We start from the raw sequence: 108,010 nt of genomic DNA, 5'->3' as shown, positions 1-108,010 counted from the left end.
GATGGGGGACAGAGAACCAGAGAAGGTAAAGGGTGAAAGGAAGAAGACAGAAAATTGACAAAATACTGCAGGTATAAATGCAATCTATTTAGTGAACCTTTCATTTATAACCCTCAATTAGAAATCAGTCCCAAAATATGTTATTTGCAGATCAGTTATGAATATTGTGGTGTAGAAAAGCAGAAAATAAAGAGCCACCTTCAATATGTTTCACAACAGTAAGAATGATTACCAATATAAAGTAAGCTACCCGTCCTACCGAATGTTCTTACTATGGGAACAACATTAACAAATCATTTCTTGGAAAGACAAACCAGAGAACATAACAACTGACTATGATCATCAAGGAATGCCTTGTCTTGGCTCAAAGAGAAGGAACTTCTAAAGGAGAATATTTACTGTCAAAGTTAAACTAATTCATTTTATCAAAATGAATATTTTAATGATAGATCACTAAATATGTTGCCAGAGGAGTGGGCAAGTTTGTAAAACCAAAAGATAACAAAACATAAACTAGCAAATAATATCAAATTAGACAGCAGGTGCTTATATATAAAGGGAGAGGTCAAAGTGAACATAATCTCTGAGAAGGAGCATGTGGAAATAATAACAAGGAGCCAGAAAATGGCAGAGGAGTCGAATAAATTCTTTGCATCAGTCTCCACAGTAAAAAAACACTAATGCATTCCAAAAATACTAAGTAATCAAAGGTCAAAAGAGAGGAGGAAATAAAAACAATAACTATTAATAGAGACAAAGTACCAGGGAAACTAATCAGGTGAAAGGCAGTTATTTTCTCTAGACCTAATGAGATGTGTTGTGGGGAATATCACCAGCCTCAGAGTCAGAGTTGGGGTTCAACAAGAGTTTATTGCACAAGGAATACCAGAGATCCAGGGAGAAAAGACAGCAACAGCAGTGGTCAGCTGCAATTCTTCTCGACACAGAGCATGTCAAATTACTTTTGTACATTTTGTAATATAATTGGTCAGTGATGATGTTATTTGTAACATGGTTTGATTATGGTAAACATTGCAGAATCGTTAATAGTTTCAGTACAGTCAGTTCCAGTGCAGCTTTTGTTAATTTCAGAGGGGTCATTGTCAGTTTCAATGTCTGCGTGGAAGTCCATTGCTGTAGTAATGGATGCTAATCGCTCTTTCGGAGAAGGATAATTCCTGCAGCCCTGGCTATTGTCGCTCTGTATCGAGTCTGTATCAAACTGTCAGCATTTTCCAGACACTTTGGCGGGCAGTATACGCTACTCATATGTATTCGCTCCCCCACCCACTTTAAACTAATCAACTAGGTTGAGAGTGCATTGTGCTGGCATTCTGGTGGCCCCAGGCAGTGTATGTGTTTGCTCTGCTGTCTCTCTCCATATTGTGGTCCGGCAGCCATCTTGTGTCAAGTGGCCAACTTATAGCTCTGTGGCCATCTTGTGTTTGCACGCCTAGCTTCACCCTGCCCCTAGCCATCTCCCACTTAAGTATCCTAAGATATTAAAAAGGAAGTAACTACAGTGATAGTGGACACAATGGTAGTATGCATGCCACAAAGCTTGATACAGCAATGTAACCAAAATGATGAAAAAAGGGATTCAAAAGTGAATTGCTGGCTCTGTATGGTTATTCTGATGTCCTTTCGTGTATCTTTGATGTTGTATAGTTCAACTTCTACATTCTGTACACCAGTTTTACATTGCAAGGCTCATACAAGTATTTAGAGTGAACCACTAGATTCCAATATAAAACTGAAATTGCTGGAAAAGCTCAGCAGGTCCGGTGACTCTTCACCGGACCCGAAACATTAACTCTGATTTCTCTTCGCAGATGCTTCCAGACCTGCTATGGTTTTCCAGCAATTTCTGATTTATAGTATCGGCAGTTCTTTTAGTTTTCACTATTTTCCAGTATTAGTACGAATGTAAAAAGTGATACATATAAATCACTGATACTGAATTGAGAAGCCTCAGCTCAATAAAAATAAACACCATTCCTCAAGTCATGAAGTGGGACATATATAAGCATTCAATCCAAATTATGAAATGCAAGATCTTATTAAAGATCTGTTTTTAACTTTATTATAACAAGCTGTTTGTGTATCAGTATTTGGAAGAACAAGATAAATTTATCCTATCAATTTATCCTTCAAATTTTCGCTAATTTGATCTGTTCAATCATTCTCCTATGATTAATGTGTTATTACTGTATCATTTCTGCATCTGGACCACAACTCAGCGTAGGAGCATCTTCAAGTCAATTCTTCTTGGGAGTGATTTTGCTCAAAAAACACCCTGTCCCCAAAAGACTTTTTGTTTTAAAATGCCACAAAATAGCTTTCTTTAACTACTCCCATTGTATTAATCTGATTTGGAGATGCCGGTGTTGGACTGGGGTGTACATAGTTAAAAAAAATCACAACACCAGGTTATAGTCCAACAGGTTTAATTGGAAGCACACTAGCTTTCGGAGCGACGCTCCTTCATCAGGTGATTGTGGAGGGCTCGATCGTAACACAGAATTTATAGCAAAAATTTGCAGCGTGATGTAACTGAAATTATACATTGAAAAATTGATTGTCTGTTAAGCCTTTCATCTGTTAGAATACAGTGATAGTTTCACTTCTTTCATCTAACAGATGAAAGGCTTAACAGACAATCAATTTTTCAATGTATAATTTCAGTTACATCACGCTGCAAATTTTTGCTATAAATTCTGTGTTACGATCGAGCCCTCCACAATCACCTGATGAAGGAGCGTCGCTCCGAAAGCTAGTGTGCTTCCAATTAAACCTGTTGGACTATAACCTGGTGTTGTGTGATTTTTAACTTTGTATTAATCTGGCTTAATATATCTCAACAATTTTTCTGTCAATTATTTGTTGTGCCCATCCTTTAACCACAACATTTTAAATTTAGTTTCGGTTCTGAAGGGTGGGCGTGAAAATACTGGTGTACTGCACTTAAGCAGAAGACTTGAGATTTGATTCTAGTTCTGTTGCAGAATTCACACAGTTGGCCATCCAGCCCAACTGATCTACATTAGTAGTAACCTGCCACATGCATCTCCTTCCATCCCCATCGCACTGATCTGTTTACTGGATTCCCCTTAATATAGCATTAGTTATAAAAGTTAAGATTTTCCATGTTAAAAACAAAATAAATAACAAAAGAAGTTGCAACCTGTTCATAATTCTATTTGTTCCAGTGCTCCCATTCCACTGGCTTTGATTTTAGTCTTTGAAAACAAGGAGCACCCTCCCCTCAGGTGTTGAACTGATCTCAGACAGACAGAGTGCTGGTTGGACTTGCAACAATTGGTTGGAAGGTTACCAGATTAGGAACTACAAAATTAAGAGTTCCTGAACGTTAGGTTATCAGGCCCTGCAGCTGCACACCTGCCTGTAATCGGAGAAAACAACATTTTCAAAAGAAAAATGGGGCTGATAAAAAAAAGAGTGGAAGTCACGGAAGCATGAGTGGAAAAGGTAGCTTTTTAAAAAAAGGTCTCGAGGACTTGCATCTTTTTTATTTACAGAGACAAAAGAAAGTCACTCTTATAACTGTTGCAACTTACAGAACTAAATTAACATTTAAACCTAAAACACCACATTTCTAAGGCAGATAGCATGCTCTTTTAAACACATTTAACTGACCTCCCTTGCTGAATTTACTGCATGCACCCAAATGTCAAGACAGGCAGTTCTCTCGTTTCTTAACGATGCTTTGAAATTGGTGGACAGAACTTAACCCAGATTAAAAAGCAGAGAAAACAGCAAGATCACTTGCTCAGTATGTGATCTTCCTTTTCTATAGTTAGTATTACAATATAGAACACAACCATTATTCTTACCACTAACACAGGATGTCAGTATATATTTGTCAGTGTTATGAATATCATTTCAAATGAAAAAGTACTCACAAATGATCTTATAGCACATGTTTATATTTATGTAAAATAAATACTATCACAAGAATGAATAGCACTATATCACCCAATTTAGAGTTAGTAGTTTTCAACTCAAGGTTTACTCTGCTTTTATTGACACACGAGGCAACATACATGCTTATTTCGGTTTCTATTGTTCTTTTCTATTTTCCCCAGCGTCAGAGGGGACCTGACAACCTGGACAATAAGACAAATAAGACGTTAACAATATTGCTGTTTAGGTTGAGCGTGTTTGGAAAGAATAAGGAAAAGTGGTCACTTTAAATAAGTGAGAGCAGACGTAATGTGAATATATTAATTCGAGTACTGATTTTACTGTACAATTCTTATTGGGTTTATATGAACAGCAGTACTCAATGGGATTTTGCCATCATAGCTAAGTGTCATGAAAACATGAATACGTGAAAAATAATTCTATTTACCTATTGTGAATTCATTTCCAATATTTTAATCTCACCTCAAGTAATTTTTTTGAATTAATGTAATTAAAATGTGTATCATGCAGATTTTAAATGAATCAATTTTGATTAGTACCAAGCACAAAAATGTTTACAATTTTCAACCTGTGTGTAGCTAACTTAAAAAAAAACTGCAGTATTTTCGTACCAAATGCAAACAAGAAATTCTATAGTGAAATTATTTGTTTGAGAAGATATGTTCCCCAGGTCTTGTACTATACATATTCCCTTACATTCTGTGGAATGTAATCTTAACTAAAGAAAATGCAATAGAATTTCTAATTCCTCACCATATTTTAGATTCCAAAAGAAATTCACACAATCCAATCCTTTAATTGTACATTATCTTCTATCCAAGATGGAGGACGGGAAAAAACTGGTGGCTGGAAGAGTTGCTTCTTTTTGAGGTATTTTAGGTGTTGGAGGTGATTTCCTCAAATTCCAGGAGCGGCAATTACTATTTTATATGCTGTTGCATTGTTTTGGAACTTTGGAGGAAGAAAAATCAAAACAACAGCAGTTTTAAAAGTGAGAAGGACAGAAAAAAAGGCAGTACATGGTCAGTGAAGGAGACAGAGAATGAAGCCTACGCTAGTAACTGACACAGCAGTGATTTGTGCAATTATTACCTTTGCTGTTTGAATTCATGTATCTCTGGACATTAGAGTGCATTTAGGAAAACTTAAGAGCGAAATTCACAACTGATCTTGGAGGAACCTGTGTGGGAGAACTCACAGCACAGGAACAGATATGTGCATAGCATTTAATGTGTAACTTTGCTGTAAGTGCACATTTTTTAGAACAAAAAGGCAGTGCTATTTTCTGGGTCTGTAGATCGTGAAGGAGCAAAGATGGCCTTTAGCAGAGTGACGTGCTCTTCTTGTAGGAAGTGGGAGTTTAGGAAGAGTTTAAATGATATTGAGGATTATGTCTGCAGAAATATCTTTGGTCGCATAGATTGAATGGATCGGTTGGAGTGACAGTTAGAGGTAATGAGGAATTTACAACAGCCAGAAGGTGTGATGGATGGCAGTTACAAGAATGGAGAAAAGATGCAGAGCCAGTCAGATAGATGAGTTAACTCCAGGAAAGGAAGGAGAGTTAGGCAGATAGTGCAAGAGGCTTCTGCGGCTATCCCCATTTCAAACAAGTACACTGTTTTGGAAAACGTAGGGGATGCTGGACTCTCAGGGGAATGTAACACGGACAGTCAAGTTTCTGGTATCGAGACTTGCTCTAAGGTAATGTACGGTGTGTCGGGTTCCAAGTGATCAATAGGGGATAGAGGACTCTATAGTGAGAGGCACAGACAGATGTTTCTGCAGCCAGTGAAAAATCAGAATGGTGTGCTGCCTCCCTAGTGCCAGGATCAAGGATGTCTCAGAGAGGGTGCAGAATGTTTGCAAAGGGGAGAGGGATGAACAGGAGGTCATTGATTTCAATCTATCCAACAACATAGGAACGGAAAAGGATGAAGGCAGAATATAGAAAGTTAGACAAGAATTTGAAAAAAAAGAGAAAAAGGTCCTTAAGGGTATTAATACCTAGCAAGTTTTGAGAAGAATTGTAGCTCACGTTGAGGTTCTGGATGTAGGTTTGCTCGCTGAGCTGGAAGGTTCGTTTTCACCTTCCAGCTCAATGAGCAAACCTACATCCGGTATTAATACCTGGATTACTCCCAGTACTATGAGCTGGTGAGAGTAGGAATAGGAGGACAGAGCAAATGAATGAATGAGTGGCCGAGGAGCTGGCGTAAGGGAGAAGGGGTCAGATTTTTGGGTCATTGGAATCTCTTCCGGGATAGAAGTGACCTGTACAAGAAGGATGGATTGCACCTGAATCGGAAGGAGACGAGTATACTGGGAGGGAGATTTGCTAGAGCCGTTCAGGAGGATTTAAACTAGTAAGGTGGAGAGTGAGGAAAGAGATCAATCTGAGACTGATACAATTGGGAAAAGGAGTGAGTGAGTCAGTCAGGGCAGGCAGGGACAAAGCAGAGAACAAGGTAGGGCTGAAATTAAACTACATTTACTTAAATGCAAGAAGCCTAACAGGAAAGGCAGATGAACTCAGGGCATGGCTCGGAACATGGGACTGGGATATGATAATAATTACAGAAACATGGCTCAGGGATGGAACAGGATTGGCAGCTTAATATTCCAGGATACAAATGCTATAGGAAGGATAGAAAGGGAAGCAAGAGAGGAAGGGGAGTGGGGAATGGCATTTTTGATCAGGGATAGGATTACAGCTGTACTGAGGGAGGATATTACTGGGAATACATCCAGGGAGGGAAGTTATTTGGGTGGAACGGAGAAATAAGAAAGGGATGATCACTTTATTGGGATTGTATTATAGACCCCCTAATAGTCAGAGGGAAATTGAGAAACAAATTTGTAAAGGAGACCTCAGCTATCTATAAGAATAATAATGTGGTTTTGATAGGGGATTTTAACGTTCCAAACATAGACTGGAATTGCCATAATGCAAAGGGTTTATATGGAGAGGAATGTGTTAAGTGCTTACAAGAAAACATTCTAATTCAATATGTGATGTATCTACTAGAGAAGGCCCAAAACTTGACCTACTATTGGGAAATCAGGCAGGGCAGGTGACTGAGGTGTCAGTGGGGAAGCACTTTGGGGCCAATGACCATAATTCTATTCGTTTTAAAATAGCGATAGAAAAGGATAGAAGTTGAAGTTCTAAATTAGAGGAAGGTTAATTTTGACAGTTTTAGGCAAGAACTTTCAAAAACTGATTGGGGCAGATATTCTCCGGTAAAAGGGACAGACGGAAAATGGGAAGCCTTCAGAAATGAGGTAACGAGAGTCTAGAGACATTATATTCCTGTTAGGGTGAAAGGAAAGGCTGATAGGTGTAGGAAATGCTGGATGACTAAAGAAATTGAGGGTTTGGTGAAGAAAAGAAAGCAAGCATATGTCAGGTATAGACAAGAGAGATCAGGAAAATCCTTATAAAAGAGTATAAAGACAGTAGGTATATATTTAAGAGGGAAATCATGAGGGCAAAAAGGGGACGTGATAGCTTTGGCAAATAGGGTTAAAGAGAATCCAAAAGGCTTTTATAAATACAGTAAGGACTGAAGGGTAATTGGGTGGTGGGTGGGGGGTGGTGTGGGGAGGAGGAATAGGGCCCCTCAAAGATCAGCAAGGCGGCCTTTGTGTGGAGTCGCAGGAGATGGGGGAGATATGGAAAATATAGAATGTGGGGAAATGGATGGTGACATCTTCAAAAATGTCCATATTTCTGAGGAGGAAGTGCTGGTTGTCTTGAAATGCATGAAGGTGGATAAATCTCCAGGACCTGATCAGGTGTACCCAAGAACTCTGCAAAAACCTAGGGAAGTGATTACTGGCCCCTTGCTGAGACATTTATATCATTGATAGTCACAGGTGAGGTGCCAGAACGCTGGAGGTTGGCTAACGTAGTGCCACTGTTTAAGAAGGGTGGTAAGGACAAGCCAGGGAACTATAGACCAGTGAGCCTGATGTCGGTGGTGGGCAAGTTGTTCGAGGGAATCCTGAGGGACAGGATGTACATGTATTTGCAAAGGCAAGGACTGATTAGGAATAATCAACATGGCTTTGTGTGTGGGAAATCATATGTCTCACAAACTTGATTGAATTTTTTGAAGAAGTAACAAAGAGGATTGATGAGGGCAGAGCGGTGGGCGTGCTCTATATGGACTTCAATAAAGCATTCGATAAGGTTTCCCACAGGAGACTGGTTAGCAAGGTTAGATCTCATGGAATACAGGGAGAATTAGCCATTTGGATACAGAACTGGCTCAAAAGGTAAAAGAGAGACGGTGTTGGTGGAGGGTTACTTTTCAGACTGGAGGCCTATGACCAGTGGAGTGCCACAAGGATCGGTGCTGGGTCCTCTACTTTTTGTCATTTACAGAAATGGATTTGGGTGTGAACATAGGAGGTAGTTAGTAAGTTTGCAGATGAAGTGGAAAGCGAAGAAGATTACCTCAGATTACAACGGGATCTTGATCAGATGGGCCAATGGGCTGAGGAGTGGCAGATGGAGTTTAATTTAGATAAACGTGAGGTGCTGCATTTTGGAAAAGCAAATCCGAGCAGGATATATATGCTTAATAGTAAGTTCCTAGGGAGTGTTGTTGAACAAAGTAACCTTAGAGTGCAGGCTCGTATTTCCTTGAAAGTAGAATTGCAGGTAGGTAGGATAGTGAAGAAGGCCTTTAGTATGCTTTCCTTTATTGGTCAGAGTATTGAGTATCGGAGTTGAGAAGTCATGTTGCGGCTGTACAGGTCATTGGTTAGGACACTATTAGATACTGCGTGCAATTCTGGTCTCCTTCCTACCGGAAAGATGTTGTGAAACTTGAAAGGGATCAGAAAAGATTTACAAGAATGTTGCCACAGTTGGATGAATTGAGCTATAGGGAAAGGTTGAATAGGCTAGGGCAGTTTTTCCTGGAGCATTTGGAGGCTGAGCAATGATCTTATAGAGGTTTATAAAATCATGAAGGGCATGGATAGGATAAATAGACAAGGTCTTTTCCCTAGGGTGGGAGAGTCTAGAAGTAGAGAGAATAGGTTTAGAGTGAGAGGAAAGGGACCTAAGGGGCAACTTTTTCACACGGAAGGTGGTGTGTCTATGGAATGAGCTGCCATGGGAAGTGGTAGAGGCTGGTATAACTGCAGTATTTAAAAGGCATCTGGATTAGTACGTGAAAAAGGAGGGTTGAGAGGGATATGGGCCAAGTGCTGGCAAATCGGACTAGGTTAGGTTAGGATAGGATATTGGGTCAGCATGGATGAGTTAGACCGAAGGGTTTGTTTCTGCACTGTACATCTCTGTGACTCTCGGACTCTAATATATTATTCATATTGGTGTAAGATCCTATTAATGGTTGCTGACATTTTTTATCTAGCAATTTTTGTACTGGAAAATAATGCTTTTTTTTTTAAAATAGTGTTTGAAAACATTAAAGATAAACAGACACTAAGATCATTACTGCATCAAATAAAAATGTAACACTCAAAGCTTTCAGTTGTACAAAATACCAGCAACTATTTAGTAATCTGACAGAAAATAAATTATATATATAGAACCACCTGATTTGTGATAGTTTAAAATTTCTGTCTTTGCACATAATTCAATTCATATCATAGTTTCGCATACATTACAGGTATTCAAACATTATGAACATGCATACAAGACAAAGCAATACCTTTCAAATCAGAAACATCCCATCAGATCTTAGGATTATTAAAACCAGTACACTACATACGTGCAATAGTCATAAGCAGACTTAAATGTTAATATTTTGCATAATTTACCAACAGTCTATGGTGGAAACTAGCTATTTAAAAAATCCAACAAGTTGCAGTCTGGTGGAATACCATGGATATGGTTATTTTGCATTTTTACAAACATTTCTTTCCATCTTCACAACTTATCACTGAAAGGCAAAATTTAAGAAAATAAAAATCACAAATTGAATGTCAAAACACTAAACAATTTCTATTTTCTAAATTATTCTGGTGCAATTGAGTCAAATATCATTCTCATCAATTTGAATTTAATTAAAATTCAAGAAACGTTTCAGATTTCTATTTTGGGGACTTATTGAGCAGCTGCAATTTTCCACATTAGATTGCAAGTGTCAGCAATCACTTCAAGATTAGATACGCAGTCAGGGTTCCTCTACTTATGCCAACTTCAGACCATTACCTCGAACTACATGCATCAGTGATTTTCTTTCATCTACAACATCATTGTCTAGCAGTTGAGTGAGAGATTGCTAATTTAATGCTACAACGCCATGTGTAAATTAAGGATTGTTTAAATAATTTAGAATTTGTATGGTATTTTCTCACATGTAGTTCTATAACTATTATATCTGTGCTCCTGCCAGTCTCAGTTTTTGTGCTGGACAGATGATTTTGTTCATTGTAGTGAGTGCATGTAAGTTCATCAGAAAGTAGAATGTGGAGCACAATGTGCAAGTAGTAAATTGCCTTAAAAAATAATGGAATTGCACCTACAGTTGAATGAATAAAAGGGAGAAAGTATAGGTCAGGATGGAATTACTTTGGCTGTAAGGAATTATGATAATAAAGATGGAAAGAGGAAGAAACAGTGAAGCAGATGATAAATTAATGGCAATGGCAGCGAATCAGCCGACAGCTGAAAATATGTAGGATTTCAACGAAGGACCAACAAGCCATTTCAAAAACGTTATTATTGCTCAACAGTGTAATAAACAGAACATTACCCAAATCAGAAAAAAAAAAGACTTGGTGCTTTTCACCTTCTCAGGACATCCCACAGGGCTTTACAGCTGAAGAAGAAAATTGTGAGTTGTGGGGTTTCAAGGTGACGTTTTTAAACTTTAAATATGATGAAAATACCAGACTACAGGAAATAATGTATTACTAAAGAGGAAGAGTTTACGTCCGAAGATTTCAATATTTCATAATGCTACTCATGGTGAACCAAAGTATATCCTGTTTTCTAACTAGTTTTATCAATTTGTAATGAGCAAAGTGCTGCGGAATTTGCAAGCTATACACAAAAAAATTCATGTACATTATTAATGGACCTCTGTGGAATTGCACATCAGGAGCTAAACCAAATGAAGTCTTGTGCTCAAGTAGAGTTAAAAATGAGGAAGTAAGGGCATGCACCCATTACAAAGTCATAATGTTATTTTTCTTTTCTGTACCTATGTACGCAGTTAAAATCGAAACTGCCTATGTAAACTGGTCATGTTGCAATGACATCCTCCTATTAATGGCAGAAAGGTAACACCTCCACTGAGAATGTAAATTACAGGCTAACAAATTTAGATAAGATAGTTTGCACCAACATGGGGAAACAAATTAAAAATGGAAAGAAAAAGCTGACTAAAAGTATGCAAAGACAACATTTTTAATTTATTAGTATATACACAGATAACATTTCTCAAGAATTGTATGATTGGGCTCAATGTGGCAGCAGTCTTCCTAATAGGGTAATTTAAAAAAAAGTTCCGAGATCAAGGTTAAAGTATTAAATTGCAAGTCAAAAATGGCAACTGAAAAGTCATTAAGGGTCAATAAATGTTAAGTTTTACTGCAATACAAATTCTCACAGTTTTAAAAAAAAATGTGGTAAAAGAACATGACCATGCATGCACATGTGTCTAAAAAGGACACTGGATTCACTACAGGTGATACCACCCGTCAGAAGACTGAAACAGTACAAAAGAAAAATACCATGTGATTGTTTAGTTTTGACCAACTTGAATAGTACATTGATTTCTATCGTACAGATTTAAATTTTATACAGATTGGTAGACCAATTGACTCACAGCTCAAAACTTATACCCCTATATCTGGCATAAAGAGAAACATCGTGACACTGATATAACAATGTATTCTTTTGCAGAGTTACTTTGCACAGGACGTTACACATGCTGTGCTCCACAGATCAACTATCTTGGTTGAAAAATACAATGTTGTTAACCTCCACAACTTAGATCACAGCTAGTATTCAGATTTATTTACATAATTTTAATTAAACAGAAGCGAAGTATTTACAGTAAGTTAGAAGTACAGGGCTGAATTTGCCTGATAACTTAAATGGTACTAGACATATCACCCACATGAGCAAACACAATCAAGCGCATTTTTATTCTTTTCGATGTACAAATGTAAATTTCTAGCTATATGGCAATAAAGGATGGAAACCTGAGACAGTAATTCCTCTCCTATCCTGACGTGAGGTCAAACACCATGTTCTACCAGAGACTTGTGACAATAAGTTAATCTAGCAAATTTTAAAGCTGAAACGTAGCTATTAGGTAACCTCTATTTGACTTAAGAATTACATTCAAAAACAAGATTAGGAGATGCCGGTGTTGGACTGGGGTGTACAAAGTTAAAAATCACACACCGGGTTATAGTCCAACAGGTTTAATTGGAAGCACACTAGCTTTCGGAGTGACGTTCCTTCATCAGGTGACTATCACCTAATAAAGGAGCGTCGCTCCGAAAGCTAGTGTGCTTCCAATTAAACCTGTTGGACTATAACCTGGTGTTGTGTGATTTTTAAAATTCAAAAACAAGTAATTTTCCTTGTTGTGTTCAAGTTATTTGTCAAACCTTACCTATCCAGCTGGCTGATGATCTCCTGCACCCTTCCAACTAGTTTTTCATATTCTATGGGGCTGCTCCCAATGATATTATGGAGTTTAGCCATGTACGTATCAAGTGTTCCTTCTGTTGGTGTTTCTCCAGTACCTAGTAACAAAGAGGAGGACCAGACTGGGTGAAAGTAGTAACAAACAGATTTGGACACATATCACAAAGATGCACCGATGTCATAGCAGAGAACATTGCCCGTTACATCTTTTTGAAAGTTTCATGTTTAGTAGTAGCAAACATCAGAAATGAAATTACATCAAATCTGCAACATTAGTCTAGAATTTCCAATAAAATAGCCATTGCAGCAGAGTCAGTCATGCAGCATGGAAACAGACCCTTTAGTCCAATTCATCTACATGGACCAGATATCCCGATCCGACCTGGCGCCATTTGGCCCAGTTCCTCTAAACCCTCGCTATTGATGCGTCAGTTGAGATACATTGTTGTCACTCTACCGACCTCCACCCACTTCTCTGGCAGCTTGTTCATACACACACTACCCTCTGCTTGAAAATGTTACCCCTTAGGTCTCTTTTAAATCTTTTTCCTCACTATAAAAATATGGTTTCTGCACCCTCAACATTCTTTTGGAAAAAAGCCTCAGCCTTTCTTAATAACTCAAATCTTCCATACCCAGTTAGATCCTGATAAATCCTGAACCCTGTCCCCAAGTGTGATAATATCCTTCCTATAACTGGACAACCAGAACTGGACACACTATTCCAGAAGAGGCCTCACCAATGTTCTGGACAGCTTCAACATATTCTATACTCAAAGGATTGAGCAATGAAGGCAAGCATGCCAAACACCTTTTTAAACACACTGTCTATATGCAACACAAAATTTTAAAGAATTATGTATCTGCAGCAATAGGTCCCCGTTTTTACAACACTACCCAAAGCCCTACCATTAGTTGTAAAAGCCCTACCCTTGGTTCTTATACCAAAATGCAATACCCTACATTTATCCAGATTGAACTCTATCTGCCATTTTTCAGTCCATTGACTCATTTGATCAAGATCCCTTTGTAATCTTAGAAAACCTTCTTCACTGTCTACTATGCCACCAATTTTGGTGTCATCCACAAACTTACAAAACATGCCTTCCATATTCTCATCCTAATCATTTATACAAATGACAAAAGACGACCCAGAATAGATCCATGCTGGTCACAGGCCTCAGTCTGAAAAGGAACCCTCCACTATTACTCTCGCTCTCCCGGTCTCCTGCAGTTAAGCCAATGATGTATCCAATTGGCAAGCTCACCTTGAATCCCACATGGGACCTAACTTTACTAACCCGTCTACCATGCAGAATCTTGTCAAAGGCTCCAAATAAACAGCGTCTACTGCTCTGTCATCAACCACCTTTTTGGTAACTTCCTCAAAAAAAAACATATTTGAGAAACATTATTTTCCTTGCACAGATTTCCATGCTGACTATCCCTAATCATAGTTTGTCTAACTGTCCATAAATTCTAATCTTATTATTATAATTACCTTCAACAATTTACCCACAACTGAAGTCAGACTTACAGATCTATAGTTTCCTGGTTTCTCTCCCTATAACCTTTGCCACTTTCCAGTCACCAGGCACCTCACCCTTTACTGCAGATGATGCAAACATTTCTTCATTGGGTCTCAATTTCCTCCCTATTTCCCACAACGTTCTGGGATACATTACATCAGGTCCCAGAGATTTATTTACCTTTATATTCTCTCAGACCTCCTGAACCTCCTCTTCTGTAATGTGAACTGATTTTAAAACATCGAAGCCTCTCTCTCTCTCTCTCTCTGCATTCTCTAGGCTCCATTTCTTTCTCCACAGTAAAGATATTCATTTAGTATCTCTCCCATCTCCTGGGGTTCAACACAAAGATGATCTCCTTGATCTTTAAGAGTCCTTATACTCTCTCTAGTTACTCTTGATCTGAAATGTATTTGTAGAATCTCATGGGATTATCCTTAACCTTTTCTAACACAGCTATCTCACATCCCCTCTATGCCTTCCAGATTTCTCTGTTCAGAATGCCCCTACAATCTTTATATCAATTAAGAGGCTCAATTGAATCAAGTTGTCTATATCTAAAATACGATTTTCTTTGATTTTTGACGAGAACCTCAATATTTTTATTCATCCATTATTCCTTCATCTTACCAGCCTCACGCTTTAATAACAGGAACAAAATGCCTCTGAACACTCTTCATCACACTCTTGATCGACTCCAACTTCTCAGGCATCGTTTTACCTGCAAACAGTCTACTCCAATCAACTTTTGAAGTCTTTATCTCATGCATTAAAATTTGGTCCAATTAAGAACTTGAACTTTTACGGAAGGCTTATCCTCTTCCATAACCCTTTTGAAACGAATAGAATTATAAAATCGCTAAACCCAAAGCGTTCCCCCACTTTTACTTCAGTCACCTGCCTTGCCTTGTTGACCAAAAGAAGGTCTACATTTGCTCCTTCTCTATTAGGAGCATCCACACATTGAAAAAGAAAGTTTTCTTGAACTCTTTGACAAATTCTTCACTATCCAAACCTTGAACACTATGGTAGCCCTAGTCAATGTTTGGAAAATTAAAATCCTCCATTATTACAACCTTATTACACTTACATATATCAGAGATATCTCTACATATTTGTTTCTCCATTTATCGCTTACTATTGGGGGGCCTGTAGTGCAATCCCATCAAAGTGATGTTTCCTTTCTTATTTGTAATTTCTACACATCTATTTTCATTGGACGTTTTTCACTGGAGCTTAGGACATTGAGAGACGACCTGATAGAAGTTCATAAAATAATGAGATATAGATAGGGAAAAGACAACTACTATCAATTCTAAGATGGGGAATTCTAAGACTAGGGGGCATATTTTTAGGCAGAGAAAGATTTTAAAAAAAGACATAAGAGGCAAATATTTTTGCATAGCAGGTGCTTTGTGTGTGGAAATGAGCTTCCCAAGGAAGCGGTGGATACAGGTACAATTTAAAAGACATTTGGATAGATACATGAATAGGAGGGGTTCGGAGGGCTATGGGCCAGGAGCAGGCAGGTAATTGTTACTGTGGTGGGTCATGAGTGAAGTCTGGCATCTGAACCCACATCCTACTGTAGTGTATTGCTTAAATGGTGCTCCTTTAGTCTGGTAGTGGTTTTTCAGTTAGTCATTTAAGAAGAAACCTTGAATTTTTAAAGGATACTTTAGACAGTGGGACTCCATTTTATTACTTTTTTTTGACCATTGAACAAAAATACCACCGTCATTAATATTCTAATACTCAGATTAAATTGGATATTGAACTCCGTTGTAATAAACTGCTCAAATTAAAGTGAAATGTCTGCTGTGTAAACAATATTAGAGCACAATCAAAGAAAGCCTTTTGCTTCTACATTGTAGATGGACAATGTAACATGTTGTGTCACACAATATTTAGTTCTGTTATTTAAATAGCTTAATCACTTCCTTAATGACTGGTCTTGTGTGTACAAAGTATACTTTAGTGGAAAGCAATATTTCATGGTAACTGCCTACTTTCCACATTTATAAAGCTGCTAAGGCATAACTTTTGAAAATAAAGCTGCTTTTTTTGGGACTTTGGTGTTACTTTCTATTGTGTGTATGATCAGTACTGGTACAACTGGGGAAATAGTTGACATTAGACAGCTTTACAATCACGTGAGAAGATCCGTTTCATCTGTAAACCCAGATGCATATGGTCATGCTTCAGAGCATGAAACAGCATGGAGAGTGGTGAACCTGCCAAGTCAAAACTGCAGTGGAACGGAGAATGGCCTTAGACAGAGAAACAGCATTGAGAGAGGTGGACCCAGTGTTATAAGAGAAGGGAAGAGAGCTGCTGGGGAGGAACTCACCTTAGCGTGAAATAAACAGTGACATCATAGGAAAACCTTAAGTTAATTGTTGCTTGCTCAAAGAAGTCTGACTCAGAATTGATGAACTAAAGTCTGAACTTTGGACACTGAGACATTAGTAACTACCTTTAATTCAGTCTGTGGTCAGAGACAGGAGGGTGTGACTATGAGTGAGGCAAGTGGATGGATCCAGCAGGTAGTGTTGCAGGAGCCTCAGCTCTTGTCCTTATCCAGCAGGTTCACAATCTTACTATTATGTGAATGAGAGCGGGGTCTATAGGCAGGATGGGCAAACTGACTGTAGCACAGTCGTACAGGGCACCGTCAAGTGGGACAAAAAAAAGAGAAATGCAGTGGTAAACTTGGATCGTAAGGTTCTGTTCTCTGTGGAAAGGCCTAAAAGGCTCTGTTGCCTACCCAGTGACATATTTCAGAATGTCTTATTTGGGCTGCAAAGGAACATGGAATGGGAGGGGAAGATCCAGTTGTTGTGGTCCACGTAGGTACCAACAGTATAGGTAGAACAAGGAAAGAGGTTTCATTGAGTGAATATGAGCAGGTAGGGGCTAAACTAAAAGCAGAACCAAAAAAGGTGGTAATTGCCAGATTGCCACCTCAGCCACAAGATAATTGGCACAGGGGCAATAAGAATAAAGATTTAAATGTGGGGCTGAAAGATTGGTGTGGGAGAAATGGGCTTGAATTCATGGGTATTGGGACCAGTACTGGGAACAAGATAGGCTGCCTAATCTTGTGGGGACTATAGTCCTGGTAAATCACAAAGGCTGCAGATGAGGCTTGAATTTAAATAACAGAAGTGGTGGTTCAGTTGCATGAAATATCAGAAAATCAAAGTTCAAGGAGAAGGTAGGAGCACAGGTGAGCGATGAGGCTGACCTATGAAAATAAAAGGAATGATATAGGCACTAGAGATCAAAAAGTAGAATCAATCCAGATAGAAGAAAGAAATAGCAAGGGAAATATGCAATCCATTGTTTCTTAGTGGGACATAGTATAAACTAGGAAATACTGGGAACTTGCAAGAAAGGCATGGCAATAATTGTAGACGCTTATCAATATACATATACAGAGGAACCTCGATTATTTGAATGAGATGGGCTGGCACTATTTCGTTCAGATAACTGAATATTCAGTTAATTGATTCAATGCCTCTGCCCTGGGCTCAGAGTTTTAAAGTTTCCTTTTTCCTCACTCACTCTGCCTGACTTGCGCGCACACGCTCTCTCTCTCTGTTTCTGGGTTTGTTTCTGAGCATACTCACACTTGTGTATAAGGGACCTGCAGCATTGCTGAAGCCTCCCACAACCTATAACCCCTCAAGAGTGAGAGCTGAGATGAGATCAACCATGACCATATTGAATTATACAGCAGACTCAAGGGGCTCAATTGCCTACACCTGTTCCTAGTTGTTAGGTTCTTATGAGCATCACGAATTCTCTAACTCCTCCAATAGCAGCCACTTAATTTTCTGGGAAAGGCAAAGAAAAGCATCTAAATTTAAAAAGTACATTCACAGTCCAGGGGCAATTTAAGGAAGCTAAAAATCTACAAAAAACCTTTTCCTCACAAATGACCAGCAGGCAATCAAAAGAATTCTGGGAGACTATTGAGCATGAAGCATATCTGCTCATATGCGAGCCACATTTTTGTACACTGTGCACCAAAGCCAGGGCCTGCTCACTTTTAAACGTTTGTAACAAATCTGCACTCATGGTGTATGATCCAGTTCTAGATTCTATGGCCAACTTAGAAAAACCTTGCATCTGACCCAGTTCCATTTCAATCAACCTCTTTGCAACGCTCTGTATTCTTCCCTACCCGATTTATTAGAAATTATCGGTCAGATTGTCAAAGTCTCCTTTTATTATTTCAAAGATATCAATAAAGGTCTACTTCTATCTGGTGCAAAAGAAAATGTATTGCAGTAATTTGCTTATCTAACCCATGACCTAACTTGCAATCGCACAGGATTTTTGTCTTATTTAATAGCCACTTGTCTCTGCGACTTGGTGCTTACTGGCATTTTGGTGTTTCTACTTTTCTGCTTAAATGTATTTTTTTTCATATTTCACTTTAGAAATCATTGCACCCATCATTCAGATTTATTGTCATCAACAATGGCCCAGATTTTCTGACAAGATATGAAAACCTTATTTCAATCCTGTTTGGACAAAAAGGCACATTCCTTAAGATGAGTTCTCCCTGAAAATTTTCCGGTCAGTAGTATTCTCACCTAAATCAGCATAGACAATTTCAAGTGGTCACAATAACAGAAGCATGGAATATGCCTCCATTAGTAACCACTCCTCCTTTTTCAGTTTAAGTGCTGTACTCAGGTCAGAGTTGTACAACACTGAAACAGACCATTTTGTCCAACTCATCTGTGCCGATCAAGCTGTCTTAAATTAATCTGAGGACCAAAACCTACTCTAACACCTCGGCAACTATTAAAACTGAACCCGGACTCACCACCCATAATTGACCCAACACCCCACCAGATGTGACTTCACCCTGGGCAGGCTCACCGCTGAAGCTCCCCCGATCTTCCTCAACCCAACCACTCATCCACAACTTGGCAACCTTACCCCTCTCTCACCAACCCGATAGCCAAACTCCAAATTCACCTTAAACGCTTAGTTTCTCTGAACAGCTTTCAAAATAGTAAATGGATCTTTAAGTCACCTGATTGTGTCATTTGTGTAAATGATTAGGATGTGCACATTGGAGGAATTGTTAGTAAATTTGCAGATGACATCAAAATTGGTGGTGTAGTGAAAAGTGAAGAAGATTATCTAAGAGTACAACAGGATCTTGAATTTTTTGTGGGGAGGAGTTGCAGATGGAGTTTAATTTAGATAAATGCGAGATGCTACATTTTGGAAAGGCAAATCAGGGCAGGTCTTTTACAGTTAAATGGTAGGACCTTTGGGAGAATTGCTGGACCACGACCTAGGGGTACAGGTGCAGAGTTCCTTGAAAGTGGAGTTGCAGGCAGATAGGATAGTGAAAAAGGGTGTTTGGTATGCTTGCCTATTGATCAGAATATTGAGTATAGGAATTGGGATGTCATGATGTGATCATGTAGGACATTAGTGAGGTCTTCTGTAGGAAGGTCATCCTTCTTGTAGAATCATAGATTCATACAGCATAGAAACAGACCCTTCGGTCCAACCAATCCATGCTGAACAATATATTACTTTCTCTATCTAACCGATGTTAGATTTCCAAGTGAAAGGAGACGGGTGATCCATTTTCGGACCTCAGTCAGTTGAGTTTTGACTGTTCCAAAGGTGTATAGACTCATATTTAGTCACCACTCTCCCTCAAGATTCTCTTTTTTCCTTAAGATAAGTACCTCAAGGAAGCACATTTGGAACAGTCAAAACCCAACTGACTGAGATCCGAAAATGAATCATCCATCTCCCTTCACCTGGGAGTATAACAGAGTTTCGACAGGGAAAGTAATATCTGCAAAAGAATGTAATGACCAGAACGCATCACAGGTGAGTACAATGCAATGGTTGAATGGCTATTGGAGTCATGTCAGAAAAAGAATTACAACAAGGAAATTACAATACATATGTACACTATGAGCTACGCCAGTTGTTCAAAATGGCCTGGAAATTATATCTGCACAATTTTGTGGATGATTCAATTACTACTTTCTTTAAACTATTTTCTATTCTCACCTGGAATAGGAATTGAAGCAAAGCTGGTGGTAAGGGCCAGGCGTACTGCCTGGAGCTGATGTTGCAAGGTCAGTGTCTGCCTCTCTTCCAATGCCAACTCCTGCTCGAGTTTCTCTTTGGCAGTATTCATAGTCTCTATGTGTTTTTGTAAGATAACATTCTGCTCTTCAAATTCCACATTTGACTTCCTTAATTTTCGTAATTCTGATTCACGAGCTTGAAAAAGAGAAAAAAAAAAGCTCAGTTAAACTTAAGTATTTGTTTTAAAAAAAAAAAGAGGTGACAAGTTCATAGTAGTCAGAATTTCCTCAATTTGAAAGGTGTATTAACTGTTTATTCTACTTTCTAAAGGAGAAAGTACTGTGGCAACACAAACACTCAAATTAATTAGTGTGATCAGTCCCTTGACAGAGGTGGACATTCTTTCTTTGAGATTGTGTTGAGATTTTACTGTTCAAAAAATCCTGAAGCATACAAAAGTCAAAAGCATAGAACATGCATTCAACTAAAAATGGATCAATCATAAAGATATCAATGTTTGGAAACTAACATGCACAGGGGATGTCTGATCGGTCCAAAAATCACACTAATGGCAACAAAATAGATAACCTATACTGCTCTGAAAGGGATCTATAAGCACAGAAACATAACTAGGAAATAAAATACATGCTACAGATAGGTAACTCATCTTCTCAATCACCAACATAAAGATATCAACTACATTCAGTACCTTGCATGAACATTTTACCACGTGGGAATTTATAGCTTACTTCCTGCAGCTGATCCAGTGACAAGCTGAGGGGATTGGTGAAATGAGATATTAATTACTGAAATAATTTAAATACCTTGATATCAAACTTTCTTTCCCAAGAAAGTAAGCCAACATTGTACAGCTCCTTCAGATGTAATTTTACTTGTTAATGCTTTGTATCAAAGTAATTAAAATTTAAACCTAAAATAGGAGTAATTAAAGCATGAATAATCAAAGTCAATGCCAAATAACAGCATTATGCAAGTTGCAAGGTATATTATCTGAGATTACATATTTTAATTGTTATATTTATTTTGTTTCTCAAAAACTGTTTGGTTTCCTTGATTTGTTTAGTTTTGTTTTAACTGAACTGTTTGAACATATTATGACATGTTCAGAGCAAGGGGAATTTGAACTCTGGCTTTCTGGCCCAGAGGAAGGGGCACTACTATTATGCAACAAGACTGCTCCTTCACCCCCGCAACTTGTTTTATGCCCAATTTAAGAAAGGAACTGACTTGTGTTTAAGTCATTAGGTAGCGCAATTAATTAGTCTTCATTGTATTAATTAGCATGGCAAGTGGATATAATCATGATTCCCAATTGACAGAGAACACAATCCTTTCCCAATCCATTACATACAAATTGAGACAACGTCCATTTATATTCTGATTTTACACTCTTGGGAATGATCAATGTTTCTATAACTATTTAATGTCTAATAATAACTTCAACTATTTTGTTTTGAATAATGCTTAAATCATAGTTAGATTGATTCTCAATTTCCTTATTTACTATATTAGCCCAAACACTTATCATTGTTGCCAAGTTCTGTCAGTTGCCCTTTCTGACAAGTAAGAATAGAAACTGATGATGGTTACCTCATTATCCAAAGAGACAGGGCATCTAGATCTGACACCAGACCAGAGATCACCATGGTCTGAAAGTCTTGACACTGTACTACACATCACATCTATCCACTGAACAAAACTGCCAATCAGTAGGAAAAATCAAATAGAATCAGAATACCTTTGGTCTGGTCAAGGAATTCCTCTGTAAAAATGGGGGTGTCAAACATGGAAATTCTGTCTGGTGAATCATCAGCTGCCTGAATTACAAAAGATAGACAAATGAAACACTAACCAGCCTCACTTAGACAAGGATAGTGCAGAAGCAAATAATTTATCTAGATTCCAATTAAAGGTCATTTATTCATTCATGGTCATAAATTCTTAATCAATTAATGAATAAAAGGTCAGAGCAAGCATAGTCAGAGAAAAAGAGGCAGAAAGCATGGCTGAATAAAAGATATAAAACAAAAGCAGGAGGAAAAGATAGCTTCAAAGTGGCGGAGTCTAAAAAACTGGGGCCTAACCAGGATTACTGATGAAGTTACTCATTCACAACTTCTTGAAGAAAGCATTTCAGATTTTGGAATCAACAACACAATCTCTAAAATTTGCAGACAATATCAATTGGAGAAAAGATGGTCAGTGCTGAAGGAAAGCATAACAAATCACAAGATGAAATTAATAAATGTATAAAATATGTATATAATCAACAAATGTATTACAATAGTGGAAACTCGAAGGCATCACATTTAATTAAGAAAAATAAGTTACACATTATTTAGAAAAGATAAATCTAAAACGAGATTAAAAAGGGAAGAAAATCTGGAAGTAAACATACACTAATCACTCAAAGATTAACAAGGCCAAAAACAGAAGCAAAACCACTGGTAGGGTTGATTGCTAGAGGGAAATAATTTAAAAGTAGGCAAGTTATGCTAAACTTATATTATTCTTGGTTAGACCACACTTGGAGGGTTCCATCCAGTTTTCTGGTCAGAACAGCACAAAATGGATGTAGAGGTGAAGAGAATACAGAAAATATTTATTATGATATCGGAATTGCGAGTTGAAGCTATAAAGAAAGGATGCAGAGACAGCATCTCCATTCTCTTAAAAAAAGAGAGGCCAAGGGGATGAATTAACAGCAGTCTGAAATTATGAAAGTTTTTGAAACAGCAGACAGAGATGAAAAGGTTTTCCACCCATAGATAGACCAAAGCTAAGAGCAGTGCATTCATTCAACATAAAGTGGAGTATTAACAGTGACCTGCCAAGCTAATACTTCACTAAATATGAAAATATGTAGTTCTAAATTGACAAATTATTCACATCATAGAACAAGATTTTCCTTAGAATGGATAGAGTAATGCATCGTCCAAATAGTTTGGCGATATACAATGCAGATGTTTAAAAAAAAATCACATGATCACACACCTTGGGGACGGGACCATTAACTCCTGGCCACAGCTCTTCTAAAATGAAATAGCAAAACTGTTAGTTATCTTTCAATTTAAAACTTCCATTTGCATTTCATAATAGCTTTAAAATAGAACATCTCTGGAGAGAAATCAAACAAAGTCAGATGATTATTAGGGAAGCTAACTAAAAGCTTAATCAAAAATACAGTGCATTAAAAGGAAAAATAGTAGATAGGGGTTACAACTGCAAAACAAAGCTGAGAATTTTACAATTGAGATACGCTAGATTGGGACCTAAAGCAGGTCAGCAAGTACAAGGGATAAGTAACATTTGTGGAACAGAAGAACCATCCCAAACAAGAATGAATCTAATCACGTCTTTGATATTCCATGACAATACCATTGCTGAAGCCCTCAGTATCAACATTGTTGGATTACCACTGACTAGAAACTATGTAAATACGGTGGCTACAACAGCACAAAAGGTAAAGAATTCTGCAGCTAGGAACTCATCTCCTGTCTCTCCAATGCCTGCTCATTATTTCCAAGGCTAGAGTCACAAATGTGGCACAATACTGTCCATTTACCTGGAGAGTATTACAACAACACAAGAAGCTTGACATCATCCAGTACAAAGCAGCTCACTTGACTGGCACCTCATCCACCATTTTCAACATGAAGGAATGCACAGTGGCAGCTTACAAGATGCACTGCAGTAACTCATTGAACAAAATTGATACCATCTAGAAGGGCAACATCAGAGGATAGGCCACTTTTGGAATATCACATAATTCTAGTTTCCTTCCTATCAGAAGGATGTTATGAAACTTGAAAGTGTTCAGAAAAGATTTACAAGGATGTTGCCAGGGTTGGAGGATTTGAGCTATCGGCAGAGGCTAACTAGCTGGGGTTGTTTTCCCTGGAGCGTCAGAGGCTGAGGGGTGACCTCAGAAGTTTATAAAATCATCAGGGGCATGGATATGATAAATAGACAAAGTCTTTTCCCTGGGGGAGCCCAGAACAAGAGGGCATAGGCTTAGGGTGAGAGGGGAAAGATGTAAAAGGGACCCAAGGTGCAACGTTTTCCACACAGAGGGTGGTGCGTATGTGGACTGAGCTGCCAGAGGAAGCGATGGAGGCTGGTACGATTGCAACATTTAAAAAGGCACCTGGATGGGTAAATGAATAGGCAGGGTTTAAGAGGAATATGGGCCAAGACAAGATTAGGTTTCAATATCTGGTCGGCATGGATGAGTTAAACCAAAGGGTCTGTTTCCGTGCTGTACATCTCTCTGACTCTCTGTACAGGAGCACCACTACCTGCAATTTCCATCAAAGCACCACACCACCATGATTTGGAAAAATATTGCTGTTCCTTCATTGATGCAGGGTCAAAACCCTGAGACTCATTTCCTAACAGTACTCTAGGTGGATAAAGTCTACAATGGACTGTAGAATTCAAGGAGGTAACCACCGTTTCAAGGGCCATTAGGAATGAATTCTGGCTCAACCAATGGTGATCATATTCTGTGATAAAAAAAGGTAATGAAAAGGTACACAGGATTTGCCTCAAGTTAGGAGAGGGACAGTCGAGATTTAGTTCAATACACCTTTTTGAAGGGTAAAAGCATCTCAATTATACCAATCAATATAAAGAAAATTTCACTGTAAGCATCATACCGCATGAACTTACTTTCCTTCATTGACGAATAGAAGTAAATCTAAAAGCTACTCTAATATTTTATTGTGCCTCACTCCCCATAATCAAAACCTTTTATTCCATGAAGATTCAACTGGTAAAAGATACTCTTCGGCATAACTGAGTGCCTTTTCAATTCTGTTTCCTCAAAACTCCAACTATCTTTTAACACTAAATACGAAGAGCTCAAGTCTTTTTTTAATCATAAGATAAAGACCGTCCATGTAGTTATTTTGGTCCCAGCCATAGTTTCCCTTCATTTTGTCCAAAGTCTCTTCCCATTACTTACACCTCCTACTTTTGTTTAACTCCTGACCATTAAACAACCTGTTTCCAACTACTTATTCCGGTCTCCAATCCCACAATGCTCCAATGTTTATTCACACTCTTAACCTGTAAATAGCTCCTTCAAGCACCATCCAATTCCCTCAAAGTCACCATTACCATCCTCCCTCAAAAGTAAACTCTCCCTCCGTTCGTTCATTTTTTTTGAAATGCGCCCCTCCTTTAACATGTTTTCACCTCCCAGCTCTATATTATGCCCACTAAAAACACCAAATTTCAGTACTAGAACCTAGCAGTGGCTGTTATGGTAGAGGAGGAGGAGGAGGAGGAATGTGGGCATCCATTCAATGGACTCACATAAATGATCATTTTAAGTATTAAAAGAAACTGACTTCTGAATATCAAAAATCACCAAAAAAGGAAAATTAGCAAGTACGAAAATTATTGTTTAAACAAAGATCTTCAGTATGTTTCAGCAGTGTTAGTTGACGGTGGTGTGTACTCCAAACCAGTTCTTACCCTTCTTTAGTTTCTTCTCCTGGATTTTTTCTGTGCTCAGTTTATAGGCCTCAGTTTGCTGAAATTCTTTAAGCTCTTTCAGGTACTGTTGTTTGTCCTTTTCTGCTTCGTCCAAATAATGCTAAATATTGGATTAAATAAAAGTTTTCAACTGCTGGGTGAATAAGTGTCAGTGGCATCATGTGCATTAAGTTTATGCCTGTAATCATTCATTGTGACCTTAATCAGCATAATATGTTGTACCAGGTTTCACAAGGTTTGCTCTCAAGCTTGAAATTTCCATTTGTGACGCACGTCGGGTATTCAGGACAATAAATATTGTTTCTAGAACAACATGTAAAAACTGAAACATTTCCTGCCACATCTATATGGACAAAAATCATATTCTTTTAAACTCTCTATCCAAGATCATAACTAATATAGCAAACATTATAAAATTATGGCCCTGGTCTTCAGTGTAGTCATTCTGGGAACAGTGTTACAAGTGAAAGTCTTACTTATGACAAATCAAATTTTTGAGGAAAGCATAAAAGAACAGCACAGTAGGATTAGGAGCTATCTTCTGCGAGGATCAGGAGTGAGAAACATATAAATAAAGTACAGATCTTTGCAAAAAGCAAAGAGTTTGTTCCTCTGAGACAGGCAAGAAGGGGTAAGATTAAGGAACCTTGGACGATGAGAACAGGGGAGCTTCTCGTCAAAAGTAAGAAGGCAATAAGATGGAGAAAGCAAGGATCTAGCACAGTTTTAGAGGATTAGAGGATTACATGCTTACTAGAAAAGGAACTCGAAATGGACTGAGGAGAGCCAGGAGGGGGCATGAGAAAGGCCTGGTGGGAAGGATTAGGGAGAACCCAAAGGCATTTTAGATATACGTGAGGAATAAGAGAATGAGCAGGAAGAAGGTAGGGCTGGTCAGGGATAGCATAGGGAACTTGTGCATGAAGTCCGAGCAGATAGGGGAAACCCTAAATGAGTTTTTTGCTTCAGTTTTCATGAAGGAAAGGGACCTTGTTGTGAATGAGAACTTTGAGAGGCTGGGAAATGGGCTTGAACAGATCAAGATTGATGGAGCTGATGTGCTGGAAAGTTTGGCAAACATTAAGATTGATAAGTCCCCAGGGCCGGAGAGATTTATCCTACGTTGCTCCCGGAAGCTAGAAAGGAGGTTGCTAAGCTGTTGGCGAAGATCTTTGCTTCCTTAATCTCCACAGGAGTCGTACCAAAGGATTGGAGTGAGGTGAATGCTGTTCCTCTTTTCAAGAAGGGTAATAGGAAAATCAATCAGTCAGTCTTACTGTGGTCAGCAAGGTTTTGGAAAGAATTCTGAGGGATAGGATTTATGACTATTTGGAAAAGCACAGCGTGATTAAAGGCAGTTAGCACGGTTTTGAGAGGGGCAGGTCATGCCTCAAATCTTATTGAGTTCTTTGAGGAGGTGACGAGACAGGTCGACAAAGGTCGAGGAGTGGATGTGGCGAATATGGACTTCAACAAGGCATTTGATAAGGTTGCCCATGGTAGGCTCATTCATAAAGTCAGGAGGTATGAGATACAGGGGATTTGGCTGTCTGGATTCAGGACTGGTGGGCTGACAGAAGGCAGAAAGAGGTTGAAGATGGAAAGTGTTCTGCCTGGAGGTCAGTGGTGAGTGATGTCCTGCAGGGTTCTGTTTCTGGGTCTCTGCTCTTTGTAGTTTTCATAAATGACAGATGAGGTGGTTATGGGGTGGGTTTGTAAATTTGCCAATGACAAAAGGTTGGAGGTACCGTTGATAGTATAGAGGGCTATTGCAGGCTGCAGTGTGACATAGACAGGATGAGAAATGACAGATGGATTTAAACCTGAATAAATGCGAAGTGATGTATTTTGGAAGGTTGAACTTGAATGCTGAATATAGGATTAAAGACAGGATTCTTGGCAATGTGGAGGAACAGAGGGATCTTTGTGTTCAATTATATAGATCCCTCAAAGTTGCCACCCAAATGGACAGTGCTGTTAAGAAAGCATATGATGTTAAGAAAGCATATGATGTTCTAGCTTTCATTAACAGGGGAATCAAGTTTAAGAGCCACAAGGTTTTGCTGCAGCTCCACAAAATCCTGGTGAGACCACACTTGGAATATTGTGTCTAGTTCTGGTCTCTAGGAAAGAGACAGAGACTTTGGAGAGGATACAGAGAAAGTTTACCAGGATATTGCCTGGAGTGGAAGGCTTGTCTAACGAAGAATTTTCTGACTAGGCTCTGAATTTTCTCTCTGGAGAGAAGGAGGAAGAGAGGTGACCTGATCGAGGTGCACAAGGTAACGAGAGGCATGGATAGAGACAAAGCCAGAGACTATTTTCCAGGCAGGATTGACTGACACGGGGATTATCATTTTAAGGTGTTAGGAGGTAGGTATAGAGGACATGTCAGAGGTAGATTCTTGACACAGTTGTGAATGCATGGAATGCGTTGCCAGTGGTGGTGGTGGAAGCAGAGTCATTAGGGACATTTAAGCGACTGTTTGACATGCACATGGACAACAGTGAATGGAGGGGTGCGTAGGTTAGGTTGTTTTATTTTCGATTAGGAATAAGCCTCAGCACAACACCAGGGGCCAAAGGGCCTGTTCGGTGCTGTACTTTTCTATGTTCTACAATTTGAAGAAAGATATCTGTGAATATATAAATTGTGGGTAAAGTAATGGGCTGGCTGGTCTGCTGAAAATGGATTAAACCAAAATTTTATTTTAAAAATGGCTTTAGATTCAAATCTTGTAATTCTGAAGTGCTTAAAATTAAATAGAAATTTTGAAGTTGTCACAACCCAATGGAAAAGTGCACTGATTCTAAAGCCCCTCTATTCCAGAAATTATCACAAAAGGTAAAGGTTTAATCAAAATACTCCAAGTCCCAGATTTACTTGATGGACTCAGATCAACTGAAAACATAGGCCAGGTTTCTGTATCTAACAAGAACTCCTATTTAGTCCATATAGAGTCATAGAGATGTACAGCATGGAAACACTCTTTGGTCCACGCCGACCAATCTAGTCCCACCTGCCAGCACTCGGCCCACATCCCTCCAAACCCTTCCTACTCATATACCCACCCAAACGCCTATTAAATGTTGCAATTGTACCAGCCTCCACCACATTCTCTGGCAGCTCATTCCATACACGTACCACCCTCTGCAAGAAAACGTTGCCCCTTAGGTCTCCCTTATATCTTTCCCCTCTCACCCTAAACCTATGCCCTCTAGTTCTGGACTCCCCGACCCCAGGGAAAAGATTTTGTCTATTTTTCCTATCCATGCACCTCAATTTTGTAAACCTCTATAAGGTCACCCCTCAGCCTCCAATGCTCCAGGCAAAACAGCCCCACCCTGTTCAGCCTCTCCCTATAGCTCAAATTCTCCAACCCTGGCAACATCCTTTTAAATCTTTTCTGAACCCTTTCTAGTTTCACAACAACTTTCTGATAGGAAGGAGACCAGCATTGCACGCAATATTCCAACAGTGGCCTAACCAATGTCTTGTACAGCCACAACATGACCTCCCAACTCCTGTACTCACTACTCTGACCAATAAAGGAAAGCATACGAAACACCTCCTTCATTATCCTATCTACCTGTGACTCTACTTTGAAGGAGCTATGAACCTGCACTCCAAGCTCTCTTTGTTCAGCAATACTCCCTAGGACCTTACCATTAAGTGTATAAGTCCTGCTAAGATTTGCTTTCCCAAAATACAGCATCTCGCATTTATCTGAATTAAACTCCATCTGCCACTTCTCATCCCATTGGCCCATCTGGTCCAGATCCTGTTGTAATCTGAGGTAACCCTCTTTGAATTCCACTACACCTCCAAGTTTGGTGTCATCTGCAAACTTACTAACTGTATCTCTTATGCTCACATCCAAATCTAGCTGCAGGGGAACAAAATTATGACCTAACAACATCCATACACACTCACACCCCAAAAAAAGCATTGTGTGTGAAGGACAAAACATTGGGAATCACAATTTAATAGCACCAGTCTATTGGCTTTGCTGAGGAGTTTGTTATTCTTCCCAAGACCTTCTGTCTCCAATCACCTTTCTCCCAGGTTCTTTCAGTTCTTTGCCAAAGACACATGGGACTTATACATTAATTGTTCAGTTTCACCGTTCCTGGTTAGAGGCAATTGTTTACAGCAAAGGGTAAGAAACAGGAGACTGCGTCCAAGTTTGAGTTATTTTGGTGTAGAGGCAGACTTCACTTCTCCTAGTCTGGAGAATGTCCTCTCCTATATCATTGACAATTGCTAGCCACTCCGTTGCCCAGGAACGAGGGTTGAGAGGTTGATACCTTTGGCATCTACAAGCAGCCACAACTAGACAATTAGCAATCTACAGCTGACCAAATCTCACAAAGCACACCACCACCCCCACCACCGTCTCATATCATTTTATTTCTCTCCCCTACTATATTCAAAGCAACTAGCAAACACAGCTCAATGAGTTCCAGTACTTGTTCTCTAAAGTGCAGTAACTCTTTCCACAGTCCTTTCTTTTAACATAATCCTTTTCTATTTTAGCCCACAATCAAAAATAAAACAATTTTTAAAAATGTGTTTTTCACAAAATTTTGCATAGTTTCTTGTGATTTTTAGTCATTTCCAATCACAATTATTTAAAATTTGTTCCTGGCATTGCTGTCAATAGTAGTACTTATTGGCTATCATGATTCCCTTGGGTACATGGAGGTGAGTCACCCGCTTCAACAACTATAGTCAGTGGAGTGCTATGAGAAAAGAAGTTCCTTCATTGTTGCTGGGTCATAGTCCATATTTCAAGTCAGGCAGGAGCCTGTACATAGTAGTGTTCCTATGTACCTGCTAACTAGCCTTTCTAGATGGTACAGTTCACAGGTTTCAGAGCTGGTATTAAAGAAACTTGGGAAAACTGCTGTCGCATGTCATACATCTGTAGAATGTAAACAAACAAACCACAGTACATAAGTGATATAAGAAGGGCCAATTAAATGTTTGCTTTGTCCTAGCTGGCATCAAGCATTCAACGTATTGTTGAAGTTGCACTCATCCCATCAAGTGAGGACTAATCCAACACACACTTGCTTGTAGATGATGAACAAGGTATGGGGAATATGGATGAGAGAATTTCCAGCCCCTAACCCACTTTTGTAGCCACAGTATTTGACTGGCTGGTCTAGTTTACGTTTTTGACCAAATGATGAGCCCCAAGGATGAGAAGTGTCATTTGGGCTGGGAGAAATTCTGTGATATGCTCTTGAGAAGCAGTAGTGGTTAGACTTTACAACAAGTGGTCAGACTTTACAACAAGTGGTCATTACCTAGCACTTAATTGGCACAAACCTTACTTGCCACTTAGCAGTGCCTGAATGTTGTCAGAAATATTTTTAAAATTAACTAATTCAGACATGCTATGACACATTTCTGGGAGCAGTTGAGACTTTCACTCAAGCCTTCTGGTTCAGAAGTAGGAACACTACTGCTGTGCCACAAGAATTTTATAAGAGTCTTGCTGCTTTTGGCACATACGAATTCAATATCAGAGGAGCTGCAAATGGAAATCATCAGGGAATGTCTATTTCTGAATTATCAAAAGATACTATCAAGGCCTTTTGCGCAATCCTTTACCAAGTCACCAGAGTCTTACAGCATGGAAACAGAGCTTTCAGTCAAACTAGTGCATGCCATGTTCTTAAACCAAACCAAACCAATCCCACTTGCCTGCGTTTGACCCACATCCCTCCAAACCTTTCATGTACTTATCAAAATGTCTTAAATCTACTACTTTTTCTGGCAGTTCATTCCATGTATGAACTGCACTGTATTTAAAAAGAGTTGTCCTCCCTCCCCACCCCATGTCCTTTTTACATCTTTCTCCTCACCTCAAAAATGTGCCCCCTAGTTTTGAACTCCCTCACCACTTCACCTTACCTATGCCCTCATGATTTTATAAACTTCTCAATCTCCTACAATCCAGCCTATCTTTATAACACAAACCTTTGATTCCCAGCAACATTCTGGTAAATCTTTTCAGAACCCTCTCAAATTTAATAATATCAGTCTTTTAGCAGAGTGACCAGGACTGGACACAGTACACCAGAAGAGGCCTCACGTCTGTGCAACCTCACCAGGAGTTGGAAGGTCATGTTGCAGCTGTACAGGACATGGTTAGGCCACTGTTGGAATACTGCATGCAATTCTGGTCTCCTTCCTATCGGAAAGATGCTGCGAAACTTGAAAGGGCTCAGAAAAGATTTACAAGAATGTTGCCAGGGTTAGAGGATTTGAGCTATAGGGATAGGTTGAATAGCCTAGGGCTGTTTTCCCTGGAGCATCGGAGGCTGAGGTTTATAAACCTTATAGAGGTTTATAAAACCATGAGGGGCATGGATAGGATAAATAGACAAAGTCTTTTCCCTTGGGTGGGGAGTCCAGAACTAGAGGGCATAGGTTTAGGGTGAGAGGGGAAAGATATAAAAGAGACCTACAGGGCAACTTTTTCACGCAGAGGGTGGTACGTGTATGGAATGAGCTGCCAGAGGAAGTGGTGGAGGCTAGTACAATTGCAACATTTAAAAGGCACCTAGATAGGTATAGGAATAAGAAGGGTTTGGAGGGATATGGGCCAGGAAATGGCAGGTGGGACTAGATTGGTTGGGATATCTGGTCGGCATGGACAAGTTGGACGGAAGGGTCTGTTTCCGTGCTGTACATCTCTATGACCATGACATTTCATTTACTATACTCCCAACATCTGAGCAATGAAGGCAATTGTTCTAAATGCCTTCTTAACCACCCTGTCTACACATGACACAAATTTCAAAGAATTCTGTGCCAGAACCCCTAAGTCTCTCTGTTCTACAACATTACCCAGAGCTCTACTTTTAATTGCATAAAAGGTGTCCTGGTTTGATGCAATACTTCACATTTATCCAAATTAAACTCCACCTTCCATACCTCAGCCCATTGACCAATTATCAAGATCCCTTTGTAATCTCAAATAACCTTCATTGTCCACCAATTTTGGTGTTATTCACAAATTTACTAATCACGTCTCCTACATTCTCATCCAAATCTTTTATATAAATGACAAACAAAAGTAGACCTAGTATGGATCCCTGTGGAACACCGCTGGTCACAGGCCTCAAGTCCAAAAAGTACCTCCACCATCACCCTCTGTGTCTTACTGTCAAGCCAATTTTGTATCCAACTGGCAAGCTCTCCCAAAATCCCGTGTGATTTAACATTACAAATCAGTCTACCACGCAGAACCTTGTCAAAGGTTCATGTCTACCACTCTGCCCTTATCAGTCTTTTTGATTACTTCTTCAAAAAACTCAATCAAGTTTGAGACTTAATTTCCCTTACATAAAGCCATGCTGACTATACATAATCAGTTCCTCCCTCTCCACATGTAAATCAAAATCATTCAGGGACTTTAGCCATTTCTTTCTTGTCTTGCTCTTTCAACAGTTGTAGAGCAGAGTAATAAGCGAGTAATTTTTAATCTCTAAAAAGGACCATGAAAAATATATAAATAAGAACATACCTGCTTTTCTAAAGCAGGAAGTTTGCTCCATTCATTTCCAAGCATGCGTGTGATTTCTGGGAATGGCAAGTCTGGATGCAGCATACGAATTTGCTCTCGACGCTCATTGAGAAATCGGACGTACCCAGTTACAGGTGCTTTCGGCCCATTGGGTAAAACTTTCTTCCTTTTCTTTCCTTTTGGCCAGCCCCGTTTTTTCACTACACGTTGCTGTATAACAAACAGAAGCCAGTATACAGTAAACAACAAACTGACGACAACAGTGAATAAAAGAACAAATCAGAAACACTACACTATACACTCAGTTTGCATGCAAGAGATTAGACTAGTACATACTCACCAGTTTGTATAACAATATTGGCATTAAGATACTTGCATTGACCTACCCTAGCTTTAAAAAATGTGAATCCAATTCCAAAATTTAACAATACAAATCTGTATTCATTAACACCAATGACAAGATTAGGTGCATGCACTGATTGATTAGGCACATTGATGGATTTAAGTTTAAATCAAGATTAGACAGAAATTTTGTTGATGATGTTGAACAACGAAGATCACTTAGACTAAATTCAGAAATTTGAGGGTAAGGAAGACCATTTGCACAGACAACACTAAGTCAACTTCAATTGCCCAAATTCTATTTTGATGACAGTCAACATCTACTTTGTTTTTCTGGCCTTTTGTAACTTTAAAGCAAATAGGAATTGTCACCAAAACAGAGATTTCCTCGACATAATAGACAACCTCCAAAAATGATGGAACAATGTATCATGATACCATTAATTGTTTCAACTATCCTCTAAGTCCAAGCAGATAAGAGTTCATCAAACAGAATTTTATCTTTTAAGGCTGTGTTAATCTTTTACTTTCCCTAGTAACAATACATAATAAAAGGGCAATTATCATTTAATCTAACTGTATAATGTATTTTATCTTACTGCCAAGACTATTATAACTCTTAATAGCAAGCAGATTTCCTATTGACTCCTTATAGATAAAAGCTTCTAAAAATGATGTACCCAATGAAAAAAAAGTGAATGTAGAAAATTGGAGGTGTAGTGGACAGCGAAGAGGGTTACCTCAGATTACAACAGGATCTGGACCAGATGGGGTAATGGGCTGAGAAGTGGCAGATGGAGTTTAATTCCAATAAATGCGAGGTGCTGCATTTTGGGAAAGCAAATCTTAGCAGGACTTATACACTTCATGGTAAGGTCCTAGGGAGTGTTGCTGAACAGAGAGACCTTGGAGTGCAGGTTCATAGCTCCTTCAAAGTGAAGTCGCAGGTAGATAGGATAGTGAAGGCGGCATTTGGTATGCTTTCCTTTATTGGTCAGAGTATTGAGTACAGGGGTTGGGAGGTCATGTTGCGGCCATACAGGACATTCATTAGGCCACTGTTGGAATATTACGTGCAATGCTGGTCTCCTTCCTAACGGAAAGATGTTGTGAAACTTGAAAGGGTTCAGAAAAGATTTACAAGGATGTTGCCAGGGTTGGAGGATTTGAGATATAGAGAGAGGCTGAACAGGATGGGGCTGTTTTCCCTGGTGCGTCGGAGGCTGAGGGGTGACCTTTGAGGTTTAAATAATTATGAGGGGCATGAATAGGATAAATAGACAAAGTATTTTCCCTGGGGTCAGGGAGTCCAGAACTAGAGGGCATAGGTTTAAGGTGAGAGGGGAAAGATATAAGGGAAACCTAAGGGGCAACTTTTTCACACAGAGGGTGGTACGTGTATGGAATGAGCTGCCAGAGGATGTGGTAGAGGCTGGTACAATTGCAACATTTAATAGGCATTTGGATGGGTATATGAATAGGAAGGATTTGGAGGGATATGGGCCAGGTGCTGGCAGGTGGGATTAGATTGGGTTGGGATATCTGGTCGGCATGGACAGGTTGGACCGAAGGATCTGTTTCCGTGCTGTACATCTCTATGACTCGATGACCCAGAGGAAGAGTCATTTGATAAATGGGACCATTGTCACCTCCCATTCAGCATGGCTTCTTTCCAGATTTTTCTTTCTTCTCAAGATCATTTGTTGCCATCACTGGGTACAAGAAGAAAAATGCAGACACAGGGAGAAAAGCATGACTATGAAATGAATTCTTAGGTAATTAGTTTTTGAACAGACATGTGGCACATGAGCTGCCAAACAAACACCAATCTTAAGTTGTTATACTGTGTATAAATTTGAATTTCCTCAGACACTAAGCTGAAGTTACACTTGATATAATTATGGACTTCAGCTATTAAATTTGCAGATTATTGGTATAATTATCTTTGAGTCTTGTGTGCACGAGGTTAAAGATCAAATGCAACAACACTATCATAATTTCAATAAATCATATGCATTGAAGACAGACAAGATTTTGAGAGACCCAGTTACTAGATTATAAAATTCAAAACACAATATAGATCATTTTCTTACCTCTTCTTCACCATTATTTGTACCCCCAGATACATTTTTGTCAGACTGCTTCTGAGATGATTGACTTTTGGAATTCTCAATAGCTTCTTGTTTAATAACAGTCTGCAACACTCCATTGTGATTGAAAGCTTTAGAAACAAGGCTCCTGCACAAAAATGTGTAAAATATATTTTTGCATTAATCTTTCCGCTTAGATCACTTGTATGTAATTTTCAAAAATTTATCCAATTTACATTCCTAATCCTAAACTAGTGAAGTGGTGTACATTTTATCTTAAACTACAGTTCAATCGATGTATGCATATAGGACTGAAGTTATCACATCAAGCAATCTGAATGCAACTTTTCAAACATCTAGCTATGCTTGCTCTGTATAAAATTTGATATTTATTAGTTTGTAGAAGTATAACTTTAAAAACTGGAATTTGATTAAGGACTATATAAATTAAGCATTCCGATCAGTACAAGTTTATTCTCTATGCAAATAAAAGCCACTCAAAGTCTTAAAGTTCTGCATGCAAATTTTCATCTTTCCTATTTGGTTAATGAAACAACTGCAGAGAGGCTGATATCTTGTCACAAAGTCACCATTTATTTATTTACATGGGCACAGTACACGGACTCTGACCAGCCAGTTCAGAGCTTGCCGCTAGAATCGGGAGACTGTGATCAAAATAGTGAAGGGGAGGGCAGGAATTAAATCAAAAGAGAGTTAGAGGGGGATTTTCTGTTTATAGCCATCAGCCAGGGCTCACTGATTCGCCCTGGTTAACAACCCAATCAAGGATCTCATTTAATGAGATCCACCTGGCCCTTGCTCCAAATCACTACAGTTACCAACTATCAGAAAGAACTCTGTTCTACCAAACACGGTACCCTAATCCATACTATACTGCCATTTTTAACTCAAAGCTTAGCTTTTAAGTATGAATCTTTGAAGGGTTTAACAGAAATCTGCATGCAAATAAATACAAGTTCATGAAAACTGCCAGTTGGGATCCCAGGAAATAAAAACAGCTAGCTTATAACTTCTTTTAGAGAAAAAGTAAACATATGGAAAACAATATATTATCATGACCAGAAACCTACGAATCTGCTAGAAACTTACAGGGCCTTAAGTAAAGACTATGAAGTGATCATTTGAACAAGCAAATAAAAGGCTGAAAATCAAATATGAAAGTGGTCAGTTTTTTCACTGGAGTCTACGAGGTTGAGAGGTGATCTTACAGAAGTTTATAAAATCATGAGGGGTATGAATAGGTTTAAGGGAGGTACAGCTTCCCTACGATGGGGGATTTCAAGACTAAGGAGCATAAGAGGAGAGAGGAGAGAGAGATCTAAAAAAGACAAAGGACAAATTATTTACAGAGAATGGTTACACGTGGAATGAACTTCCAGAGAAAGTGGTGGATGCAGGCACAAGTACAATGTTTAAAAGTCACTTGGATAAGTACATGAATAAGAAAGATTTAGATGGATATGGGCCAGATGCAGGCAAGTGGAACTAGTTTAGTTTGGGATTATGTTTGGCATGGACTAGTTGATCCAAAGGCTATTTTCATGTTGTCCAACTCTGACTAATCCAAAACACATTAGTGTATTCTATCTTTGCCAAGGTATACTGACTGTAAAAGAGCAGCAGGGAAAAAGGCAGGAAAGTGGATAAAGGAAGGTTGGATCAGTTATAATCCATTGGCTCGAGTGGTTGAACAGCCTACTTCTCTTCCTATTTCTTATGATCTTATTTGCGCTTACTAGAGGGATCGCCACTTTCCAATACAGCACTATCCACATAAAAAACAATTCCATGGCTGTCACTGGAAACCAGAACAGGCCATAATGTAACTAGCCTGAAATGTACAAATTGGAGTAAGAACCAGTTAAAGTCAGACTCTCAAAGTTCTTGTTTGCAGTCAAACACTTAGAGGAGTAGCAGAATTACTGTATGCTTAAACAATTTCTAAACTTTTAAATATGGATGTTAAATTCCAATCCAGCATTTAATTTTGATAACAAGTGGAACCTCCACGCTTGTGAGAAGAGACTCCAATCAGGGCTCCCCCTAGAAACATGGAGTCATTCTTCGTTTCTGACAGCTTTCTCATACACAAAACTGTCAGGTGAAGGGAGATCACACCTTCCTTTCAAAAGTGGTCAGCAGCCATATTCTGACATTCATAAAGTCAGGAAGTATGGGATACAGGGAGATTTGGCCATCTGGATTCAGAATTGGTTGGCTGACAGAAGGCAGAGAGTACTTGTGGATGGAAAGTATTCTGCCTGGAAGACAGTGTTGAGTGGGGTCCCGCAGGGCTCTGTTCTTGGGCCTCTGCTCTTTGTAGTTTTTATAAATGACTTGGATGAGGAGGTTGAGGGGTTGGTTAGTAAAATTGCAGATGACACAAAGGTTGGCGGTGTCATTGATAGTATACAGGGCTACTGCAGGCTGCAGCATGACATAGACAGGATATAGAGCTGGGCTGAGAAATGGCAGATGGAGTTCAACCTCGATAAATGCGAAGTGATGCATTTTGGAAGGTCGAACTCGAACGTTGAATGTAGGATTAAAGACAGGATTCTTGGCAGCATGGAGGAACAGAGGGGTCTGGGTGTGCAAGTACATAGATCCCTCAAAGTTGCCACCCAAGTGGATAGGGTTGTTAAGAAAGCAGATGGTGTTTTGGCTTTCATTAACGGGGATCGAGTTTTAAGAGCCACGAAGTTTGCTGCAGCTCTACAAGTCCCTGGTGAGACCACACTTGGAATATTGTGTCCAGTTCTGGTGTCCCTATTATAGGAAAGATACAGAGGCTTTGGAGAGGGTGCAAAGAAGGTTTACCAAGATGCTGCCTGGAATGGAGGGCTTGCCTTATGAAGAAAGGTTGAATAAGCTCGGACTTTTCTCTCTGGAGAGAAGGAGGAAGAGAGGAGACCTGATTGAGGTGTACAAAATAATGAGTGGAATAGATAGTTGATAGCCAGAGACTTTTCCCCAGCGCAGGATTGACTGGTACGAGGAGTCATAGTTTGAAGATATTAGGAGGAAGGTATAAAAAAGATTTCAGAGGGAGGTTCTTTACGCAGAGTTGTGAATGCATGCAAAGCGTTGCCAGCTGTGGTGGTGGAAGCAGAGTCATTGGGGACATTTAAGTGACTGCTAGACATGTACATGGATAACAGTGAGTTGAGGGGTGCGTAGGTTAAGTTACTATATTTTATATTAGGATTTATATTAGGCCTGTTCTGTGCTGTACTTTTCTATGTTCTATGTTCAAAGGTCTTGACAGCTGCTGTCAAACCATAAGTACACAATGTAAAGGTATAATATTAGGGTAATTAGAGATGTGCAAGGTAAACATGGGGTCTGTTGAGTAGTTACTCAGGAGTTAGATTATGTATTTAATAGAATATCGTTTTCTAAGTAACTATTTCTCATAATTTCATTGGAACCCTCACAGACTCAGCTTTAAATGAAGGTTTTCAGATGGTCCCAGCCACAAAGAAATGGCCCAACATTTATGGAGTCAGATGTACAGCACAGAAACAGACCCTTCAGTCCAACTCGCCCATGCCGACCAGTTATTCTAACCCAATCCAGTCCCATTTGCCAGCACTTGGCTTATATCCACCTAATCCTTTCCTATTCATTAACCCATCCAGATACTATAAATCGCACCAGCCTCCACCACTTCTTCTGGCAGTTCATTGCATACATGTACCACCTTCTGCGTGTAAAAGTTGCCCTTAGACTCCTTTTATATAGCCTAACACAAGGTGATATAGCTTTAAATTGAGGAGTGAGAGACTCAGGACATATACCAGGGGTAGTTTCTTTACTCAGTAGTAGGGGCTTAGAACGGCCTACCTGCAACAGTAGTAGACTTGCCCACATTAAAGGCATTTAAACAGGCATACATATGGATAATAACGGAACAGTATAGGTTAGATGGGCATCAGATTAATTTCACAGGCCGACACAACAGAGGGCCAAAGGCCCTGTACTGTGCTGTAACATTCAATGTTATATCTATCTTTCCCCTCTCACCCTAAATCTATGCCCTCTATTTCTGGACTCCCCAACACCCCCCCAGGCAAAAGTCATTGTCTATTTATCCTACCCATGCCCCTCATGTTTTTATAAACCTCTATAACATCAGATTTTGAACAGCATGAGCTCTTAGGGGCAGGGTACTGGCATCAACAGAGGATTGGCTGTAGCAGAACAGAGTGGGGATAAAAGAGTCTATTTTAAGAATAGCAGCCAGTTACTAGCATGGGGCTTCATGTTGGGACCACGCTATTCATGTTAACAATCTGGATGGAAGAACTTAAGGTATTGTTGCTCAGATTGCAGATGATATAAAAATAAGTAGGCAATGCTGAAGAAGCAACAAGACTGCAAAGGACATGGACATGTTACAAGAGTGACAAAGAAATGGCAGATAGAATACAATGTGTGAAGAGTGAGATTATGCATTTGGGTTGGAATAAAGCAGAGATGATTTTATGAAGGGGTAAAGGCTTTGGAACTCTGAAGCACAAAGTAACTGGAGAGTCCTGGTTCAGGATTTCTCCTCAGGTTAACATGCAGGTTCGGATGGCAGTCAGGAAGGGCAAATAGAATGTTGACATTCATTTCAAGAGGGCTACAACACAACAGCCGAGATATAACTGCTGAAGCTGTATAAGGCTCTGTTCAGACCACATGTAGAATATTTTGAGCAGTTTTGGGCTCCGTATCTAAGGAAGGATGTCCTGGCCTTGGAGGAGTCCAGAGGAGGTTTACAAGATGATGAAACTCACAGAACACTGAGAAACCTGGGCAGAGTGGTTGTGGAGATAATGTTTCTACTTGTAGCAGACAGAGTGGTTAATCTGTGGAATTCATTGTTGCAGAAGGCTGTGAGTGCCAAGTGCACTTGAGACAGTAATAGAAAAGTTCTTGATTTGTTAGGTGACCAATGGTTATGGCGAGAAAGCACGGGAATAGAGTTGTGAAATATATCAGCCATGATCAAATTGTGAGGCAGACTCCATGCACTGAAATGGCCCAATTCCGTTCCTATATCTTAAGATCCTCTGGAGTAACTCACCCTGTGGTTTTGGAAATTAGTTGGCAAGGCACAAACTAGCAGTGCAACAGTATACTCCACATTTGCCTGGACGTGTGCAGCTCCAAGAAGCTTGACACCATCCAGGACAAAGCAGCCCATTTGATGATCACTACATGCATAATTATACACTCCCTCCACCACTGACATTCAATAGCTGCAGTGTGTGCCATCTAGAAGATGAACCATGGCTCCTTTAACAACACTTTCCAAACCCATGATCATCTTTCTGTAAGCACAAGAGCAGTATACACTGGAGAAAACCACCACCTGCATCTTCCTCTCCAAACACTCACTACCCTGACATGTAAATATATTACTGTTCCTTTAATATCACTGCATTGAAATCCTGGAGCTTCCACCCCAAGACAATTAAGGGTTCACCTACAGCAAATGTACTGATTCCAAATGGCAGATCACAATCATCTTCACCACAGTAACTAGGAATGATGTGATCAGTGACTTCAACATCTCACAAATAAAATATAGAAGTCAGGGAACTCCACTTTACACTTATAAAACATCACCTTAAACCCGGTGAATAAAGATACTTAAACATAAAGTTTCACACCTCCTTGGACAATTTCCTTAGAGTATGTTACAACACGGATTCCGCAAGTTCCGTATGTGCATTTCTAATATAAACTGGCATTTCAAATGTATGGTCAACAAAAAAAAACTTTGCCAATATCTCCAGATTTGACTTTTCCAGTGGTCTCCAAGCAGCCATGCTCCTGACCCACTTCTGAAAATTTTAATTCAGCCAAAGCTCTGCTATACACAACCAAGTTTTGCTTCTCTTACACCCCTACTCCTGGCTCCTCAATCTCAAGACTTCAAAATCAAAATGCTCATCTTTGTGCTCAAATCCCTTTATGGTATTGTATTTCTTTAACCTTCAATCTGCTTCAGCCCTACAACTTGCCATTCCTCACACGAGCTTTTCATACAAACTTAATTCCATTTATGGCATTTAGTAGTGGTATCTTCAGCCAACTAAGTGGAACTGCTTCACTAAATCCCTCTCGTGCTCTACATCCTCCCATTACTCTCAATAAAACCTTCTTTTCGATAAAGCTTTCATTCACTTCTCCCATCATCTTCTTTGACTCAGCAACAATTTTATAAGTATGCACCTTTGAAGCTTTTGGGATTTATGTCCAGAAAGACAGAAGACATGCAACTCATTTAATTGAAAAGAACTGTATGTGTTTTTGAAAAGTTGTCTATTACAAATGTACTTGCAAACTATTTCATATAATTTTTCATTAAAAATTCAAGACAAAACTTTTATTTATCTACTACTTTAAACATAATCAAATTGCATATGCTATGACAAACAAAATGTAACACTACTGCACATAAGATGACATCAGGGCCAATAACCAAAAGACATAGGTTTTGAATAAGTGTCTTAAAAGTGGGGAATTCTAGAACATAGGGCTTGACTGCTGAAGATATTAAAATTCAAATGTTAGAGAAATCAGAGTAAGTCGAGTAGAGGGACATTTGCGAGTGATAGAGCTGGAGAACATCATATAGAGGCCATGGAAAGATTTGTAAGGATGAAAATTTTATAACTGATGTGTCATTTAAATTAAAGCTTACCTAGTTTAGGAGAATCAAACATTCGTCATGGAGAGGGGTGGACTTAGTGATATGGGTTTGTGATAAGCCATGGTAATCGGTGCCTATGTCTTCCTAATGTTTAGCTGAAGAACATTACTGCTTGTCCAGACATGGGACAAATGGTCTGATAATTTAAAGGCTAAGGTGGCCTCTAAGTAAGTGAGGGTGAGGCAGAGATGATCATGGAAACTTAAATTGTTTTCAGATTGGGTCACTAAGTGGTAGCGCATAGATAAAAAATAGAAGGCGACTAAAGATTTATCCGTGGAGGATACTGAACCCAAAGGGCAAAAGCAAGAAGAGGAGCCATTTTGGTTATTCTTTGATGTAACTAGACAGGCAAAATGCGATGAGGCATTTGAGTTTCCACCTGGCCTGAAAATAGTGGATATGTGTTTCATTCATCAACCAAATCAAAGACTTCAGTAGAGTCATGATAGCCGAGGAATGAAAACTTACCATTATCATACTCAACTAGATAACATATCTGACTTTGGTGAGAACATTTTTATGCTATGGCAGGATGGAAACTTTATAGGAAAGATTAAGAGTTTGGAAAAATTCAGCACAAATTCAGAAAGCAACAACACAATACAGAAGGCAAAAGCTGTAATTCGCAAGGACATAAGAATTGAGTTATTTTGTTGAAGAAGGGTGATGATGGCAGGTGTGAAAGGATACGACATCAGCTGGTAATAGAAGCTATGAAAGTTGGGTAGTTAATGTAAATAATCTACTCACCCAGCCATGACGACAGATTCTTTATTACTTTGTGAGGTCATTATAGGATAATCTATGACAATTTAAGAGATAAATATTTTAAAAACCTCCATATCAATCATCAAACAATTAGAAATAAGTAAACAAATAATTTTTCCATTCAATTTCATTTTATTACTGTAAGGATAGTCATCAATATAGCATCTTATTCCTTAACTGTATGAGTATAGTGATTGAACTAATTTCTAATTGCATATAAAAACTGGACTTACCACATATACTGCCTCTGAAGATTCAGTGACCAGGAGCATAGAGCAGATATTAACAGCTATATAAAAAACCTAAACCAATGCCATATCATAGGGCAACCTTGCTGCAAATATCAACGAGAAGAAAGGAATAGTACTAGCTGAGTAGATTTGAAAGGGCAACTCGCACCATTCTAAATGAAATCAGACTCCTGAAAGTCAGGAAAAATAACTCCATCAAATGAAAAGTGTGTAATCAAGCAGAAAGGAAAACACTCCCTTAACCAAAATTAAAAAGTTTTGATCAATATTTTGTGGCTAGAGTAGTTGATCAAAAATCACAAGCAGACTGAAGAATATATACAGCATCACCTGACATTTTACTCAGGTAAATTACACTCTGAAAAGTAACAGTCTATAATAATAGGTATTAAAACTGCAAACATAACAACTAAACAGACACTAAACAATAGTTTCCACCAACTTAGTCAGCTTTGCACACTAAGAACAGCACTTAATGTAGGAAATGGGGTCTTGTCGGTCAGCTGAGCCAGAAAAAGCCCCACTTTATTTATCCCCTTTAGGGAAGGTTTGCCATATTAAGTGTCACTCAGGCACATAAATGGACTTCAACAAGGCTGCCCTGAAATCAAGGAGGCATGGGGACAGGTTGTTTATTGGTATCGGCTTGTCAATCAGAAATAGTGGCTGCTGTCAGCACAATATCGACATAAGGTCGTGGATTATCACTGGATCCCAGGCTAGACATGGGAGAAGTACTGCAGGGTGGGGGTGGAGGTGGAGGTTATAGGTAAGGTGGTGCGGCATCAAGGAACCTTTGAACAAAGGACCCCAGATGCAGTGTTTTAGTGGTTTGATCATCAGGTGGCCCATCTCGAGTCATACAGCACAGAAACAGACCCTTTAGTACAACCAGTCCATTAGAATTAGAATCCCTACAGTGTAGAAACTGGCCCTTCGGTCTAACAAGTCCACATCAACCCTCCGAAGAGTAACCCACCCAGCCACATTCCCTTACTCTATGATCTATATTTTTCCTCGACTAATTTTTTTAAGATTTGCTTAAGATTCCCTACAGAATGGAAACAGGCCCTTCAGCCCAACAAGTCCATACTGACCCTCCAAAACAGTTAACCCACACAGACCCATTCCCTACCCGATATTTACCCTGACTAATGCACCTAACACTATGGGCAATTTAGCATGGCCAACTCACCAGACCTGCACTCTGTAGATTGTGGGAGGAAACCCATGTAGGCAAAGGGAGAATGTGAAAACTCCACACAGACAGACAGTCGCCCAAGGCAGGAATTGAACCCAGGTCCCTGGTGCCATGAACCACTTGAGCCACTGTGTTGTCTCCAACCTACATATCTCTTGAGCACTCTGGGCAATTTAACATGGTCAGTTCACCTAACCTTCACAACTTTGGATTATGGGAGAACATCAGAGCACCTGGAGGAAACCCATCCAGACACAGGAAGAATGTGCAAACTCCACACAGACAGACAGTCACCCGAGGCTAGAATCAAACCTGGGTCCCTGGTGATGAGAGGCAACAGTGCTAACCACTGAGCCACCGGGCTGGATTAAAACACAAACAGCAGAATGAGGCTCTTAAATGAGCATCAGCAGCAAGAGAAGACTTTCTCATGTTTAAGATAGAGTTGTGTTTCCACCTGCCTTCCGCCCACTTGATTAAATGCCAGCCTCACCACCAAATCCACCTGAAGCAAAGCCTTTAAATTTCAACAAAAAATCCTAAATCCATTTAATGCCTTAAAGAATCATTTGCTATAAATAAATCTAACATAAAACTGCTTTAAAATAATTCCCAATATCAATTTCAAATAAAATTAAAAAATCTGAACCAACAACACAGCACAGAAAAGATCTGCAATTTTTGAAAGACCTCTCCAGTTAATCTCGCCATTTTTCCCATTGCACTAAAATTTTCCTAATTTCAAATATTTATCAAATTCCCACTCGATAGTTACCAACAAACCTAAATAATTTTAATTATGAAAAAGATCTTAAGGCTGCAAGAAACATCACAAATTGATGGTTTTGTGCAATAAGTATCTTCCAAACTAGTTCCATTCTCCACAACTGCCTCTGGCAAACATGGGCAGTTAACTGATGACAAAGGATCTGCCTGATCACCTATGTCTTTATTAATGCTATAACTGACTATTCCAACATCTCTGACCATCTTCCAACCTCCATACACTTCAGATCATCTAAATCGCTATTGCCCATATAACATGTCCACATCTGATCAACCATCACTGTCACAGTCAACCCCTGAATGGCTTCCAGCCCAGCAGGGCCACAATTTTAAATTCTCAACAAAAAGAGCCAAAAAAAAAAAGCAGATGCTGGAAATCCAGAGAAAAACTACTAAAATTGCTGGAGAAACTCAATAGATTTGACAGCATCTGTGGTGTTCTGAAAAAGGGCCATTGGACCTGAAGCATTAATTCTGTTTTCTGTTCATAGAAGTTGCCAGATCTGCTGCATTTCTCCAGAAATTTTTATTTTTGCTTTCCACTCTAGTCTTCATTTTACAAATTCTTCTACAGCTTCAACCATTTGTTTTTATGACCTTCTCCGCCTTAGAATACTCTGAATTCATCAAATTGTAGACACTTCAGTACCCTGACTTTAATACCACTGAGGACTTAAGCTCTGGAATTTGCTCTAAGGATCTTCATTTCTATTTTGTTTTTTCCCTATAAAACACTGTCTGAGCATGCTTATAGACCCCTATCCTGAAATCTCCATCCAAAGCTCTGTGTCAAATGTTATTTGGTCATCATTTCTGTGAAGCCCCTGAGAGTTTTTTTTTAAATATTAAAAATACTACATAAATGCAAACAAAAACAGATACTGCTGGAGATGCTCAGCAGTTCTGGGAACATCTGTGGAGAGAAATCATTCTTAATGTTTCAGGACCACTGACCCTTCCTCAGGATGCAAATATAAATGCACAATGATAGGCTGTAACTTTTTTATTGAAGAATAGAGGGGTGACCTTATAGAGGTTTATAAAATCATGAGGGACATAGGCAAGTTGAAAAGCAAAGGTCTTTCTCCTCAGGTTGGGAAAATTCAAAGCTAGGTGGCATATTTTCTTATTAAGGTGAGAGAGAGGAGAAAGATTTGAAAGGGACCTGAGGGGTAATGTGGTCACACAGAAGTTGGTTGGTAAGTGGAATGAATTGCCAAAGGAAGTGACAGATGCAGGTGCAGTTACAACAATTAAAAGACATTTGGACAGGTACACAAAGAGGAAAGGTTTAGGAGGATATGGGCCATACACAGGCAAGTGGGGCTAGTTCAGTTTGGGAAACTTGGTCAGCAGGGATAAGTTGGATCGAAGAGCCTGTTTCCTTGCTGTATGACTCTATGCAGCCTATACTCAAAACATAAAATGCAAGTTGTTGTTGTAATGCTGTGCCATTGAACTCTGATTGTTCCTGATGGGCGCATGCGCAGAGACCCCGGCTCACACTGCCCTGGCCGTTAATTAGTTTTTTCGCCTTCTGCATCGCAACTTTAAAAAAAAATCAGAAATGCATATACACAAAATGAATCGGACATTTCCCAACCTGAAGGTTTCATCCCTCCACTTTAGATCTCACCAGGCGGATTATAATCACCGCACCTCGTCAGTAAAAAAGAAATTTAGGATTCCATGCAAATAGATCTTAGTTAAAATACCTTTTCTTTAAGTTTATTAATTTGCCATCGTCCGACGAGAATTATGAATTTTTCTTTTCTTTTTAAATAAACTAGTAAGAAAAATACCCCTTCAATTTCAACCTTCGGCCCCTCGGCGACTTCTCCCCCGCTGGAAGGAGGTACTTCTCAAACAACACTGCTACCGGAAGTAGACGCCCATCTCTGCGCTTATTGGATACGGTTCCACCGCCGATGCAAATATGTATGCTAATAGCAAATATTGCTCGCTGCGTGTGGTTACCTGGCGTGTCAATTATATACGTCACAAACACCCGCTGAAGGTTACGTTGTATTCTGGACCAGTAGAGAAGCTTCATGCAAATTAGCCTACCCTACCGTCCCGCCCATATCTGGCTGTAACTATAGGCGTGGGCCGCTAAATGCAACTTGCATCATATTAACTGTACCCTGTAGAGTCTGACAATTAAAACAAAAGGGGTTATTGCGGTGCAGTGATAACGTCCCTATCTCTGATCTAGGAGACCCTGGTTTAAGCCCTACTGCGCCAGAGTTGTCTTGTCACAAAACATTCAAAGAAACAGTTATGAAGAAGGGTCAGTGAACTCGAAATGTAAACCTTGTTTTCTCCCTGCTGCCAGATCTGCTGAGTTTCTGCAAAAAATTCTCAAGAGATACTATCATTTTTGCAAATCAATACAAAAAAAGCTTACAATGCAAACAGCTGGTTATTAACAATTGAGTATAGAGTTTTTCAAAGCACGATAAAGAATCTTTTGACACACTGTGTAGGTGCTTGTTCATCAAGCATGTATATGCTCCAGTCCTATTTCCAAAACTTGGCACATTGCTTTTGTATGCTATAGCCCATGCGATGGCACTTCAAGTTATCATTTAAATAATGCTCATTGATTGATCTATTGTCACATTTACTGAAGTACAGTGAAAAGTGTTGCTTAAGAGCAGTACAGGCAGATCATGGTAAGCCAGCTGTACAGATCAAGGGTTATAAAAACAACTCTGGCAGCAACATACAGGTTTCATCGCACAAAGCAGGCACGAGGAGAGATCAACATTAGCGAGATCAGCATGACTTGAGGCTGGAGAGTCCATTCATCAGTCTAGTAATGCCCAGTCTAGTAAAGCTGTTTCTGAACATGCTGGTGCGTGTTCAAATGTCTGCATCTTCTGCCTGAAATAAGAGGTTGTAGGAAATCATTACAGGGGTGCAATGGGTCTTTGATGATGTTGGCAGCAACAAGCTGTATAAATGGACTCCATGGATGGAAGGTTGGTTTCTGTGATGGTCTGGGCTATGCACACAACCTTCTGTAGTTTTATGGTCCTGGGCAGAGCAGTTGCTATACCAGGCAGTAATGCACCCGTATAGTATGCTTTCAAGTTGGTAGAGGTTGGTCAGAGTCTTAAGGGAGATGCCAAATTTCCTGAGCCACCTGAAGAAGAGGCGTTGTTGTGCCTTCTTGACCGTCGCATCTACATGGGAAGTCTAAGACAGGTTGTCACTCTTAGGAACTTGATGCTCTCAACCGTCTCAATCTACACTCCGTTGATGGTGCATTCTCCTCATTTCTTGGGTCAATTATCAGTTCTTTAGTTTTGCTGACATTGAGAGAGAGGCTGTTCTCATTGAGAACCACATCACCAAGACCTCTCTCTACCTTCTGTATTTTGACTCGTCATTGTTAGATATCCGTCCTACTATGGTGGTGGTGTCAACAAACGTGTAGGTGGCACTTGTTCTGAAATTTGACAACACAGTCATGGGTGTACAGGGAGTACAGTAGGGGCTAAGGACACATCCTTTGGGGATTCCAGTGTTGAGTATTGTTTATCTTCACTGATTGCAGTCTGTGCGTCAGAAAGCAGAGGATCCAGTTGCAGAGCGTGGAGCTGAGATGAACATTTCAGGAGTTTTAAGATCAGTCTGGAGGGGATAATGATATTGAAGATGGAACTATAGTGGATAAAGACGAGTCTGACATAGGTGTCTTTGTTGTCCAGATGTTCCAGGGATGTGTGCAGGGCTAGGTGAGAATGTGTATAGGATATAAGCAGGTAGGGAAAGAATTAAGTTGAGTTTTGTGAAACAAGAGGTTCAGCTGAGCATGACTTAGATCAGATAAGAATATGCAGCTAACAATGGGGTGCTGGAGGCAAGGGTAATGGGTTAACAAGGTGGAAAAGCATTCATTATGTAGAGCCATTTAACAATTTTGGAAGCATTCAATATGTAAGGTCAGTTTAACAAGGTGAAAAGCCTTCATTCTGTGAAGCCAGTTATTCATTGTGTTACAGCAGATGGCTTAATCTTTACTATTAACACTCACTATTAACACAATGGTCACCCAATCAATATGTATGTTACCTTATCTGGATGCTCCTCCCTGTAATATGGTTGTATAATTCATTAAGAAACTACTGTTTGAGAGACAAGACGGGGAACCCATATCCCTGTGCACACTGGGAACCCATATCCCTGATCATTCTCTCTCCCTCCAGGGCCCGGACTAAAGATGCAGGAGGTAAAGCCATACTGTCTCAGAGATTTTTGCTTTGACTGAGGGGAGGAGGGGAAGCGGGATGACAGAGGGAATTGACGTCCACTGCAGAACTGTTGTTATGTCAGTTGGCAAATTGTAAGGGATCGAGGCAGGCTGGGAAACTGGATTTGATGTGGGCCATGACCAGTCTCTCAAAGCATTTCATGAATATTGAGGACAGAGCCACTGGGCAGTAGTCATCAAGGCACATTGCATGTGTTTTCTCAGATACTGGGATAACGGTGGTCTTCTTGATGCACTAAATGTTGAGGGCTTAACCAGAGACACCATCCAGGCTCATTGCTTTCCTTGGGCTGACTCCCAGGAAGACCGATCTGATGTCTGCAGTGGTGACAGTGGGCACAGGTGTGTCTGGAGCAAGTGTCACCGCACCACTAGCACTCTGCTCAAACTGAGTAGAGAAAGCATTGAGCACATCAGGGAGGGGGTGTGTCTTTGTCCACTATCTTGCTCTACTTCATTTTGTATCCTGTTATGTTGTTTAGGCCTTGTCACAGGCAGCAGGTATCTGTTTGGTAGGTTTGGGCCTCTAACTTGGTCCAGTACTGCCTATTGACATCGCTGATGGCTTTGCGGAGTTCATATCTGGATTTCCTGTGTTGGACTGGGTCATCCGATTTGAATGCTGCACATCTGGTCTTTAGTAGGGAGTGGATCATCCAAGGTTTACACTTAGGGAACACTCAGATTGATTTCCTTGGTACACAATCCTCCACACATTTGCTAATGATGTCTGTGACGGTGGTTGCGTACTCATCTAGGTTTTCTGCTGGGTACTTGTACACTATCCAGTCCACCAATTCCAAGCTGTCCTGGAGACAGTCTTCCGCAGCCTCAGAGCGGTATTGTACTTCCTTTTGTGAAGAATCCTCCCATTTCAGCTTCTGCTTGTAAGCTGGGAGGAGGAACACAGTGCTGTGACCTACTTTTCCGAAGTGTGGACTGGGGGTGGAGCGGTAGGCTTGATGGATGTGTAGCAGTGGTCCAGAATGTTCGGTCCTCATGTTGGGTAAGAGGTGTGTCGGTCATACTTTGGCAGCACCCTTTTGAGGTTGGCTTAGTTGAAGTCACCGGCCATGATGAATAGGGCCTCAAGGAATTTCATCTTTAGAGTAGAGAATTTGTGGCAGTATAAATCACATCTAGGGCATTCTTCACACCTGCATGGAGTGGTATACAGACTGCTGTCAGGATGGCAGAAGTGAACTTGATGTCTTAATGGTTCTACCACCCTTTTAGTTTAGATACCATCTGGTGAGGTTTATTACCTTAAATCCTGTATTAACTTTCTGCCACATATACACACACACAAATCTGTGGGGTGACTTTGCATTTGCAGATACATTATATTTTCTTCAAAAAGCACAATCAGTCAATGTGGCATCTTATAAACTCCTACTTTGGAAATAAAAGACACAGACAGACTCCTCACGCCTGAAGTACATTATCTGACTGGAGGTGTCACCTCCTTCATATGGAGTTAAAAATCACAACACCAGGTTATAGTCCAACCATCCGATGAAGCAGCAACAATTCAAAAACCAATGCTTCCAAATAAACTTGTTGGAATATGACTTGGTGTTGTGTGATTTTTAAACTTTGTCCACTCCAGTCCAACACCAGCACTTCCAAATCATGACTTTTATATTGATAACACCTTAAGTTGTCTCAGGGCAGAGACTTGAAAAAATTTCTGGGATATGCATATTAAATCAATTGAAACCTCCTCCTCTCCTCTAACTGATTAAAGATTTAAGAGCCATCTTACGTGTGTTCAATTTGTTTGTATGAGTTGTATGACCTTTTGATATAAATTCCTTATAAATTCTGTGTGTAAGATCTTCCTTTAAGGTTGTCGTGAAGATCTCTAGCTCAGGTTGTGGGTGAGGTGGTTGGTTAGCAGCAAATATCGTGCATGATAACCCAGCAGCTTGGCAAGCTATTAACTACCTCAAGATCTTCCTTTCACTAACACCTGATGAAGGAGCGGTGCTCCAAAAGCCAGTGTTTTCAAATAAACCCGTTGAACACACCTGGTGTCGTGTGACTTTTGACCTTGCCCAACCCAGTCCAATACCAGCACCCCTACATCATGCTCTAAGGAAAACAGCCCCAGCCTTCCTCGTCTCTCTTTATAGATGAATCATAGAATATAGAACAGTACAGCACAGAACAGGCCCTTCAGCCCACGATGTTGTGCCGACCACTGATCCTCATGTATGCACCCTCACTCCAGCAAAGGCAACATCTTGGTAAGTCTCTTCTGCATTGTCTTAATTTTGAAAGAGAAAATGCAGGCCATTATTTGGAAGGCGGCCCTTCAATACACCAATTAAATAGATTTTCAACTTCTCTTGTTCCAAACATTTTCCCCACAGTTACACCTTAAAATTATGTGAATTTTGAAAATCTGTCCATGGAATGTATTTATTACCCACAGAGTTCTAACTGTTCGAGGCACAGTTGGAGGCCATTTGGCCCTTCAAACCAGTTCACTCCAGATCAGTTTACTTAGTCCCCCTGGATGTCCTTTTACCATAGTCCTTCAAAGATTTCTATTCAGGGGTTTACTTTGAAAGCTACGATTGAGTTTGCTGCCATCGTCCTTTGAAGCAAGTTCCAGATAACCAATTGCTTAATAAAAATATTTTCTTCATCATGCTCAGTACTTTAGCCAATCACTTTAAATTTATTGATTTGTGACCCATCTACAAATATGAATAGTTTCTCTCTATCTACTCATCCAAATCCTTTGTACATTTGAAAACCTCTATTGACTTTTCCCTTACCCTTCTCAGGAGAATAGCCTAAGCTTCTAACAATCTATTCTCAAAACTGCTGGAGTTGGTTGACTCCTGAAGGACATGCAAATGGATTAAATTCAAAATAGATAGATAATAGATGCTCAAAACTGAGCTGAGGAGCTCAAATAATCTGCTAGCCTCATGGACTGGCATATTCCAGACTCTACTATTACCATCAAGTCAAGAAATAGTGAGGATGATAATGAGCAATAATTTCTGCTAATAGGCCTCTCTGACTGCTCACTAGTGAGAATCTCTTCTTGACATCCAGAACTTGGTTAGCAAAAGCGACATTTTGGACTTAACATTGAGAAGGGCCTTGCTGCACATCTTACATGACTTTCCCAGATTTCTCACTATCGCCCATATCATTCAGGGTCTGGCAAGATTCTACCCATAGATGTGGATGTACACCATAATGGAGAGCCTTTCCATCACGGCAAAAATGATGTATTAATTTAACTAGTTAGCATAGCCAAAAATACACCTTTGTATGCCACATAGAACAATACAGCTCAGAACATGCCCTTCGGCCCTCGATGTTGCATCGACTTGTGAACTAATCTAAGCCCATCCCCCTACACTATCCCATCATCATCCATATGATTATCCGAGGACTATTTAAATGCCCCTAATGTGACTGAGTTAACTACATTGGCAGGCAGGACATTTCACACCCTTATCACTCTGAGTAAAGAGCCTGCCTCTGACATTAGTCTTAAATCTATCACCCTTCAATTTGCAGCTATGCCCCCTCATACAATCAGGAAAAAGACTCTCACTGTCCAACCTCTCTAATCCTCTGATCATTTTGTATGTCTCTATTAAATCCCCTCTTAGCCTCCTTCTCTCCAATGAGAACAGGTCCAAGTCCCTCAGCCTTTCCTCATAAGACCTTCCCTCCATACCAGGCAACATCCTGCTAAGTCTCCTCTGCACCTTTTTCCAATGCTTAAAAAGAATACCAGGGTGTAAATAATAAATAAATAAGTGCATAACAGTCAACTTTTAAGCACACTTTATGTTGGACAAGTGGAGAGAAACTGTTAGCATTAGATTATTTTTGATATACTGAAATTCAAGATACACTTTCATAGCTGTTGCCATAGGAACCTTGTTGATAGCAACCAGTCGGAAAAACATTTCAATTTATAAATAAGAGATGTCGCCATTGCAGCCACAGCTATTATCTGCTTTGCTTTATAAAATGAATTTTCTAGATGACAATCTTTATGTTCCACGAAGAACCTTAGAAGAAAAATTTCCACAGATGCCTGATAGGTAAGACAGCATTCCTTGTTGAATTCGTTGTTATTGAATTGAATTAATGAAGCCATGAAAAGTAAAACAGCGCATGGGGAAATTCTCTGCAAGTAATTTCAGGTGAGATATCAACACATTTTTGAATAACACCAAAACAGTCTGTTTCTGGGAACATTTGCCTGTGACTGATCTCCCCAGGAAGTGTTACAGCTGCTAATTTGATATTCAATATCCCTTGAATACTCTATTATCTTTCTTTTTATCAGTATTATCAACCTGATGGCTGCCTTTCATACTCTGTGAATCTAACGACTTCCATCAGTCCCTTGCTCTGCTGCAGCACCAAGGCTTCCAGTCAGAGTACAATTATTGATTTAATTTTTCTCCATGATGCATCACCTCACAATTTGCCATTCTTTCACAGTCACTGGGTTAAAACCCTGGAACTTCCTTTACATCACTCTGAATGCTTATATCAGATGGAATGTAGAAATTGAAGCAGACAATTCGCCAGCCCTTTGTCAATGATACTCACATCCCATGGACAACTTTTTAAAAAAAACAATTACTGGCACTGAGTTTAAATGACTACAGTTTAGTCTAATACTATCATTTCACAGTTTCTTTTAATTATTTTAAAGAATTAACTTTTATTCCTAACTTTGCTTTCATCTGCAAATATTTGCTCCACTTTCTGTGGGCTGATAGACAATATATATACTGAAGACAAACCATTGCAAAGTGGAACCATTACCAAATCCAATCATTCTGAAAATCTTCCTTAATTCCTACCCTTTCCTCTCTTCTAACCAACTTTAATCTAGTTTGGTATTCTCCAGTTAATTCCATTCTCCTTAATGTTTTCCTAGAAATCTCTTGTGTGGCACACTATCAAAAAAATCTCACGAGGTCCATGAATATCCCAACTACTGTATCTGTTCTGTTTGAAAGATATTATAAAGTTTGTCAATTAACCAACTTTTGCACATTGTGGAACCATGCATATAATTGAAAATATCGGTATACAAACAATCAACCAAAGCCTTGCCATCATACTACTGAAATGCTATAAGTAAAATTGCAGGTAGATAGGATAGTGAAGGCGGCTTTTGGTATGTTTTTCTTTATTGGTTGGAGTATTGAGTATCGAAGTTGGGAGGTCATATTGCGGCTGTACGTGATATTGGTTAGGTCACTATTGGAATATTGTGTGCAATTCTGGTCTCCTTCCTATCACAAGGATGTTGTGAAACTTGTAAGGGTTCAGAAAATATTAGCAAGGATGTTGCCAGGGTTGGAGGATTTGAGCTATAGGGAGAGGTTGAATAGGTTGGGGCAAGTTTCCCTGGAGCGTCGGAGGCTGAGGGGTGACCTTGTAGAGGTTTATAAAATTATGAGGGGCAGAGATAGGATAAATAGACAAGATCTTTTACCTGGGGTGGGGGAGTCCAGAACTAGAGGGCATAGGTTTAGGGTTAGAGGGAAAAAGATATAAAAGAGACCTAAGGGACAACTTTTTCACACAGTGGTTGGTACATGTCTGGAATGAGCTGCCAGAGGAAGTGGTGGAGGCTAGTGCAATTGCAACATTTAAAAGGCATTTGGATGGGTATATATAATAGGAAGGGTTTGGAGGGGTATGGGCCAGGTGCTGACAGGTGGGACTAGATTGGGTTGGGATATCTAGTCGGCATGGACGGGTTGGATCGAAGGGTCTGTTTCCATGCTGTACATCTCTATGATCTATGACTCCTCTTCTCAACCTCTCCCTTCATCTAGATGAGGTGAACATTGGGTTACACTTACCACCAGTCACCTCTTTCTGATGAGGGAGCAGCCCCCTGCTTTGATAAGACTATGGCGACTTTACTTTTATAGTGTGGGGAACGTGAAATTCACTATCACTGACAATAGTGGAGGAGCTGAATATGACCATTTTAAGAGAACGTTAGATAAACAAGGCCAATGGAAATAATACACAATGCTTACATGTTGACCTTAACTAGATTCTCTCTTGAAGTCTGCAGTGATTGAAAATTAATCACAATTATTCAGTTCCAACACCAACATTTTAGGATTAGAAAATTAGTAATGCAAACAGAAACCAATTGGAATAAGTTTTTTTAAAAATCAAAATGTATTGCCCCATATTTCATAAGGAATTTCTCCAATCAATTGCTGCATGTACAATTTAAACAGGGTTCTGTTGATACTTTGGCAAAGCTGGGTGTCAATTGAATCAATGTCAGTCCCAAGGAAAGTATTGTGTTTACGGATACATTTTCAGATCTATGATGCGTTTTCAAAAACATATAAGCCTACTCCACTTTGAACCAAACACTGTGATGGCAATCAGTATCAAGATTAGAGTGGTGCTGAAAAAGCACAGCAGGTCAGGAGCATCCGAGGAACAGGAAAAATTGATGTTTCAGGCAAAAGGCCTTCATCAGGAAAGGGCTTTTGCCTGAAACGTCGATTTTCCTGCTCCTCGAATGCTGTCTGACCCACTGTACTTTTCCAGCACCTCACTAATCTTGACTCTAATCTCCAGCATCTGTCGTATCCACTTCTGCCACTGTGATGGCAATACTGCCTTGGAGTGAATGCAGAGCAGTACAAATTATACCTGAGGTCTGCAGAACTGAAAGGGAGGATGAATTATATTTGTGCCAAAACAGGTAACCTGATTTGAATACAAATACCGATTATGCCACACCATTAGAATGAATTAACTTGCTGTGGCAATCTCTTTTTCTCTATGAATAATGACTACAACAAATATTGGGAATTTTAGTGAAATTTTAGGATGATTTAGAGGCTGTGGTGACTATTTTGGATATTACTAATTGGTTGAATTTCTGTTTAAACAGATGCTTGGAAAAATTACCTCTAATATTTATAGCCACAGAATAATCATTTATTAAAAACAGAAGGATTATTTTTCATAAACAAAGCATGCTTTGGCCTTCATTGAATCTATTATCATATTTTATGTTACACAATCCTTACAAACCATGAGTAAATAGTTTACAGTAAAATTTGAAGCTTTATAATATATAACACATGTCCTAACCCTAAACATTTTTTTAAAAAATAGCTTTTTATAAGACTTGCACAGCCACATCTTTGTTGGCATGAATATGTTCCTTCAGAACTGACTAAAATATTGGCAATGGCATAATAGATCCTTGTATTGAATGCTTCAGCTTGTTACTTTGACCACTAGCAACACAGCTGAAGCAATAATGTTGCTTTCAGAGTGGCTTCCCAAATGTGTTAATGTCACACCTCACCTATAAAATAAAATAGCTCAGGAAGTGTCACATTTTCCTGTATTGGTTGCACTGTTCTTTTCAAACTTTACCATTCCCATGTTTTCTTTTGATCTTTTATACTTCATGGATGATTGCAAAAGACCAAATAAGTATCTCATTCTCATAATGTACAGTAAAATAACACCATAACTTAATGACATTGCCTAAGGCAACAATCATATTGCTCAAAACATTTTGGAATAGTGAAATGACCTGGAGCAGCCAAATAGCCCACCCCTGTTCCTATTTCTTATCCTCATGAATCAGACAAAGAGGCAAAAATTAAGAGCTGGAATTTTGAATCAAATATATTTGCTAAATTGAACTTAAATATACTCAATGACTGGCCTCCACAGTCTTCTGTGGCAATGAATTCCATAGATGGTTATGGGAGAAAGCAGGAAAATGGGATTGAGAAACCTATCAGCAGGGATCTAATGGCGGAGCAGACCCGATGGGCCAAATGGCCTAATTTCTGCTCCTTGGTCTTATTGACCAAATGTAATTTAATATACATATTACTTTACTGAACATTCAGAAGTCAGATATCGACCAACTCGATAGAGTTTTTTTTGACGAATTAATAGAGATGGTTAACAAAGATAGTCGGGTTGATTTTCTGTATGTGGACCTTCAAAAGACATTTGATTAGATATCACAAATTTACAAAATTGGTTAAGGAAAAGAAGCCAGAGAAGCAGCAACAAGCAGTTATTTTTTCAATCTCGGGGCAAAGTTTACAGTTTCCTCAGGAACCAGTGTTGAGGTTGCTATTCGTTTTGCATTTCCATTCATAGATTTGTTACAGTATAAGGTGCATGGTCCATGTGAAGGAGAGTTCTATTGAATGGGGCAGAGCTCGAGTCAGTGGCTGGAAATTTAGTTCAAGTGGAAATTCAGTGCAAATGGAGAAGAGAGATGTTTTCAGTTTACCATAAGAATGAATTGCTCCAGAATGAGAAATGAGTGAGAAAGGATAAAGGGCACAGATCAAGAGGCTGACCTGGAGAAAGGCCAGTGGCAGAATAATTTCATCAACAACCTGAACTGATTAAATTATTGGCAATGGCATAATATGGCACGATTTGATTTGGTTTATTATTATCACATGCACCAAGATAGAGTAAAAATTATTGTTTTGTATGCCAACCAGACAAATCACACCTTATATAACTACATCAGGGTAATAGAACAGAATGTGAAGAAGTGGGGAATATTCCTTGTGTTTAAAGTGAACATAACTTCTTTAGATCTCCAGTTGCTTTTCTTGTCTCTTAAAAATAGCTGCTAAACATAAAATTGATAGAGTGGTGCTGGAAAAGCACAGCAGGTCAGACAGCATCCGAGGATCAGGAAAATCAACGTTTCGGGCAAAAGCCCTTCCTGATGAAGGACTTTTGCCTGAAACGTCGATTTTCCTGCTCCTCAGATGTTGCCTGACCTGCTGTGCTTTTCCAGCACCACGCCGATCTAAACTCTGGTTTCCAGCATCTGCAATCCTCACTTTTGCTTATAAAATTGATAGAGCTGTTTTTTTTTACTAAAACGATATCATAACAGTAAAGCTTAAAGAATAGGGAATCTAGAGTGATTAATTTACAAATTAAATCAATACGATAGGGATAGCAGGATGGGTGATGTGTTGCTGCTGCAGCATGGGACAGCTGATGGACACAAGGTAATCCAGAGTGAACACATCTGTACTAAGTGTTTGAAGCTCAAGGGCATAAGTGGATATTCAAAGAAAAAATTTACATTGTATCTCTTATGTGCCAAATTGCCAAGATTAAGGCATATGGGAGGATACATGTTTTGAAAGCAAAACATTATTTTGAAATCCATGCATTGGAAGTGGATTGTGCTTGTTGCATTGTAAATGAAGCTAGAGTACTGCTCAGGCAGTGAAGGTAGGAATGTGTGCCCTGATGTTGAAGAGAATGCATTTCCAAGTATGAAGAGGAGATAGAAAGCAAAGAGCACAAAAGCTCTGTTCTGTTCAAACTGATGGAATATGGATACGCAGGTGCACCTGAAACCTGTGAGTACACCTCTGTTGTTTCCCATTTATATAATTAACTTTTCATGGGTCACGTAGAAGAATGTTATTGAACTTTCAGGATCAAACCAGGGGAATACAGATGAAGGAAAAATGAAGGAAATTATTAAACAACTTAAACAAGTTAGCAGCATTAATAAGTAGATGTCAGGTGCAGTGCAGTGCAAAGAAATACATGATATTATATTTTAGAAAAACACATAATTAAATATCATTAATTGAATGCATCTCCCCAGAGTGAATAAACAGAGGTATCCAATAATGACAATTAGCTTCAATATAGTTCCTTTAAAGCAGCAAAATGTCCCACAGTGCTTCATGGGATCAATATCAAACAAAATGTGTTGGGGTGAAGAGATTACTAAACAACTGGACAAAGGTGTAAGTTTTAAGGTTAATCTTAGAAGGATTTCAATAACAGAGAATCAGAGAGGCTTAAGGAAGAAATTCCTGAGATCGGGACCTAGGCAACTGGACATTAGCCTCTGTTGGTCTGATGAGAATCAGCTGCACAAGGTATCAAAATTGGAATAGAAAGTGAGGACTGCAGATGCTGGAGATCAGAGCTGAAAATGTGTTGCTGGAAAAGCGCAGCAGGTCAGGCAGCATCCAAGGAACAGGAGAATCGATGTTTTGGGCATCAGCCCTTCTTCAGGAATGAGGAAAGTGTGTCCAGCAGGCTAAGGTAAAAGGTAGGGAGGAGGGACTTGGGGGAGGGGCGTTGGGAATGCGATAGGTGGAGGGAGGTCAAGGTGAGGGTGATAGGCCGGAGTGGGGTGGGGGCGGAGAGGTCAGGAAGAAGATTGCAGGTTAGGAAGGCGGTGCTGAGTTTGAGGGATTTGACTGAGACAAGGTGGGGGGAGGGGAAATGAGGAAACTGGAGGAATCTGGAGAAACCCTCCAACCACAAGGGATGAACTCAGATTTCTCCAGTTTCCTCATTTCCCCTCCCCCCACCTTGTCTCAGTCAAATCCCTCGAACCCAGCACCGCCTTCCTAACCTGCAATCTTCTTCCTGACCTCTCCGCCCCCACCCCACTCCGACCTATCACCCTCACCTTGACCTCCCTCCACCTATCGCATTCCCAACGCCCCTCCCCCAAGTCCCTCCTCCCTACCTTTTATCTTAGCCTGCTGGACACACTTTCCTCATTCCTGAAGAAGGGCTGATGCCCGAAATATCGATTCTCCTGTTCCTTGGATGCTGCCTGACCTGCTGCGCTTTTCCAGCAACACATTTACAGATCAAAATTGGAGTGCAGAGATCATTGATAAAGATGGTGGTGGAGAAGGTGGGTTGAGCTCGGGCCTTGTCTGCTCCCATCGGCTTTCTTCCTCTTTTTTCCCTTCTTTTCACTTTGTTTCCTTTTCTTTCTTAATTTATTCTTTTTTGGGTCTGGAGAGTGGCAGGTGAGGGAGGAGGGCTCCTGCCAAGGCAGCAGTGGTGGCAATACCAAGACGAGGCAGATGAGGCTCCAACCCAGCTCAGGGGGTCTCCTGGTGAGTGATGAGCAGGTCTCAGGCTGACCCCTCCCCCACCCCACCCCCACCCACAGCCCAGATTCACAGGCTAGGTCAAGGCTTGGGATCCGCAGCAGGGCCTGGGCACCTGAAGGAGGTGAGAGGGCGGTCTCAGCACAGCATGGGCGCGGTGCTATCCTGGTGTGGAGGCCTCTTCCCCATATGGAGGCCTTCTTCGTGTTCAGCTTTCAGTTATTCCAGTGGCCTAGCAGGCAGTCTCATCCAGCAGAAGCGGCCTGGCGTGGTGGTCTTCTTTGGTGGAGGTTTTTGGCTCAGTGTTCCAGCAGCTGGCGTGACCACCTTGACCCAGGATGGCGATCTCATCTTCAGGGTATTCTACCACTTCTTAATTGGCTTTCCCCAAACCCAGAAGCCAATAACTGAGCTGTGATGAACTTTGACTTAATATTTCTTTTTTCATTATTATGTGACTTCTGTCATTGATGTAGTGCTGCGGTGGGACGAATTATAAAACTTTTCACTGTATTTTTCATGTAAAAATATAAATGACCATAAATTTCTATTCTATTCTATCCTTACGGCTTGTAGGGCTGCAGGACGTTACAGAGCTAAGGAGAAATGAGGCTTTTGAATGATTTGAAAACAAGAATAAAAATTAAAAATCTGTGCGTCAGTGTAGGGCAACACCCCAGAGTATAGATACATGAAACTAACGTGATTTTCTAACACAAGCTTCTCATTGAAAAATGGGTGACCAGCAGAGCAAAACCTGGTATGGACTTTTTAATAACCATTTGCCCACCTGAGCCAATTTTCAGCCAGGACTTTGATTGGTTTGCTCACATACCGACCCAAAATAAGTAAGATGGTAGTCTGTTTAAACATACAATTCACGGTCTTATTCTTACAATTGATGCATGAATTTTTGCTATAAATTCTTTGCCCTATAATCCTACTCCACGAGTTATCTGATGAAGGAGCAGCACTCCAAAAGCTTGTACTTACAAATAAACCTGTTGGACTAAAACCTGGTGTCATGTGATTTTTAACATTGTCAACCCCAGTCCAGCTCCTGCACCTTCACATTATAATTGCAAAGTGCATACTAGTTCCATTTGATCCAAGTATTGAGATGCCCAACTGATACTTTTTAAGAGAACATGACTTCATTAACAGTCAAGGACCATCTTCTATTCCATCCACTCATAGCACTTGGCTGCTGGAGATAACGGCTGTATTGAAATGCCCCCAGAGAGTCTATAGCTTGATGCGCATTTGTTATGGCATCCCAAAATTCAAACTATTTTGGACTGTCGCATTGTGTTGACATCATAAGAACATAGTCAGTGTAATTTCCGGTTGATGCCCAGCAGAAAATCTCCCTTCTAGATCTTTAAAAGTAGAAATGCAGATAGCAGAGACAACATTGAGATCAGTGATACTGAATTTTCATATAGAGGATCATTCTGAAGTATCGGGGGATGAGTTGATATTAAGATAACAATTAGGTTATTTTGCATAGAATCCTGACAGTGCGGAAGCAGGCCATTCAGCCCATCAAGTCCACACCACTCCTCTAAAGAGCATCCTACCTAGACCCACCCCCTACCCTATCCCTGTAACCCTGCATTTCCTATGGCCAGCCCACCTAACTTGCACATCTTTGGACAGTGGGAGGAAACCACAGCACCCAGAGGAACTACACGTAGACATGAGGAGAACATGCAAATTCCACACAGTCAGTCATAAAGTCATAGAGATGTACAGCATGGAAACAGACACTTTGGTTTAACTCATCCATGCCGACCAGATATCCCAACCCAATCTAGTCCCACCTGCCAGCACCCGGGCCAAATCCCTCTAAACCCTTCCCATTCGTATAGCCATCCAGATGCCCATTAAATGTTGCAATTGTACTAGCCTCCACTTCCTCTGGCAGCTCATTCCATACACGAATCACCCTGTGTTTTAAAACGTTGCCCCTTAGATCGCTTTTTTATATCTTTCCACTCTCACCCTAAACCTATGCCCTCTAGTTCTGGACTCCCACACCCCAGGGAAAAGACCAATAAAGGGAAGCATACCAATTGCCTTCTCTACTATCCTATCTACTGCGACTCTACTTTCAAGGAGCTATGAACCTGCACTCCAAGATCTCTTTGTTGAGCCACACTCTCTATGACCTTACCATTAAGTGTATAAATTCTGCTAAGATTTGCTTTTCCAAAATGCATCACCTCGCATTTCTCAAAATTAAACTCCATCTGCCACTCCTTAGTCCATATAGATCATGTCCATGCTCTTCCCTCGTCAATCCTGTTTGTTATTTTTTCATAAAACTCAATTAAGTTAGTGAGACATAATTTCCCATGCACAAAGCCATGCTAACTATCCCTAATCAGTCCTTGCCTTTCCAAAATGTGTCCCTCAGGATTCCCTCCAACAACTTGCCCACCACCAATGTCAGGTTTGCTAGTCTATTGTTCCCTGGCTTGTCCTTAACTACCTATCTTAAATGCTTTGCTTTATTGGTCAGAGTATTGAGTACAGGAGTTGGGACGTCATGTTTCGGCTGTACAGGACATTGGTTAGGCCACTGTTGGAATATTGCGTGCAATTCTGGTCTCCTTCCTGTTGGAAGGATGCTGTGAAACTTGAAAGGGTTCAGAGAAGATTTACAAGGATGTTGCCAGGAGTTGTTGGAGGAGTCGAGCTATAAGGTGAGGCTGAATAGGCTGGGAATGTTTTCCCTGGAGCGTCTGAGGCTGAGGGGTGACCTTATAGAGGTTTATAAACTTCAGCCAACCTCCAGTCTTCTGGCACCTCACCTGTGACTATTGATGATACAACTGCAATTCTGGTCTCCTGCCTATCGGAAAGATGTTGTGAAAAGATTTACAAGGATGTTGCCAGGGTTGGAGGATTTGAGCTATAGGGAGAGGCTGAACAGGCTGGGGCTGTTTTCCCTGGAACGTCGGAGGCTGAGGGATGACCTTATCGAGGTTTAAAAAATTATGAGGGGCATGGATAGGATAAATAGGCAAAGTATTTTCCCTGGGGTTGGGGAATCCAGAACTGGAGGGCATAGGTTTAGGGTGAGGGGAAAGATATAAAAAAAAGAGACCTAAGGGGCAACCTTTTCACACAGAGGGTGGTACGTGTATGGAATGAGCTGCCAGAGGAAGTGGTGAAGGCTAGTGCAATTGCAACATTTAAGAGGCATTTGGATGGGTATATGAATAGGAAGGGTTTGGAGGGATAGGGGCTGGGTGCTGACAGGTGGGACTAGATTGGGTTGGAATATCTGGTCAGCATGGACGGGTTGGGTCGAAGGGTCTGTTTCCATGCTGTACATCTCTATGACTCTAACTATCTCAACAAGGGGCCCAACAATCACTTCCTTAGCTTCCCACAGAGTTCTGGGGTATGCCTAATCAGGTCCTGAGGATTTATCCAGTTTTGTGCATTTCAAGGCATCCAGCAGTTCGTCCTCTGTAATATGGACATTTTTCAAGATGTCAACGTCTACTTCCCCACATTGTATACCTTCCATGTCCTTCTTCACAGTAAACACTGATGCAAAATACTCATTAGTATCTCTCCCACTTCCTGCGGCTCCACACAAAGGCCCTCTTGCTGATCTTCTTATTGTATTATAGACACCAGAATCGTCAGTGGGAAATTGAGAAACAAGTTTGTGAGGAGATTTCAGTTATCTGTAAGAATAATACGGTGGTTATGGTAGGGGATTTTAACTTTCCAAACATGGACTGGGACCGCCATAAGGATTTACATGGAGAGGAAATTGTTAAGAGTGTACAAGAACATTTTCTGAGTCAGTATGTGGATGTACCTACTAGAGAAGGTGTAAAACCTGACCTACTCTTGGGAAATAAAGCAGGGCAGGTGACTGAGGTGTCAGTGGGGGAGTGCTTTGGGGCCAGCGACCATAATTCTGTTAGTTTTAAAATAGTGATGGAAAAGAATAGACCAGATCTAACAGTTGAAGTTCTATGTTGGAAGAAGGCTAATTTTGACGGTATTAGGCAAGAACTTTCGAAAGCTGATTGAGGGCAGATATTCACAGGTAAAGGGACGGCTGGAAAATGAGAAGCCTTCAGAAAGGAGATAATGAGAGTCCAGTGATGGTATATTCCTGTTGTTAGGGTAAAAGGAAAGGCTATTAGTTGTAGGGAATGCTGGATGACTCAAGAAATTGACGTTTTGGTTAAGAAAAAAGGAAGCATATGTCAGGTATAGACAGCAGAGATTGAGTGAATCCTTAGAAGAGTATAAAGGAAGTAGGAGTATACTTAAGAGGAAAATCAGGAGGGAAAAAAGGGGACATGAGATAGCTTTGGCAAATAGGATTAAGGAGAATCCAAAGGGCTTTTACAAATACATTTAGGACAAAAGGGTAACTAGGGAGAGAATAGGGCTCCTCAAAGATCAGTCACCGAGAATTCATTAGTAAATTATAATTATTTCTAATCTATAACCATCTTTGCCAACTGAATTTCTGACTGAGACCAATTTTATTTTTAAAATCTATAGCAATTGTAATGAAAGGAAAAAGTAGATTGAAATGTTGTTCTCTAGAGATCTGCTAACTGATGTTATTAATTATTGGAGCCCAAATTAAAAGGAAACATTTTGAATAATTTTAAATTATTCTTCACAAGAATATAAGATTCTTGTTATATTGTCAGTTTAAAACTTTTAAAATCCATTTGGTTCCCATGTTTCTTCCTCTCAGACTTGATTTTTTTCATTTCAGAGACTTACAGACTACACATGTGACAGTAAAATCTACACCTATTATTAAAAATTCTGTTTACTGGAAAGCAACAGCAAGGGCTCCTGGGCAGATGTGTTATACAGGAATAACAAACCTCAACAGCAGAGCAACTTATAATAGGTGGCTCAAGTCTTATACCGAAAGAGAGAAGAAAAGTCTTCCACCTGGTACTGTACAGTCTGAGTTTTCAAATTATTTATAATGTGCATTTTCTGAACTGAGTACTTAGGACAAATAATACTGTCATAACACGTGACCACCGTGACATTGTCCCCACCAAATAACCACATCATGATGAACATATCTATCAGATTACCAGCATATGCATCACTTAATAAAGTGACATATACTGCATTACCACCATCATCATGTGTATACGTTTAACTCCATTATTTGTATTACATTAAAAATGTTCTCATGTGATATCTCACTTGTGATACAATCACATAACAAATTGGTGTTATGAATAAAATAGAAGCAAATTATAAGCATTTATCATATTATAATCATGTGTATCATTTTAACACTGCCACATAAGCACTTCATACCCGGAGGTGATTTGGTGGTGGGAAACGCCAGTCAGTTATGTGAGATAACACTTCTGAATACAAAAAAAAGTACTTAATACCATCACACATTTCATATTGAATGCTATTGAAGATATTAATACTATTATTATAATTTACATCGATCACATTATCACCATAGATGTATTACCAACAGATTTATCACATCGTCATCATAACACAATTGTTGTTGCAATTACTATTGTTCATCTGTTAATTAATTATAAAACTATATGGTTTTATTTTATTTCAAACATGAATGCACCCATTTGCTTTTATTGTTTATTTCTAAAATCTTATGGAATGACCTCTAGACAGTCAAGACCTACCTGAAACACTATTTTTGTCTGAATGTTCAAAATAGTTTCAAATTCCTTTACAAATCCCTGCAATCCAGCATCTTACCTTCTTACCACACCAAACAGCCCTTCATAAAGTCAGAAAGCACCCTTCCCTGTGATAATGATCCCCTTCACCATATCACCTCAATATTATTGTTTCTTATACAATTGACCATTCCAGCCTCCTTCAAAGTATCTCCTCTGTAACCTGGCTCTGTGCGACTATACACATAGGTGCCAGCCATGATTTCCAGAATGAGTCCAATACATTTCAATTGCTTCCCTTCTCTTCCTTGCTTAGTTATCCCTGGAACACTACATTGATCTCTGCTTGAAGCTCATTTTCCCCTCGATGCCATGATACAGAGATACATTCATATTTGTTCTGTCACCTAGCCTCATCACCTCTCCTAACCCATTGTTTGTTATGGTGTTGTCAGATTCCCTGTTCTTGAATGACTCAACTTTATCCAGCTTACACTTTGGAAAACCAAAAATATCTTTTTCAGTCACTTCCAAAAGGTATTTTCCCCAGCACCGATTCCTTCCCCATGTATTTAAGAGTCAGAGATGTACAGCGTGGAAACAAACCCTTCGGTCCAACCCATCCATGCTGACCAGATATTCCAACCCACTCTAGTCCCACCTGCCAGCACTTGGCCCATATCTCTATTCATATACCCATCCAAATGCCTCTTAAATGTCGCAATTGTACTAGCCTCCACCACATCCTCTGGCAGCTCATTCCATACACGCACCACCCTCTACGTGAAAAAGTTGCCCCTTAGGTCTCTTTTATACCTTTCTCTTCTCACTCTAAACCTATGCCCTCTAGTTCTGCACTCCCCGACCCCAGGGAAAATACTTTGCCTATTTATCTTATCCATGCCCCTCATAATTTTGTAAACCTCTATAAGGTAACCCCTCAGCCTCCGATGTTCCAGGGAAAACAGCCCCAGCCTGTTCAGCCTCTCCCTGTAGCTCAGATCCTCCAACCCTGGCAACATCCTTGTAAATCTTTTCTGAATCCTTTCAAGTTTCACAACATCTTTCCAATAGGAAGGAGACCAGAATTGCACGCAGTATTCCAACAGTGGCCTAACCAATGTCCTGTACAGCAACATGACCTCCCAACTCCTGTACTCAATACTCTGATCAATAAAGGAAAGAATACCAAATGCCTTCTTCACTATCCTATCTACCTGCGACTCCACTTTCAAGGAGCTATGAACCTGCACTCCAAGGTCTCTTTGTTCAGCAACACTTCCGAGGACCTTACTATTAAGTGTATAAGTCCTGCTAAGATTTACTATCCCAAAATGCAGCGCCTCACATTTATCTGAATTAAACTCCATCTGCCACTTCTCAGCCCATTGGCCCATCTGGTCCAGATCCTGTTGTAATCTGAGGTAACCCTCTTCACTGTCCACTACACCTCCAATTTTGGTGTCATCTGCAAACTTACTAACTACCTCTTATGCTCACATCCAAATCATTTATGTAAATGACAAGAATTAGAGGGCCCAGCACCAATCCTCATGGCACTCCACTGGTCACAGGCCTCCAGTCTGAAAAACAACCCTCCACCGCCACCCACTGTCTTCTACCTTTGAGCCAGTTGAATAAAACGAATATGATAAATTATCAAATTCTCACTTACCATAAATAAATCATCAATAATCTTCATCCCCTCTCCCAGTGGGACAAGAGCTCAACAAGTTCATTTTGTCACTGCCACAGGAAGACCACATGCTTTGTCATCATCCTGTCCCTCAAACACTATCAATCTCGAGGCAGCTCTGCCTCTTCCTCCAACAAACACAAAACCACAAATGTTTAGAGACAGAGAAAACAAGCATGAATGCAAGCACACATCACAAAAATGAAAAGAAAGCCACGATGGAACTAACAATAAACTGCAGAAATGCAATGAGATAGGGAAACTAAAACAGAAACAAATAGAGAAACAAAACAACAAACATTCAAAAACCAAACCAGAAGAGGATAAAGGACAAGGATAAATTTTAATTCTGAGACCAAACTAGTCTAATTTCTGGAGGCAAGACAATTTAGCACATGGCAGTTAATTGCCACTGCATTGGATGTCCAACCAGAACAATATCAGGTGATTCAGTTTAGAGGTCAATCTGACAAATAGATTCAACTAGAAAAATCAGTTAAGAAAAGAGTCATGTGATTTTTGTCTCCAGCAGGGTATTGCTTCTGTTGTCCTTCGTAACATAAGAAACTGAATGTGGATATCATGGTATTTAAAAGTCCAATAGACGTTTATTACAGTGCTGCCAGTCAGGCAGCATCTGAGGAGCAGGAGAAGCGACATGTCAAACATAAGACTTTCATCACAAATGAGGCTTGTGGCCCAAGGGGGCTGAGAGATAAATAGGAAGGGGGTGGGGCTGGGAGGGGTGAAGGTAGCTGAAGGTTGCGGTGAAGGTGATAGGTTAGATGTGAGAGTGGAGTGGATAGGTTGGAAGAAAGATAGACAGGTAGGACAGTTCAAGAGGGCGTTGCCAAGTTGGAAGCTTGGATCTAAGATAAGGTGCGGAGAGGGGAAATGAGGAAACTGGTGAAATCCACATTGATCACCTGTGGTTGGAGGGTCCAAAGATGAGGTGTTCTTCCTCTCCTTCAAATTTTCCTACTTCCTCCAGACCAAAGGGGTAGCCATGGGCACCTGCATGGGCCCAGCTAGGCCTGCCTCTTCATCAGGTATGTGGAACAGTCCATCATGCGCAGCTACACCGGCACCATTCCCCACCTTTTTCTCCATTACATAAATGACTGTATTGGCACTACCTCATGTTCCCACAAGGAGGTTGAACAGTTCATTGACTTCACTAACACTTTCTACCCCGACCTCAAGTTCACCTGGACCGTCTCGGACACGTCTCTTCCTTTACTGGACCTCTCCATCTCCATTTCCACTTCCAGCGGCCGACCCAACACAGACACCTACTACAAACCCACTGACTCCCACAGCCTCCTGGACTGCACCTCCTCCCACCCTGCTCCCTGTAAAACCGCTATCCCTTATCCCCAATTCACCCGACTCCGCAGCATCTGCTCCCAGGAGGACCAATTCCACCATAGAACATCCCAGATAGCCTCCTTCTTCAAAGAACATAATTTCCCCTCCCACGTGATCGACGATGCCCTCCAGCACATCTCTTCCACTTCATCTCTGCTCTTGAACCCCACCCCTCCAATCACAACAAGGACAGAACCTCCCTGGTCCTCACTTTCTTCCTCACCAACCTTCGGATACATCACATCATCCTCCGCCATTTCAGACCCCACAACCATGGATATATTTCCCTCCCCAAAACTATCTGCGTTCTGGAAGCCATTCCCTCCGCGACTCCCTTGTTAGGTCCACACCACACTCCCCTCCTGGCACCTTCCCCTAACACCTCAAGAAGTGCAAAACCTGCACCCCACACCTCTCCTGTTACCTCCATCCAAGGGCCTAAGGATTCCTTCCACATCCAAAAGAGATTTACCTGTACTTCCACACACATCATTTACTCTGTCCATTTCTTTCAATGTGATCTCCTCTACATTCGGGTGATAAGACGCCAACTTGCGGAACGTTTCAGAGAACATCTCTGGGACATACGCACTAAACCCGGTGGCTGAACAATTTAACTCCACCTCCCACTCCGCCAACGGACATGCAAGTCCTGGGCCTCCTCCACCGCCATACCATAACCACCCGATATTTGGAAGAAGAACACCTCATCTTCCACCTTGGGACCCTCCAATCACAGGGAATCAATGTGGATTTCACCAGTTTCCTCATTTCCCCTCCCCCCCACCTTATCCCAGATCCAAGCTTCCAAAACAGTACTGCCCTCTTGAACTGTGCTACCTGTCCAGTTTCTTCCCATCTATGTGCTCCACCCTCATCTCCAACCTATCACCTTCACTCCCACCTTCATCTACTTATCGCATTCCCAGCTACCTTCCGCCCAGCCCAACTCCCTCCCAGTTATCTCAGCCCCCTTGGGCCACAAGGACTTTTGCTTGAAACATCGATTCTCCTGCTCCTTGGTTGCTACCTGAGGGGCTGTGCTTTTCCAGCACCAAACTCTTCGAGACTGATCTCCAGCATCTGCAGTCCTCACTTTCTCCTAGACATATATCACAGTTAACTATCTTAACCAAACTTTACACTCGCAGACATGCCAATGTCTGAACTAATATTAAGGTATTAGATTATAACTGAAGAGCATACTTCCAGTAGTCTGTCATGCTTCAAGCAATTCAAAGTAAAATGACACATGACACTGTTATACACTCAGGTCACATGCTAGATACTGTGCTGATAATCATGAGAATGTCTCTTAAAGGTATATTAACTCTGAGGCATAAATGCAAGCAGAAGAAAGCCAAGACAGCAGCAATCCCTGTTATTCTGACAGAGATCAGTCTGACTTGAAAATAACATTTTTCACCTACAGGTACATGATCTGCCCATGCGCATTTGTTTCAAAATTGTGGTTTGTTTGGACTCCAATATGCACACACTAATTAAGATCCTGACACCTGGGCTTATGATGTAACAAGCCCTCAATAAATATTACAGCAAAATTTATTTCATGCCAGTGTTATTATATTTATTACAAGTTTGTTATATCTATTTAAAATCTTCTACAGTCCAGTTTCCACCTTGTAGTTTCTGTTAAAATCAGCCCAGTTTAGCCAAGTAGCCACAGATTACATTTGTACGTTTTCACACTCACATTTTGCAACATGAGCAAAAGGTAATCTATTAGTCAAAAAAAAAAGCTTTGCATTGAGGTTTATTCAAGTGACATGATCATTCTGTGTGTGCTGATACTATTAGGATCAGTAAAGTTCGCTCATGGTGCAAAAGATGGCATCTTATGGACAGTCAACCTTTCTTTGGTGGAATGGAAGTTGTGTAGCAATTCTCATTTCTATCATTAGGTGGCAGCAGCACATCATGAATGTTTAACAAAATAATCTCCCCAGTGTGGAACACACATCTGAGTGGTCACTATGGTTGTGTTTCGTTGTATGATAATCTATCATCCCTAGAATTTCAAACACATGAGTACAGTATATTACAAGGCGAAGGATTTTATTCTAGGTGTTTTTTTCCACATGTATGACATCCCAGAGATGCATTAATACAATTTATGTCCCAGAATCCACTTCGACCATTCAGATTTGGATAACCTGCAGAAAATCATAAAATCTATTCATCCATATGTGATCAGACATGTACAAATCAAAAGTACAAAATCTGCTGTTTTATCCACAAACTGACTGATGTGGACACTAGCCACTGGTTGGTTCTGATGTTCACAGTTTAAAGGTCAGCAGAGGGACTGTTACATACTTTCAAACTCTGGCACTAATTGTAAGCATCTCTTTGTGCAGCACAGTAATTTAATCATCCTATCACTAGAAGGATAACGCTTCATTACAACTGGTGCCCTTTACTCATTCTAATCCCAGTACACAGAAAATCTCATTTAAGCATGGTTTAAAATTCTATCATGACCAGACGACATTTTCTGATGACGTCATTTCCCACAGCATTTTCCTGCAACTCAGGTAAATGACTGAATGCACATTCTACAGTCCATTCACCTGGTTCTGTCTAATGGATCACTGAGATCTCTGAAAAACAGAGGAACGATCTGGACCTGCTATGATGTGATCTGTACACAAGAGGTCTTCCAGCTTTACAAAATATTCACAATATCAATGAAGCAAATCACTTTGTTAGACTTCACTATTCATGTCAAAACTTATAGAATGAACAAGTGGTAATAGCTGGCTAAACAAAGGAATGTCTGTACTTTCCACTTAGTCCCAAATGTGCATAATGCAATAAGGCATCTACCTTCACTGATTGGGTCCCTTTTTTCCTCCAATCATAATAGTTACCAAAGCAGCATATGTCTCATTCATGTTCACATTGTACTTCTCAGCTTAAATAGCTAATTGTACTTCATTGAACCAGGTGACTGTGTCAGTGAAATAAATTTTATGTTCATTACATGTGACTCAAGTGGCAATGCATCAATACATCCGAGAATGTACTCCAGCCCCTGACAGGACTAAGTTTGGCTAGCTCATTGGATGGGTGGTCTCTTGTGTAGAGGTTTTGGAGAGGAGACTAACCAAGAGAAAGGATATGGCAGCATTGCAGGAAAGCCATTTCAGTAATGTCACCCAGAGTGGGACAGAAAGGGGCAGAGTGTACAAATATACATAAAACAATCAGCAAATAAACTCATGGGGGAAAATGGTCGATGCAAATTAATGGCAAATTATCTGGAACAAAACAAATGAAGTAAATGGGTGTGAACTCATTAGCATTACGAAGAAAGATTGCAAGGAAATTAAAGCCGATAACTAAATATTGTGGTATTTCAAAAAGGTTGAGCAGGAGGAAAGTGAGGTGAGGCACCTTTGTTAGTGTAAGATGGAATAAGTACAACAAGTAAAAGATTTTGGATCGGAAGATATTGAATCTGTATGGATAGTGGTCAGAAATAAGGGGAAGAAGACACTGGTTGGAGTATTCTATAGGGGCTTCGTAACAGTAGCTACACTGTAAACGTCAGGAGATTATATGGGCATGTTAAAAAGAAAAGGCAGTATATTAATGATGTGTGACTTTCATCTTCATGTAGATTGGGAAAATCAAATTGACAGAGGTTACCATATGATATCCCAGTACAATCAGGAATCAACCTATTTGGGATCTGATAATGTAAAATGAAGCAAGTTTAATAAATAATCTCATTGTAAATGATCCCCTGGAAAACAGTGGCTATAACATGGTAGAATTTAGCATTCAGTTTGAGAGGGAGAAATGTGGATTCATCAACAACTGTGTTAAGTTTAAATAATGGTATTTTTAAAAAGAATGACAGCAGAGTTGGCTAGAGTGGATTGGGATAGGAGTATAGCAAAAAAGATGGTTCAGGAATAGTGGCAAATGTTTAAGAAAACAGTTATAACTCACAGCAACATAAAACTTTAATTAGGCCACACTGGAATACTATGTGCAGTCCTATTACCAAACTATAGGAAGAATGTGATTGTACTGGAGGGGGTGCAGAGGAGATTCATCAGGATGTTGACTGAGATGGAGCAGTTTAGTTATGAGAAAAGGCTGGATATGCACAGAGAATCCTGACAGGGAACTTTATTGAGGTATATAAAATTATGAAGGGCATGGGTGGGGTGGTCAGAAAACAGCTGTTCTTATTTCAAGGGTTAATAAGGGGGGGAGCATAATTTTAAGAAAAAAGGCCAGAGATTTAGAGGGAACTTAAGTGTAGAAAAATGCACCCAGAGACTGATGGAAATCTGGAATGCATTGCCTGGGAGAGAAATTAAGATAGAAAACCTCAAAACCTTAAAAAGTATTTGGATGGGTTGAAGAGCCTCTTCTGTACTGTGTGATTCTATGATAAATCCCAGTGAGAAAGAAGGATTCTAAGAAGGAGATAAACGAAACCAAATAAGTTAAAGATGGGGTCAACCTGAAAAAAACTTTGTAGAAAGCAAGAGCATAACTTAATTGAGTTTTTTTTTAACAAGTAACAAAGAGGATTGACAAAGGTGGAAGTGATCTATGTGGACTTCATTATAGCATTCAACAAGGTTCCTCATGGTAGACTGGTTTGCAAGGTTAGATCACATGGAATACAGGGAGAACTAGCCATTTGGATACAGAACTGGCTTGAAGATAGAAGACAGAGGGTGGTAGTGGAGGGTTGCTTTTCAGACTGTAGGCCTGTGACCAGTGGAGTGCCACAAGGATCAATGGTGGTCCACTGCTTTTCATCACTTATGTAAATGATTTGAATGTGAACATAGGAGGTATGGTTAGTAAGTTTGCAGATGACGCCAAAATTGGTGGTGCAGTGGACAGCCAAGAAGGTTACCTCAGAGTACAATGGGATCTTGATCAGATGGGCTAATGCGCCAATGAGTGGCAGATGGAGTTTAATTTAAATAAATGTGAGGTGCTGCATTTTGGAAAGGCAAACCAGGGCAGGACTTATACACTTAATGGTAAAGTCCTGGGGAGTACTGCTCAACAAAGAGACCTTGGAGTACAGGTTCATAGTTTCTTAAAAGTAGAGTTGCAGATAGACAAGATAGTGAAGGCAGTGTTTGGTTTGCTTGCCTTTATTGGTCAGAGCATTGAGTATAGGAGTTGGGAGGTCATGTTGCAGCTGTACAGGACATTGGTTAGACCGTTTTTGGAATACTAAATTCAATTCTGGTCCCTCTGCAATAGGAAGGAAGTTGTGAAACTGGAAGGGGTTCAGAAAACATTTACAAGGATGTTGCCAGGGTTGGAGGATTTGAGCTACAGGGAGAGGCTGGACAGGCTGGGGCTATTTTCCCTAAACTCAGAGGCTGAGAGGTGACCTTATAGAAGTTTATAAAATCATGAGGGCCATGGATAGGTCTTTTCTCAAGGTAGTGGAGTCCTAAACTAAAGGGCCTAGGTTAATTTAAGATTTAAAATTAAAAAGATTTAAAAGGGACCTAAGGGCAAATTATTCATGCAGAGGGTGGTGCATGTATGGAATGAGCTGCCAGAGAAAGTGGCGTAGGCTGGTGCAATTACAACATTTAAAAGGCACCGGGATGTATATATGAATAGGAAGGGTTTAGAGGAATATGGGCCAAGTGCTGGCAAATGGGACTAGATTAATTCAAAATATCTGGTTGGCATGGACGAATTAAAATAATGGATCTGTTTCAGTGCTGTACAGCTCTATGACTCTTTTAGACAATAGACAATAGGTGCAGGAGTAGGCCATTCTGCCCTTCGAGGCTGCACCACCATTCAATATGATCATGGCTGATCATCCTTAATCAGTATCCTGTTCCTGCCTTATCTTCATAACCCTTCATTCCACTATACTTGAGAGCTCTATCCAACTCTTTCTTAAATGAATCCAGAGACTGAATCCACTGCCCTCTGGGGCAGAGCACTCCACACAGCCACCACTCTCTGGGTGAAGAAGTTTCTCTTCATCTCTGTCCTAAATGGTCTACCCCGTATTTTTAAGTGGTGTCCTCTGGTTCGGCACTCACCCATCAGTGGAAACATGTTTCCTGCCTCCAGAGTGTCCAATCCTTTAATAATCTTATATGTCTCAATCAGATCCCCTCTCAGCCTTCTAAACTCAAGGGTATACAAGCCCAGTCGCTCCAGTCTTTCAGCGTAAGATAGTCCCACTATTCCAGGAATTGACCTCGTGAACCTACGCTGCACCCCCTCAATAGCCAGAATGTCTTTCCTCAAATTTGGAGACTAGAGCTGCACACAATACTCCAGGTGTGGTCTCACCAGGGCCCTGTACAGCTACAGAAGAACCTTTTTGCTTCTATACTCAATTCATCTTGTAATGAAGGCCAGCATGCTATTAGCCTTCTTCACTACCTGCTGTACCTGCATGCTTACCTTCATTGACTGGTGTCCAAGAACACCCAGATCTCTTTGTATTGCCCTTTACCTAAATTGATTCCATTTAGGTAGTAATCTGCCTTCCTGTTCTTGCCACCAAAGTGGATAACCATACATTTATCCACATTAAACTGCATCTGCCATGCATTTGACCATTCACCTAACCTGTCCAGGTCACCCTGTAATCTCCTAACATCCTCCTCACATTTCACCCTGCTACCCAGCTTAGTATCATCAGCAAATTTGCTAATGTTATTACTAATACCATCTTCTATATCATTAATATATATTGTATTATATTTAGGAAGGTTTTTAAATCCAACAAATCGCGACTGTTACGAAGTCATTACAGTGTATGTTCATTTTAAGATAGAAAATGCATTCTGAATTTTAAAGTAAATTTAAAGTACAGCCACAGCTGCCAAATCAGAACAGTTAAGACGCAGACTGTTCCAAAATAGATACATGTTGACAGATTTTTAATCAAGGGAGTCAAGGGTTATAAGGAAAAGGCAGGAAGGTGTAGTTGAGTATTATCAGATTAGCCACTATGTCACTAAATGGCCGAGCAGACATAATGGGCTGAATGGCCAATTTTTGTCTTATAGTCTGACTTAACTAGTTGTCTGCATCTTCAATACTAAAGTAAGAGTTGGACAGCCATTGGCCCAAGTTTAACACTGTGGAAGTGAAGTTATAATCTCATCTGCTGTCAGCCAGTCGTATCAAAAATAAAACAGACCATTATTGTAGTTTTACCTAGATTTATTTTTAAAGTGATGTGTGCAATGACACATTTGGAAGTTTAACTTTTATCACTCTATATTTACCAATACAGAAAAAGGATAGAGTGTGAGATGAAAACAATAAGTACCTTGTTCAACACGGGTCAGTTTCTTCACAAAAATAGATGCCTGAGCAAATATGTAGTTTTTCATTTGAGAGTGTTAGACTGCTGCACAGAACAGCATAATGTAAAGTCCAGGTTACATTGATATAATACGAAACAAAAACTGAAGGAACTGCGGATGCTGGAAATCAGAAACATAAACAAAAATAAACTCAGTGGATCTGGCAGCATCTGTGGAGAGAAATCAGAATTAACATTTCAGGTCCAGTCACCCTTCTTCAGGTATCTTTCCATTCTGAATAAGGGACACTGAACCCAGTTTTTCCAGTAATTTCTGGGGTTTTTTTAAACACTGATATAATGATGAGCTTAAGGCTACTTAGATGGAGTTTTCACCATTCATAGAAATACTGAAAATAGCAGCAGTTTTATGATCATGGCTGATCTTCCAAATGAGGGGCCTATTTTCTCCCATACCCTTTGATCCCTTTAACCCTAAGAACAATATCTAACCCCTTCCTGAAAACATTCAATATTTTGGCAGAAAATTTCAGTGGCAGAAAATTCCACAGGCTCTCCACACTTGAGTAAAGAAATTTGTCCTAATCTCAGTCCTAAATGGCCCTAAACTGTGATCCCCTGCTAGATTTCCCATGTTTACTTTGTCTATTTCTGTTAGAATTGAATAGGTTTCTATGAGACCCACCTCATTGTTTTAAACTCCAGTGAATATAGTCCTACCAAATTCAGATCATCTTCATACATCAGTCCTGCCATCCTAGGAATCAGTCTGATAAACCTTTCTTGCACACTTTCCACAGCCAAAACATTCCTCCTCAGATAAGGAGACGAAAATGTAGCATTCTATGCCAAAACATCTGTAGAAAATCTGGTAAATGTTCAAATATCACTAAAGAGGTTCTGATGAGTTAACTGAAGACTGGTAGTAGTGATAGTGCTTCTGCAAGTGTCCATAGGCTGAACAGTCCACTCTGATGAGGATAATGTAACATAAAAGCAGAAGTATTTTAGAGTAGCATATCAAAGGTTAAGCTATGAGTTACAAAACACCTTTTCAACTATTTTGTGGTATCAGGTGTTGATACTTGACTTCCAATTTATACTCTAAAATAACCTGAATAATATGTCATTAAGAAAATCTGGCATACAGTGATTAGGATTGTGGTAGGCAAGAGTTGAACCAAACTTTTTAAACAATGTCACAATCCCACCCAATATCGATTTCCTGAGGCAATTGTATCATAACAAATCATTTCTGTGACTATATCTTTTTTTTGCAACTGAGATAATATAATGGCAGAAAGAAAAAAAACAATCGACAAGGAAGGAGTCCCAGATCTATGTAACTTTTTATAAATTAATTCCTTTATACCGATGTTCACTTTTCAAGGATTAGACTGTGTATTAATACAGAACTCCTGGCTAGAAGGATCTGTTTCCAAGCTGTATGACTCTATCTGAACAAGTTACATAGTTTAATAAATAAATATTTCTGGTAGTTTACTGTCTTCAACAAGAGCGTTGTGCGGGAATAAGATAACATGTTGAATGTTCAGTTAAGTAAATATGACATGACTACTTACACTGATCTTGGTTTAATAGTCTATGCTGTTCAGATGAGAGAAACCTGCTGCTGTGACTCTACACTGCCAGTGCAGTATCCATCCAGGTGGAGAGATATTCCTATACCTAGGTAAAGGTTTTGGTAAGTAAAAATGTAAGAATTAAACTGCATTGCATTATACTTTTGAATGTTATTAATACTACAATGTTTAGGGTTTCTCTAAACATTGATCTATTTTCAATGCAGTATGTATCCTCTTCCTAAACTCAAAGAAAAACTTAATGTGTTGTTTACATTGTTCTATCTTTGAGAACTCAGAACTTGAATTTTTTAAATTCTCTGCGTTTCTTTCCTTCTCCAATCTTCAGCCTTTAAGAACACAAATGTATCAGAGAAAACTATGCAAAGCACAACTTAGGCTTCGGAAGGATGTTGTGAAACTTGAAAGGGTTCAGAAAAGATTTACAAAGATGTTGCCAGGGTTAGAAAATTTGAGCTATAAGGAGAGGTTGAATAAGCTAAGGCCGTTTTCCCCGGAGCGTCAGAGGCTGAAGGGTGACTTTATAGAGGTTTATGAAATCATGAGGGACATGGATAGGGTAAATAGACAAGGTCTTTTCCCTGGAGTGGGGGAGTCCAGACCTAGAGGGCATAGGTTAAGGTGAGAGGGGAAACATATAAAAGAGACCTAAAGGGCAACATTTTCATGAAGAGAGTGGTGCATGTGTGGAATAAGCTGACAGAGGAAGTGGTGGAGGCTGTTACAATTGCAATATTTTAAAGGCATCTGGATGGTATATGAATAGGAAGGGTTTGGAGGGATATAGGCTGGGTGCTGGTAAGTGAGACTAGATTGGGTTGGGATATTTGGTCAACATGGACGAGTTGGACCGAAGGGTCTGTTTCCATGCTGTACATCTCTATGACTCTGTGACCCTAATTGGTAATAGAACCAGAAGGGAGAATCTGCTTTTTTGGAGCAAGTTGGGGTGAAAGAATTGGTGGAAGCAGATTCAGTTGTGGCTTTCCAAGTAATTGGATTTGTACTTGAAAAGGAAAATTTTGTAGAGCGATGGGGAAAGAGAGGAGTAGTGATGCTCTTTGTATATTAATTTGTTGTCAATTATATTCAAGTGATGGGTATTATTAGGGGGTCACTTGGGCTGATGTAGAAGCAAACAGAAATTCTGAACATAAAAGCTCTAAGTGAGCTAAGTTAAACTCCTGTATCCTATCACTCACACCTGGCTATCCAATGTGTTAAGAAGTGGCACTAATTGTGTCGCTCTTCCTGGTGCGCATTGAGTGGAATGGCATTCTTTTGTGCTGCAGAGTCTCAGATTTGCAGCTGCCTGATTAATCTTGTCTTTCCTTTAATACCACTTTGGGGCTTGGTGATAATGTAAACTTTGGCCTTTCACTTTTGTTTGCCAATTAAAATAAAATAAAGTTAATGCAACAGGTCACTATGTGCTTTTGTAAATTACATTTAAAATTCATTCTGGATTAGTGGTGCTGGAAGAGCACAGCAGTTCAGGCAACATCCGAGGACATTTAAAACTCAGTCTCACTCCTGACATTCAGCCTGTGTTCATCCCATCAGAAGATCATTGGAGAAGTATATCTGAGAATTGCAGAAATAATTCACTGCTGCTCTGACTCAGATTCAGGTTGATGGAGTGGTGCAGGGTCAACTGTCGTTAGAAAACAATGTAACTGAAAGTAATTAATGTTAACACTCTCAATCTATTCTTCCTAGGTGCATTCGGCCTCCAGTAGATAAAAACAAGCATTTCATCCAAAAGTATTTCATCCTAATTTTAATTTCTTTTTTTTTCAGCTGCTCTTCATCCTAAATTTTCCAGGAAATGAAACTTACATACTTCACAAACTATACAATCCTTATTGTCCTTGATGTATTTAGCTAATGGTTAGTACTATTGTTGGAATCTCGTTTAAAATCTATATTTTTTTCCCCAGATCATACTTTTATGAAAAAGTGTTTTAATATATGACATTACCAAATATTTTGCATGATATGAATCATGTTGAGAGAGGGGAATAGGGTGGATGGTAAAACAAGAGTTGAAAAATGTCGGATAGGTCAGGTACCTTAAGCCTTGACTTGCGTCCACTCCACTATGACTGCAAACTCTGGTATTTCTGTGTGAACTCATCAAAATATTAATATCTCAGAACATTGCATTTCCCATGTTGTGCCTACTGGATCTTGAAGTTTCACCAACCTGATTATGAATGTATTCATAAACATTATTTGGTTTCTGTCAATGATTTGTCATGGTTTCCATGCTGTGCTTCTCTGTTATGAATTTATACTGTCAGAAATAAAAACCCAATAACACATCTTTGTTTATTCTACTAAGATAATTAATGTAGAGAATAACAACAGAAAATGCTGGAGTAATTCAATGTGTCTGGCAGCATCCGTGGGAAGAGAAACAGAGTCAATGTTCCAAGTCCAATATGATGCTTCTTCAGAACTGAAAGGAGCTGTAAAATTGTGGATTTTGTGCTGATGACAAGAGGGTGAGGGGGAATAGTAGAACAGACTGCAAGGGTGCCCAGAGAAAAGGACAAACAGTGTGCTCGTGAATGTAAAGAAAGGATAGTGATGTTAAACACATGATAGGAGTGAAAAGCAGAAAATTGGTCTACTTTGCTGAGAGCAAGGCCAAATAGACACAAACAAGATGACGCCTGTGGAAGGTGGGATGATGAGCTTTTCTCAAAACTGAAGACAGATGTTGAAGCTGTTGAAGTCAGTTTTGGGTTCTCAAGGCTGTAAAGTGTCTAAGCAGAAAATGAGGCATAGGTTCCACCAACATATATTGACCTTTGTTGGAACACTGCACCAAGCCCAGGATGGAAACATTCGCATGGGAACAAGTTGAATTGGCCAACAACTGGAAGGTTGAAATCATTCTTACAGACAGAGTAGAGTGTTAACGTTGAGATTTCTGTTGCTCACTCTTTCAACATGCATTTTAATTAAGTTCTTTAGGAACATTTACATAATTTTTTTGTTTAAATATGCATGGATCTTAATTTCTTGTGTGCAATAGCATAGTTAGTTAGTATTACATAAAATTGGGGAAAACTCAGCTCTAAAATATTTTTGAGCACAATGTTGAAAACTGAAATAAATACATTTATGCAATAAATGAGTTATTAGTTTGGAGAGAAGGGACAAAGTGAGAGAATGACTATTCAGTAGTTGTACCCCAGCTGTCATAAAATGGGTCAGGTTGATGAACCACGCAGTCTTTTATTTAATTTGTCTGAGATAATTTTTGCCAAGGCCAAAATTATTGCCCATCCACTTCACAATGTGTCCACAATGTATGAACTGTATCTATGGTCGGCTGGCTCTTGGCCAATAATGAACGCATGCTGCAACCCCACCAGAGACAATACAATTCGATAAGAGGTGGTATGGAAATATAATGTGAGGTGGTCACTTGAAGATAAATTATTCCTTTTGTATGAAACTAAGGAAAACTGAATCACAGCCCTATTCAAAAACCTTCAGAAATCTGGAGAAATAAATAAGACCGACTTCCATAAAATGAAACCAGATGGATCTAACACACCACACTTCTATGGATTACCCAAAATTCACAAACCAGGAGCAACCCCCCACCTCAGAACCTTACCTTCACTACCCACAACACCAACTTACAGATTAGCCAAGGAGCTACACCAAAGACTAAAATGCTTAGAAGACTCACACCACTCCATCCACGATACCCAAGAATTCTTGAAGACAAAAGACACCAAGATGGAAGAGGATGAAATAATGGTTTCCTTTGACATAACAGCCCTGTTCACTTTCATCAACATCAACCTGGCCAAGGAAACACTGACTACACAATTAGAAAAACCAAAGACACATACACCAAACACCACCAACTTAATCGGCAAGGACAATATCATCAAACTAGTGGACTTATGCTTTACCACCCACTTCACCTTCAACAACACCTACAGGCAAATCAATGGAAGACCAATGGGATCTCCGATATCAGGGTTCTTAGCAGAGGCAGTAATGCAGGGATTCAAACAACCAGCTCCTCCAACCATCCAACCCAAACTTTGGGTCTGCTACTTGGATGACCTTTGTCATCACTAAATAAAACAAATTAGAGGAAACCTTCAAGACCATCAGTAATATCCTCACTGGCATAAAATTCACTAAAGAGGATGAAAACAACAACAAACTGCCATTCCTAGATGTCACAGTAGAGCCAACAGCCAATGCGGAACCTCAAACCAGTGTCTACACAAAAATAACACATACAGACCAAATATTGAACTACAGAAGCAATCATCACAACCCCCACAACTGAAGCTGTAAGAGAACATCATTTCAATGAGCCACCACACACTGCAGCACCGAGGAACTACACAGAGCAGAGGAAAATCACCTATACAGTGTATTCAAAAAGAATAGGTACCAAATGAACACAGTCTGCCGATTTCTCAGCAACAAACACAAACAAACAGGCAAACGCATACAGACACCCTAGCCACTCTCCCCCACATCAAAGACATCTCAGAAATGACTGCCAAACTACTCAGACCCCTTGGCATCATGGTAGCCCACAAACCCACCAACACACTAAAGCAGAGTTAATGAACTTGAAAGACCCTATACAGACAAAAGCAAAACTAATGTCATTTACAAAATACCTTGTAAGAACTGTAACAAACACTACATTGGACAAACAGGCGGAAAACTAGCCACTAGGATACATGAACACCAACTCACCACAAAAGGATATGACCCACTCTCACTAGTATCTTTACATACAGATGAAGAAGGACACCACTTTGACTGGGACAACACATCCATCCCAGGCCAAGCCAAACAGAGACACACACAAGAATTCCTCGAAGCATGGCATTCCAACTGGAACTCTATCAACAAACACATCGACTTGGATCCCATTTATCACTCCGAGAAAAAGAACAGGAAATGACATCACTAACCCAAGGAAACCTAAACACAAATAAAAAGCGGGCCATACCATCAGTGCTTCACCGGAGGCTCACTGATGGTGATACCTAATCTGAAAACAAACCTTCCAGCTCAGTGGGCAAACTTATATCCAGAACCTCAACCTGAACTATAAATCTTTTCAAAACTTGCTAGTGGTAGATGTTTTAAAGAAATGAATTGGAGGAAATCACTAACTCCCAACATTGGTCAGATATGATGAATCAGTTCAGCTCATAAAAAAAACATTGTTCTCAAGATTTGGTGGGCACCTGTATACTTAAGAGCCATCTCAGTGCTGCAAAATACCATGAATATCATGCTGTTTTTAAAATAGCACAAGCAACAGCACACGGAACAGGAACTGAATTCTGCATAACCACCAGCAGATCCTCTGGATTCAAAAAATGGCCTTGAGTGCACTGAACTGCTCAAAAAGCTAGAAAAAAAAAGTTGAACAATAGTTTTGTGTGGACTATCTCAAAAGTCATTGTTTTACAAGACTCAGAAAAGGATGTGGATCTGGCAAACAAGGTAAATATGGAAAGCAAACAACTTACATTGGGGCAATTATGGCTATATTGCAACTCATTGCTGTGTTTTGGGAGATCTACAATTGAAAACAAAGGATGGCATGGAAAATACTACCATAAGATATAGGAGTGGAAGTAAGGCCATTCGGCCCATCGAGTCCACTCCGCCATTCAATCATGGCTGATGGGCATTTCAACTCCACTTACCCGCATTCTCCCCGTAGCCCTTAATTCCTCGAGACAACAAGAATCTATCAATCTCTGCCTTGAAGACATTTAGCGTCCCGGCCTCCACTGCACTCTGCGGCAATGATTCCACAGGCCCACCACTCTCTGGCTGAAGAAGTGTCTCCGCATTTCTGTTCTGAATTGACCCCCTCTAATTTTAAGGTTGTGTCCATGGGTCCTAGTCTCCTCGCCTAACGGAAACAATTTCCTAGCGTAAAGCCATTAACTTGGAAATAGGAAAAAATTCAGAAGCTGAAAGCTGATAAGGTATTGAAGTTGATGTATAGATTGATTTTATATAGTATCGAAAATGCCTTGAAGTAACCAATGGGAAAAAATATGCATCCTTAATAGTCACCCATATTAAGTTAATTATAATTAACCTTTAAAATGAAATGAGCCTGACACTGTGGCAAAGAAGGGAAGGGGGCAGAATAGAAAAGTACTCGTGGTAGGGGACTCGATAGTTAGGGGAAACAACAGGAGATTTTGTGGTCAGGATCGGGATTCCTGGAAGGTATGTTGTCTCCTGGTGCCAGGGTCCGGGACGTCTCCGATCGGGTGTATAAGGTTCTAAAAGGGGAGGGCGAACAGCCAGAAATCATGTTACATATTGGCACTAATGATATAGCGAGGAAAAGGATTGAGGATATAAAAAGTGATTTCAGGGAGTTAGGATGGAAGCTGCAAAGCAGGACGAACAGAGTAGTGTTCTCTAATTTACTACCGGTGCCACGAGATGGCGAGGCGAGGAACAGGGAGAGGGCGCAGCTTAACACGTGGCTGCACAGCTGGTGTAGGAGGGAGGGCTTCAGATATGTAGATAATTGGGATGCCTTCTGGGGAAGGTGGGACCTGTACAAGAAGGAGGGGTTGCATCTGAACTGGAAGGGGACCAATGTCCTGGGTGGAAGGTTTGTTCGAGTAGTTCGAGAGGGTTTAAACTAGTATGGCAGGGGGGGTGGGAACCTGAGCTGTATACCAGAGGTGAGAGTTGATGCAGATGAGGCAATAGCAAGAGGTAGTGGGAAGGATTTTCCTGGGAAGGAACCAAGGGATCAGTTAAAGTGTGTTTGCTTTAATGCAAGGAATATCAGGAATAAAACTGATGAACTTAAAGCATGGATCAATACCTGGTGCTATGACGTTGTGGCCATAACACAGACATGGATTTCTCAGGGACAGGAATAGTTGCTGGATGTTCCAGGGTTTAGAGCATTTAAAAAGAATAGGGAGGGGGGAGAAAAAGAGGAGGGGGTGTAGCACTACTAATCAGAGAGCGTATCACAGCTACAGAAGCTTCCATTGTCGAGGAAGATCTGCCTACTGAGTCAGTATGGGTGGGAATTAGGAACAGCATGGGAGCAGTCACCTCGTTAGGGGTTTACTACAGGCCCCCCCAATAGCAGCAGGGAGATGGAAGAAAGCATAGGTCGGCAGATTTTGGAAAAGTGTGGACGTAGTAGGGTTGTTGTAATGGGTGACTTTAACTTTCCCAATATTGATTGGAACCTCCTTCGAGCAGAAGATTTGAATGGAGCTGTTTTTGTTAGGTATTAGATTAGATTAGATTAGATTACTTACAGTGTGGAAACAGGCCCTTCGGCCCAACAAGTCCACACCGCCCCGCCGAAGCGTAACCCACCCATACCCCTACATCTACATTTACCCCTTACCTAACACTATGGGCAATTTAGCATGGCCAATTCACCTGGCTTGCACATCTTTGGACTGTGGGAGGAAACCAGAGCACCCGGAGGAAACCCACGCAGACACGGGGAGAACGTGCAAACTCCACACAGTCAGTCGCCTGAGGCTGTTCAGGAGAGTTTCCTAACTCAGTACGTTGACAGGCCGACGAGGGGAGAGGCCATACTAGACTTGGTGCTTGGAAACGAACCGGGGCAGGTATCAGATCTTGTGGTGAGAGAGCATTTTGGTGATAGTGACCACAACTGCCTCACATTCTACATAGCTATGGAGAAGGAGAGGATGAGGCAAAATGGGAGGATATTTAATTGGGGAAGAGGAAACTATGATACGATTAGACATGAGTTAGGAAGCATGGATTGGGAGCAATTGTTCCATGGTAAAGGCACTATAGACATGTGGAGACTGTTTAAGGAACAGTTATTGCGAGTGATGAATAAATATGTCCCTCTGAGACAGGCAAGAAGGCGTAAGATAAAGAAACCTTGGATGACGAGAGTGGTGGAGCTTCTCATCAAAAGGAAGAAGGTAGCTTAAATAAGGTGGAGGAAGCTAGGGTCAAACTCAGCTCTAGAGGATTACAGGCAGGCGAGGAAGGAGCTCAAAAATGGTCTGAGGAGAGCCAGGAGGGGGCACGAGAAAGGCTTGGCAGAACGGATTAGGGAGAACACAAAGGCATTTTACACTTATGTGAGGAATAAGAGAATGGTCAAAGAAAGAGTAGGGCCGATCAGGGATAGCATAGGAAACTTGTGTGTGGAGTCTGAGGAGGTAGTGGAAGCCCTAAATGAGTTTTTTGCTTCTGTTTTTACGAAAGAAATGAACTTTGTAGTGAATGAAACCTTTGAAGAGCAGGTGTGCATGCTGGAATGGATAGAGATAGAGGAAGCTGATGTGCTGAAAATGTTGTCAAACATTAAGATAGACAAGTCGCCAGGCCCGGACCAGATTTGTCCTCGGCTGCTTCGAGAAACGAGAAATGCAATTGCTTCGCCACTTGTGAAGATCTTTGCATCCTCGCTCTCTACCGGAGTCGTACCGGAGGACTGGAGAGAGGCAAATGTAATTCCTCTCTTCAAGAAAGGAAATAGGGAAATCCCTGGCAATTTCAGACCAGTAAGTCTCACGTCTGTCGTCTGCAAGGTGTTAGAAAGGATTCTGAAGGATAGGATTTATAACCATCTGGAAGAGCATGGCTTGATTAAATGTAGTCAACACAGCTTTGTGAGGGGCAGGCCATGCCTCACAAACCTTATCGAGTTCTTTGAGGATGTGACTAGAAAAGTTCATGAGGGTCGAGCTGTGGATGTGGTGTATATGGACTTCAGCAAGGCATTTGATAAGGTTCCCCATGGTAGTCTCATTCAGAAGGTCAGGAGAAATGGGATACAGGGGAACTTAGCTGTCTGGATACAGAATTGGCTGGCCAACAGAAGACAGCGAATGGTAGTAGAAGGAAAATACTCTACCTGAAAGTCAGTGGTGTGTGGTGTTCCACAGGGCTCTGTCCTTGGGCCTCTACTGTTTGTAATTTTTATTACTGACTTGGATGAGGGGATTGAAGGATGGGTCAGCAAGTTTGCAGACAACACAAAGGTTGGAGGTGTTGTTGACAGTATAGAGGGCTGTTGTAGGCTGCAGTGGGACATTGATAGGATGCAGAGATGGGCTGAGAGGTGGCAGATGGAGTTCAACCTGGGTAAATGCGAGGTGATGCATTTTGGAAGGTCGAATTTGAAAGCTGAGTACAGGATTAAGGATAGAATTCTTGGCAGTGTGGAGAAACAGAGGGATCTTGGGGTGCAGGTACATAGATCCTTTAAAATGGCTACCCAAGTGGACAGGGTTGTTAAGAAAGCACATGGTGTTTTGGCTTTCATTAACAGGGGGATTGAGTTTAAGAGTCATGAGATCTTGTTGCAGCTCTATAAAACTTTGGTTAGACTGCACTTGGAATACTGCATCCAGTTCTGGTCGCCCTATTATAGGAAAGATGTGGATGCTTTGGAGAGGGTTCAGAGGAGGTTTACCAGGATGCTGCCTGGACTGGAGGACTTATCTTATGAAGAGAGGTTGACTGAGCTTGGACTTTTTTCATTGGAGAAAAGGAGGAGGAGCGGGGACCTAATTGAGATATACAAGATAATGAGAGGCATAGATAGAGTCGATAGCCAGAGAGTATTTCCCAGGGCAGAAATGGATAACACTAGGGGTCATAGTTTTAAGCTGGTTGGCGGAAAGTATAGAGGGGATGTCAGAGGTGGGTTATTTTCACAGAGTTGTGAGAGCATGGAATGCGTTGCCAGCAGCAGTTTTGGAAGCAAGGTCACTGGGGACACTTAAGAGACTGCTGGACATGCATAGTGTCACAGAAATTTGAGGGTGCATACATGAGGATCAATGGTCGGCACAACATCGTGGGCTGAAAGGCCTGTTCTGTGCTGTACTGTTCTATGTTCTATGACTACTGCAGTACAGTGCTACTTAAAATTACTTGCAAATTCTGCACACTACCCTCTGTAACAAAATTAGGAGTGCAAATGTTGGCTATCAGAAATAAAGGCAGGAAATACTGAAAGTGCACGGTGGACTGTGGTTATTTGTAGAGAGAAAGCACTTCAAGAGAGTGAAGCAGGAAAGAAGTTAAGGAGAAAAATGAAAAGAGGTGAAATTAAATTGCATGATAGAGTGAGGACTCAGAAGGCATAGTCTTGTCATCCGGCAGACCTATTATGTTTGTTACAGGATAGCATTAAGGAAAATGAGAAAATTAGGTAAATGAGAAAATCTAAATTAGAGAATGTTGAGAGAAAATGGTAGCTCCTCCTATTCAGTGGGAGTGTTAGGACCATAAACTCAACACAATGAGATTCTGAGGGATGCACGGAAATAATCTTTGCACAATGGAATTATAGAAGTTTACAGTACAAATAGGCCCTTTAGCCCATGGAGTCTGTATTGGCAAAAACTACTGACATCTACACATGCCCTACTTTTCAGCACTTAGAGTCATAGAGACGTACAGCACGGAAACAGACCCTCTGGTCCAACCCGTCCATGCCGACCAGATATCCCAACCGAATCTTGTCCCACCTGTCAGCACCTGGCCCATATCCCTCCAAACCCTTCCTATTCATATACCCATCCAGATGTTTTTAAATGTTACAATTGTACTAGCCTCCACCACTTCCTCTAGCAGCTCATTCCATGCACTTACCAACCTCTGTGTGCCAAAGTTGCCCTTTAGGTCTCTTTTATATCTTTCCCCTCTCACCATAAACCTATGCCCTCTAGTTCTGGACTCCCCAACACCAGGGAAAATACGTTGTTTATTTATCCTATCCATGCCCCTCATGATTTTATAAACCTCTATAAGGTCACCTCTCATCCTCCAATGCTCCTGGGAAAACAGCCCCAACATGTTCAACCTTTCCCTATAACTCAAATCCTCCAACCCTTGCAACATCCTTGTAAATCTTTTCTGAACCCTTTCAAGTTTCACAACATTCTTTCCAATAGAAAGGAGACCAGAATTACACCCAATTTTCCAAAGGTGGCCTAGCCAATGTCATGTACAGCTGCAACATGACCTCCCAACTCCTGTACTTAATACTCTGACCAATAAACAAAAGCATACCAAACGCCTTCTTCACTATCCTATCTACCTGTGACTCCACTTTCAAGGAGGTATGAACCTGCACTCCAAAGTCTTTGTTCAGCAACACTCCCTAGGACCTTACCATTAAGTGTATAAGTCCTGCTAAGATTTACTTTCCCAAAATGCAGCACCTCGCATTTATCTAAATTAAACTCCATCTGCCACTCCTCAGCCCATTGGCCCATCTGATCAAGATCCTGTTGTAATCTGAGGTAATCTTCTTCGCTGTCCACTACACCTCCAATTTTGGTGTCATCTGCAAACTTACTAGCTGTACTTCTTATGATCACATCCAAATCATTTATATAAATGACGAAAAGTAGTGGACCCAGCACCGATCCTTGTGGCACTCCACTGATCACAGGCCTCCAGTCTGAAAAACAACCTTCCACCACCACCCTCTGTCTTCTACCTTTGAGCCACTTCTGTATCCAAATGGCTAGTTATCTCTGTATTCCATGAGATCCAACCTTGCTAATCAGTCTCCCATGAGGAACCTTGTCAAATGCCTTAGTGAAGTCCATATAGATCAAGTCTACCACTCTGCACTCTTCAATCCTCTTTGTTACTTCTTCAAAAAACTCAATCAAGTTTGTGAGACATGATTTCCCACACACAAAACCATGTTGATTATCCCGAATCAGTCCTTGCCTTTCCAAATACATGTAGATCCTGTCCCTCAGGATTCCCTCCAACAATTTGCTCATCACCGACGTCAGGCTCACTGGTCTATAGTTCCCTGGCTTGTCCTTACCACCCTTCTTAAACAATGACACCACGTTAGCCAACCTCCAGTCTTCCGGCACCTCACCTGTGACTATCAATGATACAAATATCTCAGCAAGAGGCCCAGCAATCACTTTCCTAGTTCTAGGGTACACCTGGTCAGGTCCTGGGGATTTAACTTGGCCCATTGCCTGGAATATTATGGTATTTCAGGTGCTCATCTCAGTACTTTTTAAAGATTGTCAGGTTTCTTGCCTCAACCAGGAGACAGTGAGGACTGCAGATGCTGGAGATCAAGATTGTGGTGCTGGAAAAGCACAGATCATGCAGCATCCGAGGAGCAGGAGAATTGACATTTCGGGCATAAGCCCTTCATCAGGATTTCTGACCTGCTGTGCTTTTCCAGCCCCACACTCTCGACTTCTTGCCTCGACTCTCAAGCAGCACATTCCAGATTCCCACCACGCTCGGAGTAAACAATATTTCCTCGAATTCCCTCTAATCCTCTTGCCTTTCACTTTAAAATTATGTTCCTCCCCTTGACTCTTCAATAGGACCAACTTACATCTGGTTAAGGAGCTTGCATTTAATATCACTGTATGTTAGTAATATGTAATGGGTATAAGCTATACATTTTGCACTGGGCCTCTCTATATGAAGTAAGGAAAATTCTAAAGTGTTCAGGTTAGAGTTTCACTGTGGAGGGTGGTGGAGGAAATATTACTGAATGCTGTGCCACCACTGGTGAAATATAAATGTAATGAACCAGATTTGGAAAAATGGGTCGTGCTAGAGAAGTTTACTTAGTTCGTTGCAGATCATCTAGAGTCGTGTTGAAGGCAAAGAATTTGAAAAGTGATGTGGAAACAATGCAGGTCAGTAAAGCTGGAAAAACTGGGTGAGCAGGATTTTGTGTGAAATAGCATGAGTAGGGTGGACTTTGCACTTTGTGTTGCACCTTGTGACAATTGAAAGGAAAGCATCAGAATAGTAAAGTCACCACTGTAGAATTCAATCATATCCTAAATATCCTTGGCAATTTTGACATCACTGTACCGCACTCCAGATTATTCCAAACGTGTAAGCCCAAGTCAGTAAAAATGTCCCTCTTAGTTATTGTGATTAAATATAATTTCCACTCCCACCTCTGGACCTTTTACACACTCTATTCAAATCCACTTCATAAAGAATGTTTAGGTCATGAAAGTTATAGGGACATTTACTAACTTGAAGAACATATGGAGTTTCAAGTATTGAAGGTGAACAAGAGCAACTATGTCTCTTTAATTAAGCAGAGTACTGTAATGTAAAACTGATACAGGTGTGGAAAATCTATATATAAACATATCAAAAACTTGGATGGTGTTACAAAATTAAAATTATAATAACAGTTTTTGCAACAAACTGTAATCTCCTTTTAACAATGGGTACCGGACAGCTTTTAAAATTGGCTCCCCAAATTCACCTAACGTCTTTTGTGGATTCAACTGTGATTGAAACCAAATGTAATTATCTCAAGAAGGATCATAAGGAATATTGGAAGTTCAATGGGCATTTCCATAGGAGTAAAAACAAATGAGTTGACAATGACATTGGAGGCAATGAAAAGCTCTTCCTACCATAGTTGAGAAATCATATGGCAATAGGGTTGTTATCACTGTGTTGAAGATTGTGGTGCTGGAAAAGCACAGCAGGTCTGGCAGCATCAGAGGAGCAGGAGAATCAATGTTTCGGGCATAAACCCTTCATCTTCCTATCACATCAAACCTAAGACTACAGGAACCATCCAAGTTAATGGCTGAGACAGTTAGAAAGTTAGATTAGATTACTTAGTGTGTGGAAACAGGCCCTCCGGCCCAACAAGTCCACACCGCCCCGCCGAAGCGTAACCCACCCATACCCCTACATCTACATCTACATCTACCCCTTACCTAACACTACGGGCAATTTAGCACGGCCAATTCACCTGACCTGCACATCTTTGGACTGTGGGAGGAAACCGGAGCACCCGGAGGAAACCCACGCAGACACGGGGAGAACGTGCAAACTCCACACAGTCAGTCGCCTGAGGCGGGAATTGAACCCGGGTCTCCGGCGCTGCGAGGCAGCAGTGCTAACCACTGTGCCACCGTGCCGCCCACTGTTAATTTGCTACTCTAAAAAGGAATGGATAGCAGAATTCCCCATCTTCACATCCTTGAAATGTCCTGCTGGAATGGAGCTTCTACACAGGAAAATGTTCACCTACATCACCTCTGCCCAGAAACAAAGACTTTTCCAACTCATTTTCTGCACATTGCAGCTAAAGCATAGAATCCCTACCATGTGGAAGCAGGCCATTTGGTCCATCAAGTTCACACTGATCCTCTAAAGAACATTCCACAAAGAGCCATCACTACCCTATCCCTGTAACTCCACATTTACCATGGCTAATCCACCAAGCCTGCACATCCCTGGACACTTCGGGCAATTTAACATGGCCAATCCAACTAACCTAGACAGTGTTCCAGCACAGCCTTTGACCATCTGTGAACAGAGTATTTGATGAAAAAGACCTCAAAATCCAGCACCAAGCTTATGTTCTCTGGGACAGCAGTTTTATCTGCCTTTCTGAATGTGTCAGAGATATGCACAATGTCTTTCAAACACCTCAAATCTGTCAAAACAAATTACCACCAGTAATGCCTCCACAAAATTCTGTAAACTCAAAGACAGAATAGACACTCCAGTATCAATACCCGATTACCTTAAATCTTTTTTTTGATGTACAGTACTTTAGCTAATAACATTATTGCTTTTACTTAAGTAACTTGCAGCAACATTTGTGCAATAAACTACCCTTTTATTTTATTTAAAACATAAGCTGTACTACTGTACAGAGACTGTGTTTCTGGTTTTAGAACCCTCAGGTGGGGGAATAGAATATAAGATAGAATGTAGAATAGAATATAGAATATTGAATAGCAATTTATTGTTGCTTGTGAAAGGAGGTTTATGCATTTATCCTGTTGAGCCTTGTAAGAACTTTGTGTGCTTTAATAAGCTCAAAGTATTCTTCTCATCTTCCTCCCAATCCTTTATAAAAATTAATTTAACTGCTAAAGTAATTAGCTGTAATTCACAAAGGACTGTAGGTATTCCTCTCCATTTAATCAAGACAATTATTTGTGAAACAAAAACAGAAATTGCTGGATAAACTCAGCATGTCTGGCAGCACCTATGGAGAGAAAGCAAGAGTTTTGAGTCCAAAGATCCTTCTCTAGATCACAATTTTCAATGTATCATTTTAGCAGTACTGTGCTGCGAGCATGAGTCAAACCTCCATGAATGACCAAAGCAAGAATGGGGATTGAAGTCACACCATTTGCATCATTGTGCATAGCATCCAAGTCATCTAACCAATTCGCTCCACTCAGTAAACTGGTCATCAAATGCACATATCTTCCAATTGCAATTGTTTAGGTCATTACATTTTCAGGTGCAACGGGAAGGAAAAACATCTTCTGCTGTTTCATTGCAATGCTTGAACCTTTTAAAAAAAAACTCATTTTAGACCTATTTCCTGAAAATATTGATGGTTTAAGTATATATTATGTTAAGAATAGAAACAGCTTCCCGATTGCAGGTTCTTAAGTATGCTATGTTTAATGGACATGAGTGATCGTTAACAAATTTGAAACTTTAATTTTCACAGAATTGTATGATATTGGATTAGCATGGTCTCTGGGTTCAATTGTTTCCACTTATTATTTCTCATTTTAAGTTTGGATCTATTCTAATCAGAGATCGGGAGAACACTCGAGTACAACTTAACAAGAGCAAGATGGATGTGACATTGTATCAACTTTCAAGTTCTAACTTCTAGGCTGCACCCACAGAGGAAACCCTGGGCCACTGTGTAACAAAGCCATACAGGCCTAGAAGATTATTCTTCTTGATTTTCTTGATTTAAACAATGTCAGCTAATTAGGGTACATACCTGACCTTTTTGCCCTTGATCTACTCAGCCTAGTAACTTGGCTTTATTTCCCCACAAAACGTCCATATCCATTCCTAGAAAATGTAGTGTGGGCATCAAGACCAGCATTTGCTGCCTATCCATAGTTGCTGTACACCTGAATGGTTTGCTAGGTTATTTTAGAGGGCATTTAAGAGTCTGCTGCAGTGCTTTGGGTCTGGAGTCATATGTAAGCCAGACCAGGTAAGGATGGCAGATCTCCTTCTCTAAAGGACATTAGTTAACCAGATCTGCTTTTACAACAATTATTGACACTTTCATGGTCACCATCAAAATTGGCTATCAATTCCAGATTTTAAATACTTTTGAATTCAAATTCAACTGATTGCTGCAGTGGCGCATGCCATCCTCAAGTTTAAACTTAGTATTGGATTACCAGTCCAGTGACATTACCACTGATGCAGAATAAAGATAGAACATACACCATAATATCAACATAATTACCATCTCATACTCACTGACAAAATTATCTCTTACTTCTGAGACAAGGCAAAGTAATTGAGGGCAATTGATATTCACAGAACTTGACTACAGCTGAGTCAGGACATACAGGGTAGGGAAATGGGAATTAAAATAAACAATATTGTAAACAAGATAATTTTGAAGATTTTCTGTTGCTGAAATATTTTCGTAGGTGGAAATGTTTTATCTGTGTATGGGATGGCTGCCCATTTTTGTATTGCCCCTGGTTCTGATTGGCCTGGGCTAATTATAACTATAGCATCTTCGCTAAACTGGTTTTCATGAATGATTGCAGAAAAGTTAGGAAGTGCTTAACAACTATGGCAGATATATTTTAAACTGCCATTTGCAAATGGATTTACATCACAAATGAAAAATGTCTGAAAATTACAAGGGAAAAGAGAACTAGTAACAACATCGGATTATTAGGCACACCAAAAAATCTCACATACTTACGTTTCAAATGCTTTGAAGATAAATGCTATTAAATAGCTGTGTTCAAATCACTCAGGAACAGTACAACCAAGAAACACCAGAGGGAGCATTATATTGAGTTATCACAATGTTTACATTTTATCATGGTCCAATAAAAAGAAGCCATTTTGTGTTGAGAAAAATACAGCACAACTCTACGATTACTTACTCATGGATTCCAGTAAAACTGCTGTCAAAATTAAGAATGGATTCCTCATATACTAAAGAGAGCATGCTTTTTAAGATACACTTTACATACGCTTGCATAACATGCAAGCCTCTTTAGTTTGAATGCCCTGAACGGTGAAGACTGACCACATTACAGATAAACAGAACACCCACAATGTAGGCATTTCTGCAGATATTTTGATCAGAGAATATGAAATTGAAAATCAAAGAAATATGAATATAGGATCATTTAAAATTCTGTTCCATTAACACGAGGAACATTTATCACCATATAATAAACAGGATTTTAAAAGAATGTTGTCTGCAAGAAAAATGCTTCCATAAAATATTTGTGGTCTAGACAAATCAAGTTTATGTTAATGATTAATAGGTGACACTGTTATTTCTACATCCATTGTATTACTTCATAAATATTGAATATCTTTCTCATGCCTTGAATCTGCTGAATAAGCACCTGCATTATCAAATATAAAACACGCCATGGACTATTGATTAGTGCTATCATCAATTATAACTTCACCGATGATTATGACAATGAAATGATCAGCTAATCCAGAACAAATTCAGATACTTTAGACACAATAACAATCAATAGGGGAATAAATTTCAATTTACAAATTACTTAATAAGTTAAGATCTTATGTAATGCAAGAGGTGCAGTTTCTTAATGGGGTGGATACTGACAGAACACAGGACTACCAGACCAACTGATAACCAGCCTAGGAAGTTTATCATATTTATCCCATAAAGATCCAATCTACATCAAGATCAGAAAACATCAATAAACTGCATGCCACAAAAGAAGTGAGTCACCTAAATTATTTGTTTTTAAAGAGGAAAAACAAACTGCATACAAAAGTTTCACCTAAAATATGGAACAAACCAAACTTCTAATACCACCTTCACAGGATCAGCATTTTTAAGGTATCCACTATTTGCTTTACAATTATCTGAAACAAAATGTCTTTTTTAAAAACATTTGCTTGTTTTCTTGATGTTTGATTTGCTTGATGTTCAGCTTGCCCTTTCTTTTCTTAATTCATTTGTGGGACAAACTGAACATTTGATGCCTACTCCCACTTGAACTGAGTGCCTTGCGAGGCCATTTAAAATGGCAGGACAGAGTCAATCACATTGTTCGAGACATGGAGTCACATGTAGACCAGAGAAGTACAGCAGATTTCTTTCCCTAAAGGACCAGATGAGTTTTTACAGCAACCAACCATTACAAGAGTAGTTTTTAATTCCACATTTTATGAGTTGAATTAAAAATCATCAGTTATCATGGTGGGATTTGAACCCATGTCGAAAAGTGTGGTGCTGGAAAAGCACAGCAAGTCAGGCAGCATCCGAGGAGCAGGAGAATTGACATTTCAGGCATAAGCTCTTTTATCAGATTTTCCAGCACCCCACTTTCCAAGTCTGATCTCCAGCATCTGTGGTGCTCACTTTCTCCTTTGAACCCACTTACTCAGGTCTGATCTAGGAATTACAAACAAAATGATCGCGACGATGCAACATTACTACTATTTCCTCTCACCTACTGTGAGCCAATTGACTATTGTTGCCACTGCCCAAAATCTTACAATAAATCACTGATCCAAACTCACTCAATCCCACTTTCCTCAGTCCTAATTATCAAACAAAATGTCAGTTATTAAGGCATCAGAAAGCAGATAAGCACAGACAGTTGAAAACTGCATTATCTAGTACAAATCCAGAAAAACGACCGCCCTACATCTTTAGCAAATGTACATTTTAAAATGCTAAATACTGTAGTCATTTATTTTTGGTCTTTACAACTTTCCCTGTGGAAAGCTCTAATTTATTTCAGTTGTGCTCCTTTGCTGACTTCAGCTCTAGCTGATGTGACTTGACAACTGGATGAAGAGTCAAATCAATACATGAGCAGATTTAAATCAGGCTTCCTGTGCAATTCACTCCTTATCATTCAAAGGATTATAATACCCACGAGGTAAGCTGCAGCCATTTTCATGATTGCTTCTGACAATCTGTGCATCACAATCATTGTATGAACACACAGATAAGGCCGCTGAAGCATGCTTTGCAATTCAATAAGATAATGGATAATCTTGTGTGGCCTCAACCCCATATTTCTGCTGACCACTGATAACCTTTGACTCCCTTGTTTGTCAAGAATCTATTTATCTCAGTCTAAAATATATGCAATGAATCCACCTCCATCAGTCTATAGGAAAGAGAGTTTGAATGATTCATGACCATCTGGGAGTAAAGAATTCCCACCTGTCTTAAATGGGATGCTCCTTATTTCAATCTGTGTGCCTAATTCTAATCTCTCCCACAAGGGGAATCATTCTTTCAGCACCTACTGCATCAAGTCCCTTCAGGATCTGAAATGTTTCAATAAGATCGCCTCTCATTCTTTGAAATTTCATTGGATAAGACCCAAACTGTCTAACCTTGCCTCATATCATGCGCCCCTCATCCCACATATCAGATGAGTAAACGTTTGCGGAATTGTTTTTAACAAATTTATACTCTTTCTTAAATAAGATCACCAAACAATCCACCTGATGTGCTCTTATTAATGCCCTGTACAACTGTAGCAAAACACTCCAATTCTTATATTTCATTCTCGTTGCAATAAGGAACAACATTCAGTTTACTTTCCTAATCACTTGGTGTACTGGCTTACTAACATTTTGAGATTTACATACCACGACATCCATAGTTCTGAAATCTCTTTCCATTTAAATAATATGTTACTTTTCTATTTTTCCTGTCAAGGTGGACATTTGTATTTTCCAAAATTATACTCCATTTACCACGTATTTTTCCCCCCAATCACTTAGCTTTACTATATCCCTTTGCAGATCCTTTGTCCTTTCCACAACTTACTTCCCTATCTATCTTTGTATAATCAACAAATTTAGCCTACAATACATTCCTCCCTTCATCCAATAATTAACATAAATCGTAAATAGCTGAGGACACAGTTCTGAGAGTCAGGTGCCACAGGAACAGTATGGTCTGCTGACCAGAAAATGAACTAGGTAGGTCTACAGTCACATATTAGCTAACCAATTGTCTATGCAGGCTAATATGTGGCTCCAACACCATGACCTGTTATTTTGCCTTGCAACTTTCACTGTGGAACCTTGTCAAATGCCTTTTGGAAACCACAATCACCCATTTAGTCTGTTGTTCATTACTTCCTCAAAGAACTGTAATTAGTCAAAAATTATTTTATTTTTATCAATAAAACATTTTACTACCACCAGATTCCAGGTGAGATTTCCCAAATTTCTATGATTCCAGATGGAAATCCTAAACTGATAAGCTCCAAGGTGAGAAGGGATGAACTGGCCCCCTTTTTAAATTCACTCATCCCCTTATTGGTTGCAATAAGATTAATTTTAAAATGGATCCATTCATTTCCTTTCTCCTGCCAGCATACATTCATGGAATTGAAACTGTTTTTTTAAAGCCTGCTGTTCTTGTGTAATCTCAAAACAAAAAAACAAAATGTGTCTGCAGTTTGGAACATTACCCACAGGGCAGCTTGCTGTTGAACATGGGGGAGTGTCATCAATCTCTCATTATTTTAGTAGTCACAAGAGATTTCGAAGGGCTTTTGCCCAAAACGTCGATTTTGCTGCTCGTTGGATGCTGCCTGAACTGCTGTGCTCTTCCAGCACCACTAATCCAGTACAAGAGATTTCAATCTAGTCTCTTTGAAGTTCCTTTGACACTTTTAGGTATTAGATTGCATGGGTCCTACACAGCCAGCACTGAAATTACTCCTGCAGCTATGTTGTCTCAGTGCCAGTCCTAAAGACTAAAGCAGCCATAAAGACTAGAAACATCCATAATATTTTGGGGTTCTGACCCACTATCATAATGCTTCTCCCACAACACACTAAAAAAAACGAGATTTTTTCTCATTTCATTACAAAAAAATGAAAAAGAGTTGAATGCATAAAACAATTGAGACATGCACACAATCAATCATTCTCTTTGATTCCATCAACCTTATTTTATCAAGCATACAAGGTATAGTTATTAAGGTGGCAGATGACACAGAAATTGGAGATACAGTAGATAACCTAGAAGGTTACCTCAGGTTATAATGGGATCTTGGTTAAATGGGCCAATGAGCTGAGGAGTGGCAGATGGAGTTTAATTTAGATAAATGTGAGGTGCCACATTTTGGAAAGGCAAATCAGGGCAGGACTTAGATATTTGATGGGAAGGCCCTGGGAAATGTTGCTGAACAAAGACGTTGGAGTACAGAATCATACTTCCCTGAAAGTGGAGTCTCTGGTAGATAGGATAGTGAAGAAGGCATTTAGTATGTTTTCCTTTATTGGTCAGAGCATTGGGTATGGAGTTGGAGGTCATGTTGCAGCTGTACAGGATATTGGTTAGGTGACTTTTGGAATATTGTGTGCAATTCTGGTCTCCCTCCTGTTGGAAGGATGTTGCGAAACTTGAAAGGGTTCAGAAAAGATTTACAAAGATGTTGTTGCCAGGGTTGGAGGTTTTGAGCTATAGGGAGAGGCTGAAGATGCTGGGGCTGTTTGCTCTGGAGCATTGGAGACTGAGGGGTGACCTTATCGAGGTTTATAAAATCATGCGGGGCATGGGTAGGCTAAATTGACAAGGTCTTTTCCCTGGGATGTGGGAGTCCAGAACTAGAGGACATAGGTTTAGGGTGAGAGGGGAAAGATTTAAAAGGGGACTAAGGGGCAACTTTTTCATGTGGTGCATGTATGGAATGAGCTGCCAAAGGAAGTGGACGAGGCTGGTAGAGTTACATTTAAAAGCCATCTGGATGGCTATATGAATAGGAAGGGTTTAGAGACATATGGGCCAATTGCTGGCAAATGGGATTAGATTTATTTTGGATATTTGATCAGCATGGACGAGTTGAACCAAAGGATCTGTTTCTGTGCTGTACATCTCTATGACTAATTCTAATTGAGTCTCAAGGTTCTAGACAAAGTTTGAAATTTAATTTGATGTCCATGTAATGTGGGTAATTTTTAAGCAGCACACTTGAAATAACAAGCTCCAATGGAATAATTTGGCACTCAGGGTCTTAAATGTTTCCAGAAAAGTTGAGAGATTGTGGTCAGTACAGACCATCGTCACTGTGTCCATTTCAAACATGTATCTCAAAGTACTCAAGAAAACAATAAACAGAGGGCTTCTTTCACTACTGCAGTACAGTCTGTGATGTTTGTTTAGTTTTGGAGAAGGACCCAATTGGTCTGTGCCCCAGATGCATCACCTGGATGGCAATGAACTCCCATCCCCTCCTCTCCATTCCAAACCTACCTGCACCAATGGCTACATTCAACGTCTGTTGAAAGTTTGGAGATGCAAGTACAGACTCACTTGCTGAAAAGGACTTCAGTTTTTCAAAGTATTTTGGTATTTCTCAGCCAATATTAACTTTTTTTTCCCTATAGTAGGTCTGTCAGTGATGTGGCCACGAATAAATTTGACAAACTTTGTTAGAACTCATACATTCCCAGGAATCTTAGGATTTTCTCTTTTGTTATGGGAATTGAAGACTGTATTACTGCTTTTACCCTTGCAGTCCTGAACAGGGCTCGTCCTTGGCCCACAGTGTTCTGGACAAGCCACTTGGGCCTTAACCTCTCCCTTTTTGGAAATTGACCACTGGGTCAGCTCTCCGTACTTTCCAGGAGAGGGCATCCAGTTGCTCTAAGTGCACTTTCCAATTGTCACTGTACACTACGCCAGGATCCAAGTCTTTCAGCCAGGAGAGTATGATTTAGTGCTCCGACCAAAGTCAGGTGAACCATTAATTATTTCAGTAGCCAGCATAAGTTTGGAGAAGTTAATTTTCTGACTAAAACATCAGGTTTTTTTGGGGGAGGTGGAGGTGGAGGGGAAGTGGGAGCAAAGTTTATGTTATGGCAACATGGTAAATCTAAACCACCCTTAAGAATGGGACAAATATAAAATAGTTTCTCATTGTTACCAAGCCAGAGATATAGATCAGGCCTACATTGAGCCTCTACCAGATAGCCAATACAAAAATATTAGAAAGTGTCAACTCCTTATTTATCCACTTGGTGCATAACAGCAAATAGACTTAAAGAGGCTGCTCACTGTATTTGAGAGCTCATGCAGAGACAAGGTGGACTGCACTGTGTTGAGAAGACCCTCCCATGAACCAACATCCCCAATGGCTGGGCCTAGAAAATCTGGCCTAGGAGATTAACTACATACCAGAACTCCAAAACAGATGGTTACACAAGGGTTTGCATTGACTACCAAAAATGCCATGACCAGAGCAGACTCCTACCGAATATCTCGCCTGGACGATTAAATAGAAAGGTTAGGTAAAGCAGCCCACATTACAGATCAATTTACTCAAGTTATACATCAGGTTCCTTGACTGCAGATGAAGCAATCTCTATCTTTATAAATCTAGATGGATGATATCAGTGGTATCATGTCATTTGGAGTTAGAAATGCCACAGCCACCTTACAAAGGCTGATGAACCAGACAGAAAGTGACAGGCATATCTTGATCGTGTATCTAGCTGACCAGACCCAAAGCAAGTTTCCCCAATTTGTTACATTCCTAGATAAAGGTGCTCCAAACTGTTGTTAGGCTCTTAGAATGAGAAGATAATATCTGGTTGTCTTATCAGCCTCCCCCTCAATTTATCACAACAAGGTTGGTTTAAAATCTCCCACTGTGGAGAACTTTCTTCCAGACCCAAATGAACCTTTTGTTTTAATCAAGCTTTAAAAGGCAACAAAAAAAAAAAGTGTAATAATTAAATACAAAATGCAAGAATTAGTAATGCAACACAGACACCTCATGTGTGAGTCCAAAGAGCTATGTTTAAAAAAAATCAGTTTCTGAATTGCTCATGAGAACAGACAGCTGAGGTTACTGGTGATTTTGATGTATGCAGTTGAACAATTACTTTTATGAGCCTTAGTTTTGTAGAGAAAGAGAGAGAGAAAAAGAGAGAGAGAGAGAGAGAGAGAGAGAGAGAGAGAGAGAGAGAGAGAGAGAGAGAGAGAGAGAGAGAGAGAGAGAGAGAGAAAGAAAGAAAGAAAAAGAGAGAGAGAAAGAGAGAAAGAGAGGAGGAGAGGAGGAGAGGAGGAGAGGAGGAGAGGAGGAGAGGAGGAGAGGAGGAGAGGAGGAGAGGAGGAGAGGAGGAGAGGAGGAGAGGAGGAGAGGAGGAGAGGAGGAGAGGAGGAGAGGAGGAGAGGAGGAGAGAAAAGGAGCGGGAGAAAGAAAAGGAGAGGGAGAAAGAAAGAAAGAGAAAAGCGAGAAAGAGTGTCTTTCAGTTGTCCTATTTCTTTTTGTCTGGCTGCTAGCTAGCTGACTTTTACCATTCAATGAGAATCTTTTTTTTTCCCTCAAACACTGGGTGACTTGGAGATTGTTTTGATGGTGACCTTCACAGCAAAACTTGAACTCAACCTGGCACATAAAATGCTCAGGCCCACTAGCTCTCTCCAGTTGAACTGGAATTTTTTAAAATCTGTCCAAAGTATTCTGTAAAGGGAATGTCACAAAATGACTCTGGAGTTTGGAATGCAACCACAGGGTGGCTGGCTGATGAGCAGGAATGTGTCAGGTCCTCTTGCAGTCATGAATGAGATCACAGCACAGTTGTTTCAAGTTTCTTTATCACTTTTAGGGAATATATCCAATTGGTGCCGCAGCTAACCAACCACTGGAATTACACCTGCAATTGTTGAGTCTCTGGAGAAGTCTTTTTCTTAAAAAGAAAGACATTTTAGAATCAAAGAATTATACCTGTAATATTTTAGGGTCTTTATCATGACCATCACAATATGGTCAGATTGCAATGAGTGCCTCACTATATCCTTGTATATACAAACACGTCTCTAACAGATGTTAAGCTGACTGGTATGTAATTCCCTGTTTAACGGCGACTCAATCCATCTGTGAGACCTTTCCAGAATCTATGGCAATTTGGAAAGTGAAAATCAATGCAAATGTTTCAAAAGTCTTTTAAGACCTACCAGCTTTTACTTCTAAAAGTTCCCTTTGTCCAGGCAAATGCAATTATTTTAAGTTCCTGCGTCCCTTACATCACCTGATTCACAATACTCTGCAACATTTAGAACTGTTACATTCATGACAGATGTAAAATCTGTTCATTTTCTATTAATTCCCCAGACTAATATCTCACTTTTCCTTTTTAAACACTTGTAGAAACTATTTTTGCATTTCTAGCTAGCTTCTCTTGTGCTTCTAAATTTCCCACTTTAATCTTTGAATAAAATCAGAATCTAACCAGTGAAGAATGGCAATCTTCTGACTTGCCCTCATCTTTGCAGAATTATGTTTTTTCTTTCAATTTTATACTATTGTTAACTTACATTCCTCCAAGACCATTCCTCCTTCCTTTGACTACATCTTTCTTGCCAAAATGCATAATTTCTGAATATTCTGAAATCTCCTTGAAATGTCTTCCATTACATTTCTACTGAACTATTTCTTAACACATTTCCCAGCTCATTCAAGGCTGGAAGACAGAGCTGGCTTAAATTTGCCCATATTTAAATTTTTAAAAACAACAGCATATGATAGGGAGCACTCAACTGCCCCTGAAGAAGTGCATATGTAATATATAACAGAACAGGTCTAGTACCAGCAGCCCTGTCTGTATTAGCAGCTTCCAAAAATTAAACAGATTGAAGTTCTTATTCCCACAAGCATGAAGCGTGATGATTTGAACATCACAAAACCCAAACCAAACAAAAAAAAACAAAAATCACTAGAATTCAGTCATGCGATGATTGTAGACTGGGGCATAGTCATTACAAGGTCAATGATTAGTCCTATTGTATAGCATTGCCAGATCCAGTTTAGCCTTCTCTGGTCAGCCCTAGGATGTGCTGCTGTAAGACTTTTTTTTCAGGATTCTGAATTGCTCAATTGAGAAAACTTCAAACTGATTCATCCAATCTATGTGAAATGAAATCAAGCATGATCATCCCTGTACCCTTTCTCACAAGCCTCCGTTTCTTTTCTTCTGTATGCCCAGCCTCCAGTATGGGCTGTTATATGGCATATACTTACTCAGTGACTGACTATTAACCTCTATCTCAACTTCTCCCAGAGACCAAGATGTAATTTCATCTCAATTGTACAAACTTCATCTTTAAAATAACAGGACAACTCTTTGACTTTTTCCTAAATATTACAAAAACATGAAATATCGTGGACTCAGTTTTTGTCGTGTTGTAAGCAGGTCTCTGAATTCCTCTCAGATCACTAGTACTTACTTCTTTTTGCATTGTCAATTGTCTGTTTAATAGAGAGTACAACAAAGTTCTCTTTTTACTATTTTACTAAAAAGCTAACTTCAACTGCTGGTGCACCTTTAGGTTTATACATTATGGCCCTACCTCGTACGCTCTGATCATTTCTCTTATTACTGCCCTGTATTCAAGCTCTCATTAATTAAGATGTTACCAAATTTTATTCCTTCTTCCCCCATCTTGGACGACTCACTAAAACAGGTCCAACACAATTCATAAGACCACCATCCCAAGAGTACAGCACCCATGTTCTCCAGTACTGATGTCAGTGCCCCATAAATTAAAACCCATTTCTCCCCAGATTTTGATCCACATTTGGTTCTAAATCTTATTGGTCCTATGTCAATTTGCTCATTGCTCGGTCATCCAGAGATTGCTGCCCTCAAGGATCTCCTTTTAAAACGTAAGCCTTTAAGTGCTCATAATTCTCTCCGGAGAATGAACGGCAACTGGATCTTTCCCTTCCCTTTCCAGCCCAGAGCAATGTCCTGAATCTGAGCACCAGCAAGGCATTTTGGACTAATGCTCTCAGTTCCAGAATGGTTTCTAATTCTCTGACTATAATGTTTGCTCTGTATTACTCCATTAAGGAAGCTGTGGCCCTGGCAGTAGTTCACAAGAACACAAGAAATAGGAGCAGGCCATTTGCCCAGTCAAGCCTGCTCTGCCATTCAATAAGGTCATGGCTGATCTTTTCATGGACTCTGCTCCACTTACCCACCTGCTCACCATAACTCAATTCCCTTCCTGTTCATAAATCTATCTTTGCTTTAAAAACATTCAATGAGGTAGCCTCAGCTGCTTCATTGGGAAAATAATTTCAGATTCACAACCCTTTGGTGAAGAAGCTCCTCAACTCAGTCCTAAATTTGCTTTCCATTATATTTTAGGAAAATTCCACCCACTAGTGGAAACAACCTCCCTGCTTCTATCTTTCTTACTTCCTTCTTAAAATTAATGTTTCTAAAAGATCCACCCTCATTCTTCTAAATTCCAATGGGTATAGTCCCAGTCGAATGAATTTCTCTTCATAATCCAACCCTGAACTCCAGGATCAACCTGGTAAACCTCCTCTACCTCCTCCTGTGCCAGTACATTCTCAAGTAAGGAGATCAAAACTGTATACAGTATATTTGTGATGTCATTAAATGACAGACTGGAAATGTGAATTGGCCAATTTGCTGCTGGTCTAGGGAAAGGAATAACTAAACTTCCTCCCTATCCAGTAATGCCTTTTGAAAGGAATACATGGGAAGAGATAGGAGCAAGCTCAACTATACTTATACAAACACATCAACTCAATTCATACTCCAAGCTCTTGTGCTAAGTACACCACTTGAGCAGGCATTAATAAACTTCCACTAAAACCTGCCACTCTTGAGTTGAGCAGAAATCACAAATGCTTTGAGAAGATTGCCTACCATATGAAATTAGACCTCTACCAGAATCTTTTAATTTTAGCTTTGGAAAAAAAATTACAAGAAAAAGCCAGCAGTTGAGCTATGCTGGAATGTACAGTCACAGGGACAGTTTGTTTGGGACTGGGGAAACCTATTCACACCTCAGCCCTATAGGAACAATGAGCTAACCTTAATGACAAACTTTAATACAGACAACATTGAGTCTGTACAAATTCCCAAGACCTCCAATTTCAATGGATAGTCAATCACATACACAAGAAATTTGCATCTACTTTAATAATTAGGAAAACCAATTCATCTCCGAAGAAACAAGACGACTATTGTAGGAAACCAGATTTGATGGGGACAGAAGAGGCCTGCTATTTTGTATAGTTGGAAGGCCCAACCCCAAGTGAGAGAGAAGTCAGAAGCGGTTGAAACAGAAGAGGGAAGCTATCCCTGCAACTACCACCAGGAGACCACCACATTGAGAAAGATCTTCATAGCCATCGACCGGCCACGAACCAGTCCTGATAATTGAAGACACCCAAGAGCACCAGCATCAACCTGATCAATACCCCCGAAACCTTTGAAGACGAACCCATGCTAGCAAGAACCAGAAGACAGAAAAAAAAAGTTGAGACACCCACCCAACAGATCCAAAACTAATCTTAGCACACCAATGGACACAGCCCAGACTGAAGGCCTACAGCATCTGAAGTCCCCAACGTAGCAACAGCTACAAGCAGGAACAGCCAGCTGCACTTCAAAATCTGTTGTTCCAGTGGTGAACTCAATTTCACTGAGACCTCAAAATCCAACTAGCTAGTAAGAAAAGGGGTGGGAGGAGGGTTGTCAACAGTGCAGGACATTTCATGGTCAGGAAGTTTTTTTTTAAAAAACTTCAGGTACTTGGGATCATATCACTGTTGTGTGTATCAGTAGTAAATAACGGGTGTCAGGATAATAGTGTATTTTAGTCCTAGCCTCTGTACTTGACAGTGTCGATTCTACTGTTTACCATTTGCCTTCTCTCCCCCACCCCCACCTGGATATATTGACCTGTTATTTTCTATAAATATTCAATTGTGTTTTAATAAATGCAGAGATTCTTTGCCCCTCTGTTAATCCAGTGTCAGAAACCAAGGATCTGGGGGTGATTTGAACCATCTAAAAAAATCAGCAAATACTAATTGCAAACCAGAAACGCTACAGCCTCAAGCGATCATTGTCAGCAAAGGGGAGAAAACTATTCTCATTAATTGAATTGAGTTTTACCAACATTGTAAAAAGTGCACACAAGAATTATAAACCAAAAAGTTGTCTAAACAGAATGCATAATTTGCCAGTAATTACTGTAAACCAGTTAAGATGCTGTCTAAATTCTCCTACAACTGTAGGAGTCAGGTTTGTAATCAGCTCCTCTATATCTTCATGAACTACAGGCTCCCATACAAACATGCAGGAATGTGGTTATGACCACTATAGTTTCCTGTCTAAGGTAAGACTATGGCTCAGGATGGTGCAAACACATCAGCCAGGGTATCAAAGTTGTGAGATGTTGTGAACATATTATGCAGCACTTCAGCAGTTTATTCCATCAGATATTGGAAAAGCCAGATGATACTTGAATGGGTGTCTAACAAATGAAATGTATTGCCTTTTCAAGTGTTAAAACAGGGTTGTCACCTTGCCATTAGAAGGCAGTAGCTTTAATACCAGTCAGAAACCTGAGCATGCCCTGCAGGTCAGAGAGAGTACTGTACTATGGGAGATGCCATCTCAGTGACCTTACATTCACTGCCTGATCTGCCATCTCTAGTTTGAAGAAAAAGACCAGTACTGTTCCTTGAAAGAGCATGAAGTGTTGCTAATGTCCTGGTCCCACTTATTCCAATGTTTAATAGGAATCAGACATTCAATGCAGCATATGCTGAGATTTGCTGCACACAAGTTGGCCACTGTGGTTTATGCACTTCAGAAGAACAAAG

General features: G+C 40.1%; 1 protein-coding gene and 1 long non-coding RNA gene across 2 annotated transcripts; one reads left to right on the top strand and one right to left on the bottom strand.

Annotated features, from left to right (window-relative positions):
- Positions 1–3,931: 3,931 nt before the first annotated feature.
- On the bottom strand, positions 3,932–47,306 carry hmg20b (high mobility group 20B). The gene is made up of 10 exons (XM_072594056.1): positions 47,153–47,306; positions 43,182–43,233; positions 35,702–35,846; positions 33,267–33,476; positions 25,705–25,825; positions 23,218–23,255; positions 21,962–22,040; positions 20,182–20,397; positions 12,558–12,690; positions 3,932–9,866 (listed from the first exon to the last, which is right to left on the bottom strand). Exons 2-10 carry the CDS (start codon positions 43,220–43,222, stop codon positions 9,854–9,856), a joined length of 996 nt encoding a protein of 331 aa, XP_072450157.1. The 5' UTR covers positions 43,223–43,233; positions 47,153–47,306; the 3' UTR covers positions 3,932–9,853.
- A 6,386-nt stretch (positions 47,307–53,692) lies between these two features.
- Positions 53,693–80,724, top strand: LOC140494649 (uncharacterized). The gene is made up of 4 exons (XR_011964021.1): positions 53,693–53,798; positions 65,410–65,597; positions 78,307–78,409; positions 80,109–80,724. It is a non-coding gene; the product is annotated as an uncharacterized lncRNA (long non-coding RNA).
- The last annotated feature ends 27,286 nt before the right edge of the window (positions 80,725–108,010 follow it).

Source organism: Chiloscyllium punctatum, chromosome 24, assembly GCF_047496795.1.
Source record: "Chiloscyllium punctatum isolate Juve2018m chromosome 24, sChiPun1.3, whole genome shotgun sequence".
NCBI classification, from domain to species: Eukaryota; Metazoa; Chordata; class Chondrichthyes; order Orectolobiformes; family Hemiscylliidae; genus Chiloscyllium; species Chiloscyllium punctatum.
This window is presented reverse-complemented; position numbering and strand designations above follow the sequence as displayed.

Bases quoted from the DNA above. Each gene is read 5' to 3' on its own strand.
- hmg20b (XM_072594056.1), bottom strand. From the start codon at position 43,222: ATGACCTCACAAAGTAATAAAGAATCTGTCGTCATGGCTGG. The intron at 33,477-35,701 runs GTAAGAAAATGA...TTTGTTATACAG, and splicing joins CAAATAATGGTGAAGAAGAG to CAACGTGTAGTGAAAAAACG. The intron at 25,826-33,266 runs GTATGTTCTTAT...TCCAATATTTAG, and splicing joins TTCCTGCTTTAGAAAAGCAG to CATTATTTGGACGAAGCAGA.